The sequence below is a fragment of the Rissa tridactyla genome, chromosome 15 (genome assembly GCF_028500815.1).
Source record: "Rissa tridactyla isolate bRisTri1 chromosome 15, bRisTri1.patW.cur.20221130, whole genome shotgun sequence".
NCBI lineage: Eukaryota > Metazoa > Chordata > Aves > Charadriiformes > Laridae > Rissa > Rissa tridactyla.
This window is the reverse complement of record NC_071480.1, coordinates 7,462,379-7,584,147: the sequence shown is the minus strand read 5'-3', so window position 1 is coordinate 7,584,147 and position 121,769 is coordinate 7,462,379. Positions and strand designations below refer to the sequence as shown.

The 121,769-nt window shown below is 52.4% G+C and overlaps 8 protein-coding genes across 17 annotated transcripts in view; 2 read left to right on the top strand and 6 right to left on the bottom strand.

Annotated features, from left to right (window-relative positions):
- Positions 1–2,106: 2,106 nt before the first annotated feature.
- On the bottom strand, positions 2,107–20,821 carry LOC128918094 (E3 ubiquitin-protein ligase TRIM47-like). The gene is made up of 12 exons (XM_054221976.1): positions 18,329–20,821; positions 17,740–17,835; positions 17,432–17,665; positions 16,801–16,972; positions 16,392–16,472; positions 14,609–15,140; positions 11,863–12,634; positions 9,695–9,790; positions 8,913–9,143; positions 8,162–8,357; positions 7,391–7,465; positions 2,107–6,017 (listed from the first exon to the last, which is right to left on the bottom strand). Exons 1-12 carry the CDS (start codon positions 18,773–18,775, stop codon positions 5,392–5,394), a joined length of 3,558 nt encoding a protein of 1,185 aa, XP_054077951.1. The 5' UTR covers positions 18,776–20,821; the 3' UTR covers positions 2,107–5,391.
- An 80-nt stretch (positions 20,822–20,901) lies between these two features.
- On the bottom strand, positions 20,902–25,516 carry MRPL38 (mitochondrial ribosomal protein L38). Its single transcript, XM_054221729.1, has 9 exons — positions 25,381–25,516; positions 24,987–25,166; positions 24,268–24,396; positions 23,976–24,184; positions 23,551–23,623; positions 22,981–23,026; positions 22,442–22,600; positions 21,916–22,052; positions 20,902–21,546 (listed from the first exon to the last, which is right to left on the bottom strand). The coding sequence occupies exons 1-9, from the start codon at positions 25,445–25,447 to the stop codon at positions 21,410–21,412; spliced, it is 1,137 nt and encodes a 378-aa protein (XP_054077704.1). The 5' UTR covers positions 25,448–25,516; the 3' UTR covers positions 20,902–21,409.
- Positions 25,517–26,119: 603 nt separating this feature from the next.
- FBF1 (Fas binding factor 1) lies at positions 26,120–43,210 on the bottom strand. Of its 7 annotated transcripts, none has more exons than XM_054221281.1 (31): positions 42,644–43,210; positions 41,313–41,431; positions 40,952–40,979; positions 40,268–40,309; positions 39,847–39,937; positions 39,356–39,416; positions 38,767–38,817; positions 38,487–38,631; positions 37,834–37,914; positions 36,968–37,087; positions 35,966–36,119; positions 35,606–35,739; positions 35,061–35,163; positions 34,571–34,960; positions 33,855–33,932; positions 33,462–33,556; positions 33,229–33,287; positions 32,414–32,458; positions 32,188–32,322; positions 31,886–31,986; positions 31,231–31,437; positions 30,607–30,714; positions 30,152–30,291; positions 29,744–29,862; positions 29,491–29,613; positions 28,910–29,095; positions 27,968–28,144; positions 27,641–27,778; positions 27,403–27,535; positions 26,914–27,083; positions 26,120–26,327 (listed from the first exon to the last, which is right to left on the bottom strand). In XM_054221281.1, exons 2-31 carry the CDS (start codon positions 41,313–41,315, stop codon positions 26,244–26,246), a joined length of 3,501 nt encoding a protein of 1,166 aa, XP_054077256.1. In that variant the 5' UTR covers positions 41,316–41,431; positions 42,644–43,210; the 3' UTR covers positions 26,120–26,243. The 7 variants fall into 7 exon arrangements, with proteins under 7 accessions (XP_054077256.1, XP_054077258.1, XP_054077257.1 ...); XM_054221283.1 differs by having other exon boundaries at positions 37,834–37,911; XM_054221282.1 differs by having other exon boundaries at positions 34,571–34,957; positions 42,644–43,209.
- Positions 43,211–44,575: 1,365 nt separating this feature from the next.
- Positions 44,576–64,775, bottom strand: ACOX1 (acyl-CoA oxidase 1). 3 transcript variants are annotated; one of them, XM_054221289.1, is made up of 14 exons: positions 64,576–64,775; positions 63,145–63,304; positions 57,488–57,648; positions 52,552–52,659; positions 51,905–52,024; positions 51,218–51,333; positions 50,852–51,021; positions 50,541–50,703; positions 49,646–49,836; positions 49,220–49,399; positions 48,507–48,612; positions 48,281–48,424; positions 47,212–47,418; positions 44,576–46,195 (listed from the first exon to the last, which is right to left on the bottom strand). In XM_054221289.1, exons 1-14 carry the CDS (start codon positions 64,685–64,687, stop codon positions 46,145–46,147), a joined length of 1,989 nt encoding a protein of 662 aa, XP_054077264.1. In that variant the 5' UTR covers positions 64,688–64,775; the 3' UTR covers positions 44,576–46,144. The 3 variants fall into 3 exon arrangements, with proteins under 3 accessions (XP_054077264.1, XP_054077263.1, XP_054077265.1); XM_054221288.1 differs by lacking the exon at positions 57,488–57,648 and adding an exon at positions 54,406–54,566 and having other exon boundaries at positions 64,576–64,774; XM_054221290.1 differs by lacking the exon at positions 64,576–64,775 and adding an exon at positions 54,406–54,566 and having other exon boundaries at positions 63,145–63,284.
- Positions 64,726–68,557, top strand: TEN1 (TEN1 subunit of CST complex). 2 transcript variants are annotated; one of them, XM_054221294.1, is made up of 4 exons: positions 64,726–64,837; positions 66,536–66,642; positions 66,763–66,920; positions 68,276–68,412. In XM_054221294.1, exons 2-4 carry the CDS (start codon positions 66,557–66,559, stop codon positions 68,410–68,412), a joined length of 381 nt encoding a protein of 126 aa, XP_054077269.1. In that variant the 5' UTR covers positions 64,726–64,837; positions 66,536–66,556. The 2 variants fall into 2 exon arrangements, with proteins under 2 accessions (XP_054077269.1, XP_054077268.1); XM_054221293.1 differs by lacking the exon at positions 64,726–64,837 and adding an exon at positions 64,924–64,943 and having other exon boundaries at positions 68,276–68,557.
- Positions 68,361–76,295, top strand: CDK3 (cyclin dependent kinase 3). Its single transcript, XM_054221291.1, has 9 exons — positions 68,361–68,492; positions 69,324–69,471; positions 71,112–71,288; positions 72,271–72,348; positions 72,734–72,854; positions 73,244–73,414; positions 73,847–73,948; positions 74,751–74,954; positions 75,354–76,295. Exons 1-9 carry the CDS (start codon positions 68,471–68,473, stop codon positions 75,477–75,479), a joined length of 1,149 nt encoding a protein of 382 aa, XP_054077266.1. The 5' UTR covers positions 68,361–68,470; the 3' UTR covers positions 75,480–76,295.
- Positions 76,296–80,144: 3,849 nt separating this feature from the next.
- Positions 80,145–110,813, bottom strand: EVPL (envoplakin). Its single transcript, XM_054221678.1, has 24 exons — positions 110,739–110,813; positions 109,762–109,855; positions 107,549–107,691; positions 101,262–101,361; positions 100,559–100,713; positions 99,760–99,883; positions 98,825–98,950; positions 98,470–98,508; positions 97,099–97,260; positions 96,411–96,518; positions 95,660–95,755; positions 95,067–95,192; positions 93,994–94,140; positions 93,690–93,844; positions 92,065–92,162; positions 90,887–91,068; positions 89,064–89,242; positions 88,500–88,638; positions 87,379–87,572; positions 86,726–86,876; positions 86,075–86,158; positions 85,879–85,989; positions 84,743–84,835; positions 80,145–83,932 (listed from the first exon to the last, which is right to left on the bottom strand). Exons 3-24 carry the CDS (start codon positions 107,620–107,622, stop codon positions 80,483–80,485), a joined length of 6,093 nt encoding a protein of 2,030 aa, XP_054077653.1. The 5' UTR covers positions 107,623–107,691; positions 109,762–109,855; positions 110,739–110,813; the 3' UTR covers positions 80,145–80,482.
- Positions 110,814–117,951: 7,138 nt separating this feature from the next.
- Positions 117,952–121,769, bottom strand: part of SRP68 (signal recognition particle 68) — a 15,071-nt gene continuing 11,253 nt past the window's right edge. Inside the window, exons 12-16 of the mRNA XM_054221680.1 lie at positions 121,694–121,769; positions 121,322–121,451; positions 120,792–120,867; positions 120,379–120,431; positions 117,952–119,925 (exon numbers count right to left, since the gene is read on the bottom strand). The exon at positions 121,694–121,769 is cut by the window's right edge and continues 19 nt beyond it. Coding sequence (XP_054077655.1) covers positions 119,698–119,925; positions 120,379–120,431; positions 120,792–120,867; positions 121,322–121,451; positions 121,694–121,769 — 563 coding nt within the window. The 3' untranslated portion in view covers positions 117,952–119,697. The remainder of the gene's footprint in view (positions 119,926–120,378; positions 120,432–120,791; positions 120,868–121,321; positions 121,452–121,693) is intronic.

Sequence of the window (121,769 nt, the reverse complement as noted above, 5' to 3'; positions counted from 1 at the left end):
CCAGGAAGAAGTTCTCTCCTGTGAGGGCGGTGCGCCCCTGGCCCACATTGCCCAGAGAAGCTGTGGCTGCCCCATCCCTGGAGGGGTTCAAGGCCAGGCTGGACGGGGCTTGGAGCAACCTGGGCTGGTGGGAGGTGTCCCTGCCCAGGGCAGGGGGTGGCACTGGGTGGGCTTTAAGGTCCCTTCCAACCCAAACCATTCTGTGATTCTAATACGTAAGAGTAGGGGTAATCCATAGACCCAGCCTCCTTTTTGGGAGAGCTCTTCAGCATGTTTATAAACCCATTAATCATCTGATTACGTGTCCTGCTGACCATATATAATAAAATGATTTAAGTTATTTAGAGCCCGCCTGATCTTGGCAGCAGTTTTTCTGGCTTTTCTGCTCGCGAGGATGCTCCAGCATAGCGATGCTTCGCGGGTGGGAGTTTGCAGAGCACCCTGATGGTGTTCAAATCAACATTTGGTTTTAAAATGCTGTATTTTGCTGCGGTTTGCACCTCATTTTTTATCCTGAAGACATTTCCTGGCCGGCTCACTAGCGGGTAAAACATTTCCCCTCGGAGGCTTTCCAGTTTTGCATGCAAGGGGCTGTTTGCACATCCCATGCAACCACAAGTGATTCTAACACTGTTTGGCAGGATCTCCCAGGGAAAAGCCCAGAATTAAGTGAAATGGAGACAAAATTGGACTTTCAGTAGGTAGTATGGGTAGAATTCAGATGTTTGGTAGAGCAGAGTAAAAATCCTGTGTAGTGATGGTGCTGCACATAAAATGAGGCGTAGTTCCTTAAACAGCCTAGATGCCTGCTCTGTTTCCAAATTTGTTTTTTTTTTAATTTCACATTTGATGCACAATTCGTGTTTCACACACTTGTAAATGGATTTTTGAGCCCAATATTGGCTGCTCTCCATGCTGGCATCAGTCCCATCTTAAAACTACCCTTTTATATCGGAGAGCGTTAAACTGGAGGGATTAACCAGTCACCCTATGAACAAGGCGGAACCCTGTCCGTCTGTCTGGAGGGAGGGAATCTGGGAGCAGGAAAATACCTGTGGCATTTGTAGAGCTACAGCAAGGGTCTAATCTCCTGCCTCCAGGTACGCACGCGCGAGGAACTCTAACGATTGCATAATTTAATTAAAAATAGAAGCCCTGCAAAACTAGTAATCTGTTTTGACGGGCTCCTCATATCAATAACTGACAACTGTATATCAATAATATAAAAATATATCTTGAGAGCATATATTACCCTAAATTTTATCTTTTTTTTTTTTACCCTAAATTATATCTTTTTATACGGATTTGAGTTTTTCCTTGCAGCGTTTGCAGCCCAGCCCTGTCTGAGTGCCTGAGGACCAGATGGGGTGCGGGGGGGAAAAAAGCAGAAAAACTACATAATGGAAAACAGATTTAAATAAATGCAGTGACATAATCTGCACGGTTCTTGGCAAGAAAGGAGCAAGTTTGTGCTTTTCATATCCTCTTTTTCAATAAGCTGTAAGTTTCCCTTTTAAGAAATGGTTATAACAAACAGTCCTGATTCCTCTCCTATTAAAGTCAGTAGCAGACATCCACTCGGCTTCCACTGAAGGGCCCAGCTGAAGCATTGCCACCTCGCACGAACTAAGACTCGCCCAATAATGTTTTCCTCCAAGCTCCAGCTGATATTTGGTATTAAGAAACTCAGCCTTCATTTAAAAAAGACACTGGTGAGTGCTAGCGTGTGTGGGAAGCTCTCGACCTCCTTGCCACATAGAAAACCTTGGAAATTTATACTCAAAACTGAAAACACTAAGGAAAAAGCGCCTAATCTATTCATCTTTGTTATTTCCAAGCTGAGGACAGAGGTAGAAGAGAATTCAAAACAATTCATTGTTTTAAATTGCCCAGGACTGACAATATTGTTTTTGGATTTTAGGATTCTTCCGCTCCTTTTGCAGTCGAGCAATAGAAATGTGGATTTGGCACAATTCCCTTAGACACACTTGGAAAATAAAACCTGTGTTATTTTACCCCAAATGCACAGGACGCAGAAAAATAAACACGAGATAATGGGACAGCTCTTAACGGTTTGGTATTTAAAGGAAAGACGACACAGAGAGATGTCTCTATAATATTTAATGGCAAATCATAGTCTCTAACATCATTATATTATTCTGTTAACAGTTTTTTTTTCACACACTGTAAAATACAGTAACTATAGTTAAAAAATCCTAATTAAAAAGAGGAACACTCTGTGACAGCAGAAATAAGGGAACACGGAAAGGCTGTTTAAATTGCCGAGTGCTATCTATCCATCTAAACTCACCCCACACCGCATTTAGCGCTTCGTTTGCAGCAAAACCAGCGACCCAGAGCTGGCAAAGTGCACGTTCCCTAATCGTTCCAGTTTACGCCCCAAATTATTGGCAACACACAGCAAACTCTGGTCCAACACCCCAGGGGGAGGATTGCTCCCGCCTTAAATGGGTCAGAATTTGCTCGATGCCCCAAACCGTGAGGATTTATAGAGCTTCCAACAGGGATAAAAGGAAGGAGAGGGTTGGGTGGCACTTCCCAACCGCATCGAGCCCTCAAATTCCTCTGTAAAGCTGCGTATCAGCATCCCAGCTCTTTGAATTAAGGCGAATTAAGCAAAAGCAGCGGCACAAGCGGCAGCAAAGCCCCAACACCAGACACGTCCTCCTGAGCTGCTCCCGCGTTGGTTACAGGATGGAAAGGGAACGACACGGGATCCCGCAGAACCATCCCAAACCCTGACGGGGTTCAGAGACTGTGCCTTGGGCACTGCGGAGAAGGGAGGGATGGGTAGCTCGAGCACGGGTTTCCCCATGGAGCAATCAACCCACCTACGGCGAACCGGAATGGGGAAAAAGGCCCAGATCCGCTGTATTTACTCTGGCAAAATTTCCTCGCTGCAAACGGTGGGAGTTTGGCCTGAATAAATGAGATTTAGGGCCCAGACAGAGCCGAGATGGGAGATCTCTTCCTGCAGGCGTGCAGCAGAGATCAGGGTTACCTTCCTCCTCCTCTTGGGACGTGACCGGGCATGGGCTGTTGCACGTCCCTACCTTTCTTCTCTGGGAAGGCATTTCTGAGACCGAGTCCTGGCCGGTGTTAAGAAAACAGCACCGACGCCTGCGCCGTGTCACTGCTGACATCTCCTGCAAAGGCCGAGTTTTGCAGGGGAGCGACCGGCGTGAGCCAAACAAAGCGGTTTTGAGGCAGGAGCTCAGGACACGGGGAATGAATTCCCATCCGGACAGAAGTCCGGGCAGTGTTCCCGCTGGCTGGGAAAAGACAAGATTTCATCCGAAGATTTCACGCTGGAAGCCCTACCTCCCCTTTTCCCACTGCCTGCAGTATTTTAGGAGTCGCCGCATGCAGAGCAGGAGGAAGAGGAGGGTTTTGCAGGCACATCCCAGGGGTCTCCTTCACCAGCCCTGTCCCGGGGAGGGGGGTGGCTGCGTTTGGACCCTCCAGCCCCTCCAAGGAGAGCCCACAGCGGCGGCCGATCGCCAGGGACCGGCACCTCTTCCCTCGCCAGCAGGAATTGGCAGCGCTGGCAAACGAGTTACAGTAAAGGAGCTCTTTAAGCCTCTGTGTTTTATGTAAACGTGGCTATAACTTTAAACCTCTCGGCTTTGTGGCTGCCTTTTTATTCCCGTTCACTTTTTTCCCTTGGCTCCGCTTGAATATACCACTATGATTTCCAGCTTATCCTTTGGGGAATACATATATATATTTCATATATTTAGCTAAACGGGCCGTTTTCCATCCCTGTTGACCATTGATGCGTCATCAGTGACTCACTCACACCAGCGAAGAACCCGACCCAATATATTTTCTCTCTAGGTATATATTACACAGCACTACGATCCTGTAAAGCGAGCTTTGGGAGGGAGGTAGCAAACTAATCCCAGGAAAAATAAACTTGTGGAAAGGCAGGCTGCGCCGAGACAGGGGCTGCACTGTGCCTCCCTCACAGGCGGCATTTCTCTATTTTTCTGCTGGAAAAGCTCCCTTAGGACACGTGAACTGGCATTTTTGGCTCCCAGACTCAAGTTTCCACCTTTCCCAGAGGGGACGCTTGCTTGAGAGTAGTTTTTGTTAATTGTTACTTATTGCCAGAGTCTAAAGGGTCATTTAATAACTGCCTGAGGCTGGGCCTTTTATCGAGGCACTCACAGCTGTCCCTAAAACACACCATTTGCCCCTGGGACATACACCCAGCACCTCTTTATCACTTAAAAAACTCTCTAAGCTAAGGGGTAGAGCTCAAGTGTGCCAGGGTACTTTAAGAGTTGGGAGATTAATATTAAACTCCCCTGAAACAGTAGGGTCATCAAAAATTGGGGGGGGGGAGGGGGGAATTTGGGTGTCAAGCTTCTATAAGCAGTTCCCGCGGAACGTGTTCACTAAAGAGCACGTCCTCAAACCAGTTTTGTGCTGCTCGCTTTGCCCTCTGAAGGCAGGAAAGGTGCTGCTGCTTCTCGCGGGAGGTTTCCTCCCTTTCCCAGCTGGGATTTTTGGCTGCGGTGGGGAACAGCCCCCCGGCCACAGGGCTCCCACACACGCGGGACCACGGCTTTTCCCAAATACGCCTGGCCACAGGCCAGCGGTCAAAATACCCACTGGCCGCAGCGTGAGGGAGGGCAAAGATCCTCCTTTTGGTGGTCGGCCTTGCAGGGAGAGGTACGGTGTCACCGCAGCATCGCTCCTGCACCCAGGCGGGCTCCCCTGCATCCCCCCCGCCCCAAGCCCCATGCTCACCCACGCCAAGGCACGACGGTGATGTGGGCGACCACATCTGCTTTGGGGGTTTGCCCGGTCCATGCTGGGCTTGCTACTTCAAAGGCACTTCATAAGGAGGCATGCGGAAGGTGTCGGTGAGCCGGAGCCTAAAAAAGCAGCAGCGACACAGAGATCGAGATAAGGCACAAAGCGGAGGCTCTGTGCAAGACGCCAGGGCAGCGCGAGCAGATATTAAAGAGAGGGACCTGGCAGCCCGGCAGCTGGCCAAGATACAGCTTCAAATCTACACGGCACTTCTCCTGAGCAACGTGCTTTACCAAGAAAGGCTGTATCGCCGTCCCTGATGTCCAGAAAGGGAAACCGAAGGGGCAGGGAGCAGCGCAGAGACTGGCCCAAGTTCGCTCAGCGGCCCAGCAGCAGAGCCGGCGCTTGGATCCAGCTCCCAAGCCTGGCTCCTAGCCCACGGCTCTGCCCACCAGCCAGCTTCATCCACCCCTGGGTCACCACAGCACAGAGCGGGGAGAGAGGGCTGCCACAGAGAAATACAACGCTACCGAAGAGAAGCCATGACGGCGGCGATACGCTGCAGGAGAGACTCTTCTGGGTCTTCCCGTGCTCCCGCTCCCCAGGCAGTTACCTACGCTTTAGCACCGAAACGCAATCTTTCTTCAGCGGCCCGATCTGCAGGTGGGCATCGACGCTCTCCAGGAAGAAGGCTGGTTTCAGCTTGCACAAGAAAAGAGAGGCAAATTGGTGGTTGATCTTGTTCTGGAACGGGTCAAACTGACCCTTGGCAAAATGGGAGACCTTCAGCTGCTGCAGGCAGGTCATCTTGGAGTCCTTGACTCCGTAGAAGGTCAGGGCCTTCTCCGAATACTCCAGGAAGACCCCGATTGTGTGGAAAAAAGGTTGCTGGATGACGGACTCAAAGCCACCAAACCAGGCCACGTAGTTCTGTCCGTTCCACTGCAGGCAGCAGGACTTCTCGTTCCGCCCCAGGCGCCCACGGTTGTAGGACTCCCGGGGGTCAAAGTCCTCAGCGATGACGCCGATGCTGACCCAGCCATCGATGATCTCCACCTCCCAGTAGTAGTTGCCCCGGTTCATGAGGTTCACACCCAGCACCTGCTCACAGTTGATGAACCGGGTCGGGCTCTCTGGGTAGGGGATGGGGCACAGCACCCGCTTGGCCCCTTTGGTGCCAAACAGCTGGATGAACTTGTCAGCTGTGTCACTGTCCAGGTCAATGATGAAGGCAACTGTGTGGGGCAAGAAGGAGACGTGAGGATGAGGAGGGAAACAGGAGGAAATCCATAGAATCATAGAATGTGTTGGGTTGGAAGGGACCTTTAAGGACCATCTAGTCCAACCCCTCTGCAGTCAGCAGGGACATCTTCAACTGGATCAGGTTGCTCAGAGCCTCATCCAGCCTGGCCTTGAATGTCTCCAGGGATGGGGCCTCCACCCCCTCTCTGGGCAACCTGGGCCAGTGTCTCACCACCCTCAGTGGAAAGAACTTCTCCCTAATGTCTGATCTAAACCCGCCCTGCTCTAGTTTAAACCATTGCCCCTCGTCCTGTCGCTACATGCCCTTGCAAACAGCCCCTCCCCAGCTTTCCTGGAGCCCCTTCAGGGACTGGAAGGGGCTCTAAGGTCTCCCTGGAGCCTTCTCTTCTCCAGGCTGAACCCCCCCAACTCTCCCAGCCTGTCCTCACAGCAGAGGAGCTCCAGCCCTCAGATCATCTTTGTGGCCTCCTCTGCATCCGCTCCAACAGGTCCATATCCTTCTAGTGCTGAGGGCTCCAGATTCCCCCAAATTCCTTCCAAATTCCCCCAGCCCTCCCCGCTCTGATCCCTTGCTCCAGCCTTCGGTGATTACCACGATCCTTTCTGACTTCTACCATCACTCTGTCCCCTGGCTTTTAAATCCCACGGCCAGTTCCAGCGGATGAGGATAAGGGGCTGAAAGAGTTGACAGTCCCATAAGCGGGATGAATACAGGTAGCTGGGCAGAGCAGAGAGCAGAGGGGCTGCTTGATGAGCTCAACCATAATAGCAGACATTGGAGAATGTAGGTAGATCTTGTCCCCTATGGACATCTCAGTGGGTGACCCCACATCCTTTGTAGGGCTTGGGGGGGACATGTGGGGTGTCAGAGCCCAAGTCCAGTCCTGCATCCTCCAGCCTCAGCCCCTTCTGCCCCACTGTCTCTGCTCAGACGCTGAATTATCCCTCTGCTCCCTGAAGCTGACCCTCATCCGTCCGCTGCTCTGCGCCAAGCAAGGCAGATGCACCAACTCTGATCTAATTTAACAGAGGATTCGATTCGTTAAGGGCTGGAAGGCAGCAGAAATTACATGGTACGCCCACAGCCCCCCCGGGAGCTGGTCCGGCAGAACCACAGAGAAGGGAAAAAAAAAATCACCTAAACAGATTATGCCCGTTGTCAGGAAAGCAAGGAGGCTTCCTCCCCAGCTGAGCAATATTTCCTCTGGTGGCGGCACTGCTCCTGCCAGCCGTCGGCTGGGGACCAGCACCGGCCCGGCATGCGGGAAGGAGCCGGCTGGCCGGGAGAGAGGAAAGGGAAGATGGACCTTAGCAACAACTGTCAAAGCAAAAGTCCCTCACTTACATTTCAGGAAGTAATCACGGTTCTCCAGGCAGGCAGGATTGTTTGACTTGTCTGGAAATCGGGACTCGGCCAACGCTGCAGAGACGGGGACAGAAAGGTTTGCCCTCAGCAAAGAAACCGGTGCCACGAACAAAGGTGTTAGTGAAGCATCGCCCCCCACCCGCCACCCTGGTGGTACCCAGCTGCTGCGGCCCCCGAGCCCCAGCCGGCATCCCCTGCATCCCTGCACGTCCCCGCCGGCTCGGATACGGGAAAGGACAGATGCCACCTTTGCCACCCCAGGGAGATGGGCAGAGGGGACAAGGAACTGGCTGCAATTCCCACAGATATCCAAGAAAGAGGAGAGAGAGGAGAGAGCTCAGGCTAAACGAGAGAGCACGGGAGAAAGCTGCCACGGTGGCTTTCTAACCCTGGCAGGTTTGGGAGACCACAGCCTGCCCCGTGAAGAGGATCATCTATCCTGGGAAGAAAGAGTCCCCTTTCACGGGAGGCCACTTTGGCCACTTGCCCCCTCCCGCAGGGCCCTGCCTAACTCCCAGGCTGTTTGTTGCCTCTCCAGTCTCCGGTCTCCGTGGAAAAAATCATAAAACCTCAAAGACGAGGCATAAGCCCAGATGGGGATTGTGCAACGTGAAGCACAACCGTGCCGGGCAGCTTCCAGGGCTGGCGGGAGAGGGGCCAGCGCTCGCAGGAGCCATCGAGCCTGCAGACATCCCCCGCCTACGCGGGGAGGATGGAGGGTGACAGGGTGACCTCCGGAAGAACACAAACCTTCCTCCGTCTCCTGGAAGCTCAGCCCATCAATTCCTTTCCCCTGCAAGTGGTGCCACTGGTTTTTGCAGGCAGCGGAGAGCATATCCTTCATGGCGCTCACGGCTTGGGTGCATTTGGTGAAGTTCAGCTCGTTCTGGAAGCTCAGAGCCGGGGAGAGGTTTTCTTCCATGGCTACTTTTAAGGCTTGAAATTCCTGAGCCAAAAAGACGGGAGTTTCAGGAGGTTTCAAACAAGCCAAAGTTGTCTCTCGTTCCACAACCCCACCCTGCCCCAGAGGATTTGGGAACTGGCAGCTCGCAGGACTTGGCCCAAGGACAGCCGTGCAAAAGGGAGGAGAGCTTTCCCGGCCACGCGTTTCTGGCTCCTTCTCTTCACTCCCTTTCAAACCTGGACCCAGACCATACCCACCTCGCGTGGAGCAGCACCTCCTTCCAAAAAGGTCTCCTTCCTGGGAGATGAGGGGAGGGGAAGATGCTGGATGGGGGCAGTGGGGCACCCCAACCTCTCGCTCTCTGCCTCCCACACCGAGGTACCCAGCCCAGGCAGCACATCAGCTTCTCCCCAGTCACGGCCAGGATGGAGGTGGGGGTGGTGGAGGAGAAAGTCTTGGCTCCCCGAGAGGCACCAAGAGAAACTCCCCATCCCTCACGTCCCAAGGCTCCTGGCACCCAGCTCCATGGGAAATGGGACAAATCCCCAAAAGACAACATTATCAGCTCCTTCTCCTTGCCCCATCCCAGCCAGGCACCTGGAGGAAGTAGATGGTGTCGGTGCTGGGGACGTTCTCCAGGTTTTGCTTGCACTGGGCCAGCTTGGCTCGCCTCTCCTCCTTCCAGCGGAGGTCGGCCTCGGCCTCCCCCAGCATGGAGCGCTCCCCGTCCTCGATGAAACTGGCCACATCCTTCTGGAAGGTCGCCAGGACCTCGGAAGCTTCTCCGAAGAGCTTCTCGACTTTTTCCCTCTCCTTTGTGGCAGCGCCCTGAGCGCAGGGAGAGAGGGGTGAGGGTCACCTCCCTCAGGCGAGGGTGCAGGAGAGCACCCTTGTCCCCTGCCCAGCACCCAGTTCTCAGCTCTGTGGGGTCCCACTGACACCCCATAACCCCCTTCACCCAAGAACTCAGAGCACTTTACAACCCAGGTGTCCAGGGACCTGGCTGGGCATGGCCGCTTACTGCTCCACCATGTTTTGTGTCCCCAGGTGGCAAAATGACATGTTTGCACAAGGGCCAAAGGGGACCAAAACCCCCACGAGCCTGGGGAGAGAAGGTGGAAGAGCCAGGGGATGGCCTGGCATGGTCCTTGCCCTGTTCCTCCTTCCAGATTGCAAATGAAAGCAACGAGAGATGCCGTGAGGGTTAGCAGAGATGAGAAACAAGGATCCTTGCCAAGGTCACCATCATCTTATGGAGTGCTTGCTCCCCTGTGAGCACTGCCTCTACACCCCACCACCCCAGAAGTTCATGGCCCCTTCGCCTCCGCTCCCCGGCCCAGCAGAGCTGCGCTAATGGAGCGAAGCCGTCGCAGAGTCACCTTAATGAGCTCTACCATCTTCTTGGCCTGCGCGATGGTGACTGCCAGCTCCTCCAGCTCGTTCTCCACATCGCTGAGGAATTTGGCTTGTTGGGCCTGTGGACGTGAAAGACAAATGCTGAGCTCTACCCCCCAATCCTGGCAGCATGGAGGTCCAGGGGACCCAGCCTCTCCCTAAGTTCAGCCCGCATCCCACTCTCTGCCCATGACCTTGCTATCGGGCTTCGGGTGAAGGGTGCAAGGGGAATCGCGAGTTGTTTTCCCATTTTCCTCCCCTGCAACATCCAACCTGCGAACATCCCTTCCCACCTGGTTGGGAAACCAAAGGAGCAGCCGGGCTGCAAAGGGTCGTGCCCAGCTCCACGCTCCCCGCCCAGCTCCACGCTCCCCGCCCAGCTCCCAGCGCAAACCTAACAAAATAGGAGTTTGAAAGCAAAACCATCGGGCAGCGATTGCAGCAAGCGCAGCTAAGCTGCGTGCTCTTCGCGTGTATCCCAAGGCTAGGAAAAAATCCGCCTGGGACTGGTGCGGAAGCTGAAGGGCAGACCCGGAGCTCTCAGAAACACGGTGCTGAGTTCCCTGGAGGTTTCTTATCAGGAGCAAATCAAACCAGCTCGGGAGCATGGGGTGCTGCCTGGCTGCAAAGGAAGCACCGTCCGAACGCGGCGTTTCCTGACACGCTATTGTTAGCGCCAGCAATTGCCCGTCACGAGGACGGGTCTCTCGGGACCAAGGAGGGCACTACATCCCCCAGCCAGGGTAGTAACCCCCACCGATGCTCAGCCCCCAGCCCTCTGCGGCGGTGGTGCCCAGTTAGGGGAGACAGGCGCTTTCCCCGTCCATCCTTCCCACCCCGCAGCGTGAGGGTGGTGGCAGAGAACGTCCACAGAGGCCGTGCAGGCGACGTTAAGCAGTGCCTGACGAGGCCCGACAGCTCCTCAGGGCTGGAATCACACCCACTTTCTATTTTAAGGCACCTAATGACTAATAATGCCGGCCAAAGGGTTTTCCTGCAATACCAAGAGCCCACGAGGGAGCAGGAGCTGGCTCAGGGCTGCCACTGTGCTCCCCACCAGGGTGTCCGCAGCCCCTGGGCTCTCCCCTGGAAAAAGCAAACCCTTCCAAGGTCTCCAAATGCCGCATGCCAACGCGGGGATGCCACCACGCCACGAGCCTTGCAGGTTCCCATCTGCCTGCAGCCCACAGAGGCCCCACGCACTCAAGGCAGCAGTGCCCAGGAAGGCAGCACCGCATTGGGCTTGGAGCCCCAGCTCCCGGGAAGGCTTGTGGGTGCGAATTTGGGAGGTGACTCAGCCGCATCTGGGAATGGGAGTGACGGAAAAAAGCCCCGCTGCCAAAAACACCAGGACACAAAGGGCTGGTGGAGCGGGAGCGGCGGCCGGGCAGGCTGCCAGCGCGCCGAGAAAAACCGCCTTGACGGAGCTGTGGGAACGAGACGGAGAAGATGGGTGCCCCGTGACCGCGGGGGCGGCCACTGCGGGGTGTCCCAGGCGCCCTCGCCCCCAGCCCTACAGCCACCGGGATTGTGAGTTCGGCCCCGTGGTGGGACCAAACCCCGCGGGCTGGCTGGCAGCGGGTCTGCCCCTAATGCTTGTCCCCGTCTGCCCGTCCTGTCCTCACCCCACAGGGTACCCTGATGGCACAGCACCCCATTCCCCTATGCCGGGGGGACATGCTGACCTTCCCTGGGGGTCTGCTGCCCCCAGGGGTAGCTGCTGCACCCCCCCGCCAAATCTCTTTCTGTCCCGGGAAGCTGTTACCAGCCCATCCCAATCCCTCTCCCAGGGGTCGGCGGTTCCCCATGAGCATCCCCTGCCCCCCGGCATCTGCTGCCCCAAAACCTGCTGCCACCCCCGCTCCACACAGGGTGTCCCCCCACTGCTGCACCTGCACGCCTCCCACGCGGGGATCAGGTCCCCCGTGGGGACGTGGGTGCAGCATGGACCCCTCCCAGGGGTGCCGCGCCGCACCTCACCCCACCCAGGATGCCCCACAAGCACCGCGCCCCATACGGACACCCCCGCGCCAGGGTTCGGTCCCGCGTGGGGACAAGGGTGCAGCACCCTCCCCACCCACCGCATCCCACGGGGCGATCCCTGCGTGGGGACCTCCGCGGACCCCCGGCACCCCCTAAAACCCCCACGCACCTCCTTGTGTTCGCGCTCCCTCTCGAGGGGCACCACGTCGTGGGCGCGATGCTCGTGGGCCCGGCAGCGGGCGCAGACGCAGGTTTGCTCGGCGCGGCAGAAGCCGTCGAGGGGCTGGAGGTGGCGGGGGCAGAGACCCTCCTCCAGCCGCCGCAGCGGGGCCACCAGGCGGTGGGCGCGGAAGGCGGGGGCCCGGCGGTGGGGCTCCAGGTGGGCCCCGCAGAAAGAAGCCAGGCAAACCAGGCACGACCGCGCCGCCGCCACCCGCGACCCCGCCGGGCAGACGTCGCACAGCACCGTGGCTCCTTCCTCCCCCGCCGCATCCTCCTCCTCGGCTCCCGGCGCCATCGGGGGGGAGCGGGGGGCTGGGGATGGAGGGGATGGAGGGGACAAAGCGGTGGCGGCGGCGGCGGCGGCTGCCAGCAGCGGCAGCACCTCGCAGAGGGCGCGGTTCTTGCGGAGCCGCAAGGCTGCGGGGACGGGCTCCTGGCAGAGCGGGCAGCGAGCAGCCCCGCCCGCCCCCCCGCTGCCGTCGGGGGGGCCCGGCCGCTGGCGGAGAGCCCCCAGGCAACCCTGGCAGAAGTTATGCCCGCACGGTACCGTCACCGGGTCCTTCAGGAGGTCGAGGCAGATGGGGCAACAGAAGGGACCGTCGGGCAACCCCGGAGCCGCCAGCGCCAGCCGTAACGCCTCGGCGGAGGACGGCGGGGCGCTCCCGGGCGCGGTCTCCATCCCTGAGCGCCCCGACCAGCCGGCCCCGGCCCCGGCCCCGGTCCCAGCCCCGGCGGGAGGCGGGCGATCGCCGCGCCCCGCCCGCCCGCTCCGCCCCCCTCCCGGAGCCGCCGCTCCGCTCCCCGCAGTTCCTGGGGGTCTGCTGCCTCCCGGGGGAGCCTGACCACCCCACGCCCCCCCGGGACCCCAATCACCCGCTCGCCTCCCCGGGGAGAGGGGTGTGTATCGCCCCCGGGATCTGCTCCCCACACCGGGCATCTGGGCCCTCTCCCCCCCATCTGCTGCCTTCTGGGAGATTCGCCCCCCCACACTTCCCAGGGCAATGCCACCCTGCTGAGGATGTACTGCCTCCCACCCAGGGTCTGCTGCCTCCTAAAGGATCGGCCCCATTGGGATCTGGACCCTCCCCAGGGGTCTGCTGCCCCCAGGGGTAGCTGCTGCTCACCTCCCAAATCTCCTCCTGTCCGGGGAAGCTGTTACCAGCGCATCCCAATCCCCCTCCCAGCGGTCTGTCGCCTCCCGTGAGCATCTGCTGCCCCCCGGCATCTGCTGCCCCAGAACCTACTGCCCCCCAGGAGCTGCTCCCCATCCTGGGGCCACATGGGGGGTCCTGAGCTCCCCCCAGTACATGGGTACAAGTGCTTTCCTGCCCACCCTTGTGCCTGTGGCCCCGTGACAGCCATTTCCATGGCCACAGTGACCAGGTCCTGGCTCAGATCCTGACCCTCTTCCTCAGGGCCCGGGCAGGAGCAGGCAGGCACCAGGCAGGGGCGGGACTAGGGAGACACCGAAGTGCTTTTCATCTGAGGATCTGCCTGGTAAACACGGGATCTCCGGACACCTCCTGTGGAGGGTACACAGACCATTTTTCGGCTTGGATATGTTCCCAGGTCCATGTCGGCCCAAGGTCCCACCCAAGGACAGGGCTGGGAGGAGCGGGGAGGTGCAGAGTGAAGGGGGAAGCACAGCAAGACAAAACACATCTGTCCCCAAAGAAGGGAGACCTTTTAAGCCTTTTTTCCCCAAAGGAAACAAGCTGATGTGATTCATTCCCGACATGTTCCTTTGCATGTCTCCAGTGCCTTTGAACCCAGTGCCCAGTTTCGCCCCGTTAGTCCTCACCAGTGTCCCGGCGGGGGTGGCGGGAGATGCCAGACCTGCGGTTTCGCCCTTGGAAAAGCTTCAATCAAAGCTTCGGATTTTCTTCTGCGCCAGATCAACCTTGGGGCAGAGCCATTGGAAACCAGGTTTCCTTATCGCGGCGCTACTGTAAAGAAAGAACCTTTCATTTCTGCCGCCACCTGGTCACTACGTGGGGCTGGTCCCTGCTGCCAGCTCCGCAAGGGGGGCAGGATGGGGCCCTGCAGGGATGGGTGCGGGAGCAGGGGCACCCAGCTCACTCCCCCCAGTGCCGCTTGGTCCCGCATCTCCCACTAGCACCGAGGTCAAAACAGTAGGAAAACAGAGCTTTATTAGAGAAAGCAGCTTTGTACAGCGTAACTGCAGCATAGCACCCTAAAAAGTTGCTCTGCCGCATCCGAGAGTGGCAAGAGGGGACTGGGAGGGGCTGGGGGGCAGGACCTGCCTGCATGTGGGGCTGGGGGAGCGCAGGGCTCCCTCTGCATTGCTCCACAGCACCCCCTCCTTGCTGAAGGACCCCCCCTCTGACATCCCCCTCACCCCAAATCTTCTCCAGGTTTGGGAGGTTTGGCAGGGACAGGAGAAAGCAGAAGAACCTAATTCTTGCACCCCCGCTGTCCCCCATCCTCACCCTTAGCCCCGCGTCCTTCCCCCTCGCCCTAACTTCTGCCACCAGCGTGATATTTGCATATGCAAATCAGAGCGGGTTAATTTGCATGTTTGGCCTCATCAGCTATTGTGAAAACACTGCACCCCACTCCCGCCTCGGCATCGGGGTCCCACTCGCACCGTGATGGCCCCAACCGCAGCTTGGCCACCACACCGGCCTGGGGCTTGCCGACCCGGCTAACGGAGCAGCGTGGCAGCTCGGGCTCATTCCCGCTGGCACAGCGTCACCGTTCGCCCCTCGCACAGCCAAAAGACGGGGTAGAGGGGCTCGGTGAAGACATTGTGGAAGGAGTGGATGAGCTGCATCCTCTCCCCGACGCCGTAGAAGGAGAGGAGCCCCTTGCCGTAGTCCAGGCTGACCCCCAGGTTCTTATAGAGCCGCTCCTGGATTTTCTCCCTCCGGCCCTCGTGCCAGGCCAGGTAGCAATCCTCCCGCACCTGCAGCCCCCAGGAGCCCCCGTTCAGCCCGATGTTGAACTTGTGGCCCTGCTGCCCCTCCCAGGGGAGGCTGCGGTAGGTGACCCCCAGGACGACAGAGTGGCTGGAGACCTTCACCTCCCAGTAGTGGTGGCCGTGGCCATAGCCCTGTGTGCACAGCACCTGCCAGGGCTCAAAGCGGGGTCCGTGCTCCTGCTGCCCGCAGACGGCACCGGGGCTGTGCTTGGCTTTCCGGTTACCTTTCGACAGCTCCAGGTACTTGTTGGCCGTCTTGGGATCGAAGGTCAGGTTGCGGTGGTCTGGGAAGAGCAACGGCATGGATGGGGCTGAAATGCTTCATCAGACTTTTACGCCCTTAGCGTGAGCCCCCCCAACAGCGATGAGGTTTAAACTATGTAAGGCTGGCTCCCAAAACAGCAGGGAACAAGTTGTAGCGTGTTTGAAGGGGAAGGGGAGCGGGGTGAGATGAGATATCTGCCCAGCCGCCCGCTTGAAGGAATGGAAACAGCCCAGAAATAGCTGTCGAGGCACCGAGAGGCGACAATTGGTGCAGTCCTTGCATGGCCCCAGCAAGCAGCGGTGGCTCCGTGGGTGTTTTGAAAGCGATGTGCTTGATTTTAAGAGCAAAAAATATGAACATGGGCGGAGAGAGGGGGAGAAAACCAGGCATTACGTGAGCAAATACGGTACTGCAGGGAGTTACTCTCCTCTGCACGGGCTGCGGTGGTGACTCCTGCCACGGGCAGTCGCCAGCCACCAGCATCTCACCTTCCTCCTGCAACAACCCGGCCCGGCCAGCTGTGCTGAGCTCGTGCCTGCTGCTCATAAATCACGTATTTTTTTCCTATTAATAACCCTGAGAACGTGCTGTGGGGCCTGATGGAGGGAATCCTTACAGGTCCCATAGGCATCCATTGCCTCCCTGGCAAGAGTGACCTGCCCAACGTGCCCTAAACATTATTCCCAACCCCCTTGCGTGGGCCCAGGGAGGGAAGGGGACATGAAGGACTGTGGCTGGGGCCATATCCCTGGAGAGAAAGGAATGGCCTCAGGCAGGGCCCTGGAGCGGTGCTGTGCCGTGCGGGGCGGCTTGGGCAGCCCATGGCATCCCTGTGGGTGTTCCCCTGCCAGCTGCTGACGCTGCCTGCAGGAGAGTGCTGTGTCTAAATATGGGTCCTTGGGAACAGGCACGTCACTCCTGCCCGGGCGAGATGCCCGAGGCGGGTGAAAAGGAGATGATGGAGATGGGTTGAGATCTGGGGGAGCAACCGGTTAAATGCCAGGCACTGGCATCCCTCATTTCCACAGGAAAGCAGTGCCTGGTGCTGCCAACCCCCTAAGGAGCCCTTTCCTGGCCATGCAGTGTCCCCCAGCCTGTTCTGCCCCTTCTCCACATTTAGGGAGAGTAATTGGGAGAGCCGGGAAAGGAGCCCCCTTCACCACAGCCACAACCACCCTCCTCCCAGGGGAAGAGCTCGGCTTGGTAAGATCTCTGCGTGCTGGGGACGCCAGCGGGGCACCGCTCCCCCAATCTCCCACGTGCTCCTCACCCTTCAGAAGCTCAGCTCGGAGTTGGCACTCGGGGAGGGAGGCCACCACCTTCACCACTGGCCCCTTGGGCTGCACCAGGCCTGTGGAGGATGAGGACAGGCATTTTGAGTGATGCCACCCAAAAACTTGTCCCTTCCCAGCTTTGATGGGGGGAGGAGGAGGAGGAAATCCGTTGTATGCAAGCCTGGGAGTGGGCGTGTGTCACAGTGGCTCGGCATTGCCAGCCTGGAGGGGCCACAGGGAAGCCACCCAGCTCACCCCACCCCATTAATACCCATCTGCTGAAGAGTAGATGCGTGTCCCCATCCCAAGCCCCTGTGCCCAGCAGTCAGCATGGTGACACCGGCCAGGCTGTGGTTCAGGGTGACTTGGAGCCCCTTGCGGTGGCCCTGTGAGCAGAGGGCTTACCTTGGCCAATGGGATCAGGGGCTTTGGGGGCCACAGAGCCGGGCAGGTCCTCCAGCAGGAGCCTGGAGACGTCGGTGAGGATCTCGGCGATGGGCTTGACCATGCTGGCTGCATCGAACTCCGTCGGGACAGGCACCTTCAGGATCTCCGGAGACGGGAGCAGGGGAAACTCCTGGGGATGGACACACAGACACCCATGCACCGACCTGGGGAGGATCGGCAGCTCCAAAACCCATCCGCACACACCACATCTCTCCGGTGGGTGACGAGGGCATCCCCAAAACTTCTGCCGTGAGCTGCAGCTGGCACCCGGGGTCAGGGGAGAGTTGCAGGGGGAGGAGAGGGGCTGTGGCACAGAACTTTGTGTTTTGCTGGCGGTGGAAGAGCCTTGCGGAGCAGTTTGGGGGTGGCAGATGTTGCCCACGGCCCCATGGGCAGCACCGTCCACTCCGATCCAGCATCGTCCCCCCCCAGGTTTCCAGTAACCCCCATGAAAGCAGCTCTTCCCCACAGCCCTGTGCCATCACCCCTGAGCCAGGCTGAGGACGTTTTCCTCCCGGGGAAGGGGTCGACCACGTCTCTGCCCTCGCTGAAAGCGCGGGGGGCTGGCAGCTGGGGGGGACGGTGGTACCTGGAGGAAGGTCCTGTGGTTGGGGCAGGCCAGCAGGCACTCAGCCCTCTCCCTGTGCTGGCCCAGGAGGTCCAGGCGGTCCTTCATGAGACTCCAGTCCTCCTCCACGCGCCCCAGCGCTGCCGCCTGCTCTTGCTCGATCCTGGCCACCGTCTGCCACTGGCAATCCTCCAGGGCTTTCTTCAGGAGGGCGAATTTGCTGAGAATCACCGATTTGAGCCCCTCGGAGGAATCCTGAGTGGGGAAGAGCTGTGAGGGCCAGCACGCTCCCACCCATGTGCCCGGCGTGGAGGTGGTCACAGTGTTACCTTGATGCTGCGTGTTTGCTCCTCCAGCTTCTGCATCACCTGCTCGATCCTCTTGGATTCCTCCTGGGCTTTTTCCAGGGACTCTTTCAGAAGGGCCTGCGAAGGGAGGCACCAACATCCCTTGGTACAGCACGCTGCTGCCCACTCGGTCCCCAGGAGCCCTCTCAGGGCTTCAGGGACAAGGCTCCCACAAAGGAGAAGGCTCGGGAAGGGGACAGTCTGCAACCAGGCTCACTGAGAAGTGAAACCCTCCCTGTGCTGTCTTTCACCCATTTCCAGCTGTTTCCTCTAGATCGTGGGGTCACAAACACACATGGAGCCTTTCACCTGGTGCTGCTGGATTTACCCAGCTCTCTGCTGCTCCTCACAGCTCCCGGTTTCTCGGAGAGCAGCCGGGCACTGGTGGTATCTCCCTGACCAGACCCTGTGCCAGCCTCTTGTTCAGCTGAGGCCAGGCACAGCTCAGCACACCGGGGCACATCACATCCCTACACCACAGCATGGGACACCAGAGGTGGATGTCGTGCCGTGCCCGAGCTGCCGTCACTCCCCCTGCTCACACCCCCGTCCCGCCACCCATCATCCCCACCTGTTTTTTAGAGCGTTCCTCCTCGAAGAGCACCCGCCGGTGCCACTGGCACTGCCGGACGGTGCAGATGCAGCAGATGCATCGCCGCTCGTCCTGGCAGTACAGCTCCAGCGGGCGCCCGTGCTGCGGGCACAGCTCGCCCTGGGCCACCTCGCACCTCTCCGTGCCCGAGACCCGCGCCTCGCCGTCCCTCGCCAGCTCCACCACGCTGCACAGGGTGACGTTCTTCTCCAGGTATGGGCGCTGCTCGAAGCCCCTGCGGCACTCGGGGCACGTGTAGCCCTTCTCGGCCCCGGTGGGCACCTGCTCTTGCTTGTGCCAGTGGTCGCTGATGCAGCACTTGCAGAAGTTGTGGCCGCAGGGCAAGGTCACAGGCACCCTGAAGAGCTCCAGGCAAATGGAGCACACCAGCTTCTCCTCCAGCTTCTGGGAGACGGACGATGCCATCCTGCTTGTGCCGGGGATTGGGGCGACGGGGGAAAGGAGCCGGGGAAATAGAAACTCAGCTGTGCAGAGGAGGAAGACATGGTGACGCTGAGCACAGAGGCGGGTCAGGGCTCTGAGCCAGGCACGCTCTTAAAGAGACACCCATTGGGTGTCCCCTCGGCCCCACTGGCTGTGCCACACGCCAGGGAGGGTTCAGCTGCTCCCCCCGGGGACAGGGAGGGCTGCAAAGCACAGCAGGAGACCCCAGAGAGGATGAAACGCTGCAGCGACACGTGACAAGGTTCAGAGCCACGTGTATTTCCGCGAATGCGTTTGCACAGGTACACGTATGATGTATAATCTGATTTCACTCCTCTTTTTTGCCCTTTGAAGGAGCTTCCTGGCATCCTCAGCCCCTCTGCTCTTCATCCCCGAGCAGAGCGTGGCAGTCCCCCCTGGCAGAGAGACCTCAGCACAGTGCTCCTGGCCTCTGCCAGCCTGGGAACCAGCAGCAAGGGGCACCCACCGCTGCTGCAGCCACTTGTCACCTCCCTCTGCAGTGACAAAGGCTGTGACACATGCCAGGGCCACATTCTGCCCTTGCACCTTTTCATTTCAAACTACAGCTCCTGCTGTTTGCACGTGCCCCCGACCACACCCCACCACTCCTTTTCCTACTAAGTTCCTTGCAACCCCCTGTGCACATCAGTACTAAAAGAAACGCAATAAAGACGTTATCTGGCAATCAGTCCCTGCGCAGGTGGCAGGTGGAGGCTTCTGCCCGGAGGCGATTGTGGTGCCACCTTCACCTTGTCTTCATACAGCTCAGTTTCAGAAGAAAAAGCTCCCAACCTTCCAGTCCAAACCTTATCTCCTCACCCCTGCAGATGTGCCATCGGTCGCACACACGCGCCCGGCAGCGGAGCGCTGGCAGGATGGCCTCGGTTCACAGCGGTTCTGCAGCCTCCCGACACGCGCGGCTCTGCTTCCACCTGCGCAGGCGACGGCGAGCGGGGAGAAGGTCTGTGCTGTGGCCAGAACGCTTGCTGATGGGCTGCTGGGGGGGACGGTCAGAGCAGTTTCTGTATCACAGGCAGGCTCGGAGCCACCCCCCCGCCAACTGCCCCTGGACCCAGGAGGTGACTCGGGATCTGTCACAACTCCCCGCGTGTCCCAGCATAGCTTCAGTCCCCCAAAACATTTATTTGGGCTGAATCTGCAAATTCTGACCAATTATTCAAAGCTCAGAGAGAGGCGTAACACAACCTGTGTGTCTGCCTGGAACCACAGGACACCCGCGCTCCCACTGCGGCCACCTCACCAGTTAATCATAGAATCATGGAATGGTTTGGGCTGGAAGGGACCTTAAAGCCCACCCAGTGCCACCCCCTGCCCTGGGCAGGGACACCTCCCACCAGCCCAGGTCGCTCCAAGCCCCGTCCAGCCTGGCCTTGAACCCCTCCAGGGATGGGGCAGCCACAGCTTCTCTGGGCAACCTGGGCCAGGCTTAAACGAGACCCCAGAACCCTTTGGGGTGCGAGGAGAGTTCAGGGAGCTCAGGCGTAGCTGGTAATGGCAGCGGGGGGGGACATTTCACCACAATCTCCATTGTTTGCTGGAGGCTCTTATTTCCTGAGGAAGGGGGGAACCTCAAAAAAACGTTGCTGGGAACCAGAGCTGGGAACAGGCAGCTGGAAGGGCAGGAACATGTTGGTATTCGGGGGTTTAAACATGTGAACGGGGGATACACAGAGAGCCCGGCAGAGCAGAGCAGAAAGCAGAGTCTCTCCACAGCCTGGGCACAGGACGGGCAGTAGCAGAGTGCCAGGACACTGCTGTGCCTCTGCCCCACCCCGCCAGCTCTGCAGACCTGCTTTTCCTCCAACTATCCACAACGGGGATGCACTCTCTAGGAAGAGGACTAAGGTCCACATAATTTGGGTAGCTGTTGGGAGAAGCCAGTTCCACAGGTCTACCACCTGTGTAGCTGCACTTTTCCTGCCCTACAACATCTAAGAAGGGAAAGAGACGTCAGCCAGAGGAAGGGCTGCCCTTCTCCCCTGCACCCTGCTCGAGCTCCCCAGCTCTGCGCCAGCTGGCTGGGATACCAAGCTCTTCTCAATAAAGACAAGGCAGTGCCGCCAGCATCACTCAAAGTGTGTTTAATCAGACCCATCTCTTTAAGACGATTGTACAGATGAAAGCAACACAGCCCTGAACCACAGCGCTGTAAGAGGAAGAAATGCAGGCTGGCCTGGCTCTGTCTGTTCCATAAGCAGGCAAAAAGAGAACGTGATCCTTTGAGAGAAACAAGGCAGGGCATCTCTGGGGGACTCTACCCTGCCGCCCTTTCTGATCTGCTCTGCTACAGAATCAGTAACAAGATTTCAGGCTGGCGACAGCTTTGCTTTCACCTATGAACCTCCTTTATAAGCACCCCTTTGAGCACACAGCTGCCAGCACTGTGAATGCCTGTTGCCCCCAGCTGCACGCTTCCTTGCAAAGGGGAACCGAAAGACGAGGGGCTGAGACTTCGTCGCTTCCCTCCAGAGGCTCCCAGCTGCACGACTGGGTGAACGCAGGGAAGCCGGCAGCCGCATCCACCCGGCTGGCATCCCAGCGTACACCAGAGTGTCTCGAGAGGAGGCCAGGGCCCTAGTAAATGCCGTAGGTGGGCTCCTCGGTGTCTCGGTACCTGTCCAGGTACCTCAGAGGCTGGTGACGTGGGAACTTTAACTGTGGAGGATGGTAAACGGGTGGCCGCACGAATTCAAACACAGGCTCTCTCATATCTGTAAAGTGGAGACACAGAAGGTTAGTGATACAGCTCAGATCCAAACCCCAGGCCCTTTCCTTCGCCAGCGAGGGCCCCCACGTGCACACGCGGTCAAGCATGTCCTGGTAAAGGCTCTCTTGGTGATATTTTAAAATGTTCATTCAAAATGGCCTTTGAGAGGTTGTTTCCTCAGACTGCTGTTAGTTTGGTGGAGGATGGCTCAATAAGTACTCGGTCCGTGCTGTAAGAGATCCTAGACAAGGGCCAGGACCAAGCAAGAGCCTACGGCCACAGCTCGCTCCCTGACCCTGCGCGTTACCCACAGGGCCACGTCCCAGCCCACAGATGGGCCCCCTCCAGCACCCCTGCACGCGGCATTTCTTACTGAGAAGCTGATGGAAGACCCAGGTAACAGAGCTGTCCCACTGACACTGGAAAAACACCAGCCCTGCCGGGGTCATTGCATCCTCATGCTTTCTGTAGAAGTCAAACGTGCTGAAGGTTCGCATCTTGAGGCTGTGGCTGGAAACAAGACACAAACACAAGACATGAGGTGACTCTCTTTTTCTGCAGCACTCCGGTAGGCAACTACTTCCCCACATCATCCCAGAGTCTATAAAATAGAGGTGGAAAAGGAAGTCACTAAAAACAGTATCTCTCAGCTTCTCCATCTCTGTGCACATTCCTGCCCCAGGCAGGAAAAACCACTTTCTTAACAACCTGGTTTAAGGAACAGGACTCCACAGCGCTTGCGGGGCTGGGATTGTGGCTTCAGGTGACACACAACCTCAAAGCAGCCCTGCAGATTAAAGGGAACTGCTCTGCTACAGCAGTAACAAACACGTCATCACAAGCAGCAATAACAGCCTAGCCAAGCGAGCGTGAAACTGCCTAGCGAAAGCCTGAATTACCATGGTGTTGGCCGAACATCCTCGCTGAAATCTATGGGGCAGTCTTGCTTGAAGAGGAGGAAGATGAAGCGATGGTAGCCAGTTCCCATGGCAGGGAAGGGGGGCAAGTAATGGCAGATCTCCTTACCCGACTTGATGTTGTTGCCTGGGATGTTTGTCCTGAACACAAAGAAGTTTACTTCATTATATATCCATTCACTTGCCTCCAATGGGACCAGCAGATTCATGCAGGATTATAAGTCACCCTGTGCTACGTTTTGATGTGATTATACCCTGTTTGACCTAGTAGAGGCTGTTTTCACTAGAAGAAAAATCATACCCAGTGATGTGAATGCCAAACAGCAGCAAGACCTGAAACTACTGCATCTTTAGCAGGACCCAGAACACAGGGGTAAAGAAGCTAATGGCAGGAGCAACAGAGAAAGCCACGGAACCATCTTGGTGCATGCTTATTCCCGAGCTCTGTTGGAGTTTCTGCCCTCTCTTGCCTGGGCTATCCCTGACCTAAGCAGCAGGCAGCTCTGATGTGCAGTACTCACACCAGCCAGTGGAGGTACTCCGAGTTCGTGTCTCTTAAATGTCCATCTGCAAACGCACACAACAGAAAAAGGCGATTTAGTGACAACTAGGTGTTCACATCAACCCCAAAGAGAGAACACCCAGACCCCCGTTGAACAGAGGGGGCAGATTGAGACCTCCCAGCATTCCTTTCCTATCAGAAAAGTAACTTATTCTTATAGGATTGAGCTTAAAATGAGGAGCAAAGAATTCTACAGATGTAATTCCAAGATTAAAAGGACTTCTCTTCACTGCGCCTTAGTTTCTCAGGGCAAACAGTGTCAGCTAACCCACCTCCCAGGCAGATTGCCGAGGGAGAGAAGAGTTTGGAGATAAATAAAAGATGGGAGTCAGGGAATTGCTTCCACTACACTGTGACATAGGTCCTGTTGCATCACTGTCCCATCTCAGCTGCTAGAGATTTGGGGAGACAACATCTTTCCTGCATGCAATACATTCTAACTGCACAGCCAAAAGAAACAGGAGCTAACCAAAAGCAGAGTGAAACAACCCCATTTAAAGAGGTTCTTTTTAAAGAACCTGTTACTCACCTGGATTTGTGAGCAACAAAGTCCAGAGGGAGCCTTTATCTGCCTCATATGACACTGCAGGGGGTCTAGAAGCCTAAACAAGCAACATAAAGAGAATGTAAATCACTCAAACTACATGTTCCATTAAGACCAGCGTCATGATTTCCAAGGCAAAGAATATGAACTTGTCATGGCCACACCACTGAGTAATCCAGCTCCAGCTGGAGAGGACCCCCCCCAGAGCATTAATAAACATCAGCCTGCCAGTAGAAAATGATCCTGTTGCCTCTGTCCTTACCACATACAAAAAACACGCTTCCTTCATCACAGAGAAACTACTCTTATAAAAGAAATCCCCCAGAATAGACAATGCCCATTAGAATCATCTGACAAAAACACACAACCTTCCCATGGGGTCAAGGTTGCTTCCAGCTCCCCCCACACACCTCTGACGGAGTCACTATGTTCCCATAGTAGACTGGCACAAGGTGCTCGTCTTCTTGGCTGTACTCCACCCTCAAGGTAACCCAGGGGGTGAATGTGGCCCCCTTGAACAAGTCACAAAATATCCCGCAGTGCTCCGCCACACGCTGCTTGTGGAACGGGCCACTGGTCTTCTCCCACTCAGCTCTGACTTCCTCAAGGGGGATCAGCACTGCAAGGAAAGAGAAACACTTGCAGGAGGCAGCTGGGGACCCAGAGTGGCCGGGGCAGGGAGGGATGTGGTAAGGTACAGACCAGTCCGGAGCCGCGCCGCTCTTTCCATGTCAGCATTCTGGCGGTTCTCCCTCAGGATCTTTTTTCTTTCCTTGATTTCCTTTGCCTGCAGCAGCTTATCACGCGGCAGGCTGATGTCAGTCTTTGGCTCTTCAGAGAGAAGTGAAAAAACCATGTATGTGGACAACGCGAATACCCCAAATACCCAAACACAAACCCCCTGTAAAATGTTAGAGAGTGTGTGAAACAGATGCAAACCTCAAGACATCAGAGACTCAATTCTACCACCTCTGCCTTCCCTCTGCACCTCCACGCTCTGCTCCCTCTTCCTCCTCCAGCTCAGCACACCCCAGACCCAGAGGTTTGCCAGCTGGTGAGCAGGTCTGGTCTCTGCGGCTGCTCAGCAGAGCAGCCAAATTCTATTATTTGCTGCAGGTCTAAAGCTTTAGCTCCTGGTCTGCTTTCTCTGATGCTACTGGGTGCCAAAGAATCACTTCTTTGCCCTGCTCCATATCTTCTGGCAGGTCCTGGCCAGCCTCCCTCCTTCCAGAAAACCACCATCCATTTCCTTGTAGGCATTTGCGCTCTGTGAACTTCTACATCAGAGAAGGGCCAACCTTGTGCCAAAGCACGTCATCAGCTCTTTACAGGGCGGGTTTTGGGGCAAACCTGTGGCCCCAACAACAGCTTCCCTGACCCTCAGTGGCAAAACTGCGCGGCGCAGCTCCTTCGGCGAGTACCTGGCTGGGGGCTGGTGTGCTGCCGGTACGTCTTCCACCAGCGGGGCTTCCTGCTCTCCTTTTCCGCCAGCTTGAAGTAGCGAGTGAAACTGCGGTATTTTTCCAGTGCTTCCAAGTTGCTGACGTCAATATCCTCGTTGGGCATCGGCCCGAGCGGGGCTGCCCGCCTGCAGAGCGCAGCTGGAAGCGGAGAGAGTTCCCGTTTTACATAGAGAGCAAGAACCGAGAGCCCGGGAAGGGCGGGGAGCGCGGTCCCGGGCCGGAGCCACCCCGACCTCCCCAAGCCAGCCCCGCTAGGAGCGCTTGGGAAACCCAGGCGCCCAGAAGCTCCCTCCCCGCCACCCCAAACGCCCCCCACTCGCGGGGGACCGCGTCTCCCCGGCCCGTGTCTCACCGGCCGTGCCGAAAGCCCGCCCGCCCCGGAGACCGCACAGCGCGGCGCTCAGCAAGGGCGCCGCCATGGTGCGCGCCGCCCACAGTGCAAGGCCCCCGTTACCATAGCGACGGGGGGACTGAGCCGCGCAGGGCCTGGCGTGGAAGGCCCCCGCTGCCATAGCAACGGGGCTGCCTCCCGCAGGGCCTGACTAGAAACGTCCGCAGGGCCTGACTAGAAACGTCCGCAGAGCGACGGGCCTCCCCTCGCCCCGGGCCACATCTCCGCCATTGCTCCTCTATCCCCAGGGCGGAGCCCGCTGAAGGGAGCAGGGTGGCCCTGCTGTCACCCCGGGGCAGCGGGGAGGGGAGGTGAAGCGAAGCCTGGCACAACAGCCAGGTTTCTTCAGGAAAAGGCCCAAAAGGAAAAGCTGGAGTTGCCTGTGAGATGAGGAACATCCTTGCGGGACTGGTGAACCTTAGCACAGCCCCAGGGCAGAGCCGTGACAGCTCTGCCTTACTCAGCCTTGAAGCCTGGCCAAAACTCCACAATCCCCCCTAAAGCCGCTGGTTGTCACAGCCAGGCAGCTGCCTGTCCAAGAGCCAGCAGCATGGCCGACTGAATCCACCCCCACCAGGGAAACCGCATCCCAGTACTGCCTGCTGGGTGGCCAGTGGCACTTGTCCCGAGGGATGGAGGCCAGACAAACTGTGGCTTCACAGCCTGTGGGGATAGATTTCACACTCTGACCACTACAACGTTGTTTTTAAAGAAAAGGACAGTTCCTTTATTGTTTGCTTTCCTCCCCCATGTGGAGGGCACTGCAGCCTCCTGTGAAGACGGACACAGCCATCCCTTGGGTTGCGCGTGGGGATGCCACCTTCTCAGTCTGACAGAGATGAAGTGTTGTAAGACGCTTTCTTCAGGGTCTCCAGGAAGAACTGCTCATCCTCTAAGAAATCACGGTCCTAAGAAAGGAAGGAGGGATGGGATGGATATCAGAGCGCCACAGAAATGGTCACGGTCCAGGGTGCCTCTCACAAGGGAGGGAAGTATCCCAAACCCTCCTTCGTGCAGTGGGCAGGTACCCATCCGTGGTACCCCCTGGGGTCTATGGGCTACCCCCCAGAGCCCATAACCTCACATTCTGAGTGAGACCCACAGAAGAAGCCTCCAAGAGCATCCCCGCCTGGGGAAGGACCCAGCAGGGAAGTAGGGAGCTGACGGGAGAGGATGGGGATATCACGAAACCAGAGTCCAGCAGAGCTGGCTTCTCCCACCCAGGGAGGGGGTGAGGAGAGGGGCAACCCCATCGAGCCAAGGACGTTATGGATGAACCTGAAACAAGGTGTGAGGATCCACTCGTCCTTGCTTCTGGTATCACTCCTCTAGGTGGCCCATGGCTTCTGTAAGCCCACCCAGCCCAGTGGCTCAGTAATGATCTTCGGAGACACCCCACCCTGTGCTTATCAGGCTCAAATCAGGCTTTACCCAGCCCTGCTCCCACCCATCTGGTTTGAAGCCCCTTCCAGCTCTTGTCTCCCACCGCCTCACCTGCTGGGCCCTGTGCTTCAGCAGCAGCAGTTTGGCGTAGAGCTCGGTGGGTCCGGCCACGGCCAGGGTTTCCCTGCTACCCTCCAGGCTGTGCCGAGGGAGCACCCTGACAGGAGGTGGAAAGCCTGGAACGAGAGCCCAAGTGTGTGGTGCTGCTGCTGTGAGAGGAACTGGAGACAGAGACAACAGAGCATCCTTTTTGCTGCCTGCATGTCCCTGCAGCAGGGTCCGTCCCAACCTCCCAGTGCAAATGGGCTTTAACCCACCTGCCTCTCCCTCCTGCCCCCTCTACTCCGTCTTGGCACTGCCCTGGCTCTGAGAGCTCCGCTGAGCTCCTTCAGAGGATGAGGAGCCTAACTCACACCTGGGATTTATATACAGAACGAAACCAGCACCCAGGAATGTCCCAAGCCTCCTGAGAAGCGGAATACAAATGCAGCTGTCCTCCCAGCACGTCCCTTCCCATCAGCAGCATGCAGGGAGCCTTACATGGCGTGCTGGAGAGGCCTTTTGTAGGGGCACTGAGGTCCTGGTCTGCAGTCAGCAGCATCACGGGGTTGCTGGGCAGCTCCGCGCGTAGCTGTTGGAGCTGACTCCTCTGGTGGGCAATGCTCAGCCGCTCCTGCCCCGTCACCAGGAAAAAGGGAGAGAGAGAAGCTGTTGGTAAAGATTCAGGCCCTTGGCATGGAGGCCCCAGGCCAAAAAGGGAAGGCAAGGGGGTATTTGCCTGGTGCAGACGCTGTTCCTGCTGTTTCAGCTGCTCCAGGTGCTGCTGCATGACCTGCAGCCTGGTCTGGTGCTCGGACTCTATCCTGCATGCCTCCCGCAGGGCCCGCTCCCCTTCCTCGTACTTCTGGGATGAGAGCTGCAAGGCAGAGCGGCTGGGGAGGCTGGGGACAGGGACCCTTGCTGCCCTGGGGCAGGGATCCTTTGTGTATCCCCTTATTCCCCTCCCGGGACAGGATTAGGTTCACGACTTTGGGAGGATGTGAAACCCCAGCTTTGCTGCTGGCCTGTGTACAGCTGTGAATTGCAGTGCAAATGCTCTGCTTACCTTGGTCATACTTTTAATTTCCTCCTCCCGCTGCCGAATGCGCAGCGCGGTCCCGTTCACCTTCTCTTTCTCCAGCCTCAGCTCCCGCCAGGCCTCCTCCAGCAGCTCCCTGTCCTTCACCAGCTGCTCCTCCTTGGCTTTCAGCTCATGGCCCCGAATCTTCAGCTCTGCCTGCTCCTAGGATAGGCACAAGAAAAACATGCATTTCCTGCCCTGTCCTGGACACTATCTCATGTCTTCCCAAGTGATGTGAGAGATCTGCCACTGTTGAGCTCCTTGTGTGTGCTAGTTTGGGGTGCAGAGCAACACCACCGGGTACTCAAGCAGCGCCCTCATCCACCCACTCCTGGGGACCAGGGGACCAGGGCTGTCAGACCTGGGATTGTACACAAACACACACACACTCCTTCCCTGGAAAGGACAGAGCCCCTCATCGTGTTGCACATCTTAAAACACAGTCAAGGCACGGCATTTTGTCAGCAGTGGAGATACCCAGCCTAAATGGTTATTTTCCACCTTGGTAGCCCTTAAAAATGCAGCTCTGCTGCACTGTCTGTGCCACATATCCACTCTGGATGCCCCATGCGGGAGCAGAAATGGTTCTGGACACATCCCCGTGGCACAGGGAAGTTTTGCTTAACCCACCATGGGGGTTTCCTCCCACCAGACTTACAACAGAGGCAGCTGCACCTGGTCTGGCCGCCCAAACTCCTCACAGGCAAAGCGAATAGAGAGAAGCGACTGATGCTTCAGTCAACATCTAAAACAGGCTGGTGGAGGCTGTTCCTGCAACAGCCTGATTCTCACTACGCTGAGTGATGTCTCTGACTTAAACACCTGAAGGCAGCACCGAACATCTCCCCTGTGGACAGGACCCATCCACCCATTCGTGAGCCCACCAGGCAGTGCTGGAGGCCATGGGAAGGGTCTCTGCTGCGGTACCTTGGCCAGGCTCATGATGGTGCCCTCTCTCTGGGAGTCCATCTGCAGGGCTCGGTCCATGTCACGCTCCATCCGCTCCTTGCTCAGCTGCTGCCGGGTGTGAAATTCAGCCCACTCAGCCGCTAGCTTCCGTCGCTCCTCCGAGCACTTCTGCATCACCGACTTCTGCTCCTCCAGCAAAGCACTCTGGAGAGGATTGCAAGAGAGGGAGAGAGAAAGCACTAAGTCTCATTTGCCGTAGGATTTTTCCCCTTTAACCCACCTCTGCCACCAAACCCCTGGCAACATCCAGAGGTTGGTTCAAGCCCGTAGTGCCTGGCATGAACTCTGCATGGAGAGCTCTGGCCCCACCCTCCTCAGGAACTGGCATGCATCATGCACACGAACTGCAGCCTCTTGCATCTGTGTGCCAGAGGGTTGGTCTGATCGCAATTCATCGTGCAACCCGGTGTGGGACCGGCGAGGCAGAGAGCAGAGGAAGGATGCTGCAGCCCAGCACCCAGCTCTCCTCCTCCACACACCGCAGTGCAGCCATGGTCAGACTCATGTGAAAAGCACCTGGAGATGCCGGCCAACCTCACCTTTGCCCTCTCCAGCTCTGCTCGCTCCATGGAGAGCTGCTGGGTCATGATTCGCCGCTGCTCCTCCAGCGAGTGCTGCAGTGATTCCACTTTGGATTGCTCTGCTGTCGCCCTCCATCGCTCCTGGTCCAGACATAGAGGAGAGACAGATGCCATTCACAGGCTCAAGGCCAGGAACCTCCAGTGGGTAAGACATATGCCCCATACCCAGAGAGGAGGGCTGACCCAGGCAGAGGACACAGCATGGGCTCACCTGCTCCAGCAGCCGAGTCTGCTCGCCCAGCCTGGCCTCCATTTTGGCAATCACCTCCTGGAGACGGCTCCGCTCCTCCTCCATGTCCCTCTGCTGCTGCGATAGCCTGTCCTGGAGCACTGGGGAGAGACAGCAGCAAGACCATTAGCAGCATGAGGTGGGAAACCCCCTCTGTCCACACCATATTCACGGAAAAGCTGCACGCTCATCACCTTCCGCACATCCCCAGGATATCAATTTGAAGAGGGAGACCCTGAGATGTCCAGGGACCAAGGCAGGCAAGGCTTTGCCAGCCTGGCCTCACAGCTTCTGGCTGACTCAGAGCCCAACTTTCTCCTGTTTTCTGGGTGTCCCCAGCCCCGGCAGGGACCCCACAGCCATTTCGGCACAGGGGAATGGCAGACATACCCTTGAGCTGCTTGTCCCGCTGCCGTGCCCCCATGGCCAGCTCCTGGGAGGTAGTGTGGTGTGTGGCCTCCACCTTGTGCGAGAGGTCATGCAGGTCGCTGGAGAACTTCTCCATCTGCTCGATGACACCATTCAGAGACCTGCGGAGGGGAGCGAGGGGAAAGTCACCCCTGTGGGACATGCTTTGTCTCACCCTGATGGAGAGGCGGACGTGTGGTGGGCCAAAGGCCAGGCAGCCCTGCCCAAATCTTTCTGGGTCATAGCAGAGCAGTAGGAAGACGTAGCTGCTGCTTAGGGGACAACTGATGGATATTAAACAGTTCAGCATCCCTGAAGGCAGAGGGTGGGAGAGGAGATGGCCCCTATTCCTCCTGTGGTCTGAGGCTGGTTCCCTGTAGGACAGGGAACACTGTGGCCAGGGACCAATGTGGGGATATGACACAGGCCATTGGTACCTGGTGTGGGAAGTGGCACTGGTCACCGCATCGATCTCCTGGTCTTTCAGCCGCTTCAGTCGCTGGAGCTGCTCTTCATGGTCTTTGCGCATCTCCTGGACAGACACCCTGCGGGACATGGGGGAAGGAGCCCACCAGGGCCTGTTACAAACTGGTGCTCCCCATGACAGGCACCGTGGAAGAGGTTTGGTTGTGGGCTGAGAACCAGCTCCCAGGAGCTGAGCTGGCATGGTGGTCTGTCACAGGGCATCCCACGGACAGGCATCCGCATTTGGGATGGACCACATTTGGGGGTTAGGGGCTTGTCTAACAAAAACTATTTCCTCATTGATCCGAACTATGTGGACATCAGTGACTCACTGACTTGAATAAAAGGGCTTGGGAGAGATAAAACACTGGGTTCAGCATCTTTCAAAATACAATGCATTCACTCCGAAATGATGTCTCCAGACAGATCTCCCTGTGCCTACCTGCAAAGCAAATCCCGATTCCAAAAGCCACCGAACTTCCCAGAAACCAGTGTTCTGGAGTCCAATTGCGCCTTTCACTGTGTCCCCATTCCCAGCTCCCTTTGCCAAAAAAGGGGAACGAGCCCCACGTGTGTGCCGCTTGTGCCACTCTCACCTCTGCAGCTCTCGCAGCCGCTCCAGCTCCAGCGCGCTCTGCTGCTCCAGCGCTGCCAGGCGCTGCTGGTGCTGTGACAGCAGCTCTGCCCGTGCCTGCTCTGCGTCCTGGCTCTGTGACAGCAGCTGAGCTGCCAGCTGCTCCTTCTCCTGACGCAGCCTCTCCTCCCGCTGCCTGTAGGTCTCCTCCAGCACCTTCACCCGGCTCCTGCCCGGAGAGGTCACAGGAAGGAAGAAGTGTTGCTTTCATGGCAATACCCAGCACTCTCCACCCAAAGTGCACATAGGGATTTAAAAGCAGATTGGTGTCGCTGCGTGCATGGGGAAACTGAGGCACAGGGTGCGTCACTCTCCATAGTCTGAGGCCTGAACCCTCCCGATACTGCCCAGTGCAGTGCCCTGGTTGGGGACATGCTGGCAATGGGACTGGCCCCTCCTCGTCACTGTGGGACAGTGTTGATGAGAGTGGACCCCCACCTCGGCTCATCTGTGGGGCTTCTCTCTGCCCCCACCAGGTCCATATCGACATGGCTCTCTGCCTGCCCGCCCCAGGGATGGATTTGGGAAGCACCCCAGCACTCCCACCTCAGGGGTGATAGACAGGGCTGTAGGCAAAGGTGTGACACAGGAAGGGAGCGCAGGCAAGAGCCTGGTACCTGTGGGCGTTCTCAACGAGATCCAGGTCCTCCTGGTGCCGCTGTTGGAGACTCTCCAGCAACAGTTTGTGCTGTGTCTGCTCCAGCTCCAGCATCCGGACCTGCCAGACATCCGGGGAGAAGGTCCTTGTGCCGCCCTGGGGACAGAGCTCCCACAGCAGCACTTGGTGGCAGTAAGCATCTCTGGACAGGGAGGTTTCTCCTCTCCCTTGTCACCCTGGTGCTATTTGGAGCAGATGTGGCCCCTTCTCCTCCCCCCAGGTCACCCGTGGTCCCTCATTCCAGCAGGCGATGGGGCTCACCTGGCTCTCCAGCTCTGCCACACGGGCCTGGGCACTGAGCAGCGCTGCCCGACAGCCTGTCGCATCCTCGTAGAGCAGGGCTGTGGGAGCCCCCAGCCTCCTCTCATGCTGCAAGCCCAGGGCTGGGGACTCTGCCTATAGGGATGGAGAGAGAAGATCGAAGCCCTTCCGGATGAGTGGCTTTGCGGCATGGCCATCAGCCCCCAAAGGAAGGCACATGCCTCACCTGCAGCTGTGAGGCAGCCTGGAGATGTGCCCTGGGTGTGGTAACCTGCGGAGACACAGGGATGCTCTCAGGGAGGTAAAGCCCTGGGGAGAACATCTCCTAGCCTGGAAACAGAGACCCATCCCAATCCTACTGTGGTCCCTCCTCCACCCTTCTCCAGCCCAACCCCATTGCTGGCCTGGGTTCCTTCTCCTCAGGTGATGCTCAGTAGCCCCTACTCCAGACACAAGCATGCTGGGCTCTTCCTTCTCTGAAGATGGACTCAAGGATAAGATCATGAGTCCTCTGGGAGTTGGCGTGTGTCCTGCCGTGAGGGCAGGGTGAGGAAGCCCAGACAGATGAGAAATGGAGGCTTCAAAAGACCAAGCAGGAGCTGCCCTCTCCGTCAGATGTTCTGATTCTCCTTCAGTTGTCTAGAAACAATCTCGGAGCACCTGCACCATCATACTGGGGAAAACCAGCTGAAGAAAACATCCTTTATCAACTGGAGCCTCTGTTGTCTAATTAATACAATATATATGCCTGGGGAACTATGTAAAAGCTGCTCAGTCAATGCAGGGTTGTAAAAACACATGATTTACAAAGCATCCATAGCACATGTGGTTTGGCCTGATAAAAACAACTTATGTCATCTCAGGGCTCTCCAAACACTTTGCCTCCATGAACACAGGCTCCCAGAGATGCAAAGCAGGGCACATCCTTCCTCCCGCCAAGGGAGCACGGACAGCGTTGGATGCCAGCAAGTTGGCAGGGAAGGACTTGTGATCACCACCCTGACCTCACATCTCCTGGGGACATGGGACCAGAAGACCTACCTGAGCGAGCAGGGCAGGGCCCTGCGTCTCCTGCTCTCCTGGTAACAAGGCCGTGGAGACTGAAAATTGAACAAGTCCATGATTCAGACCTTGCAATGGTAACCATCCCATCCCAGAAGGACGAGGGCCTGGGTCTCCTGGGCAGAGCGAGAAGGGTCCTGCTCTGCTCCAGCAGGGCTGGGGGACCCTCTCCACATACTGCTGCCCAAATTGTACAACCACATGAAACGCACCCAGGGCGCTGGCGTCTCTGGAGGGATCCCCGTTCGCAGCCTCCGACGGGTGAGCTGGGGCTTGTTTCGCGGTGCCGAGCCAGGGGACAGGCTGCCTGTGTGGGCACAGAGACACGAGCGATGCACAGCAGTGTCACAGCTCAGGGAGAGGCCCACAGACATTATCCTGCTTGACATTTCCTTAAGTTTACAGCTTGGCTGTTCCACTGTGATCAAACAGGCAAAAGCCTGATGATCCTTCACAGCCGTTTCCCTCCCAGTTTACACAGGTCCCAGACCAGAATGATCATTGCTGTCTACCAGCTCTCCCCATTCCTCAGTCTCACCCACGGAGCTGCTTTCTGCAGGAAATGTCACCTGTGGCGGATGACCGAAACACAAAGGAGGCCTTACCCAGAGCCATCGGTGCTCGCTGCCTTGTCCTGCAGGGCAGCCGCCTGCTGCGGTGCTCCCGTGGAGCCGGCTGGCTGGCTGCAAGCAAAAAAACATCCTACGTGGAAGAGCCGAGGAGATGATGAAAGACAACATCCTTCCCTCCAACGCCAGTTCCTGCCTTGCAGGTGAAAGCCTCTGTCGCACTCAGCTGCAGCAGGATTCAGCCTTTTGGCTGCAGAAGGAGTAAAGACACCCCAAAACCTCCATCACTGGTGTTTCTTGCTGCATCCACCCCCTTCCCCTGGGAAGCAGCCGCCCCAGTGAACACACCCCTGCCCATGACACACGGCCGTTTGTCTACAATTCACTCCCGCATCCCATTCGAACGGCACAAGTCTGAACCTGTGTCCGTGTAAACTCAACTGGAGGAGTTGGTTTGCTTGGAACTAGGAGGAATGAAGGGGAATGAAGTCAGGAACTAGGAGCATGGGGGGAGCTCTGCGGGACCCCAGGCGGTGTGTGCAATTTTGGCCACAACTGGGAGAAGAGCCCAGATGTGTAATGGGACTGTGGGGTGGATCAGTGGGAGAAAGCCCCGTGTTATTACCCCAACCTGAGACAAGACAGTGCTTAAAATTAACTTCTTAAATCTGAGATGAGGGTTCCTGAGGTCCTGCTGGAGTAGCTACACATGGAGCAGACGGGAACCCTGCAGCCATCAACCGTGCCTTTACCTGACAGGAGAGTGGGGATCCAGCCCTTTGCCTGGGACCTCTGAGGCCTTGGCACTTCCCTCCCGGGCTTTCGCTTGGGCTTTCTTGCGAGACAAGGCAGCGCTCAGCCAGTTCTCCTCCTCCACTGGGATGGGTTTAGCCGCTGCCTCCTCTACGGCCGTGAGCTGGCTGGTGGGGCTGGGCCCCCCGGCTGCGGCAGGGCTGGGGTAGCTCACAGCTGGACTGGCCTTCACTGGAGACGGCGGCTCCGAATCCATAAAATCCTCATCCTTCAAACCCAGCCAGTCGCCACCAGCCCTTCTGACCCGCACGGGGCTCCTGCTTGCTGGAGGAGGAGGTTTGGAGCATGGCTCTGGTTTCGGTTCGCTGCTGTTCTCTGCTGAAAACCTGCTGCAAGGAGAGGCAGCCACATACCTGCCTGCGAGGGGACCCCGCCTGCTCCACCGCAGGGCCAGTGTGGCTGCAGCAACAGACGCACAGAGCACCATACCTCACAGACTGCCTTCTCGCCGACCGGCCCGCGGGTGTGGAGGCCACTGTGGGCTTGTATGCTCCAAAGACAAAATCCTCCTCGTCCCAGCCCTCTTCCTTCTCTGTTCAGACAAGGAGCCTTGAGTCAGCACCCAGAGGAGCAGCCAGCTACAAAGATACCAGCCCTCCTCCTCCTCCCCTGCAATTCCCACTGGGATTGCTGCCTCTGGGAAAACACAGCTGGAAACATCTTCCCTGGAAACCCGTGAGCAATGCGCCTCCTCAGTGTGGCTGGGAACGGCGTCTTTGTCAGGAATCAGCCCACTTCTGAAGGCAACTGAGTTATGGCTACTGTGCGAATACTCCCAGCCTTCCTCAAGGGCAGAGTGCACCACTTTTGCATTAGCCACCTTTCCCCCTGCACTGACTGAGGGCCCGTTAACAGCCCCGCTCACCACTACAGAGAGAGTATTTCCCCTGCAAGGGCACTAGAAATCAATCTCGCTCTCCCAAGCGAATGCTGTCGCCTCTGCAGACCTTCCTGGTGTCCCTGGCTGTGATCACCTGGCTGCTTTTGGTACTTCTTATCCAGCTGGAACTCCCTGCGCTCTCCCACGCCTGGCTGTTCCAGGATTTTGGCCACGGGGCCTCGCCCCAGCAACTCGTCCAGCTTGGAGCGGGCTGGCCGGAGCTCCTCTCTGTTGGGGATACAGCGTCAGATGAGTTTCTTCAAGAGGCTGGGCTGTTCCTCATCACACAGCCCTGCCAGGGTGCTCTGGCTCTTCCCAGCAAGACAAGGCTGCTCCAGCCCCTTTCTGGGACCCAGAGGCAGAAGCTGCAGCATCCCCCACCCAGCACAGTGGCACCATCTCAACACACAAGCCACCCCCTGCTTTACTCCCACGGCCTCTTCATTGCCCTTACTCTTCTGCCTTCTTTCCCTGCTTCTCATCTCCTTTTGGGCCGTTGCCAAACCCCAGTGCATCCATCAGGTCATCACCATCATCTTCAAATGTGAGCTCCTCTCTCCTCCGGGCTGGGGCCGCAGTGTGTAGGGGCGTCTGGGGTGGGGGTGGCTCTGTGGATGGGATCACACATGGCAGGAGCTTTGATAAGGCCTTTTATTTTTTTCAGAAGAGATCAAAGCAGCCCCATCAGCTCTTATCTCTCAGGACCATTTACAAAGTCATTTTTAAATAACTCTTTTCAGTGAACAAATCTCACAGCAAGGACAAAGTGGCAGCGCACTACTGCCTGGTCTGTGGCCACTCATCCACTGACGGGACATTGCTGGGTGTCACTAACTGGATGACACCAGGAGCTTTTTTAGCTTTGCAAGTTTCCAATCAGCAAATTCCTGCCCCTCTTCATCCAAAGTCCCTGCTCCACCAATGCACCTTAGCTCTTGCCCTAATCCACCAGCTGCTACTTGTGTCCAGAGTGGATTTACTGGGGTGAAAGGTGATTTTAAGGGACTATCAGACCCATTAGCATCCCTGCCGCAGGAACAAGAGGGATGAGTGCCTGTAACACAGCCACAGTGCAGCTGGATCCCACCCACAGATGCCCCAACTGTGGTTTGGTGTGGACCGGTGATGCTCTCAGCCACCCAAATCCTCACCCAGCAAACTTGTTCTCGTTTGGCAACGTGCAGAACAGGCTGGCTGAGCTCAAAGATAAGATCTGAGCCTCCGTTCCCGGAAAGGAAAGGTCAGTCTGTAACCTGTGGCACACCGGAAATATCAAGCACTCGGTGAGCTGTGTCATAGTTAACCCCGGTACCGAGTTGCTGTATAAATGACCCTACTGGTTAATAAGAGATGGGACTAGGTGGCTTTCAATTTAATCAGTTTGGATCTCACACAAACTAATCCAGGCTGCTGATTCATTTAATACAAGGAGGATGCATCGAGCAACCCTGCTTACCTTTCTCTTTGCTCCGTTCTGTTTTTTTCTCAGAGCTGCTTTTAGCGCCTGTTGGAGCTGGCTTCTTGTGAGCGTCCTGCTCCTCATCAGACAAAAGCCCTGCCAAAGGATCGTCTAAATCTGGGAATTACCCCATAGGGGCAAGAAAGGAGAATAATAATAGAAAAAACAAACAAACACACACAACATTATTTAGAAGAACAGTTCTGCACTAAGCCAAGCGCTATCCCCCACATGTGCACAAGGGGACAGGAGACCGTATCTGCCCATGAATGAAGGTTCTGCAGAGACCTGGGATACCCTGAATCTCCCTGAACTTTAAACACTCAAGAACTATGTTTCTGTTCAGTTTTTCCACAATTTCTTTCTCCTAGAAGAAAATAACTCAAAATTTGGGTGCTTTAATGCTTGAACACTGTTTAGGCAAAATCACCTAAAGTGCCTTAGTGATTTTAACAGATGCTGATCTTGGTTAAAGCACAGGCTTTGACAACCAGATCTCAGCTGTGCCAGGAAACCGCCCCCCCTGTTTGGAAGCTGGACAGAATCCCCCCTGACACAAGGGCTCCCAAGTGTAACAGACAGTCATTAAAAACCAAAGCACACATGAAAATGGAAATGTTCCCAGAAATCGTCTCCCAGACCCGTCCTGTGGAGGGCCTCAAACACAAAGCTGTAGGTTTTTTTTGCTTTGGTCACCTCGGAAGGATTGGATTTGCAACAGCATCGTAAGGGTGAAGGACTTTGTACCTCATTAACCAGCCAAGCCTTCAGTTAACAGAAGGGGCAAACGATGGGCAAAGAGCAAGGGCAGAGTCCTCAGCTGCCCCCGTGCATCTATGTGCTGAAGTGAAGCAACATCCTACCTTCAAAGTTAAATTTCTTGTACTGTCGGGCAGCAGGGGGGGATGCGAGTGGCTGCTTCTCCACCAGAGGTGCAGATTCTCCTATAAAGAGAGGCTACAGCTCTCAGAGACAAGGTGCCACAGAGATGCCCCTCTCCCACCCTGGCTGAAGGTCACTTTTCTGGTGGCAGCCCCCCAAAAGCACAGATTGTGACACACAGTCCCCCTGCAGCCCTACGGGGTGAGAATCTCTCTGGAGGGGTCTCCGTGCAGGCAGAAAAGGAGAAAAGGGCCTGTGGAAGAGCAGGACAGTTTGGGGACTGGCATGTCTTTAATGCACCCCCTCTGTCTCTCCCTCCGCGCAGATCAGGCAGATCCCTGGTCTTTGACCTGCACCAGGGAACGACCAAATTGTGTTTGGTGGGAGGCGGCAGCGTGGCCGTTGTTGGTGCTGATGTCAGTGATGTTACCACACCACGACGAGAGGCTGGGACGGGGATCTCCCAAGGGAGAACACATGGCCAGAATAACACTCTGTGTCTGGGACAGCCCCAAGAAAGAACCAGGAAAAGCATTTTAGGGCACAAATCCACTTTTTGTTCCCTATCCCGGGAAAAAATACCTGCTCATTTGGAACCAGGCTATGAAAAGAAGAGCAGAATCTCCTTTTTTACCTTTCTTGGGGGATAGCAGCTTCTCTGCGGTCTTCACTGTTCCTCCCGAGGAGTCAAGTTTCCCAGGACCTTTCACAGTTGTCTTCCCTGGCCCAGAACTGGGTTTCGATATTCCCAGGAGATCAGCTTCCATATCATCCATGTCCTGGAAAGCAAAAGGATGAGGACCGGGGAAGGGTGAGTGCTGCTAATGCCTCAGTGCTTCTCGCTTTGGAGGCTGGTGCCGGAGGCCATGGCACAGTGCATGTGGGGCTGAGACGGAGGATATTTATGCACTTACCTTCAGGGTCTGCAGCAGAGCTTGTGGGTCTGTGTCAGAAGCGCTGGATCCCTGCATGCCAAGGAGGGCAGAGATCAGAGACAAGCAGAATTTGGAAACTCCTCACCCCTTGCTTCCACATTCTGGCCCCTGGTTTTCCTCATTTTATGGAATGGAAGAATTCCACGCCCAAGTCCTCCTGGTGTCCCCCTCACTGGAAACCCCCTGTGCGTTGACTCCTCTCCTGACATCCTACTGCCTCTGAGAGAAGCGTCAGGAACACTGAGGGCATCGCTTTGGGTAAGGGCCCTTCCTACAACACTTTATCTGAAGCGCACCCAGGAAGGCTGCAACACAATGTGCCCCCCTGGCTTTGCTCCATCTCATCCACGGCACCTGAGAGCCCTTCTCCCACCACCCACCCACTCCCCTGTCCTGCCTTCCCCACCCCACAGTGGCACCGGAGAGGGGTTACCTCTTCAGCCAAACTTCACAGCTCACCCCTGATATCCCACCGCTGACTTGGATGGGGCGACACCAGGGGCAAGTCCGGCTCGGCTCAGCCCCAGCCCTCAGGACACCCAGGCTCTCTCCCAAAATTTGGGCTCACCTCTGTAGTTTTGATGTCCTCTGCGGGGAGTTTGCTGAAGAAATCATCCTCTAGAAAGGACCTGTGACACAAGCCAGGGGGTTAGCAGCACCACAGGTGAGCTCAGCAAGGGTGCAGGGAGACACAGCGGTGGGAGGAGAAGGGGACCACACGGGCACACCATGGCAGCCATATCATACAACACAGAAAATGAGACTAAAATAGCACTGGGATAAAAGATGGTAGTGCTGGGACTGCTATATTTAAGCAAGCAACTGTTATAAGGGAGATTTACAGAAGATATACAGGGCTGGAAGCACCCAACTCTTGCTGGAAAGCTTCAGGCTCTGGGCTCCCTGTTCCCAAAGGCATCGCAGGTAACTCGCCTTCCCGGGCGGTTGCTACGGGGGCAGGGAGCGAGGTGGAGAAGCCAAGAATGGGGCAGGACAGAAGGACTTGGGGAGTACAGAGACATCTCAAGGCGAGAGGGGCTGTGTCTGAAAGGCACTCACTTCTTGCTGGCCTGCAAGCTGGTGCCCCGGGCTCTCCCACCGCTGCTCCCGGCCGGCTGGGAAGCTGTGGCAGATTTAACAGGGATTTCATCTGGAAACAAGACAGGGAGAGATTAGGATGATGGACATGGGCATATTCCTGGCCTAGGCACTCCAAAGGGGGATTTGCTGTCTTCTCATAGACCACAGAGGCTTTTAATCAGAGAAGAACTTCACTTCGCTTCCCCAAACCGATGTCCAACCTATCCAGTGGCCTCTGGCTCTGGGAAACTCTGCTTTCCCTCTGCTCCCTACTTTATCCCCCCTCACAACTGGAGCCCCTTGAAGACCAGTGGCTGTAGCACCAGCACCTCCTGCCCCCAGGAAGGAAGGAAGACTACCAGGATGCTGCCCTTTCAGCTGCAAAGAAGCTTCATTTTACCATCATATCCCAGGAGGTCACCAAGCACATCATCAATAGAGCCTGAAACAAGACAAATTGAAGGTGTTGAGGCAGGTGACGTCCCCAGGCAGGTGTAGAAAGCTCCCAGTTTCAACACAGCTTGCTCTTTTGAAATCCCCCGAGAATAAAGGTTTGGTCTCAAGCATCATCAGCGTAAGGCCTTCCTTGCTGGCCTAGAGAGAACTGCCAGGACTTGATACAGTATTTTGTGAATAAAAGATTTGGCTTCACTTAGTCAGAAATAGGTTATCTTTATCAAGTGAGCCAGATACTTTCTATTCTGTTAGTCACTGGCCACAAGCAGCACTTAATCTGTGAACTCTCACCCTGTGGTATCTCAGAGCCCCTGGGCACCCCCAAAAGCACTGCTTCAGTACCAGGGTAGACAGGTGTTCAGTAAATACATATATTCTCCCTTGGATTTGGAAAAACCCACAAGAAAGGAATGTAGGACCCCAATAAACAAATCTACTTGATGTGAGAGGCAGGTGAATACCTCCAGTTCAGGAACGACACAATGCACTCAACTGCATCTTTCAGACAAGGACCATGAAACATTTCAGCAGCCAGGACTGCCACCTGATCCCTGTGTCCCCTCTCCTCGGTCCCACACCTTCCCAGACACCTACAGACAGTGAAAGGAAAGCACGGGAGCGTACACACCTCTTAAACTTTTCTTGGGTTTTGTAGCCTATGGAGAAAGACAAATTCCATCGTTAGAAAACAAAGCAAGTCCAACCTGGACTTTCTCAAAGCACTAAAGCCAGAGGCAGGTTTCTCCAGCGAATCCCACAAGCAACAGCGAAGCCCTCCTCCTGCCCACGGTGTTTGGGAAATGGCATGTGAAACACAGGGGAACCACAGAGATATTTACCACTCTTGAGACACCAGTGAGCACATCCCCCTCAGCTGCCAGCTGGGCAGAAGCCTCCAGCCTTTGGGACCACTTCTGCCTTCCAAACAGAGGTGCCAGAGCATCAAATTTGGACTTCCCAGGCCTGCCTTTGTACCATACCACACTCACCATCGTACGATCACAGCCTTCCCCTGCTCCAGCAAGTCCGTTTACAGATTCATCCAATCTCCACCTCCACGTTGTGGGGGGATCTAATGCCGTTGGTCACATCCACAGCAACCTCCTACCTGCGGGGAGAGGAGGATTTCCCAATTTGCTGTTAAACAAACTTCCTTCTCCTGCTCGGCGCCCCTCTGCAGCCTGCCAGGCTGGCTCCGTGCTGCTCGGACCTCTCCAAGCCACTGTAAACAGTGCTCTGTCTCAGTCTTCAAAACAACACCCTTATTCCCCAAACCAGTCTTTAGCTTCTGCAGCAGCTTCCGTGAGGAACGTCACACCGACTCCAAGGAATCGCTCTGCAAAATCACCCAAGAGGGAGCAAATGCCACCCGCCCTGCCCCGGGCATCCTGACCCAAGCAGAGAGCCCACGGGGTGGCTCCTGCTCTGCCCAAAGCCTGGAGAACACCCCAGGGGCCCGGGGCTGGGGAGGGAAGAGGGGAAGGAAGGAAGGAAGGAAACCTCATCTCTTTGGGTCTGGAGCACCCGGGGGGATCTTGAACAGGCAGGATGGCTGCGGGGGCCACACAGAAAACAAAGAGGTGCTGGAGATGAGGGGTGCACACTCCTCTCTGGGTGCGAGCAGGATAGAATCACAGAATTGTCTGGGTTGGAAGGGACCTTTAAGATCATTGAGTCCAACCATTAACCCAACACCGCCAAAGCCACCACTAAACCATGTCCCTCAGCACCACATTGACCTGTCTTTTAAATACCTCCAGGGATCATGATTCCACCACTTCCCTGGGCAGCCTGTCCCAATGCTTGATAACCCTTTTGGTGAAGAAATTTTTCCTAATATCCATCCTAAACCTGCCCCGGCACAACTTGAGGCCATTTCCCCTTTCCTATTGCATGTTCCTTGGGAGAAGTGACCGACCCCCCCCTTGCTACACCCCCCTTTCAGTAGAGAGCGAGAAGGTCTCCCCTCAGCCCCCTTTCCTCCAGGCTGAACATCCCCAGCTCCCTCAGCCGCTCCTCACAAGACTCATGCTCCAGACCCCTCACCAGCTCCGTTGCCCTTCTCTGGACCCGCTCCAGCCACCTCAATGTCTTTCTTGGAGCGAGGGGCCCAAAATCTGACACAGCACGCGAGGTGGTGCCTCACCAGTGCCGAGGACAGGGGGGCGATCACTTCCTAGGATGAAAGGAGCCCCCCCAGGTTTCCCACCAGCAAGGACTCCGCCTCCTTGCATCCCGTTGCCATGGCACCCGGCGCCCTCCTGGCCCACAGCATCCCGGTCCCCCTGCTCGCAGCATCCCAGCCCGCAGCATCCCGTACCCGCACCGCCGCCGCCAGCTCCCGTCCGCAGCATCCCCCGCCTGCAGCACCCCGGGGAAGCCGCAGGCCCCGGCTCCCCCCGCCCCGTCCGGCCCCGGGAAGTGCCGCCCTTCCCTTCCCTTCCTTTCGCGGGACGATGGGAAATGTAGTCCCCGCCGGGCTCGGGGGAGGGCCCGCAACCACAGCCCCCGGAGCTGGGGCGGGGCGAGGTGCCCGGGGGCTGCAGCACCCTCCCGGTCACCCTGAACCCCCGTCCCGGGCAGGGAGGGCTTGGGAGCAGCAGCGGGATCGTCCCCTTTCCCCACGGGGCCTCGGGAGCCTGAGGACACCCAGGGGGACAGGGGTTTTGCTGCCCCCAAGATCACAGAATGGTTCGGGTTGGAAGGGACCCTAAAGATCACCCAGTGCCACCCCCTGCCCTGGGCAGGGACACCTCCCACCAGCCCAGGTTGCTCCAAGCCCCGTCCAGCCTGGCCTTGAACCCCTCCAGGAATGGGGCAGCCACAGCTTCTCTGGGCAACCTGGGCCAGGGGCTCACCACCCTCACAGGAGAGAGCTTCTTCCTCAGATCTCATCTAAATCTCCCCTCTTCCAGTTCAAAACCTTTCCCCCTTATGCAGACTCCCTCCCCTCCCAAGGGAGTAGAAGGGGCTCTAAGGTCTCCCCAGAACTTTCTCTAATCCAGGCTAAACCCCCCCGACTCTCTCAGCCTTTCCTCATAGCAGAGGGGCTCCAGCCTTCAGAGCGTCTTTGTGGCCCCCTCTGGACCCACTCCAACAGATCTGTGTCTTTCCAGAGGCAAGGGCTCCAGTACTGGACACAGCACTCCAGGTAGGGTCTCAGCAAAGCACAGTAGAGGGTCAAAATCACCTCCCTCAACCAACACCTTTGAAGATGTACCTTCAAAGACAGCAGGCTGGCTTTGGCAGAAGTAATCAGCCCCACTGGGTTTTAAAGTCCTGTCTTGGTGTTTAATTGATAAAGAGTAATCAGAGTCCTTTTGAGAAACAGACCACTCACTTCAGTACTCCAAGAACAGTGTAGCTTACAAGTGCCACTGCTTGACACTGAAACCGCTTATACTCAAGCAGAAGCTCACCACTTGTGGAAACAGTACCACCACATTTTGTCAAAAGATGGAGGAGTCCTAATAAGGATGCAGGGCCATTTGACAGAGTTTAAATGCCACTTGCTGACCATGAGACACATAAGGCATACCAGGTTGTGGCATTCGGGTCTCACCACAAACAGCAGCAAGATGAACAAGTGTACGACATCCTCACCAATGGCAAGGAAGCACAGGATTTGCCGTTACATCACCATCTACTCCAAAAAAACCCCAGAAAACAGGGGGAAACAATTTTAAAGAAACAGCTGCCATGAATTAAAGCTGCTGCTGCCAAGCACTATTGTTAAATCTTTGCTGTTGGCAGGGATCAGCTTTCGCTGGCCTATGAGCCACAATAATCCCGAGCAATGTGCCACAGGCAACCTTCCTCTCCGCCAGTTCTGTTTTCTCCTGTGGTCAGGAGCAGCAGTGGTGGCAAAGGCAGCTGTTGGACTGGGCTGGCTGCCCTGGAATGCTGCAGAGCAAAGCCAGAAAGGTCAGACTAGAAAGACGACAAATAAAATCCAACTAATTTAAAGTCTTTTGAATACTTCGTTCTACCTCACCCATTACTTTAAATGAGATCCAGTGAAAGCAATGCATGAAAAGAAAGACATTTTGTCTGAAAACACATTTCTGTAATTTATTAAATCTGTACATAGTTAGCTAGTACTGTTCTCATTAACATATTTTTAACCTGCACCTCTGTCATCCCTCCCCAGGCCAGCAATCTCTCAATAAACGGAAGGCAAAGCCCTTTGCCTCCTTGGGTATCCTGAACAGCGGTGGTTCCATTCCACCTGAAAGACTCAGCAGCCAAAGGGCAAGTTTGATCATTTTATTTAAAATTAAACATTTCTTTCTGTTCAGCTACTGCATGTGGAGCCAAACATCGTGCCTGATCATTGTTAGCGCCAGAAAAAAAACACTCATCCATGAAAACTGATCCAAAATTAGAGACTAACAGATACCAAAGCTGTCAGACAACCAGCTTCTCAGATGTTGTCTCACTGCAGGATTTGGGTTTATGCTGAAGCTTTTTACCATCTTAAGCTCAAAGTTGCTCTTATCTGTTGTGAAGAGAAGTTTATTGTTACTGGACAGTTATTGGTGTTGAAAAACAGCAATGATTTTGCTTAGTTGTAGTTGCACTGATTTCACTGGGCATCAGGAGGTTCTGTTAAAAGCTAAATCTTTCACCTGTTAAATCTAGACAGCACCGGGCAAGTCCCAAGTCAATATAAAACCAAACTTAAGCAAATCAGAGAAAGCTCCTTGGAAATGCATGGGCAGGAAAAAAAACAAACCACCATCTGGACACTTCACTTGGGATTGTCATTTTCTTGAAGAATGCCTTTAAAAAACAGAAGAACATCCCAGAACAATCTGAAGACCTAAGGACCATGGGTCAATTGATTTCTGCCCTCAAATACTGGCTTCATCATTCCAGGTCAAATTTGCAGTAGGAAACCCCACTACCTGTGGTTTTTCCACATCAAATCACCATAATTAACATTTGTAAAGTGCTTTGAGATAGTGCTACAAAAATGCTAACACTTAAGGGCAGAACAGCTAGTACCAGCACCTAGCTGACTACTACTACTTGTTTTTTGTTTTTTTTTTCCCTCAGAGCAGCATCACTATGTTCTTTTAACTTCCTATTAACGAAGAGTAAGGTGCCAGTGTTGGAGCTGGCACAGAGGCAAAGGGAGTTTCTGCAGGGCAGTGAAAGAAGGATGTATTGGAAAACATGAAGATGTCTCCTGGAAAGAAGAATGAAGCAGAGCTCCGGAGAAGGATGGGTGTTTGCTTCCCAGCCAGATCAGGAAAGTAGTGCCACATAGAGATTCACAGGCACAAAACTACGCAGGAGGCTTTAGACAGCATAAATATTTGCCAAACAAGGAGAGAGGTGGTGCTAATCTTACAAAAAATAATAATAATAAATCAAGACATTGATGCTTTTTGAGGGGAGAACATAACTGCTCATTAGAAGCTACTGCCTGAGGGCTGTTAACTACTTAGTAGTAAATTCCTGCTACCTTTCCAGTTGACAGTAACTTCACTCTAGTTAGCAGCTTCACAAAAGCAATCCTTGTGTGAATCCATAAAGCTCTCCCAGATTTTTTAAAAGGTTAATTTTACCATTATAATTGCACTTTAAAACCAGGCATCAATCCCTATGCACTCTCCCCAGACACCTCCTCGATTTATACAAGTGGAAAGAAAGGCTACAATTATTCACTGTCCTACTGCTAACAGGATTTGAAAGGTTTGATTTAGGTGCCTGATGAAAGGATGCTAACACCCAGTTTTCAGGTCAGGAAAAGTGTGCTTTTAAAAAAAAAAACCAAACAAAACAAAAACCCCAAACAAAACAAAACCAGGAGGCTTCACAGCTTGGCTTGCATCGGCTTCAGGTGTTTGTGGAAAGACTCATGAACCTGTAAAAGGACAAGATGGTGGTTACAACAAGGTCAGGCCTGAGTTTTAGAACAGTTTTAGCTCATTACCTCCTGCAGTATGCTTTTATACTACGGAAACTTGAATCAGAGGCACTTTGGAGATCTAAGAACAGCCAGCTAAGTCCTGTATTTGAGTGTCTATATGACACAAAGGATGAAAATGTAGGCCAAAACAATTTGGCTTCCTCACTACCTTTCTTGTAAGAAAAAAAAGAATGCAAGACTTCTTATATCCATACAGACAATTCTTTGGCATTTTAAGTCAAAGAGAACTGGCAGAGGTCTCCTAAGGGAACTGTAATGAAGCTCCTAAGCCCCACTGACTTCAGAAGCACAAAAAAATTGAGCAAGTTCTGGTGGTATTTAACTACAGTCATAGTCTCTGGCAGCCCATCACAAGAGAGAGTCTGTCCAAATCAAATAAAGGCAGTAAAGATAATAACAAAGGCACTGAGACAGGCTTTAGCATTCTGTTTTGGCTGATGGAAAGAGGGACGCTGACTCTTCTCAGATCAGTTTCTTTTATTAGCTCAGCTGTAGCTACAGCCTTAGGGCAGATATGCAACACCTGACACTTAAGTACTACAGGAGAGCAATTTATTTTCTTCTCCAGTCACTGCTAATGCTTGAAGGCACTGAAAGATTTGTCAGAAAACAGGTAAGGCTACTTTCACTGAGCAGAATTAACAGCAAGTGATAACTTCTTTTAAATCCAATGAGATTATTCAGTCATTTCTCTAGGGGAGAGTATGACTTCCTTCCTCAACTGAGGAACTCAGAAGTATCCCATAGGGATGCATGCGACACATGGGAAAGCATGCTGAAAGCAGAGGAACAGAAGCAGGTTCCTAGTTCTGGTCCATTACCACTAGTGACTCTTCTCCCTCCTTCATCGATTACATGCAGAGATCACTGGATCAAAATTAAAAAACCCTAAATTCAGCTATTTCTCTGGACACATGCGACCTAAAGATGAAAAAATAAAGTTTCTTTACCTCTGTTTTGTTCAATGGGGATTTCTTTGCCCACTCAAACATGTTCTCGTAGACGTTGCCATCGTATCGGCCAAGCACAGATCCAAGATGAACGTCATGAAAGTCAAAGGAATCTACCAGTGCCACTGCGTTGCGACGAATTATAGCCAAGAGCTCTTTCACGCGCTGGTTCACTTGAGTAATTTGGGCATCGCTCAGAATACCCGCCTTGGGGAAAAATGAGATTATCAGAAGAGTATGCAAGTCGCAAGAACCTTCCCCTCCCCTACGGTCTAACACAGGTCAGCCTTCCCTCATCAAAAATGCAGCAGCTCACAAAACATTAGAGGTTTTTTTTTCTTAGTGTTAAGTAATCAGTTTGGCAATTTGCCGTAGTCTACAAGCAAAAGCAGGTGCCTAGCATAGCCCACTGTACTGCTCAGCTATTTCACCTTTGGTGGGAGACTCATTCTTTGGAGTACCTGCATGTTAACTTCAGTAGCAGGTTTTCTTGAAGAACGTGCACATGTGTATATCAAATTCCTCATTTCAGGGAACTTTTTAATAAGTAGAAAGAGGAAAATGGGAAGACAAAACATACCGCATCTGCCTGAAGACAAAATAAAACACTACTGCACAAATACATTCTCAAACGGAAAGAGTGAAAAGAGGAAAAGTAACACCTGACAATTTAAACCCATTCACTAAAGGATGGGTTAAGATTTGGAGTATAATATGCCCCTTTTGTGCACTAATTTACAAATGCATATGGCTCTCAGAACATGTCTAACTTACATCTCCTTTATTAACTCCTTGGTTTTTTAACATACAACACCTGGTCACCAACTGCAAAACATTTAATCTAACCTAGAGAGATGCCACGTTACTATTTATCATCCAACTCTGCTTCTGGCAGATCACAAGGGAAACCCGACAAGAGCCCTCCCTCAGACCTGCACTGCTAATGGCCTTCCGGAAATCAACTGTCAAGACCTTATGCCTAAACATTTGTGCAACTTGGCATTTAAAGCCTCTTTGCAAACAGCAATTCTGGCTCTAGAGACTTAAAGTGTTGGAGAAAGACACCAACCTGCAGGAAATCCCCTGTGTTCTTACTGATCCCGTACAGTGCATACAGGAGACACAGCTCAGTCAGGACAGCACGAACAGCTGCATTACTGATCTCAGACAGCTTGGCTGTGAAAAGCTTCACTACCACATAGTGACAGTGTGCCTACGAGAAACGAAAGAAAGATGAATCTGGTTCATAAAGAAATATGCTGTAGGAGCATCTCTTCATCAGGCATATCACTGACCTCAGATGCTCGCACAAGATCAACAGAAGTTCTGTTCCAGGCGTCCTCCTTGCTCCTTCTGTGGTTCAGTTCAGCTTGCAAATTCTTTGCTGCAGCTTCTACAAGTCTATTTCATAAAAGAAAGAAAACCAGGTTATGCACATTAACAAGATTATGTACACTGAATTCCTACGAGAAGAACTCAGAGGTCGCGTGCCACGACTGAATACATTATCTGGAGTGAGCAGTTGTGGCTCTAAACCCCCATCCTCACTGCTGCAGCTAGAACACAGCTACAGAGGAGCAAGATGACATTTCACAGCACACATGCGGTGCTTGAACACTTACTCATATATAGGTATCTATTCTACTCCCACACTTCCTTCACAACAGGCTTTAATATCAGGATTGTTTCTCTCTAGATAGATCTCTGAGCAGTTTGAACAATGTTGGTATTTATACGCTCAAGGGTACTTTACATTCAAATAAGATATTTCAAAATGGAACAGAGTAACTAGGCTATGCGTAGGCTGTATGTAGCCTCTTGTAACCTCAAAGCGCTTAACACTGACCCAATCTTGTAAAGCGCGTCACTTCCTGAAAGCAACATGTGGAGCAAAGCTTTATAAACCACAGCTCGAGAATCTAACATTAACAGGGCAGCACATCGCTACCATCTCCCAAGACACGCAATTTTATTGGTGCTTGGCTTGGTCTACTAAGTGTGAACTCACCGGGCAGCACGTGCTTTGTAGGCCTCTACCAAGCTGACTGGATCATTGATCCGCACAGTCACAGTTCTAGCAGCCACGTGCTGTGGCTGAATGCGTTGCCTGGAGAGATCGTTAAGGTAGGACACCATGCCAGTAACCCGCTGCCCAGAACTAACTTGGGTGTAGCTTTTGACAAGGAACCTGAAAAGCAGAGACAACAAATAGCAACTCTTACTCATGAGTTGTTTGAATGAAGAGAAGTCATCTCACCTAGGGTCAGACTAGCAAAGAATAGCTGTAGGCATATACTTTTCTGTCAAAAATAGGGCAAGGCACAGAAACACGAGACCAGTTTCATGGTAATACAGGATACTCTTCTGCCCATCACTTCAGCTACAAAGATCATAATGGCAAGGCAAGGCTGTCTCTGGACAGAAACTACCATACCTCGCGGTCTGCAGCATCATGACTGTGTTTTCTCCCTCATAGGTGCAGGATGGGGTGAACGTGACATAGATGTCAGGAATGCCACTGCAGCGAGAGTAGCCATGCCCACCACATGCCATCCGACATTCTTCAATACCAGCATTGGCAGTCCAGGAAGTGAACGCCTTCAGCCCTGCTGTCAGTGCATGGAGCTGATGGACAAAAGCAAAGCCAGTTTAGATTTTTTATTTTCCATTCTTAGCTTGCAAACATTCATGCCAAGTACTGCAGCTCCCAGAAGGAAGAGTCAAGACAATCCTTCCAGTGCCCCACAGGGTCCTGTTTTTCTTGTAAGGACTCTTTCGCAAGCCAAACTATTTATATGAAAGCCTCTATACATGTAAAGATTTCAGTACCACATCCTTTCTGTCTCTACGAGTTATGTCCAAGACAGTTTTCAATTGCCTATCGCCACATTACATTCTCAGACAGAATCCCTAACTGAAAACTGACATTTTACAACCCTAATCCCTCAAGAATAGTACCAGTATCTCCGATCAACACACCAGTTCTACCCTAGTGACTTGGAAGAACAATCAAGAAGCTACAGCACAAGCATAAGACCAGTCTTAACTCCACTCCCATGCGATACACCACCATTTCTGGAAAGTCACCTTTTTAAAAAAATATATTCAGAGTAGCTTTCTCACTGTGCATTACTCCCTCTTTTTTTTTTTTTAAAGGGTTGCTAAATGAATAGTGTAAATAAAGAAATAAAAGTCACCAGCACATACTGGGCTTGGAATCTCTGAATCTAAAGAATTAGAAGACGTCTCATAAGTGAAAGCCAGAAAGGCTTGACGCCTTTCCTCCCACGCTGTAAAGAAACCTTACATAAAACCAGAGGACACAGTACCTCTGGCAGCTCACTCAGATCTCCTTCATTGATGTCTCCACTGATACGACGATAGGTGTCTTTTATATAGGCTCCCACAAAGTGAAAAGCATATGCTGCTGCCAGGAGAGGAAACAGTTTGTATTGTTGGGTCTGATAATCCAAGATCTGGGGTTCTGGTTCCCTAGAGCAAAATACAGATGAGTTAGCATGCCAGTGGCTAGCAAATACTAGCCAAACTCCAAACGACGTCAAGCACAGTCCCTCTTCCCTCCAGTATTTGGGAATTTTCCCTCAGCACTTAGGCTGCTCTTTTATTTCACTGCACTTACCCTGGCTTTAGCTCAGACTGGTGTCTCACTGCACTATAGCGGATGGCAATGGTACAAGCCCTGGACAGGGAGCGAGCTGAATCGCCTACAATGAGTGATCGGATGAACACCATGGTCCCATAGGTTAGTTTGTCACTAAGTGGTTTCACATAGGTGCCATCTGGTTCAACCTATCGGAAAAAAACACAAAATATCCTGTTGATTTTTATGGTTTCCTCCCATTTACATGTTCACATCTCAAGCTCTAAACTCATCAGGTAGCACTTACAAGCAAACTACACTCTTGCTGGCACAACATTCAACCACACAAGCACATTGGAAGTGTCCATTTCTAACAGCAGCATGTGCTGAAATTCACTGCTTTACCTGGGCATATTTCATGAGCATGTTCTCCCGAGGAATTCTGAAGTTGTCCATTTTCAGGTAACCATTATCCATTTCATCATAACCAAATTTTGGCCCAATGTCACCCACTGTAATACCTGCCACAGACAGACAGAGACACTTGCATTAAGAAAAAGGAACTAAACACCATATGAGAGGTTCAAGCCTTCCCCTCCAAGACTGTTTAGTTTGCTAGCAAGTACTGGCATTGTTAAGAGTAACAGCTAATGACCTTAATCTCTTTGATGGAAAAGTGGACATCAAAACATGGGGATCTTCATAATTCACATGCAGTCCTACTATCCAGTCACTGGGGGAACCGCATCTAAAGATCATCCAGCTCACTTCTAGCTAGAGAATAGCGAAACGTATTCCGTCCCTTTCAGAAAGTAGGACATGCTGCCTCAGAGAACGCATAGCTAAGAAACACTGGGACAGAATCAAATCCCAAACTAACCTTCACATTGAAGGTGTGACATGCAAGATGACTCAGTGGTAATTCAGTTATAAGAAAGACTCTTTTAAGCCCTGTGGCCTACCACCTACTCACTGAAATCAGCTAGTGAAATAACCCATGTACGTTAACAAGTCACATGCAGCTGTATATAGCTGGAGAGAAACAGATCTAACATATTCCATGAGTGCTAAACCTTTAACATCAATTTTTACCTGGCAAAGGTTCATGGGTGCCCAGCTGCCGTATGGGAACAATGAAGGCATGCAGCCCTTTGCACTGGCCCTGAGTGTAAAGCTGAGCCAGAACAATGGCATGGTTCGACGTCTTTCCAACTGCAAAAGGAGTACGAATCAGAAGGAAAAAAAAACAAAACACTCAACATACTTATATACACAGAGTCTCTTTCCATAAAGCAGGATCTGAGATTACCTTAACCACATCATGTGTTAGAAAACCAGGTTTACAACACTGGTTATCATCCGAATTCTACAGCTAGACAAACAATGTTGCTCCAGTCAATGAAAGGTACACAATATGATTCTCTTGACTATACAATACCAAGTCCTTGGCAAACCTGCCAGTGGAGCTGAAGGAATTATAAAGATTTTAATAGAACTGATCAAAAATTACACCAAATCCATAGTGTGAATGATTCTGAGAAACAATTAGAGCATACAGATAATCCAAAGTTGTAGCAGGCTCTGGCAAGTCTGTTACTTGTTATGCAAGAGTAGCTCCCTCTCCACCAGCTCTTTGGATCAACTTTCAATCATCATTTTGTAGATATAATACACATGACATCACCTCCCTAAGTTTTTTCATACATCTTCCAAATTTAGACACACAGTGATGCACTTACGTCCACCTGGCCACCACTTAATGGAGGTCACAGTGGGGCTGTTGAGGATGAACTCCTGGGTAGCGGGGTCATAAGTAGCTGTAGTTTCCAGACCCCGAAGATGAGTTCCTGAAAATAAGCAAACACATTGTTTTCGCAGAAAGTCAGTTACAAAACAGAGACAAGGACAGAACTGGACAATGGAAAGTTGAACTCCAGTAGTAATGTACAAATTTTAATTTTTCTTTTTTTAAAGGACTAAATATCAGCCAATTAAGGAAGAACAAGCGAGAGTCAGACCATATTCTGGGACCTGAAGCCAATTTGCAGAAGAGACAGTGGTTGGTTTTTTTCCCCCAGTGGTCTAAGACTAGTTTTCCAAGCACCTCCAATCTGACACCTTTTGGCTATTACACACCAGAAGCCCTTTCTCAGTTAAAAAGGTCCACAAAAACACGCTCACCTGGATTTCGCTAAAACTGCGATCTGATTACACTGCAAACTAAAAATCATACACTTTTCAGCCACAAGATGAAATAAGTGGTGCCCATCATCTCTTCATTCCCTCATCAGGCCTACATCCTCCTCACTTGATGGAGCAGTTTCTCCCAAACGAGATCATCCATAGCTCCAAGACAGCAAGTAACAGCATATATATGCTAGGGTACCGATGCAGGTAGATGAAGAGACTGCAAAAAGGTGAAGATAACAATTCCAGGAACAGTCTTTGTCTTCTGCCCCCAACTCTTTACTTCACACACACCTGTCTCAGCAGTGGCATTGTCCCTGCATGCGTAAAAAAAAAATAAAAATCACTGTGCCTATTTGCTTGAACTAGACAAGCTGTGAACACTCCCGATACTCTGGACTGACCGAGAGAGAGCCAGTGACCCTACTCAAGAGCTTCAGCGCGAAAAATGGTATCGCCTTGATGCAACCACGTTTCCAAAGCATGGAGTTAATCGTAGACTTCCACAGGCAGCTTAACACAGACTTACTTTGCTGGAAAAGGATCTTCAAACCTCACTAGTTGCAAGAGATTCTCCACAGACTTGCAGTTAGTTTACGCTTCACACAGTCTCTACATTTCACTTCAGCACAAAGGTGAATCCTGCTCATTTTTAGAAAATAATTCTCATCTGCAACTCTCAGACGTCAAAATTAATGTTTCCCAAGGCATAATATCCTCCCTTTGAAACTTGGATTAAAAGTGTTGTGATCACAATACTGCTGGAGTTATCAAAATCCATTTCAAGGCTTGAAAGCAAAGGAATAACAACAAAGTCTACTTCAGACAGAGAATTAAAAAAAAGACATTTCATGGTCCAATTAAAAAGAACACATGGGAGTGAACTAAAGAACTGGGGGAATAAAGCTCCCCCCAAAACATGAGCACTGGAAGCAAGTCTTTCACATGTTCTCTGATCCAAGGTCAGTCCCAAGGTGACAAGCAACTCTAACTTTTTTTGGCATCTCTTTCAGTATTTTAAAGCTCTGTCCTTTTGTCTTCACACTGAATGTTAAGTAGAGCAAAGCAGAAACCACACTGGAAAGAATGGTAAGTGTAGAAATCAACAGATGTCACCAAGTTGGCATCAACATAGCCACATGCAGTAATCTAGTGGCACAAGAGGAGCACTCAGTATTGCTCATATATAAAGCTACAGACATCAAACTCTCCCATAGGAGAAAAAATGGGCAAGCAGCATGTGGCATAATGATCTACTAAAAATTTCAGAGGCAGTCCACTTTTCCCTGTAGCCACAACTGCACGCGTAAAGACTGAGGGGTAAACACACACCATTTTTCCCAGGCAGGGGAATCCTTTGTACACAAAGCCATTCTTAGAAATAGCATTTAGTGAATGTACTGTACCATGGCCCATTTCAGTCTGGGCATAAGTGCCAATGATCTCCAGGTTCCAGGCAGGCATGAAGAAGCGATCCTGCTGCTCTGGGGTTGCCTGGGTGAGAAGGGTGGGGAGGAACATGCCCAGATGAAGGTCCAGAGGCTCAGGCCGTCCACGATGAACAAAGCTGTGAAGAAGTGCCATGGGATGGAAGTGTGAAGGGAATGTTATGGGAGGGAAGCAAGCATGAGGATTCATGGTGGAGATTCAGGAAGAGACAAAAAGAAAAAAAATAAACGATTCATGTGTAAATCTGAATTCAGCAAGTGTATTTTAGAAAGCCAGAGCACTGTCCTTTTCTCAGGCCTGAGTAATAAGAAATTACACGTGCCCTGAAATAAGCATGCTGCAATGCATTTCTTTATAATCGTACATAAAATGCACGTGCAACATTCCCATATTTTTGGTGCACCATGACTGATAAAAAATAGGATTAATCCAAACCAAAAGAAAGACCAGACCTTCACTATGGTTTGGAAACTAGAGCATCCCTAAGTTAAATGGGCTGAGACAGAACGTCAGTTTGTTGAAAACGTGGTCTGGTTGGATGAAGTGAGCCTTCACCCAAAGATATGAAGTCCACTTCTTTTCTCCCCATGGTTTGAGACTAGAACCTGGCAGAAGTCCTAGTTTATCCAGATGAATAAGCTATATTTTCACAAAACCTTTTTTTTTTTTTTAAAAAAAAGGAAAGTCCTAACTGTACTATCTACTTCACTTTTTTTTAATTAAAGATCAGACACAACTAGTATATGTTACTATTACATTCCAACTTAATTCCCTTCCACTTTTGCTATTTTTAAAAGCTCTCTTAAAAGGACAGTGCTCTGCATATGCAAGTCAAAGTTGTGAACATAAACAACTTAGCAAAAAAGCCAGCATTTTTCAACCTATAAATCACCAGCACAAAGTCTCTCCAATTAAACATGCTTCATTAGAACTACTCTTCCTCCAAGTTCTGTCAACACCACTGTTAGGTAGTTAAGTGGCATGTATTAAGTTTTTCAATATAAAGAATTAAATGCTCATTAAAGCTTTAAATATTGATAGCTTTGATATTAAAATAGTGGGGATATAGATTGAGGATCAGTACCTTTTGTATAAAGGTTGTCCATCTGGCACATTTACGTATAAAATAACGTAACTGGTCTTTAACAGGAATATATACATATATTTAGATGAGATGCACATTACGGAAAGAGCACTGATCTGAGCTCAGCTCAAACTCAGTTTGCATTCCTATCAAAGCGGGAAGAATGCATTCTTGTGTTACCTCTAACCACACGTTAATATGAACTAGCTCTATCCCTAGAGCTTCCTAAGAACTCGAGTTCTTTGATATTCTCAGACACCTACAAATTCAACCACCTAATAAACCCAGTGGCGATGTTTTCTAAGGTTTCTAACTGAACAGTGAGCAAGCTCAACAGGGAGCTAATGGGTTACCGGCAACACCAGATTTTAAGTGAGCTCAGTACTGGTGAGAAGTACACAGGTGAAAGTCAAAGACTAAAAGAAAACCTTATTTACTAGCAATAGCTATAAACCAGGTAGAAACAGCACAGTATTTTCATTACTCCTTTTTGTTTCCTTTTCAGCCCTGTGCTGTTCGTGCTTTTTCTTTTATTTTTTCAAGAGACTTATTCACTATGGAATAGGTTAAACCAACACAGGCTACTGAGTAGGCACTCATTAAGATAAAACTGAGTAAGTACACAGCCAGGCTAGGATTCAATTCAATAATCCAGGGGTCTCTTGCCCCATCACCAGTTTCTAAACATCAGAATTAAGTTACGCAGACCTCAGTGACAATTACTGCAGAAGCTTTACTAGTGAAGTAGTTAGATACTCAACATTCACAGCAGGGATGCCAAATGATTGCATTTTAATTACTCAGCACTAAAAGTCTATTTACTTTACCATACTATCACCATATTAGTTCTATTAAGTGTAAAAATACTAATTTTAACATCAAACAACACGAGAACTATAAGCAAACCAGACCATCACCAGGCAAGAAAGTGCAATGATCTGATGTGAAGTAGCATGGAAAACAAATCACTGTGGTGTGGATGTGTGTCTGATTTGAAGAAGTTGGTGTGAAAAAGCAAACAAGGTCAGCAGGCATTTATTGTTGCCATCCGGTTGTTTCAGCTTATGGTGTTCAGCTAGGTGTGCTCACTCCACCTCTCCCAAGCAGAACAGATGACAGGATTTCCTCTGTTGCATCTTCTACAAAGGTTTTCAGCTACCGTGAGTAGCTGTAACTGAACTGGCAATTGGCATTACCATCTAACTTTTGCAATTGTCCAGACTTGTACATATCATGCTTTCCAAGTTTAGATGCCCGCACAAGCACTGGAGTCTTTGGTTTTTTAAACTATTCTTGTCGGTGTTAAACGGCTGTAATTCCAGGTTCTGGACTAAAAGACTGTCTTCTGATCCATTAAACATTCTTCCATTTGAAGAAGTGAAAGTTGTTTTCAACAATATTAGGAACAAGATGTTTTTCTTCTTTGAAGTGAAGATCTTTCCATGAAGTTGTACAGCTGCAATGGAGTAGCATCTGGAAGAAAAGTGCTTGGGGCAAAGCATACCTTACTTTCAAAAACAAAAATGCACAATCTCACCATGCTACGTTGCATCAAAAGCTATACTGCTGACTTGTTTATGCAGGCCAGTTGTGCACTAAGAACTCCGAGATACACGTGCCCCAAATTCCGGCAAAAATCAAAACCACAGTACTGTTGACTGACACGTTCCAAACAGTTCAAGTGAAATTCAAGACTGCCAGGGCTTAGAACAACCTCCTCATCTTAAAACAACGTAAGTGATCAGCTAAGAGGTGCATTCTGGAAAAGACCAAAACTAACTCTGTGATTGTTAGGATGGGAAATAAAGCAGCTGCCTTGCTATAGGGCAGGAAACATCAATGCTTAACCAAACCATTTTACCTTTCCCCTTTTAGATTTACCTGGGGAGCATCATCAATTTACAAACTGGAGTTACAGAAAAGAGGTTACCCATTGATCCCTGAAGGGAACTAACCATGTCCCATTTCGGTTTGGGCGTAGGTGCCAATTATCTTGACTCCATGGACCAGAGGCAGCCATTTCTCCTTCTGAGCATCAGTCGTTTGGGTCTCTAAGGTTTTTTGAAACATGCTGAAGTGGAGACCGAAAGGTTCAGGAAAACTGCCCAAGCATGTTCTACAGGAGAGAAATAGAGGGATCTGGATCTCAGTCTCGCTGTTACTGTGATCCTGAAAGGCTTTTCTCCAACCATAGCATAAGATAAATAATCTCTTTGCCTATTTCAATCTTGTTTTGTCCCACAAGCAACCTCCAAATACAGAGGCATCAGAAGCAACACTAATGGGTAAATACATGTTTCTTTCAGGCATTTTCTACACTCCATGAATCCTGCCGTTGCTATGTAACTGGGAGAAAATATTATTCTACAATTCATGGGGAACTTAGAGCTGAGGACATGAAAACAAAATTATTTTCTCCCCCGTCTCTCAGGTTTGGTGGGAATAAATCTCACTGCTGCTGGTAGCCTAGAGCTAGGCCATTATTAGCTAGAAGCACTATGTATTGAAAAGGAAAAGGCTGCTTAGGCGACTAAGTGCTTTTCAGAAGAACTCTGTATTACCTGTAGCTGCTTCTATCAGTTGAGAGATCAGGAACTCACCTTCAATTAAAATTACTGTTACAGGCTACTGCTGGAGGGAACGGAAGGAAAATCAGACAATTTTAGGTGTGCTTCATCAAAACAGATGTTATTTCATGAGAGAAAACTCTACTAATTTAGTAGCCATGATGGCAGGCAAAGTACATTCCCAATTAAAACAAGCTCCATAACACAAACGCGTAGGAAAGTTTCACTGTGTAAAAGCTATGTGGTAAATGACAGCATCTTCCCTTCAAACTTCTGAAGTCTGAACAGTTTTTTCACCTTCAATGTACTGTAACAAATGCTTATTCCATCCGGGCTCTAAGATGGAGGAGGAAAAAACGAGCGCTCTGCACGAATACCTACATACAAGATCTCTCCCACCTGCCCAAGATACCTACAAGGAAAATATACCCTTCCATCTCAAGGTATTAATACCTGCCCAGGGAGCACATTTAAGAGTTTGTCGACAACACAGACCCGCACTGCGTAGGGGACACTGTGCATACAGTTTGTCAAATTACAGCAGCATTTGTTACTGGCATTTTACACCATGCCTGGAATGAGTGCTCGGGAGCAAAGAGTAAATAATTGATAATTGAAACCCAGATCCCTATACAGGCTGTGAAACCCAGCCTTAGGGTGAGAGAAGGCAGGACAAAACCTCTTCAGCACCTCTGAACTACATGCTGAAGACACTTATTTTAAATGGAACGGTTTTTAAATGCAGAAGACTGAATGAGCCATGGATTTTTCCAGGAGCAAAGCTATTGTAATCAAGTAATTTAATGCTGGTGATTAAAGTTTTAACTCTAAGTTGGTGTGAGCGCACGTACAGTGTCCAGAGTTCTTGGAATGAAGGCAGACAGTTATCTTACCAGAAAATATTCTATTGCCTACAGCAGCATAGGCTTACAAAGCTGACGTTATCAGGGTGACCAAGGGCCTAAAAATGCTACAAGGACCACAAGACAGAATATTTTTCTTCATTCTTGTGGTTTCCTGCATGGGTTATTCTTTTAGTCCAGGACCCAAGTTGCAATAGCAGCACCTTTTACTTCCTCACTGCCTACAGCAACATTACTGGGCATCTGTTCCTTGGGCCCAAAAAAGGACAAACCTACAGGGAGAAAATGATTACTGACTTTGAAACATACCATTTCAGGGCAGCTTGGGAAAAGCTTGAACAGCTCTTTGTGTATTTTCAGGAGCCACTGGAAGAACTTGTGAAAAAGGTGCAGCGCTTGTTCTGCTGTCAGAAAAATCAGGTCAGATACTGCTTCTTTGAAGGTAATGCTCCAGGAAAAAAGAAGTCTTCTTAAAGGTCACACCAGCAACTTTTACTGATTGTCAGTAAGTTTAATCACAAGTGCCCGATATTTCATGCCTAACTAGCACCTTCTCTGATAGGAGTAAGAAGAATGACATTTTGCAAGCAGACACTTTAACATCCCTGTGTCAGAAGGTCATACTATTTCACTGACTAAACATGCAGCATTTTAGTAGTTTGTTGCATTAACAAAGCTGAAACCAGAACTAAAGCTAGCTAATTTACAGCAGAAACTTTTCATCTCTGCATACTCCATTCTGAATGACTAGGATTTTCTTCATGTGCCATTTAACAACTTGAATGACAATGAGAGAGAATCTTGTTTTCCTCATGACAGAGAGCAAGCAGAAGAGGTACTAGCTGTGAAGGGAGGAACAACAGGTTTTCTTTCTCTGAACTCTTATTCCTTCCCCTCCCAGTTTCTACATTCCCACTTGGCACTTCCCACTACCTATACAGCTTGTTCACCAAAGGCTGCATTGTGTAACTGTTCCGAGTGCTTGGCTACATCATGACTGAATGTGGCTAGCTGTATTTAGCAGTAGCCATTTGATCAATGGCCAACAACCGCCTTGTTGGTCTGAAGTCAAACTTGCCACAATAATCACCGAGTCAAGAGGAGGGCTGCAGTTCCAAATCTACTTACAGGAGAAGGACATGTAGTAATATACTACTTCTGCAATATAGATCTTTCCAAATTTCACAGCAATCAATGCCACCCGCATACTAAAAGGTTCTTGTATTTGACAGAGGAGTCCGATGGCATATTTATCAGTGAACAGAGTACAACAGAAGCAAAGTCAGCATTTTCCAAGACTCCAAAGCTAAATAAACAATTGCAAAGACATTCTCAAGCTGCAGAACTGGGTCACAAAATAGGGTCATTTTTTGTGGTTCTTGAGGTAACGCTCTTAAGGAAGAGCACGAAGGGTTGCCTCAGTGGAGAAGTAGCAGGAGGTACGTCTGACCTGCGCTTACTGGGCTTCAGAGACAACAAATGCTAAGGTAACAAACTCCTTTTCTAGTCGTATCAAAAATACTCAAGTCAGACTCATCCACTCTAAATTAATTTAGCAGTGGCTAGTAGGACCCCTACTACAGTTTTTCTATTTTGATTTGCCAAAAGCTACTCCAGGTCCTAACTTTAGCATCAAAAATGAAAAGTAAAGACAAATTCTCACGGGGAAAGTACACGTTCATGCAGTGCTTATGAACAGAAGAATCATCTGTTGCAGCTCTCAGATCTTCTCTTTGTCTATGCCCCAGTTGCTCCCAACTGTTTTTCACTTCTTCATTTAATCTTATTTTCCTCAGTGATGGTTATTTAAACTTGAAGGTGAATTAAAACTGACCAGATTGCTCTCTTCAAAGAGCTGTGTAGCATTGTACACATGCCAGTTTCCCACAATTTCCCATTTTTCACACTGACTTACATTTTGCTGCAGTTAGACTGTAAAAGAAATCTGAAGTATTGGCTCTTTAAGGCTGCTGGCCTTCAAAAAGCTGTAGTCACAGTAGCAACTGCAGTGTTGACATGTTAAGACACAGGAAGAATGGAATAAATAAGAATTTAATAAATCCTTTTAAGCTTTGGAGTTCAACAAAGGCCTTGTGGAAACACGAAGGAGGAACATCCAGTTCAACATGTCACAGCAGCAACAACTGTTTAAGCGTATCTGCAGGGCAGCTGAAGCAAGAAGCATTTCTCCTCGCCTATTCATAAATCAAGCTTAAGTTGGTCACTCATGATACAAAGCTACCTCGTGAAGTTCTGGCAGTATACAAAAGTCACAGGAGAACCACTAGCTCAAAATTCTCAAAAGTTGCACATGTAAATAAATCTGTCCCTGTTGTTTGGGGATAATTACAAGGCATGAGGGATTATTGGCAAAATATCTTAAGCTTCCACATGTAAAAGTCTGATGGTCAATCACAAGAAATACAACTTGACATTCAATCTACTTCATAAACTTCATTCAAGGCATGCTACAACACTATATCCATTCATTTTTCCAGTTTGGAAAAACAAATAAAGCCAAACACACTTTCTTCAGGTCAGCTTTTACACAAATGAAGTCCCTTCAGCTAGGACTCACTAGCACGGTTGGATATGCAATAGAAATAAACATAATTTTGCTAGTTGCATGGAGTTCACTAAGTTTAAAAAATGTTTGACATGGGAAAATACAGCCAGTCTACAGTTAATTGCAATTACCTTTTGAAATCCTGAATGTCTGCAATTAGAATTGACTCTGAAAAAAAGTAAGCCTTCCTCATTGTTTCAGTTGATTTTGGATCATGAATTCTGACTAGTCACACCTGACTATTCATACAACATAAGATATGGATGTATTATTTTTCACTGTACCCATATGAAATACTAAGCTTTCATCCTTTTAAAGTTAAGAATTGCTGACTCCCAAGTAAGTTTCTATAAAGACAAAACTAGAATCTATCATTTCATTACTTCAGAAAAGTCCTATTTTCATAAAATAGTGTCAGTAACGTTATCAGAAGACAGCATTTACATTGCAAACCTCGTTGAAATTTGCCAGCTGATATACTGGATAGCCTTCTCTGAATTTTCTCCATGAAAATAATTGAAGAAACTTCCCTATCACCTCCAATAATCCTTGCGTAGAAAAAAGTTAATTATTAACTTTTGCCATGCAGTACCTGAATAATCTAATACAGTCATTGAACTTTTTTCGTCGTATCATTGTCCACCAATGCCAATTTTCAAAAGAACTTTTACAATACTTCCACTAAAACTTTCATGACGTAGGTCAGTGTAGACCAATTTCTTTGAAATTAAAACTACAGAAGACAAGACGATTTCAACTAACTGGTCCCAATATTCATGCCCTGAGGCCAATGACAGCTTCTCTACAAGTCCAGTCAGAGGGGGCTTGTATTTCTACCACTGCCTTATTTAATGTGCAATGTTCATTTAATGTGCCAGAGGATATATTCATAATATTACACCCAGATTTCTAGATCTGTGCAGTGTCTCTGTTTAATAGAACTAAGAGGAGAAATATGTCAAAGTCAGGAACTAAGCTCCCTGCAAGCTGGAAGGAATGAAACTCAGATGGAAAGACAGTTTTGTTTTTATTAACTTAATCCAAGGGTAATACTATCAGACAAACAAAAGGTCAGATACAACAAAAAGCCTCTAGGTCAAAGGGAACCACTCTAGCACCAGGAGCTTGGAGGAGGGAGACAGGGCAGATAGTTTTAAACAAGAACATATAAGCTATCTTGGAACATTTTCAAGTATGCCTGTAATGCAACTTTATTAGGTCTAAGTGCAAAGTGAAGTAATCAGCTTTAACAGATTTCATTAGAAGCTGAAACCTCATCAGATCTATTCAGATTCAAAGTACTTTGGCATATTTTTGTATCCCTTTGAGGGAAGAAAATAATCAGACTACAAGTCCCATTTTTTACTTTCTGCAGCATATATAATAAAAAGGGTATCATTATTAATGGTGCATTTCTAGTAAAAAAAATAACCTAAGAAAACACAATATTCACAAAATCAGAGTTTCATCTGAAATTCACTGAAGCGAAGACTTCAGTGGGCTTTTGGACACATCTTTAGCTTCCCTTGGACAGCAAACACAGAAAAAAAGCATAACTCTAACATCCTTGGTGATGATCAAAGTACATACAAGAATCAAACTCTACAGCTAGGTACCTTTTAAACCAGTAGATCTCCTCTGGATCTGCAATGCCATATTCTCTTAACTTCATCACCATCAGAGAGCTCTTCCTGATGGCTTGCTCATAGCGCTGGCTACGGGACAGGAAGTTCAAATCTTCATGCTGGAAGTCAGGGTCATTAAGAACTAAGGCCTCTGGGGACAGAACAGAAGAGGAAAACAAACTCAGTTTCCACAAACCTCAACAGACAGTGGATGAGAAACAATTCAGCATTTCACTTGCTGTACCTCAAGGCAGAGATATCAGAAAATTAAAAATAAAATTTAATTAAATCAGAAAGAAGTCAAAGCTCTTGGAGAGAGGGACTCTAGCAACAGGTCACTCTCTCATTCCACACATAAACAGCATTTTAAGTTTGAAGCACTCTAGACTTGGCAGGAGGTTAATTCACTAACATAAGACCTGCAGGCCCCTCAATAACAACCTCAAATAGCCATCATTACTGCCGGATCAGACTGCCTCATGAACTTTGCGCTCCACACAACCCCTTGCAGAAGGGCACAACTATTATTCCCACTACGCTGACTGGAAACCAAGGTACCCAGAGGCCACTGACTTTCCATGTCCCCTTTGGCACACAAGTTACACAACACCAGCCTCTGACAGTCCCACCCCAGCATGGGCTGGGAAGGAAAGACGACGGATGTATTTCGTTAATCTCACATCGCATGGCAGTGGCGGGTAAGAAACAGGTCATATTTGTACTATTGGGCAAGAGTGTACTAGGAAGGAAAAAAGAGGGGAGAGGGGCCTGGAGAAATGCCCATGGGAAGCTGCCTCTCACCCCCTGGAGGAAGGGAGAGAGAGGTAAACACAAATTGCTCTAACAGGGCCACCCCAAATCCTTTCTGGGAAGGGAAGCAGAGGGGGATCAGGGACTTAACACTGCTCCTGCTCCCCTCTAACCCCTTATGACAAAAATCCCTTCCTGCAGGCAGCCCCCTCCACCTGCAAACCCTTTCCTCACAGTTTTCCCCACCTGCAAGCTCCCTCCTCACAGCCTTCCCTTCTCCCTGGAGTCCCCCCTCTCCTCAAAAGCTCCTCCCCGCGTCCTCCCTCCTCTACAGCCTGCAAACCTTCTCTCCACAGTCTCCCTTGCCGGGGCTCCCTGTCCCCTCGCCTCCCCTAGGGCTCCCACCCCGCTGTCACCCCAGTCTCCCTCTCCCCGGAGGCGCCCTCTTAGGTCTCCCTCTCTCCTCGCAGCCTCTCCCCTCCACACGACCCTTACTTCCCTCTCCTAAAACCTCCTCCTCCCTCAGAGACCCCCCAAGCCCCCGCCCCAGGCTGTCTCCCCCTCCTCACAGCCCCCCGACGCGGGCAGACGCCCCACCACCATCCCCCCACTCCCCTCATGGGGGGCACGGGGCCGGAGAGGAGGCGGCGGCCCATCCGGGCCCTCCCTCACCGATCTCCTTGCGGCGGCGGGTGCGCTCGGCGCCGCCGTCCAGGATGTGCGTGAGGAGCTCGGGCTGGAAAGTGGCGGCGGCCCGCTCCCTCCGCAGGTCCGCGTTCATCATCGTCCTCCTCCTCTTCACCGGCGACGACTCCCCCACCACCACCCGCACCGGCCTCCGCTCCGCCACTCAGCCACGCCCACCCCCGGCGCAACGTCACCACGCCGCGACGCACGGCCACGTGACCGCCATCGCCTGCGGAGGGAAGCGGCGGTGAGAAGCGGGGCCGGGCGGCGGCCGCGGTTTAATGGCGCTTTAAATTGTTGCGGGCAGCGGCTGGGGAGAGCGGGCGGGCAGGCAGGATCCCGTGCTTTGAATGGTGCGTTGGGCTGCGCGCCTTCCATCCCGCACGGAAGGTCTAGCAGTGCCCTGTGAGTTGGGTGTGCGTGCAGGGCGCCGCCTTAAATTGAGCGTGAAATGGTCCGCTAAATAGACACACAGTGTCTTGCAGCTGGGGCTGGGCGTGCGTTAATACAGCGGGCTGCGTTTGAGGCTAGGCATGCATTTAATACCACATTGAGAGCACATAGAGCACGCTGCAGCCAGGCATTCAATAGTTAATTAAATAAATAGTTCATTGAGTGCCCATATAGCATGCTGCATTTCACCATGTGTTAAATACTGTATTAGGTAGTGTGCTAAATCTGCGTATAATGTGCCACACTTGGGTCCAAGTGTGCGTTCAGTGTGCATGTAGTGTGGTGCAGCTGGGGCTGCAGGTGCATTAAATGGTGCATGGAATGGGCACACGGCACAGGGCGGTTGGGGTTGTGTTAAAAAGTGCATTAAATCATTAAATGCACATCAAGCATCTCGCATTCCTGGCTGATCCCCTCCTGCTGCGCAGCGTGATGTGGGAGCAAAACTTGAGCGATGGAAGACGGCCTTCACCTCGCTCAGGTGGAGCAGAATTGAACCTGCTTCTGAAGTCTGGGTGAGGCGAGGCGGAGGTGCAGGGACCTGCAGAGGACACGGAGCCGGAATTCCACCTCCATTGCTGCTGGTTGGGACCCTGCCAGAGAGGTTTCGCAGCCCTGAGCGATGCCTGGGGCGGGCACGGGGCACCAAGCATTAAAGCCACAGGGTTGCAGCTCAGCCTGTCCCCACTGCTGCATAATCAGTGCTGGGGTTCCCCAAACCCCGTGGGGCGGCCCCACTTGTCTGAATTGCAGAACTCCCTGCCTGGGCCATTGTGCGGCTCTTGGGGTCCCCCCCAGCAGGGCAAGAAACCAGAGAGAAAAGCAGTAAATGGAGCATGGAAATGCACCGAACACAGGCACCCTGCATGGCATGTCGGAGGGAAAAGAGTGCCAAAAGAAGCCACTTTGTGGCACAGCCAACAGCGTGGCTACGGCACTGGCTGGGCAGAATTAAAATCTTGCCGAAGCTGCTCTGCATTCCTGCTTTTCCGCATGCTTTATGCTGTGACTGGCCTGCCTCTGCCAGCCTTGCTCCACTGCTGGAGCTCCCAGAAAGTCCCACCTGAGTCTTGTCTTGGGGTGAATCGTTCTCACTCATCGCTGTCTTCTAAACCCTACTAGACTACTGGTGAAACTAGGCTGGATTGTATCCAAGTAATTGTTCTCCAGCTGCTGGATCAGACACTACCAGAATTTCTTATCCTGCAGCATGAGAACAGACTCGGGATCGTACCTTAAATCTTGCTGCGTGGTACCCCACCACCCCAGCAGCTGGGTCTGGTTCTGCAGTTCAGTCCCTCACATTCTCCGAACTTCTCAATCACCATTTTTTCCATTTCCTTCACCTTTCTCAACCCGTAGCCTGGAGTGGACCTGGAGGATCTGGTGGGCTGCCTGTTGCTGTTTTTGTTGGATTGCAGGTGGGAAAGGTAGCCCCTCTTTATGCCAGGTATTAGGGTGGTATGAACTCAGATCTTTTGCTTTGCTGCAGGCCCAGCGGCGGTTGTGCAAGATGCTGCCAAATGCTGGTGTCTATTACTTCCCGTGGGAGATCAACAGCTCAGTCCCAGAGGGGGAGGTGCTGAGGACATTTGGGAGGTGAGAAGGGTACCCCACTCTCCTTTCAGGCAAGGCCTTTCCTTCACTGGCTGACCCTCCTCCCTCTGTTTGTAATTGTTGTATCCCCACCCCTGAGCTTCCCACATCGATCGTTCCCAGGTTATGCAGCTACGACCTGGCCCAGTCCAAAGCCGTTCTCGCCGCTCAGCACAGCTCAGCTCAGTACCACGTCTGTGTTGACACCAAGTTTGTGGAGCCGTTCCAAGCCCAGCTGGGATCTCGCTACGTGGTCCTGGGAGAGGCCGAACACAGGGAAGGTAAATCCTCCAGGAACCAGTGCCCTTCGCTGCTGTTCATGGTGCATCAGCTCCTTCGTGGCTCTCTGGGTGTGTGGTGAGACACACCGTCACTGAGGCTAGCATTGGCTAAGGCAGGCTTATCTCTTGCGGGCGCCTCTGGTCACACGAGCATGTCATTGAGGGCCGGAGGAGCCTGACTCTTCCCGTTGACCATGAGAAGTGCCACCCTTATCTTGGTGGAAATCTGGCGCTCTCGCACAGATTTTGTTAGAAACAAGAAGTGCCTCAGCAGCGTCACTGAGCTTGTGAAACCTGTGCTAAAGCCTTCTGGCATCATTACCAGCCACCACGTTGTCTTCCCTCCAAACGTGGCTGATTGCAGCAATACTTCATTGCAAGCTGGCTGGGTTGGTCTTTGCCATCCTTGAAAGGCTCTAATTATATCCCTGCCCTCAGACACGGGGCGTGAGGAATGCAGGCAGGCTCTGTCACGCAGGGCACCCTGTTGTCCTTTTCTGGGGTGCCCTGAGCGTTACTCCAGCTGCACGGTGCTTTGCGTGGGGAGTTGATCTGGGCTGGGCCGTGGGGTTGTGAAGCAAATCCCAAGTGTTGTCTTGGCCACACCTTATAAGAAGTAATTGCATTCGTGCCCTTGAAATCCTCAGTGACATGTGGAAAGCCACCTGCACGTGGTGTCTGGTCAGTGACCTGCTAAGCCACTGCTGCAAAATTCCTTTAGAAAGACATGTTATTTTGGTCATCGCAGCTTAGGAGTGAGTTGGCCCCGTTTTGCAGGGGTGAAAGGGGAGTAGGCTGAGACGGTGGCTGGGTCACCAAGGTTTGGCCCCTTTAGTGCAGCTCCATATTACCATTTGAATGCCACCAATGAACTCTTGGTTGTAGTCATCATTAAGCCTCTTCTAAGCCCAGCTTTGTTCTGTCCTCTTCTTGTCTGCACAGAGGTATTCAGAAATGAGCTTAGACCCATCCCTAATGCTTTTTAGACAGGGAAAACCAACCTTCATCCAGCCACAAAGTAGAGAGAAGTTGCATGACAGGCACTGGCACCGTGTCCTGGGCTCAGCATTCCCCAGCGCAAGGAGAGCGCGGTGTCAGCCACCAGTATTTTGTAGCCAACAGGGCAGAGGAAAAGCACGTCACTGAATTAACCTGCTCCCGGGCCTGCTCCTCGTGTCGGTTGAGGCACATGGCCAATCCGGTCTCCTGCAAATTCTCAGGCTATGGTTATTTGGCCAGCTGGAGCCATATGCTGCCTGAGGGAACCTCTCTGTTTGCCTCTGAGCCTCTCTGTTTGCTTCCAAGCTGCTCCGTCTGTTTTTCTTTCTAAAGAAGCTTCCTGTTTATATTCCCAGGTGAGGGTCCTGTGGTAAAGGCACGAATATTGACCTGCGTGGAAGGGATGAATGTGCCCTTGCTGGAACAAGCCATACAGGAGCAGAGGAAATACTTCAACGAGAGGCAGAAGTGGATGGGAAACAGCACGTCCTGACAGCAGCTCTGAGACCAGCAAGGACCAACCGGTCCTAGCGCTGCCGTTTGCAACAAATATGTTAAAAGTAAATTTAGAAGGTGGGCTTGCAACATACTGCTTTTTCCCGTGGCAAATAGCAAAGTCAAGTCACTAAGTAGGGAAACACTTGAAGACTGTGAGTCAGTATGTGACTGTGGGTTGTCCGTTCACGCCAGGTGTCATCACTGAAAATAGTTCTGGGAAGCAGGTTTGTTGTTTGCTTAAAAGGGTGGTTAAGGAAGGGGAGCACTTGAGTTATACTGGTCCTTTTGTAAGGCAAGGCGTGGAGATGTCAGAAAAAGGAGAAGTCTACGAATCTTGAGTTAAACAGCTCACACCCACACGCACTACCAAAGTGCAGTGGGCTACTGGGCTTTTGGCAGATTGGAGGTAAACGGCATTAGTGCAAAGTTCGTTAGCCCTGTGCGGCTGCGGGTCTGCGAGTGCACGCGTTTGGTTACTGTGACTCAGCTGCCACATGGGAGCATTGCTGTCAAAACACTCACGTATCTGGACTGACCAACAAAGAAACAAGAAGAACGAAGAGTCACTATTTTCAGTAGCACCTGCCTCTTTCGGTTTTCAGGAGCTGGTGTCTAAGGGGAGGAATTGACTTTAGCTGTAAAATAAATATTTGCAGTGCCCTGAGAACCACCACATGACTTTCTTCCTTGACACAACTGAGTTTAGGAGACCTTAAGTCACTATGTTTTTGAAGCAGCTGAAGGTTTTGATTGATATTTTCCTTAATAAAGATGAAAAGAGAAGGCAGCCTGTCTTTTATTGATTAAAAACCTCTTTGTTGCTAAGGCAAATGCATTAGGCCCTGCAGAAACCCCATAGATGATGTAAGAAAATTTAGCGATATGCAATTTTCCTCCTTCTCCTAGGTGCTGGGTGTGTAAGGAAGTGCTTGGCTTTGAAAAAGTTGCAAGAAGAGGAGATGAAGTTACATCAGAACCACTCTGGTTTGAGAACATGGTACCGGGCCCACCTAGCAGAATTAAACCATAAACAAAAAGACAGAAAATCACTAATGTAAGAGGAGAATAAAATCTTAGTGCAAGAGGGAGAAGACTCTCCTGTGCTATAAGAATCCCTGAACCTGGAGTGAGCTGGGAATGTGGTTTGCAGGGGAATTCAGCCACCTACAGCCTTTTCAGCCTTTTGCTCAGATTCTCTGGTGAAATGTTCAGAAATTAAGAATCGAAGCCATACAATACACAGCAGCAGATCAAAATGCAACAGGCATTGGCAAAGTCCCCTGTTACCGGCAGGCTTGATTCAGGGGCCTGAGATGGCTCAGTAATTGCAGTGCTTGCTATAATCTTTAATTATAGTTTAGCTTTGTTTTTCTTCACGCAGTTACGGAGATCCAAAAGCCCAGCCTCAGCACACGCTCAGTTCATCCCAAGTCCAAAAACATGATCTCAAGAGGCCAGATTTTAACCTGGTTTTGTAAGAGATGTGATGTCTGTCATGATGTGTTTATTTTTATACCTCATCTCCTGTCTGTTCTCCTACCTTCCTCCCCGCGCTTAAATTTTAACCAAATGGCCAGGTTTGCCAGGGAGTTAGGAATATCCAAGATGCCAGGACTGGAATATCCACGATACCAGGACTGTGAATATCCAGAATACCAGATTCCTAGAAGTGTTATGAAAAAAGAAAAAAAAACAAACCCAACCAGCCAGGAAGAGAGCAAATTTAGCAATGACACCAGATGGAGACATGAATGCAAACTCAACCATCACAAACCACCGGAGAACCCACACAGGAGTTTGCCATGGCCATGTGGATCCCTCTTCAGCCACAGGGCAACCATGCTTTGGTTCTTTCAAACTGGCAAAATCATGATCAATTTTGAAAAGATTTTGACCTGGTGGCTCAGCAATGGGCTAAATCAGTCATTTTTTTGGTCACCTAGAAGTTGGGGTTTGCACTGTGAACCCAAGCAGCTGGTGGACTGCTGTGTCCTGCTGCGCCCACCCAGAGACATGGAGCCCCCAAGCCCTCCAGAAGACAGTCCCCGTGGCTCTACCTTTCCTAGTGCCATGATGCATAATATTTTTTTTTAATCTTGTTTTCTGTTAGCTGTCAAGTCAATGATTAATCCCCCCCCAACCCCGAGGACATCTTCCAAAAGGCTGACCAAGCGTCACAGCCCACGGTGGGGAGGTTCAAGGGACAATTGTGCAAGACCGAAATAAAAAAAAAAAAAGACATTTCTGCTATGTGTTTGACTTGAATGTGTCCCAGGGAACCCTAATTAGACACCGCATCCCCTTGACGCCAGGCACTGTACAAAGAGAGCTGCAGAGCTTCCCTTGGCCCTGTGCGTTCCCGCTGCCTTTCCCGCAGGCACAAAGCACCTCTTTCCCTCCGTTTTGCTCGATTATTTATTTGCTTCAGCCAGCACACGGCACAACCTGGGTCGCAAGCAACCAGTCCTGGGCGGTGGGTGCATGGCCTGTTTGGCTCTTTGGGTCTGCCCAAAGACCCCCAAAAGCCCCAGGCAGCCCTGTCCGCCTGCAGCTGCCCCAATTCAGGGGTCCCTGTGCTGAGGGAGCAGCAAAGGCGAACCCAGATCTCAAAAGCAGCTCAGGGGACACACGGAGAGAGCAAACACCCTCTGCTTATTCAGCTGTTTCCCCCTCCCTTTTTTTTTTTCTCTTCAGAAAGCAGTGCCAGCCACCCCTGCTGCCATTGCTAGGCCGAGGCAGTGCCATGGATGCCTTCCAGGAGGTGTTTCAGAAGCTGGAGAAGATTGGGGAGGGCACCTATGGCGTGGTGTACAAGGCTCGCAACAAGCGCACGGGGCAACTGGTGGCCCTCAAGAAGATCCGCCTGGACTCGTGAGTGGGGCAAAGCCCCAGCCCTGGGGCTGCCATGGCACGGCCCAGCATGGTGCCCACCCGGCCCGCCATGGCGCCAGGCCGACTGCTGCCTCAGCGCAGTGGCAACAGGGTGCTGAGGCGAAAGCTGGGGAGAGGAAGGCGAGTGGCTCCTCTAGGGACAGCGGTGCCATCTGTGGGGAGATGGCCGCCAGCTGAGCCCAGCAGTGCCCCAGCCCCACCATGGGAGTGAGCAGGAGGGCTCTGCACCCCAGCCCAGTGTCCAAAATGATGCGAGAGGCTCAAAAAAACCTGACATGAGGGAAAAAATTGTCTCCCTTGGCTCATGAAAGCAGCCAGGGCCTGACCTGGCGCTACCTGGCCCTGGCGCGATAGCCCAGGGCAGGGGGAAGTAGCCACCATTTTGGGAGGTGGCATCTCCCTCAGGGGTGTGGTGGTAGGACCTGGCCTCCCAGCAGGGCCGGTGTTGACCCTTCCAGGCTGGGGACTGAGCAGATAAAAACTTACTACTTTTCCCCTGGGTCAGCCCTGGGCTGTCTCCATGATGAGGGGTGTCAGTGTGGACCAGGGGCCATGGTGGTGGGACTGTACCCCATGATGGCCCTTCAGGATGGTGGAGGCAGCTGCCTGAGGGGCAAAGAGCTTTCATTTCCCCCCCACCTCCAAAAAGCGAGGCTTGGGCATTTAAACCCTGTTGTTGCTTCTCCAAATGTGCCCTCAGGTGCTCCCAAACAAGCTCTGCCCCAGAACTTGCACTGTCTAGGACACCCCTTCCCTCTCCTTCCCCATGCCTCCATTTCCCCCTGCATCACCCCAGCCCACCCCACACGCAACTCCATCCCAAACTTGGGGTGCCCGGTGTGAGAGACCCTCCCCTGGGCAGGTGGTGGGGTATAATGGAAGGGAGAAGGGACACAGGACCCCGATAGGCTGCGGGGTCCCACCGGGGGACGGGGTGCTGTACAGCCTGTCTCTGCTGCAGGGAGACGGAGGGCGTCCCCAGCACCGCGATCCGAGAAATCTCACTGCTGAAGGAGCTGAAGCACCCCAATATAGTCAGGTAAGACCTGCATGAACCCGCCCCCTCCACCCCCAGCTCATTGATGAGCCCCTGCTCGGGAAGCTCTGGGTACGGGCAGCAAGAGGGGTTTTCCTGTCCTTCCCTGACTGCACAGACAGGAACAAAATAAACAGGAAAATACAGCAATCATTTGCACTTCCCTGGTTTGCAGCGATAGCCCACAGCACTGCCACTTCACCCCAGCAACACAGGCTGGTCCAAGCTGCTGCTGCCCTATACTAGATACTGCTTTTATATCTGCCTCTCTGTTCCAAAGGACTCGGAGAGCAGAGACGTCTGTAGGAGGAGGGATGTCTGGGTATTTGCGAAGGTCGGGAGAAGTTGCTGAAAGGTACTAAAGGGAGAGCTTGCACTCCTTTTGCAGGCTCCTGGATGTTGTACACAGCCAGAAGAAGCTCTATCTGGTGTTTGAGTATCTGAATCAGGACCTGAAGAAATATATGGACTCACCCCGAACTGGAGAGCTTCCTTTAAGCTTGGTCAAGGTACAGTGTGGAAGGAGTGCCGGCAGGCAGGGCAGAAAGTGTGTCTCCTTGCTGCCTTCTGCTGGGCAGAGCCAGCACTGGGCTGAGCTGCTCTTACCCGGGTTGCATCTGGAAGAGATTCACCCTTGGCTGGCGGCATTCAGCCTCTCAGATCTCAAACATTTCAGCTGGGAAAACCTCGCGGCACTATTGCTCAGCACATTTATTTCCCAGCTGTGTCCAGGCTCTCCAGCCCATCTCGCTTTGTGGCCCACAAGTCTGGTGTAGCATTATAGCAAGGTCTTTTTTCCCATTCAGGTCTAGGAATGATACAAAGTGTGTTGGTTCACATGATCCAGCCTTCAAAGTGGTTTCATTGTGGCTTTGTCTGAAATCTCTTCTCTCCTTAGAACTACCTTTTCCAGCTGCTGCAGGGTGTGAGCTTCTGCCACTCACACAGAGTCATCCACAGGGACTTGAAGCCACAGAACTTGCTGATTAACGAAGCAGGAGCAATCAAGCTGGCTGATTTTGGACTGGCAAGAGCTTTTGGAGTCCCCCTGCGCACATACACTCACGAGGTATTGTTGGGATTTCCTGCCACCTGAGAGTGGGATACACAATCCATAGTGAGTGAACAGCAGCAGCATCACAAGTTACTCATCCGTAGCTGCAGCACAGCTGTGCCCAGGCACGTGCTTTTAACCTAAACTGCAGCTAAGGGATTACCTCATGTCCCCACAAAGTGTGCTCACTGCTTCTACCCCTAGCTTGCCTGCAAGCTGGGTTCCCACCTTCTCTGCGTGGGCTATATTTATTTGTTCCAGTGTGTCCTCTTGAAGAATAATCTCTTAATCCCAATCTTGCTGTCACTGAGGTGTTTTTTAATTGAGCAAGGCCTCGGCGCACTCTGATTTGTACAGTCACTGTGTTACAGCAAAGAAGAGAAGATCCCACGCCTCTAGTTTCACCCAGGGAAACTAGACAAAGCTTGTTTGTTGGTTCCTTACCAGGTGGTGACTCTGTGGTACCGAGCCCCTGAAATACTGCTGGGATGCAAATACTATTCAACTGCTGTGGATATCTGGAGCATCGGCTGCATCTTTGCAGAAATGGTAGAATGGGTTTAAACAGTCTCTTTAATGAGTAGGGAGGATGCAGCTGCAATGGGAAGTGGGGAAGGAGGGACAAGATGCAGAACGTCTGTGATACTGTGGTTCCACCCTGTGCTGGGGTGTGTATTACGGAAAATCGACGCTGAGGGTTAGCTGATCCTTAGCTGTGGGCTCGAAAGGAAATCTGCCACCCTCAGGGGCCTGGCAGAAGGCAAAGAAGCCTCTGTAGTCCGGCTGTGGTTCCAGGTGTATGGGAACGCAATGCTTGTCCGTGCAGAAGAGGTAACTTCAGTCTTGTTGTTGCAGTATTTTGATCCTGGGAGGAGATGACTCTCTTGCGGATGTCCCTGCCGTGGGCTGCAGAAAACTAGCACTTCATAGCATGGCAGAGTGTTATCTCCTAGGGGTCCATGCTCCACCTTGAAGAGCTCTTGTTACCCCTGCAGTGTAATAGCACCGTCCTTAGCTCCCAAAGCCCCTGAGCTGCAGATCAGCAGAGCCTGGGTGAGTAGGCAGGGAGGGAGCTAGCCTGCAAAAGTGGATGTTTTAGGAAATTGGAGACAGAGAGGGATAAAGGACAGGCTGAAAGAGGGACAGCCTCAGGGGAGCACAGATCCATGGAGACAAGCAAACACCCACCTGAGACCTCCCCAGCCACTGCCTGGCAGAATCGCTGCATCGTAACTGCTCTAGTCTGTGCAGCTGTTTGCATCTGCTGGGACAAAAGGTTGCTTGCAGCAGGAAATAGTGCACACAGCTGATGGAAAGGTGGGACCAGGCCTTTTTTTTTTTCCCCCTCCAGGTGACCAGGAAGCCCCTGTTTCCAGGGGACTCTGAGATTGATCAGCTCTTCCGGATCTTTCGCACCCTGGGCACTCCCACCGAGGTGACCTGGCCTGGGGTGACCCAGCTGCCTGACTACAAGAGGGACTTTCCCCGGTGGGCAAGGAAGGAGATGAAGGAAATTGTTCCCAACTTAGATCGAGACGGTAGAGACTTACTGGTGGTGAGTGAGGGCCCAGAACAAGACCCAGGGACAAACAAGACCTTTCCAAACTGGGCAAAGAATAGGGATATTTGGGACTGATCTACCCAGAAGTGCGTTAGCTGATCTGGCTCTGATGCTCATCTCTGCCATTGCAGAAACAACGGATCATCAAATAGGGCTCAGTCCTGGCTCTGAAGTGGGGCTGTCAGTGCAGGTTCCTCTAGGAAACCACTGCATCAAGGGTCAAGAGACCCTCCTAGTGTAATCCACACGGTAACTTCAGCTGTGAGTTACTCCTGAAGCCCAGAGAGGGAAAAAGGCAGGACCAACATCTGCATCTGGGCACAGCCATGGGCAGGTGCAATCGATCGTTTGTTTTTTTAAAAGCCTAAATCTGCTGGGTTTTTCTCTTGGCAGCAATTGCTCCTGTATGATCCCAGCAGGCGCATCTCAGCCAAGGCAGCCCTCAGTCACCAGTACTTCGTCTGGAGAAGCCCTCAGAGCCCTGAGGAGCAACGCGTACTGCAGAGACACTGCAGATGAGAAGACGCAGCTCTCCCCATGCGCTTGCTCCTCCGGGTGTCAGTGCAGATCTGATTTTGGGCACTGAGCAGCGGCTGGCTGGGACCTGGCGTCTCACTCCTCCTGAGAAGCCTGGAAAGGGACATTCTTGCGTTTAGAGACTCTCAGCCCGTTGCTGGGGGAAAGTTTGTCTAGGTTACAGCCAGCAGAGCTGTTTTGAAGAGGTCATGTGGAAAAGGGTGTGGGGTATTTATCAGCATAAAACACTGAAATGTAGATGAGAGCACATCTTTCAGAATGTTGTCCTTGTATTACTCAGCGAGCTAAGGTGACACAATGATTTCTGTCTCTCCAGCTCTGGAGCACCCCCAGGTCTGTCGGCGGCAGTTTCTGACACCAGGGCGTGCTGGAGCTCCACTCGGCTAGGGGAGCGCTTCTCTGCTCAGCCCTTTGCTGCCGTTACCAAAGCCTGGGCTTGTCAGCAGCAGACAAGTTGTTTAACCTGAGGTGTTCAACAGAGCTGACATTCTGCTGTGTCACAAGCTGAAGGGCGCTATCGGGTATCTTAATGTGTGCCTTAGCTGGGACCAAGAAGCCAAAAGATCCGGTTTGCTTAAAGAACTTGTTGCGTATTGTCTGGAAACAGTAACAGCGAAAACACTGCCTTTCCATCATTGCACCAGATGTACTGCTGTTTCCTTCACTTCATTGTCTTGGAAATGTTTTTGCTGTTCAAATGTTTGGAGAACTGTCACTAGCTTTTGGTGTGGTTTTGACATCTTTTTTTTTTTCTTCCAGTACAGAAAAAAAAATAAAGGTTTGTCATTTCTTCACAGACCTCGGTGTTTATTGTTTGGCGCGGCCCATGGAGCTAGTGACGCAGGACAGTCTGGCTGGTCCTTTTTTGCACAGAGCTCTTCTCCCTTCCTCATCTCCTGCCCTCTTTCTTTTATCCTGCCCGGCCCAAATCCTTGGCAGGTGCAGAGATGTGCTCTCAATTCTGTTGTGGAACAAGGGGCTGATGGTTCTGCAGCCCAGTGCTGTCTCGGTACAGTAAGATGGGCTTGCTTTCCGTCAGAAGTTGCCACAAAGCCATTCAGAGTTATGTTCTACTTTTTAAATACTGAAAAGACAGATTTCTAACTTAGGGAAGCCAAACTTCTGCACTCCAGTTTTTCATGCATGTGCACACGTGTGCCCACCTAAGAGCTGAGCTCAGCACGACCTGACAGCTCTCAAAAGCTATCACATTCCCAGAGTCTCATGACAGATAAACAACGCAGTAAAGGAGAGAGACGGCAGCACACACAGCTGTAGAACAAACCTCCCTCCTCACCTACTAGATACCAGAGAATTTGCACAGGGGAGAGAAACCTTTGGAGTCCCTCCTGAAAAAGCCCGTCTCACCCCAAGACCTGCCTGTCTAAAGCCAAGCTCTCTTGTCCTTTGCCTTCCTCCACCATTCGTTCCTTCTCCCCACCCAACAAAAGGCAGCGGGTGGCTCTTCTTAATTCCTGACATCGAAAAGACCTTTGTCACCCCTACTGTAGCAGCCGCATCTCCTGACAGATCCCAGCAGCGACACCCTGGGGCCTGCTGCTCGCCTCCCTCCGGGCCCTGCTTCCCCTGCAGGTTTAGAAGCCACCGGGACCTGGGGAGATCTCTCGCCTCCGCAATTTGCACAGATCAGGTTTTTTGGGGCAGGTGGGGGTTGTTTCGCTTTTGAAGCTGTTGTTAGGAGCCATGCTGGAGCGGCTGCCTGGAAAAAGCTATCCTGTTCACGTGTGGGAGGGCTGGTTTGCTGATTGAGCAAGGGAGAGCAGGCAGCTGGGCTCCCGCAGCCACTTGCCTCATGTGGCAGGAAAATTGTCCTGCAGCATCTCATGGTCTCTGGACGATAACAGCCAGGTCACAGGGGCACGTTTCTGAGACATGGATGAATTCTGCTTTGTCAATCATTTCCCTGCCTTTGCATACATGTTTTAAATCAATTCATTTTGTACAGACAACGCTCCGTTGTTTGCTCTCCGCAAACAAGTGCTCGTGTTGTACCAGACAAACTGTTTGCAGAAGAGTTTGTTGGTTATTTGTTGGGGTTTTTTTAACGATCTGCATTAAGAAATAAATACCAAGGACATTCATCCAATCCAGAAACATAAATAAAAATACTACAGCTCATCTAGACCGACAAAATGAAGCGACAGGCTGAATTTCAAACATTTATGACCCAACCCCATCGCCAGAAAAGGGAACCAACAACAGCTGTGTTAAAATAACTGCTCTGGGAGAGCCACGATGCAGCACCATCATCCTGCACCCAAGAAGGGAGGAAAAGCTCCTCCCGAGCAACTCGCAACCCTGCCAGACAGCTGGGTCTGCTGGTGTGGTGCTTCCTATGGACACATCAAGAGGACACGATGCAAGCTTTTTTTCTGCGGATCAGGACCATTTGACAGCACAGAAAAGGATTTTTTAGTGTTTTTTTTTTTTTTCCACAGAAACAAAAGGCAGACCAGCCTTCAAGGGAGACTGTTCAGCCAGCCAGACTGCTCAGCCGCCTAATAGTCTCTTGACACCTTCACCCAGCCCTAGGTAAATACCTCCCACCACGCTGTTAGGGAGCACTTTATCCAAAATGATTAACTGATTGCCTAATTACTAAAACTCCAAGTTCCTTAGTTACAGAGCATTCCCCAAAACTATTTAGCCAGCACTTCGGGAAAGAGTCCCCACGTGAACATCACACTGCTTTAAAAACAAACACGTTTTATCCCCTTTGCAAGGGGAGCAGCCGTGAGGAGGGCAGCCCGAGAGCCCAGCACCTGCCCCACGGAGCTGGGGGAGGGCAAAGCTGGCAGCAAACTCACCTGTCCAGCAGCGCCGAGCTGCAGAAAAGGCAACAGCCCCGTTCCTGACGGATCCTCCCTGCTTTCACCCAGCCAAAGGGAAGAAAACCAAAGCACAGCAAGGCTGCTCCCAGCAGGTTTGAAGAGCTGGAACCCGAGGACTGCTGGGAGCCACACTGGCCCAGGGCTCCTTGGTCGCACTGGGACGCGATGCTCACCTGGCTGTGCTCCTGTGCTCCGAGGACTGTTGGGCTTTCCTTGGCAGGAGGGCAGGCCAGGGTTTCTCTCCCAATGCATCCTGTGGTCCATCAAAGCCCAGTTCCAGCCCTCGCTGCTGGTCCAGACCAGCCACTGGGGGATGCACAGTGCCCCGTGTGCCAGCAGCGCTCTACCGAGATGAAACAGGCTGCGAACAGATGCTCTGGGGTGTGTGCAAGCATTCACCCCATTTCAAACCAAAAAATTGCCCTGTATGGCAGCTGAGGTGGCCACAGACACCAATCATAGGCCTGACAATAAACACGGACCTTGCAGAGCATGGGGCAGAGTCTGGGCACATCTTGGACTGGAAACTTGGTGTTTCTGTAGCTGGACTCAGATTATTAGTGCTGAGTACCACCTACCAGCAGGAAGGTAACAGGACCTGTTGCTGTGCTGAGCTTGCCAGCAGGGGAACAATTTCTTCTTGGAGCCCAGACTTCAAATCCCAGCTAGGCTATATAGAAATAGAGGTTATGCTGCTGCTCCGATGGGGAAAGGAGGGGGAGAAAACCTCTACCCTTATGGATTATTTTGGGTCTGTTGGAGTTCCCAAACAGCGTCAGCTAAAAGAGCCCTTGGGAGAGGAAGAAGAGCAGCTCACATCAATAGAAATCAATTTTTCTCGTCCCGCAAAGCCAGGGGATGCTCCGCAGTGGGGTAGATACCAGGGAAGAGCATCTGGGAGGTAGATTTGCTCATTTCAGCAAGGGCTGAGCAGTGGAAGTTACACAGAGGAGGGAAAGCTCACCTAAAGAAATAGCAAGTGCAGACTTTCCAGTACACTGGGTGGCTCCTGCAGACAAGGCCAAGGGCTGTAGAGAGCAGTTTCACATCACCGTTGACTGCAAGCATCATCAGTCTGCTACTGAAGGTCATCCCTTCCTTGCAGCTCATCTGCCTCTGTACAGGTACCAGACAAGGTGCCAAAATAATCTACTTCAACAGGGTTTGGTTTTGCCTGGGGCTTGGCTTCCTCTGCCAACAGCTCAGTGAAGTGACACAGGTCATTGTGCAGCCAACACCACCACAGGTCTGCAGGCAGAGAGGCACCAGGGACAGGCAGCTGGAGGGGACAGGGGGGCTGCTCCATTCAGTAGCTGCCCGCACTTAGACTGGATCAAACATAACCTGGAACTGCACCCATTGGCAACCAAGTCCCTCTTTCAGAGGTGTCCAAATAGCCAAGGAGCAAGTCCCATTGTTTTTCAGTTTTAGAATCATAGAATCGTCTAGGTTGGAAAAGACCTTTAAGATCATTGAGTCCAACCATGAACCCAACACTGCCAAAACCACCACTAAACCACGTCCCTCAGCACCATGTCGACCCGTCTTTTAAATACTTCCAGGGATGGCGAGTCAAGAAAATCTTCAAAAATATGGACTCACAGGCAGAAGAAATGCAGGGGGTTCAGCGCTGTGAGATTAAGGGGAGCAAGAGCCTGCAAACCCTTTGGTAGATTGGGCTGCAGGGCACAGAATTGCGTGGGGGGAGGACAAGCCGTGCCTTCGGCTGCTTTGCAGCCTGAGCCTGCAGAGACAACACAGCCACAGAGACACACTTTCTATGTTTATTGCATGCAGAAGAATGACCCAACACTCTGGCTCTCCCCCCTTTCTGGGCATAACTGCGTTTAACCGACTGCCAGTGGAGTTCTCGCAATCAACCCCCCTTTGCTGTCACAGCAGCACCCGGGGGACTGCGGGGACCCCGGTGTGTCAAGCCCTTACGTGCTCACGATCACGCTTTCCTCCGCACACGGCCAAGCTGCGTTGGGAAGCAGATAGCTAAGACAGAAGAGTATGCAGCCCTAAATGCTAGACGCTCCGTTCCTGTGATCGCTGCTGCCTCCATGGGGAGAGGTGTTTGGAAGGGATGAACTCCTGAAGGAACCAGATCCAGTACGTGCCTGAACCCATTCAATGCCTGAACCGCGAGAGCCTGGGGGAACGGCTCGCCTGGTGGTACCGCTGATACCCTTCCGATGTGGCCGGGAGCAGCAGGAGGCTGCTCAGCGAATCCTTCTGGCAGAGGGCCATGGCCTCCTTGTAATTTATCTTCTCTTTAGTGACAGGGTCAATGAGATCTTTTTCATAGTTGGACTCATCATGGAGTCTGTTGGCCAGGTCGCCTGTTATCATCCCTGTCTGGGCAGCTTCCAGCACGGGGATGCGACCAGTTTTCTTAGGATCGATGAGCCCTCCAGTTAGATGCTGGACCTCTAGGTAGGGGAAAGCGCTGTCTTTGGTCATCCATCCCTTCTGAACTGCTTCCCCTACAGACAGCCTTCGTTTGGTCACTGGGTCCTCAATCCCTGTGAAAGCTTTCTGGGCATTGAGCAGTCTCTGCATGTAGGTCCTGTCAATCAGCCCCCTCTCGATCGCCTTGTGGACTGAGAAACGGTCCCGAGAAATGAGGTCTATGATGCCCCCCGTGGCAGCCTGGGCTTCCAGGAGCTTCTGAGCCGTCATGGGATCAAGCAGCTTCTTCGCAACAGCAGTCTTGATGTTGTACTTGGTGTCAGTGGTGGTGTCATACACCCCAGCAATAGGCGATGTGTCATCACAGAAGCCCTTCTGTGAGGCTGGGGGGAAGAAGGTTTGGGTTTGGTGGGTGGTGGGTGATGAGAGCGGGGATTTGGAGATGATAGAGCCAATAGAGAGGGACGGAGGAGGCTTGGATTCCCCAGCCACCAGCAAGGCAAATTCAGAGATGGGAATCTTGCCATCCCGATACAACTGGTACTCCTCCTTTGTGATCCTCCTCAGCCTTAGAGCATCATCGATGGAGTACTGCTTCCCACTTTTCTTGTCAAGGAGAAGTGAGACTTCCCCATTTGGGCCCAGGGTGGTGACTTCCTCCCAGTCACACTCCAGCTCTTGCAGCTGGATGTACTGGCCTCTGTCTATGATACCTCTCTTATAGGCCTCGTAAGGGGACATATCCTTCCCTGTGTCAGGGTCCAAGATAGAGATCTTGGTGGAGAGGTTTGTCTCTCTCATCTGGGTCTCATGATTGATTTCTTCCCGGTTGACCCGTGACTGGAGATCTCGAATGAACCTCTCCTTGTTGTAGATCTGGTCCTTCTCTCTAAGGATGTCTGCCTCCAACAGGGAAAACTCATGTTCCAGCTGCTTCTTCTTCTGCCTGTCGTTCTCAGTCCGTTGGTTGAGCAGTTTGGACTCCTCCCGAAGGAAGAGGACTTTCTGCTGCTTCTGCCTCTCCAGCTCCCGCAGTTCACTCTCCAAGTTGGCTCTCTCCTGGATGGCCAGGTTCCTGGCTTTCTGCAGCTCTGTCTCTTCACGAGCCCATGTCCTCTTCATGCCTTCAGCTCTCTCGATCTTCTCCCTGAGCCGCCGTACCTCCTCCTCTGCCTTTTGCTTGGCTCCTCTCTCCCTGTTCAGCAGGTCCCAGATGCGCGCACGTTCACTCTCCAGTGCTCTGTCCTTTTCCACTCGAATCACCTCCTTGTAGATGGTCTTCTCCTGGGATTTTGTTTTCTGCAAGACATCAACTTGCATCTGCAGGTTCTTGCATTCTCTCTGCAAGTTCAGCACCTCCATCTTCTCATGGTCCAGCTCCAAGCGCAGGTTGCTGGCAGACTGTTCGAGCACTGGATCCTTCTCCAACTTGACCACTTCTTCCATAATGATCTTTTCTTGCACTGGGGCTGGGCTCTCCTCCAGCTCCTTTATTCGCAAGGTAATTTGTCTCATCTCCTTCTCCAGTGCAAGCCTCTTGCTTCTATCCTCCTGAAAGTTGAGCAACTTCTCTTGCTCTTCCACCAGTGCACGAACCTGTTGCACATCACGTTCCAGACGACGCCTGTTGCTCACCTCCTCATCCAGACTCCGGCTCAGCCTGTTGTGTTCATCTCGGAGCTTTGGATCCTTTTGAGTCAGTATCACCTCTTGAACAACTACCTTCTCCTCTGGCTTTCGCCTCTCCAGTAGCATGTATTTATTCTGCAAGTCATAGATTGCATCCTCTGCAGCTCTCCTCTTTTGAGACATGTTACGCACCTCTTGACGGAGGCGATCAGCTTCTTTTTCCAAGAGCGGGTCATTCTCATATCGGATGACTTCCTTGTTGACCAGCTTGGTTTCCACCTTGGATCTCTCCCTCTTCCATTCATCCCTTTCACCCTGCAGCCTAATGAGCTGCTCTTGGGTCCTGCCATTGGTGTTCACTAGTTCATTGAGCTGTTGTTTCAGCCTGTCAATTTCTCTAAGAATCTCTGGACTCTTCTCATGTTTCACCACCTCTTCTATAACCTCCTTAAGCTCCACCACTGGCTTCTGTGACCTGAGGACATTGAGCTCTGCTAAGGCCTCTTCCACTTCACTGTCAATCTTTGCCCTTTTCAGAGTAACTTCCTGCAGCTCCCTTTTCAGGTGTGCAATTTGCCGCTCCGTTTCAGGATCCACCAGGAAAATCTCATTGACCCTCTCTTTAACCTCTACCCTTGGTTTTTGCTTCTCTGCAATACTGTACTGGCTCTGCAGCTCTCCCAGCTCACCTGTAAGCATCAAGTTCTTGCTCCTCTCTTCTTCAATCAGAGTTTTAAGCTTGGAAGACTCTCTCAGTAACTCTGGGTCCTGCTCTACCTGCTTCACCTCCTTAACAATAATTTTGGGTTCTGCTGTTTCAATTAGTCTTTCCACCTCCTCAATCTTGTTCTTCACCTTCACTATTGCTTCTTCTGCAGACTTCCTCTTGAAGGATTCCTCATCAATTTGTAGCTGCAGGGCCCTAACGGACTTCAGCATTTCTGGGCTTTTCTCCAGTTTGATCAACTCCTTCACCACCACTTTCTCTCGGATATTGGGCTGCTTTCGCTCCAGCATGTGCAGCTCTCTCTTACGCTGCTCAAGCTCGGAAGCAGCAGCCAAGCTTTCCTCCTGGAGACGTTTGATCTCCTGACGAAGACTGGCTGCTTGGCTCTCCAGGCTGGGATCTTTCTCAATTTTTGTAATCTCTTTGGTGAGGAGTTGGGCAGGAACGACCTTCTTCTCACTCTCCATCTGGGCAAGCTTCTGGCTCATCATTTCAATGTCTTCTTGCAGGCTCTGCCTCTTTTTGCTTTCCTCTTCAATCTGCTGTGCCATCTTAGACAGGTTGCTCTCCACCTGTGGGTCTCTGTAATATTCTATCACCTCCTTTTCTTCCACTCTTTCAATCGGCTTCTGAGTCTTCAACATTAGCAGCTTGTTCCTGTGTTCCTCCAGGTCCTCTTCAATCTTGGCCACTTTCCTCTTTTCCTCCGCCAGCTGTGATTTCAACCCCTCAGATTCCCTGCTTCTTGTGGCTTTGTTTTCAGATTGCTGTGTTTGCTTGTGTACAGCTTCAATGTCCTCATGCACTTCCTTCTGCAAGGGAAGAACGATAAAGAATTAAAAAAAAAAAAGGCAGGGAAACCAAGTCACTCTTCGAATCTGGCGCAGAAGCTTTTTCCATGACAAGGCACGGTAAGAGACAGAACAGGCACAGAATCCCTGGGAAGCCTCCAAATAAGGCTATTTGTAAATGTCAACTGAGGACACATTCCCACCATCTCAACTAACTGACTTGGTGTGTCTTCTCCTTCTCAGGGAGGTTCTGCAGCACCCCACAAAGGTGCTTTGTGCTGCCTTGTTGTATCCGCGGCTGAGGGAGGGTAACATGGCCAGTCCCCGCTGTGCAGGGGGTTCATGGCAGCATCACACAGCACCCCAGTTTAATCTCTTGTCCTTCCTGAGCACACTGAAAGTCATCCAGACCAGAGACCTTTCCTACAGGTGAATCAAGCCCTAGAAAGGCATAAAAGTCCTATTGCTTTGAAGCATTTCCAGAAGGTTGTGAGCACTAAATTCCAGCCACATCCACAGATGAATCTGAAATTCTTGGTCTGTGCACACTGATTAGATACAGCTGAGAATGGGACTTTAGAGCCCTATAAACCACAGCTTCAGTAAAGAAGGCCCACAGAGGTGATGAAAGTCAGAATTTAAGATCAGTGTCAGTGAAACTGGGATTACTCGTGGTCTTTTTTTCTCACAGGGGTTTCCATTCCTGTTCTTCCACACTCCTGGATGTGGAGATTCTGGGAGGGGCAAGGGGATGCCAGGCTGAACTTATTTCTGACAGCTTTGGAAAGATCACTTCAACCCCCCATCTTGCAAGGAATTGTTAGCTGGTACCTTCTCAACAATCTTCTTGGCAAACTCCAGCCGGCTGAGCTGCTGTTTATTTTCTGCCGCCAGTTCCATGTAGAGCTTGGTTACGTCATTTTCCTGAAAAAGAAACAGCGGTTGAGAGCCTTGTCCGCCTCACCCTGATGCAGGTCTGTTGGATGGCACACTCTCCCACCCCTGCTTTCACCCGAATGCACTTGGTGTACTGCACTGTTCCAGGGCTTGGTGTCTTCACATCTGACTTTCTAGAGAGACACAGAGTCTAAGGACTCACGTAGGAGATCCTGTCCCCTTTATTTGTATGCCTGTCAGGTGCGGGCTGGCCTACACAGGCTCCAGACTTCCAAATTCACCTTGGTCCACACTTGGATGGCAGCTGGCAAACAGCCCAAGGTGATGCAGGAGAACAGGGGTGTAACTGGGAAGAGCACAGAGGAGCTCTGGCTCAGTCCTGTCCCCAGTAGCTGCTCATCTCTTCTGCCCAGGTAGAGGGAAGTGTCTTTAATGCACTAGTAAAACAGGTCCCCAGGTTTGGAGAAGATGTGACACAGCAAACACCATTCAGCAGTAATCCTCAGAAAGGTGCAAAATGACCCGCACTCTGCCATGCTTCTGCAGGGCTGAGACAAAGGTTTGAACGCCTCCTCTAAACCACTCCTAGAAAAAGTTTTGGATTCTTCTGGAAATAGAGCTGTTTCTACAGAGGCAACAGTTTTATATTTATATACCAAGTAATACCCAAGTCTCAAGGGAGATCTGGCAAAAGAATAACAATTTACAACAATCTGGTTGATCCCAAATGCAGGAAATGTGTAAATAAAAGGGTTTGGAGGAGAACATCAAATTCACCTACAACGAGAGATGCCTGTGCAAGCCCGCACACCTGCCCTGGTAAGTTTTATCTTCACACACAATGTGGCAATGAGGCATCACCAGCAATCTCAACCAAAGGTACCAGACACAGCCCTAATTCTGGATCTCACATGCTGCTCTGGACAAAGAGATCCCTGATGACATTTGTCCTTGAGATGAGGACCATAATCAGCTGTGGCCATCAGAGTGGATTTAAGGCCTTGCAGAGCACATGGGACTTGAGTAAGGAGCTAGCCAATGGTTTCCACACCTTCATCTTAACATTTTACCTGTGCCTGGACGCTTTCTTGTAGGGGGGTCACACGCAGCCTCTTTGCAGCAAAGTCAGTCAGGGAAGGGTCCAGAGAAGAGCTGTATTTGCCTGCTTGGAGTTCATAGTCCTGTTCGGAGCAGAAACAGAAGAATCAGTTGGGATCTCTTGAGTGAGACGCTAAGGGAGTGCTACATGGGAAAACCCAGCCATACATTGAGTGTGGACTGCACGTTCCGGGATAGTCTGACCACTGCGTTCTTCTCAGGCTCCTTGCTTTCGATCTCTTCCACCAGCCTCTGCAGGAGAGACACACGATGTTAAGGACAGATTGAGATACAGCAATCCAGTAATACTCTTGCAGGCAAGAGCAGTAGCTCAGCCTGGTACCGACGGAAAGGTGAAGACAAGACGACGTTTAGGAAAGCCTCCTGGGCTTTAGAGGATCGCAGCAGCGCTCTCACTGGCCAGGACCTGCCTCGCTGATTTATGATGAGATAAATAGCAGCCAACACAGAGACCTTCACATCTCATCATCTGAGCTAGTCAGCTTAGGATCTGCTCAAGGAGAGAAAGATGCAGGAGGGCCCAGATGCAACAAGGTGCAATCTTTCAGGATCTGGGGGTGTGATATCAACCTCGGCGGGGCTAGCATAGATGAGGACACCAGCACTGTAGATGAACGCAGCAGGGCAAGATACATCATCTGTGGGCTGCAATCCATTGTTTTCCTTGCTCTAGTTCATTCACTGTGATGGGTGAAGTACACAGCTAGGAGCTGGTTGGTACTATTTTGCATAGTGTTCACAAGCCAATTTCCCCATCGCTGTAGCTTTACACATCATGAGACTTGCCCTGAAACTCACCTTCTGCGCCTGCAGCTTGTAATTGATCTGGCTTGGCCCATCAGTGGTCTTCACTTGGTGCTTCGGTAGGTTGTTCATCCAGAACATCAGGTTCTCATTGGAGTTTTGGAACTGCTGGTAGGTGAGACTGATATTTCTGAGGGTCTTCTCTCTGCACAGCACAAAGTTGAACAGGAACATTAAGGGGATGGGCAAAGATTCATGTGCAAGTTCCCAAAAAGACACTATGGTGAGAATGTCACCACAACAAACACCAAAATAACATAAACAGGAGGGTGACAACCGGTCCCTGAGTGGGGAGCACAACTCTGTGCATATCAGGTTTGCTACTGCAGTATGAACACAACCTGGGAGATGAGAGAAGGAAACAGGCAGGCAGCCAGCAGCAATGCCCGTGAGAAGCGTTAAGCGCACAGGTCCCTCGGGGTAGGGTCACTGGGTCAGGCAGAGACGAGCAGTCAGCTATTTAAGACTGCCTTCTCGCAGGGACCTGGAAGCTCAAAGCCTGTGCTGTGTTAGGAAGGTGGCAACTGCACAGCAGGGCAGACCTGGTCAGGGTCTGGGTCCTGCAATGAAGAAGGTACTCTCGGGACTCTGACTAATGCTGGTCCATGTTATCTAAGAGGAGCAGAGACGATGCCATAGTTCCTCACCGCTGATCCAGCTGGTCCGCAACGGCATGGTAGCGATCATTGAGGAGCTGCACCTCCCGCTTCTGCCGGGGCAGGTCGGGACAATACTCCTGGAAGTTGTTCTGCACGGCGCTGCAGCTGTGCTCAGCATCCTTGAGCGCCCGGTTCAGCTTCAGCACACAGTCCTCTTGGGCCACCAGGTCCCTCTTCATCTTCTGCAGGGGAAAAAGACACCTCCAGGTTTGCACCAGTTGATGCACCAACCAGAAACACCCTCCTTAACTATGCCGTGCCTAGGGGCTAGTCCAAAATAGACATGCAACGTGGAGAGATGTAGCAGCGAGACTTGTTCAGTAAAGAAGGTGGGAATCAAGGTGGGTTGGACAATGCATGGAGCAGAAGGGAGAAGTTTTGGGGAAGGCAAAAAAGGGTCTCTGTGATTCAAGGGTGAGAGCTAATGATGGGGCAGGGAGAACAGGAGCAGGAAAGAACAGGGGTAGGTGTGTGGCGGAGCAACAGAGGTTGGATGCTAAGAGGTTCATTGCATATTGAAAAGAAGGCTCTAGGGAGACCTTATAGCCCCTTCTGGTATCTGAAGGGGGCCTACAAGAAGGCTGGAGAGGAACTTTATAAGGGCAGGTAGTGATAGGACAAGGGGTAATGGCTTCAAACTGGAAGAGGGGAGATTTAGGTTAGACATTAGGAAGAACTTTACTGTGAGGGTGGTGAGCCCCTGACCCAGGTTGCCCAGAGAAGCTGTGGCTGCCCCATCCCTGGAGGGGTTCAAGGCCAGGCTGGACGGGGCTTTGAGCAATCTGGGCTGGTGGGAGGTGTCCCTGCCCAGGACAGGGGGTTGAGATTAGGCAGTCTTTAAGGGACCTTCCCACCCAAACCATTCTATGATTCTACGATTCTATATTTTAGGGATCCAAAAGGTTGCCTGGAGGGACAGAGCTTTTTGCTAGGTGATGAGTGCAAGTCAGCCTACGACACCAACATAAAGCCTTCAAGGAACAAGTCCTTAGAAGGCTCCATTGCTGGTGCCTCAGAGTGCTCAAATAAGCAAAGTCCATCTCTCCCCACCATTGCTACCTGAGCTCAGAGATCTCCCTTTCCTAACAAAGACCCTGATGTTCTCCTACCAGCAAGTCGTTGGCCCGATCCTGCAGGGCATTGGGGGATGCAGGAATGATGCTATCCTGAGCCAGCTTGGCCTCAAACGTGCTGATGATCTTATCTGTGTTCTCAATCTGAGTCTCCAGGTTCAGGGCAGCCTTAGCCCTGGGGAAGGGAGAAATAACAAGACAAGATTAGCTACAGAAGACCCCATTCTTCTCCTTTTCACTCTGATTTTGCTTATTTAACATCAGAGCTTCTACAGCGTGGCAGAGAACAAGCAATACACACTCACAACCCTGTCATGAGGCCCGTAAGTCAGATGTATTGCATTTCACAGCATAGCTGGGACACACAACCATTGTGGTGGACTTTCCACAATGGGGGGATCTGACCACACATGACGTACAGGAACTCCTTCAGAGGCACCTTTGATGATGGGTGGAAGGTTTCCAACAGGCCCTGGGCTAGACGGACCTCAACCAATGCCCACATAGACCAAACACATTTTCTTTCATGCTTTTGTGTTGACGCCTCTCTGCACGGGCTTCCTCCCCTCACCCCCACCAGGCCTTGCCATCCTCACTCACTTCTCATTGTACAGGCTGGAGAGCATGTTGACATCATTGTATTTGCTCCGGAGGGCATTCAATGTGACGGGGAGCTGGGAAGCCGAGGTGCTGGTGGGTTTCTTGGAAAGGTAGGTCTCACACTCCTTCTGCAAGGTCTCCTTGGCTGCCCCCAGGTTCTCAAGCTTCTTTGTTGTTTCCTGGCAGAGCAGATGGGAGCAGAGTCACCCAACACAGTCATAACAGCGCTGTTGCGAAAACCTGTCTCCCTCAGGGGCAGATTTTGCTGTGGGGCTAAGGGTGAGGCAGCCCTATCATAAGGAGGTGGCCCTTGGGGCACGGCCCCATCCATACTGCGGCTGTCTGGTGATGGCAGGCTGTGGGAAAGAGATCAAACCAGACAAAGATGGAAGAAACCAACCTGCCCGAGTCCATCCTTCTGCCAGCACCAGATAAATACCTGCAGGTGAAGATGTGAGAAGCTGAACTACTACAGACCCAGACCTTATCCCAGAGGAAAGGAAGGGGGCTCCAGCGCACTGCCTTTTTTCCTGTCCCCCTCGCATCTACCAGTCTGTACTCCCCATCAGGCGAGCCAAAGCTGGACCTTAGATTAATTCCTTCTATCCCTCCCTCTATCCCATTATATTTTATGCTACAGACTTGAGCGTGAAGAGTGACAGCATCCACATGACAAGGCTGAGGACTCCCCAGGACTGCCGCCTGGTCCACAGCTCTGAAACGAATGGACCGTCTTGCTACAGAGCCGAGCCAAGGGAAGAGCCTGCGATTCTCTAGAATTTAGCTTAACCAGTCCCATTGCAAGGGCTCAAGCTGGCCTGAAACCCTTGCAACTGCAGCACTGGTTTCTCCTTTGAAGCACCAGCTCTCATCTCCTGTTGGTTCTGAGATACTAGTTGTTTAGCTTAAATAAATTTTCGTTGGAATAAATTACTTGGGGTTATAATACGGTGTAATTTATGCCGTTTGCCTAGCTTTACTGGGCATGAGTAGCTAGATTTGCTGAAGCCTTTAGGCCACAATAGAGTTAATTTTCTTAGTAATTTTCCTAGCAGCTGGTACAGTGCTGTGTTTAGTCCTCTAGCATGAGAAAAATGTCAATAACACACTGATGTTTTGGAAGTGTTTTTCCCTAAGTCTGGGACTTTTCACCCTCCCCATGCTCTGCCAGCGAGCGCAGGTGCACAAGAAGCATAAACCAGAAGATAAGGAGGCGACAGCCATCAGCAGAGACTGCAAATCAACAGGATAAGAGCAGTCAACGGCCGGCCTGGACACAGAGAGAGAATCCAAGGTGTTAGAAGACCCCAGACCAAAAATCACCATTGGACTAAAAGATGTGTGAAAAGCGTGTGAGGGGTGGGTGTAGAGATCACAAGGGCATCAATGCCCAGGGGTTTCTTTGTTCAACGTCCCTCTCTGGAGGCACCCAGCCCCAGCTGACCCTGCTGATGAACCTCTCAATTAAGTTATTTATTTTTGTAAAATCTGATGCCCAAGACTCTGCAGTGGAAAACCCAGGGTCGAGCCTGGAAAAGGAGGGAGCATGCCCAAGAGAGAGAGAGAGAGAGAGTGTGTGTGTGTGTGTGTGTGGAGTCGGAAGGGGCACCCATGGGCTCACTGGGGTCACCCACTGCAAAGGGACCCTGGTCCCAGCAGTGATAGTCTCGGGTGCTGTGTGTGCGACTCCTTGTGTGAATGCTCGGGCAGCAGCTTCTCCTTTAAGAAGTGTAATTCATATGTCAGTTCTGGTTTGGGCCAAGGACACGGCGATACCAAACTCATCCTGCTCCAACCCGCCCGCAGCAGCGCCCAGCACCCACCTGTTGCTGTTTGATTCTCCGGGCAAGGTCATCTGTGGGATCACTGTAGTTCACTGGAGACCTCACTCGGTTCAAGACCTCCTTCTCCACCTGGACCAGGTCCTTGCCAACACGATCCAGGCTACCGAGAAGCTGGTCAGCTTGGGGATCATCCTGGACTACAGGGGGGCTCCTGGACAGAGCTGCAGTGAGACACAGCGTAGGTTAAGCCCCGTTTCTCTTTTGCCAGCCCGCTCTTGGTGCACGGCCCTTTCTCACAGCTGTCCCAGACGTGGTCCCTAAAGCTCCAACTCCCTCTCATGCCAGCCCTGCTGCCAAGCTCTGCCCTGTGTGCTCTGCAGCTCTGGAGCACACGGGCTGCTCCTGAGCACGGGCTTGTGATGCAACCACAAACAATTCGGTTAGCATTTCTAATCTGCAGAGCACCACGCACGTGTGTGTGCCTACCCATAGCAAAGGCTTAGGAAAATGGTTTTAGCTCTGCCCTGGCCAGCCAGAACTCAAGTCCGAAGGAGGGACAAAGACAGCCAAGTGCTGCCATGCAGACACATCCCTGCTCAGCTTTGCTGGCAGCTTCTGGACTACAGCTGTGGGAGTAACAGAGCAGCCAGGGGTTGGGATTTAACCGTGGCTCACTGCTCATCCACGGTCCCCAGCTAGGGAAGAGAACTGCAAGGGACCCAGATTCCAAGGAAGGTTTAATTTAGGCTTCTGGATAGGCACATCCCCCTGCAACCCTGAATACTCTTCGCAACTGTTGGTGGAGGTGAACCTCAGAGGTTTGAGAAGGGCAACAGGGAGTTTAAGTGAATTGCCTGACATCATGCGGTGACTTGTTGGCAGAACCAGGAGTCAGAGTTGGAAGGGACCTTAAAGATCATCTAGTTTCCAACCCCCCTGCCCTGGGCAGGGACACTTTCCACTAGACCAAATTGCTCCAAGCCCCGTCCAGCCTGGCCTTGAACCCCTCCAGGGATGGGGCAGCCACAGCTTCTCTGGGCAACCTGGGCCAGTGTCTCCAAATCTAACCACTCTATGATTATCCCATTGGCTGCTACTCTCCATAGAGCAAAGGCTGACCTCAGGTCCCTCCGCCTGCTTCCAGCCAGGTCTGGTTGCTCCACAAGGGAGGCGCATGGGCTTGCTTTGTGGAGGGTTTGGCGAACAAGCTGACATACCCTGCTGGCTGGGCTGAACTTGCTCCTTGTGGCTGCGTCTCAGGGTGCTCTGAACCGCCGCTCGCTTCTGCTTCACCGTGTTCAGTTCCCCTTCCAGCCTGTGAGCAGAGAGGAGTGTCGTCAGGCAGCAGGATGGGAAACTGCTGCGCTGAGCCAGCCTCCACAGAGCCCAGCCCGGCAGCAGCTTCATGCCTCTGCCGGGGAAGGTGTCCCCAAGGGCAGGGCCAGGCTGGGACCCCGCAGGCTGTTGCAACTCAGAGACGTCCCTTAGGAAAGGGGACAGCAGCAAGAGCAGCCGCTTGGTTCGAGCAGCTGGTTTCTCCCACTGGGACCAGTGTTTCCCAGCTCTCGCCAGATGCTAACCAGGCTGGAAATTTATTTCCTATCACTGCAGCGCTTCATAGGAAGAGGGCAGAAGTAGCTGCTTCTGTGGCTGCAGCTCTGGAAATGCCAAGTCTCATTTGTAAGGATGGTTCCCTTCTAATGAAACCAGAGCTGGGATCAATAGGAGCTGGAAGGACCAAAAAAAAAAATAAAAATCTCTGTGTGAGAAAAAAAACCTGATGGAACCAGGAGGAGGGGCCTTTGAAGGACCAGGCTAGTTCACATCCCCGCTATGGGCTGCTCCAGCTAAGCACCTGATCTAAAACCAGCAAGTCCCAGCTCGCCTGGCTCTGTGTTGGCAAAGGAGGGCTGTCCCTCTGCAACACCAGGACACGGATACGTGCTGAGGGACTGAATGGTGGAACAGGCTAGGAAATAAAACAAAGACAAATATTTTGCACGTAGGAAGGGAAGCAAACACCGGGAAAAGAAAACAAGCTGGCAGATGCAGCCTGAAAAGAGCGAGAGTTTTCCAGGCAACACCTGCAGAGCTGTTGTCGAGGAGGAGATTGCAAACTTTTTCTTTTCTCCTTTAAAAACACACATGAAACCCATAAATCCAAAGGATTTGGTAACCTGGGATGTGTAAAGAGGGTTATGCACCCAGGAAGAGCAACACAATGAAATAATCATGCCTGCATGACTGGGGAACCAACCTCCCGTCATGGACGTGTCCAAGTAACTCTGAATCTGGGCTGTGGGCCTTTTCCACAGCACTGATTTATCCAAGCACCCGAGGACATGATTAAAAAGGGAATGCCGAAGCTCCCTGCACCACCCCCCTGTCCTGTGGGAACCACAAAAGCTGAATGAGCAACCAGGCAGCAGTAGACTATGCGGTGGTTCAAGGAATATTTCTCAGTCTCCAGCTGGGGCTGGCTGAGAGGAGATGGCACAGATAACTGTCCTGTTTGGCAAGTCCCAAGCTCCAGACAGATTCTGCAATGAATTTAGTCAAACCTATGCAAGTCACGTGTTTGGGTGAGGAAATCAAGCCCGACTGCCAGAAAACTCTTTGACAGCAAGGTCCGTACAGCATGCAGCGCTGTCGAGGAATGGCAGGAACCCGGACAAGATACTTCGGTGCAGGGAATAATCCCTCTCCAGGAGGTATTTCATATACAAGACAGTCAAGAGCTCTGTTCGCAGCTGCTATTTCTCTGCAGTTGCAGTTGGGCTGGCCACGACCTAAGAGCAAGTCTGAACGTCTCTCTGGGTGAGGATCTCCACTGCAGACTCACCTATTGACCTTGTCTATGGACTCAGGGTCTGGTGGAGGGATGGAGAAGCAAGCAGAAGGTGCCTCCTGGACCACACCAGCGCTGCTCTGCACCACCCACATCTCCGGGTTGCTGTTGTCCTTCAGAGTGTACTTGTCACCTCTGGTCAGCTGCACCTGGGAAAGAGACACAAAAAAAACCCAGTGAAAGGCTTAGCTTCCCAGCACTAGGCTGGTTCCTCCCACCATGGAGCCAAGATCTGGAGCAACCAAAGAAGAATCCAGTTGCCTGTCTCTTCTGAGGGTACTGCTAGTCAAACCCTCACCTCCCCAGCATCCCAGTCACAGAGGGTGTCCAAGGTGAGGGTCTGAGAGGGACGCATCCTGCGCAGTTTCAGTGGGCTGATCTCTTTGCTCCTTCTCTTCAGGTCAGCGATGCTCTTCTCTGCCTGCTTCACCACCTTCTCTTCGTTCTAGACAAAACAAGGAAGAGACCGTGTTTGTGACCAGGCTTGGACGAGAAGGAAGGCGCAGGTGCGTGTCACACTACAGTGAGTACGTTGGGACCAATTGCCCATCCTTGTGTGGTCACTGCTGGGGTGGAGTCAGAAGTGTCTCCATTCTTGACCTCTCCATGTCCCCTCCTCCCCTTTTCATTATCAACGCTCTCATCAGTTTCCTTCGCTCACAGCACATCTGCCCTTGAAGGCACAGCCTGGGTTATCATTAGGTGATCCCACACTGTCATATTAAATCTCCTGGAGAAGTTTTTCTTTTCAGAAGAGGAACAGACACCTGCCAAGAGGTGGCCACATTCCAGTGTCAGAAGGTACCCAGATCCCAGCACCTCTTGGGAGTAAAATGCGTTGCATGCATGGGATGATACCGTCTTGAAAGTGTCCCCTCCCTTTCTCCCGGGCAAACGTTCCTTCCTATCTGCATCTCGCCCCCGAGGTCAGATTTCTTTATTCCCTCCCTTGCCCTTGGCTCATGAGAGTGCCGAGGAGATGGGAGGATCTCTCCCCGCTGCTTGGATATCAGCAGCTCACCCTCTCTGTGGGCCCTCTGATCCAAGTGTCTCATGTTTAGGACAATGTGTAGCTCCACTTCTACTCTGATGATGACCTGGGGCCTGGCTGTGTGTCACTGATGGGGACCAGTGCCTTCCCAAGGATCACTGCCCCACCGCAGGGACCTTCTGGGGCTACAGGGACTCAGCATCCAGAGCACAGAATTGCCGTGAGCTAGCCTGTCCCTAGCACAGAGCTGGCACGAGCTCCCCTGGTAGGGTTATTTACCCATCTCTTCCCTTTCCCTGCTGTTATTTACAGGGGAGGTTGTAACATTTGGTCTGCCCCTTAGGTCTGGCAGTGCCCCCGGCCCTGAAGACCTCACTCACCTCCAGCTGAAGCAGGAGATCTGACACCACCCCAGGGCTGTCTTTGTTAAACTTGCTGTATTTGGTGTCCAGGTCGGAGTTCATCTTCTTCAGGGAGCGGCTCACGGCCTCGGCATCATCCTGGAACTGGAGGTGTGGGTAGAAAAACAGGCAGGGATGGGGCGACATTGCTGTTTCCAAGTCCGGTGGGGTCTCTCAGTTCCCAGTATCTCTCCCACAACCTGTCTGGGGCTCACAAGACCCTACAGACCACCCTCAGAGCATGTGCTTGGACAAGGACCCTCTATCTCCTGAGACACAGGCAAGTAATCCCAATCAATGGACGAGCAGCGGGTAATGACAGCGAGCTGACCCTCCCCTGCCCCTCTTCTCCAAGGTGGCACACTGACCGGTCCCCACAACAGGGCTGATCAGGTGAGCTGAGAGCCAATCCTTCACTGCAGCACTAAAGAACTGTATTTTGAGAGGTGTTTCCCCAAAATACCCTGACTAGGTGCAAGCAAAGGATCTCCCATCCTTGTCTGTTCCCAGAGACCAGCCTGCCCACTCCAGCCTGACCCTGCAGCCCCAATGCTCTCTTCATTGCGCTTTACCTTCTTATACGTCTCCACGCTTTTCAGTTGACTCTCCTGGCAAATGCAGAGATTCAGGAAATTCTGCCACTCGTTCTTCAAGGCTTCCTGGTGCGCCTGCGGTGGGACAGAGCACAACTCAGTGGGCTCCAGCTAGTCCTATCTCCACCACCACCAGTCTCCTTTCCCCAGAAGTCCTAGAGATCAGAGGAAGGCTAAAGGCCACTGTTGAGCAGAGGCAAAGCCATGCCCCGGCATTGCCTGACGCTGAGCCTGAGCAAGCAGACTGCTCCACAGGGACCTGGCTCACACAGAGCAGCCGCCATTTCTCAAGGGGTCTCAGCTGCGGTGGTGTGGGTGGCTGTGAGCCCACCTCAGCTTGCCGCTGCATCTGCAGGCTTGGAAATACAACTTCGGAGCTGGTTTCATCTGGGAGAAGTCATGCTGTGTCATAGCTGGAGTTTCACAGCACTATGAATGTGGCTGCATTGACCACATATCTGAGCACCAGACCGGGAGCTGGTCCCAGCACACAGATCTTAGCCGCTGTCTTCTGAAGGGGTGAAGACCCTGGACTGCGCCCAGCCTCCCCATGGGGCCGGAGCAGGCAGAAAGATGCTGCAGTGCAGTTGGTGAAGTGCATGAGAAAAGAGAACACAGCAGGCTCTGCAGAAAAGGTCTCTTCCAACCTGTCTCCTGGCTCTTGATCCACAAATTGTGGAAAGCGTTCTCATTCTCTTGTAGGGTTTGGGAGGAGACCCCCTTTCCCTACCTGGATAGGTTTGACAGCTGGGTGCTTTAGCTCAATCATCCTGTCCCCATCATCCTGAAGATGGTTCACAAACTCCTCTTGGCTGAGCAGCTCGTTGGACTTGAAATCCTGAAGGGGAAGAGAAACTTCATGACAGAGGGAGCACAGAGTGGTCTCCTGGGGCACCAAAGCCCACGTAGCAGAGAAAAGGCTCCCAAAGCATAGCCATCCTTGTTTGTTTGTGTTTTAAAAAAAGAAGGGGCTGGGCAAAGCTAAAACAAATTAGACACGCTTGGGCCTCAGAAAGCATCAGGGCATTCATTCAAAGAGCATTTTCCTAAGCAATTATCCCTCTGTTCTTCCTGGTCCCAGCATGTAGCAGTCACTGGGTGGTGTACTTTGGACTTTGAGGTTGACATGACACTGAGCCCTTCCCTCCCCTCTGACCACTGAGCCCCACCAACAGCTCTGTAATATATGGTCTCACATGCCAGCTCAGGGGACAGGAGGGGACACACAGGGGCTCATCCTTAACTCCAGCATGGATCTAGAAGAACCTCTTCCACCTCCTGTTTCTGTGCCTGGCGCTTTCAGGCTGCCCTGGGAAAGCACCAGGCTCAGGGCTGGTGGTGGATGTCTAGGAGGCTGGGATCCACCCTGCAAATCTCCTGCCCCGATGGCAGGACAGGCTGCCATCCCAAGAGCTCACCTCATACTCCCGACGTATGCTCTGGACGTCCATCATTTGGTCACTCCAGTCCTGCTTCAGGATCCTGGTCTGCTGGTCCGTCAGGTATCCCAGCTCCTTGGTGCAGCCCTGGAGGTGGTGGTACAGGCTGCCCAGGCTCTGCCCACGCCAGATGGAAGCTTTCTGCCCGTGCACACAGGGGAGAGACAGCGTTGGTGCTCAGGCTGAGGAGCCCCTTTCCCCTCCTCCTCATCCTTCTCCCCAGGACCCCACTTGTGTTGCGCATAGAATCATAGAACAGTTTGGGTGGGAAGGGACCTTTAAAGGTCATCTAGTCCAACCCCCCCGCCATGAGCAGGGACAACTTCAACTAGATCAGGTCGCTCAGATCCCCCTCCAACCTGACCTTGAATGTTTCTGGGGGTGGGGCATCTATTTCTGGGGATTGGATGCCCATGTCTCTGGGCAACCTGGGCCAGGGTTTCACCACTCTCATTGCAAAAAATTTCTTCCTTATACCCAGCCTAAATCTACTCTCTTTTAGCTTAAAACCATTACCCCTTGTCCTATCACAACAGGCCCTGCTAAAAAGTTTGTCCTCATCTTTCTTATCACCCCCCTTGAAGTACTGAAAGGCTGCAACAAGGTCTCCCCAGAGCCTTCTCTTCTCCAAGGCTGAACACCCCCAACTCTCTCCGCCTGTCCTCACAGGAGAGGTGCTCCAGCCCTCTGAGCATCCGCCAGGAGATTCCCAGAGACCTTGGTAAGGCATCTGCTGCCGCTTGCCCTTATCTGATGGGGCTGCCGTTCCCTTTCCCTCCTCACAGACGGGATATGTTTGTCTAACCAGAATCTCAGGTGTGGGCTGATGCCTCGGGCAGCCTGAGAGCTGGCCCAGCTCTGCTGTATTTCTCACAAATACCATTTCTCAGCATTAACCTTTACGGGCCCAGTTAGATAAACCCAGGACCTTCTTCCCGGCCACCTCCTTTGCTCCAGCTGCTCATTTCCTCTCTGGAACTCCTGTTAGGGACCAGTACAAGCCTCAACATTTGCAATCCTGATTTGGAAGAGCCTGTGGGCTGGGACAGGGTTTCTTGCTCCCACATCCATAGCCCTGAGCTCACGGACACACGGGCAACTCCAGATCAATGATCCACAAAGAGGAGTCGCAGATCTCACCCACAGCATTCCCCTGAGATCAGCGAGCCTGCTCTCAGTTTACACCCATTCCAAGGCAGGAAGGAAATGGGGTAAGAAAATGAGGGACACAACTTCACTGGATAAGACCAGAGGTAGCTCCTGCCGTGAGCTGGGCATCCCCTGTCTGTCAGGGAAGGTGTTACTCTTCTGTATGACCCCGTCTGTCCAGAAAACCACCGAGAAGCTTACCAGCAAGTCCTTGTACTGGCTCTTTAAATCTGCCACGTCCTGGGTTACAACACGGACAAGACCAAGGGGGGGAAAAAAAAAAAGATATAGAGAAAAAAGCTGTTACTAAAACTGGTGGTAGATACCGACGAGTTGATTTATGGAAGGTGCATTAGAAACCTTGCAGGAACCACCTTCCTGGCCCCTGTATGGCTTGATCTGTCCAAGCTCAGGTCTCCCCACGCCCTCTGCAGAAGCAGGGTGGACATTCACCCTGCGGAGGAGTGGATGGGACACGCGGCCAGACAGCGAGCGGAGCCTGCAGGGTCCCGAGCGGAGCAGATGGGATCAAAGGAGGGGATGGAGGGTGCCTTACCCCACAGTGGAGGTTCTTGATCTGGAGGCCATAGGCTTCAATCTCCTTCTGGAGGATGTTGTGCTCAGCTATTTGCTTTTCCAGCTCTGACATGCCGGGGCCGTACTGTCCCGCATTGACTTGTTTCTGTGCAAAAGGAGTTAGGCAGAGACTAAAGCAAAAGAATTCATTTCAGGGAAAAGCCCCAGTGAATGCTGGCAGGGTATGAAAAGATCCGGTATCTGATACCAGTCCAGGAGGAAGGGAAGGGATCTTGTTGTTGTTTACCGTGATTGCTGTTGATTGCCATTTCCCCAGCCGTACAGAGGGGCAAAGATAACCAGACCATAAAACCTTGTGGTGTACCAACCTAAGCCGAACCAGCCACGCTCCCCCACGGTGCCATGCAGTGGATGGGTGTAGCTACCACCCAACCTTCAAGGGAATCCAAGCTGACTCCAAACTGGGCACTGCACGTACCCACGATCTTGCAGCGTGAAACCCTAGGATGCAGGGCTGTGAAGTCCTTGACATCACCTTCTCCATCCTTTCATCCCACAGGAGGGCATCTCTACCTGATCCCTGTCTGGTAGCTCTTAATCTGAAGGGGTTAATCAAGAGGGTCCTCCAGAGGGTTTTAAGAGGTGGGAGGAGAGTCCTTCTCCTGTCCAGAGCAACTGAGTTACTTCCACCACCCCCAATGTCCCTGCACGATGCTGAGCACGTGATGGTGGTGGAGTCTCCATCTCTGGAGACATTCCAAACCCGCCTGGACGCGTTCCTGTGCAAGCTGCTCTAAGGTGACGCAGCTCTGGCAGGGGGGTTGGACTAGATGATCTCCAGAGGTCCCTTCCAACCCTACGATTCTGTGATGGCTGGCAGAGCCCTACAGGCAATAGTGGACATTATCTGGCCTTGGAGAGTTGGGAGATACATCTAAAACTAGCTGCTGTTACCATCTTTTGGTCCAAGATCCTGGCCCAGTCTACCCTGGGCCCCACATCAGGGATGTTCAGTTGTTCGTAGAGGGCCCGGTACTCTGAACAGAGCTGCGTCACGCGGTCGTGGAGCTGCTGGATGCTGCCAAGGAGAAAAAGCAGACGTCTCTGTGTCAGTTTGCAAGGGGGAGAACCGCAGTGGGGTTTGTAGAGCCTAGATTTCACCCGTAAGACCCAGGCTGCTTTGTTGTCCCTTTGTGACGTGGCGTCCTCCAGCAGTGGAGGCACTTGCCCTGGTGCTCTCCATCTCCAGGGATGTCTCAGGAATTACAACCCAAAAGAAAGTTGCAGGGTGATGAGGGCTGTCCCTTCCCAGCTAGAAAACAACTCTTCCCTCCTGATTTCCACCTAGAAGGGCTGGAGAGCGAAGGGAAGCAAAACACCAGAGGCCAACTCTTCTCCCATTTGAACACCCAATTTTGCTTGCCTGAACAGAAGGCATTCACTTTGGGAAAGGCAGAGGAAAAGGGGATTTGCCCTGGGAATGGGGCCACATTTTAGCTCTGCATTTTTCTGGTACCTTTTACAAGAGCTCCCAAATAAGACGGGGAACTCTTGGATGATCACTCTGGCAGCCACCCTGCACACCACTACCTTTACCATACATTGGCAGAAGACCTGATTTTAAGGCTAGAGTGTATGGGAAGAAGGGTGAAACACTACCTCTCACGGCAACAACTGGAGATCAGCCTATATCCTAGGAGGGTTCCCAGTCGCTCAGTGCCCCCATCACACCAGTCCCCCCAGCTGGACTCACTCTTTCTCTATCTCAGGAGCCTGAGGGTGTTTCAGCCGCTTGGCACGGTCCACGTCCAGAAAGAGGTCCTTCAGCAGGGTCTCCGCTTCCTTCAGGTTCCTGGCGTTCTCCTGCTGGAACTCAAAGGGCTTGTTCTTCTGGTGATTGCTGGCATCCTGGAGACCAGGGAAGACAGAGAAAAAAGCCTGGTTGGACCACGCAGATCTCACAACATTCCTTGGCCAAGGCAATGGATCTGGATGCTCAACACACCAACCACAGATGGAACCCTGGTGGCCAGGGTGCTGCTGGGGAGTGTTTGCCCAGCCAAGCTGCCAGCTTCAGCATCTCTCCCACCCAGGGCACCCGTGTGGGTCGGGCTGGCTGCCCGCCTCTGGGGTTGCTGGGAGGCATAGGGCTGCGCTGCTGTAGGTGAGACAGCTTTGGCTGTGGGAAGCATGAGGCACTGAGCAGAAGGCACGGAGGCTAGAATTTGAGAGGCCCCAGTATACAGCCCCAGGGGCTGGGAGGCTCTGCAGGGCGCTCTGTTCCTCCCCAGCCTCGAGTCAGCCCCCGAACCTGCACCAGCAAGTTGGCGCACAGAGCAGACACCTGACCTGTTATCCCAGACACTGCATTTCTAGGCAAAGCCGTTCCCCTTCCCACCCACCTGCATTTCAAGGCAAAGCCTTTCCCCTTCCCACCACCCTCCGCCACAACTCACCTCCTTGAGCCTGGACTGTGTCTCCAGGATGTCCTTCTCCACCTGGTCGGCATTTGTCTGCATGCGGGAGATGAGTACGGCCAGCTCATTTGTTGAGGACCTGAGAGAGGCAGCAGAAAAGCAGATGGGTGGGTGAAGGCAATTCTCACTCTCTTCATCACTGCCCAGGACCTGACACAGGTGTGGCTCTTCAGGCCTTTCCCCCATGTTCTCCTCGTCTCCAAAGAAAGTCTAAGCTGTGACCGAGGGCATGGATGGATACAAGCGGTCGGTGCCTGGCTGTTGCCTTCAGCCAACTGAAGGTAAGAGGTGGTGTGTTCAGAGCGAGCAGGCGGTGGCTTTTTGCACACCACACGGCTCGTCTGCGCAACTCCTCGCCGCAGGACACTGCAGATGCTCCAAAGTTCGTGTGGATTCAAAAAGCAGTGGAGAAACCACACACACACACACCCCCCCAAAAAAAACCCCAAAACAACAAAAAAAAACCCAAGCCAACCCCTCCCCAAAAAAACCCAAACAAACAAAACCCAATAAAAAAAAATTGCCGTAGGGCTCACAAATGCACCAACACCAACTTCAGGAAGACCTGAAGCCACAGACGGCTGGAGGCCAGGAGAGGACCCTGCAGAGGCAGCACAACATGCTTGCCCTGTTTGGAGGAGCTTCCCTGGGTGTCTGCCCTCGGCTGCTGGTAGAGGTGGGTGAGATGGTCCTTCAGCCTGACCCAGAACTGCCATCCTGTGGTCTTCCTTCATGCAAAGCGCTCTGCAGGTCAGCCCATTTTGATGCTGGAGAGGCCAGTGCCACCCCAGGACCAGGCTGCAGTGGACAAGGACTTGCTACGCAGCCTACAAGCCCCTCTGGGCACTGTGTAGGCTGTTGCAGTCACGCTGCTTTCAGGGCTTGGGGACAAATTCCCCAAGCCCAGAGCACAACTACCAGCCCTCCTCACCGCAGTGAAGATTCACTGAAGGTCCCCATCAGACCATTTCTTATTGTCTCTCACCCCGGTGCCGTCACACAACCGATGGTACCATCACAGCACCTATTCCACCACTGCTATCGTGAATGAGTGCCGAGAGCCCTGCTGAAACAGCTGCACCCAGAGCCCGCAGCAAGGCACGGGATGGTTCCCAAAGCTCCCTGCGGACAAGGAAGCACAAACCTTGGTGCCACCTTTGTCCTCACGTCCTGTTGTTTCTAATAGCATCTGCCCTTGAGGAGAGTGCCGGCCCTACCCTCCAGGCAGGGAGAGCGCAGTGCTGCCAGGATGTGGGCAAGCAGAGGTGGGAGGGTGTGGGTCGATAGCATCATCCAGGGACTCGAGCCCTTGGATGACGGTGGGTGGAACAAAGTTCAGCAGAGGCTCAGCTCGGTTACGTGCTGACTCTGGGGTCTGAGACCAGACGGAAAGGGTTTGAGCAGCAACAATGGGACGTTGCACAGGGGTCAGGCAGTACAACCTCCTCTGTGTCTTTGGTGGGGGAGGAAGGTAGGAGAAAGGTGATATCCTGCAGCAGAGCCGTCCACATCTGCCCTCCAGCCATGTGGTTTCCTTCCTAGCCCCTGAATCCAGCAGAGGACCAGGGGAAGCGGTTCCCTTAATGGCTCTGTCATTGTGTCAGCTCCTCATCATGGCTCCAGCTATTCAGTGTTTCATACCAAAGGCTAGAGCAGATGCTGGAGTGTTCATATATTACTGCCCCAAGTGACTGTTCAGTGCCACTGAGTGTTACGGTCACCCCAAGCCAGGCTCTTGGATGCCACAGATGGGCTGAGCTGGCTTGAAACGTGGGCTCCATGCTGACCACGGCTGAGCCCATGTAGCTCCAGAGGCGCAGCCCCAGCGCTCCTGCTCACAGCATCCTCCTGTCCCCTTTCTCCGACTCCTCCCTTGGTTTGGATTTCCCAAGAGGGTGGCGTGAGCCTGCGATGCAGCAGCTCCCAGCTCCCTCGGGGGCTTTGGGTTGGCAGCGTCTCCTGGCCATGCCTCAGCTTCCCTGCTGCAAAACGCACGTCAGCGAAGTCAACGGGGGACTGCTGCGCTCTGGCAGTGCCCTCTTCTACAGGGTCTCAGTCCGGGGATCACGGAGCCAAAGAGCCCAAGCAGGTCATTCATCATCATCATCAAAGCATCACTGTCTCCTACAACCTGTGTCTTATACCCTGTTAAACATCCCTCCTACCCGATCTGTGCCCCATGGATGCTTTTTCTGTGGTAAACTGCAGAGCTCAGGGGGACAAAGGGTGGCCCCAGGTCCCAGCACAACAGGGTGGGCGGGAGCAGTGCAGAGCCAGGACTCGGTCGCCGTGAACCTGAGTGTGCACAGCAGACTGGAAGCCGCAGGAGGTCCCCCCCTCCCCAGGTGGTTACACAATCTCCCACTCATCTTCGACACGCCTGGAATGAGGTGGTGTCCCATGAGCAAATACTTGAGCACCACCCAAATTTCCTGCCTGGTCTCTCTGCGCAGGGAGGAGAGAGTGAGTCACAGGCTGGCCACCATCCCAGGGGATGGACGCCTCTCCCCATGTGCCGGGGGAGCCCGTCCGCCCCGAGAGGTCTGAATTCTGCTCCTGCCTGGGAAGTTCATGAATGGGGTGTCCAGTTTGAGCCCTGTTGTGATGTGACCACAGATACCTCTGTGCAGCTCCAAGAAGGGAGAAGTGAGGATCCGTCCTTCCCAGGGAGGGTAGATAGATTGCAAATAAAATTCTCCTTATTCCTCATGGCACCCCCTTCCTGGCTAAAGGAAAGACTGGGACACCCCATCTCTTGGTTCACAAGGCTGGACACATGAATCAGCTCTGTTTAGGCTGAGCCACAACAAAACTATGGACTGAAAAGACCTCAACAACCTCCCGGTGACAGGGGCTCAGCCTTGCCCGTCCCCAGCCTGTGCTGCCTCTGCACTGCACGGGGCGCCCAAGGTTAGAAACGAGGATGCTGTTGCAAACAACCTGATCTTCAGTGAAGAAGTGATGCTTCCTGGGGAGCACCATCTCAGGACCAGAGGGGGGTCTCCCCTGTGTGTCCTGTAGAGGAGAGCCAGGAGGTCTCCATGCTGGCCAAGGGAGGGAGCCTGGGCAGAGGAGGAGACTGAGACCCTGTAGCCAGCAGCCGGGCTGAGGAGCACTGAAGCCAGATGTGGGATGTCCTGGGAGGAGAGGGATGGCTACACATTGTCCTGGGCACCAGAGTAAGGCCTGGGGCACAACAGAGAAGCCATCTGTCCTCAGCCGAGCCTCCCACCCTCACCACGCTCCTCAGTTGAGGTGGGAGCAATGCTGAGGAACCCGCTTAGTCCATGCACGCTTAAAGAAGTGCCCAAACCACCACAGACCCTCCACGGACCATACTGAGAGGAGTGCGAGCCTCTCCTGTCCATGCCAACCCCCGTCCACGCAGCCTGAGGTGACACAGAGGCATCACTGTCCTTCCTCGGGGCTGTCCCTCCTGCCCCATCCCTGCTGCCCCCGGGAGAAGCGTCACTCAAGGAGAGCTGAGCAGACCGGGGCCCCATGTTTCACGGTGAAGATGCTGATGCTTGGGCTGCAGAGAGGCAGCCAGGCATCGGAGGGGGTGTGAGGAGCTGCAAGCTTGCCCGTGCTCATGTTGGGCATCCCATGGAGGGGCTCGGGTCCAACCCTACTCATGGTGCATGCGTTACAGCTGCAGCCCCAAGCCGGCCGAGGTGGCAGGCAGAGCTCCTCCCGCTCCTCCTCCTCAAGAGCCAGGGCAGGCCTCCTCCCTAGGGCCATCTCATGCCTAGAAGAGGCAGAGCACTATTATTATCATTATTAATTGGTTCATTTCTCATACCACTTTCTGCCTCCTAGACAGTCCAACTGCACACAAGGGCTGGCGTCTCTCAGCAGGAGCAGGACTGTCCCCTGCTCCTGGTCACCCCTGCCAGAGCACGTTTGGGCAGGACCACAGCACCCACTCCCTTCAGTCGCCCACCCTCCCTGTCCCTGCCTTCCAGGGGACTTTTTCTTCATGGCCGCAAGGGAGACCCCAAAGCTGGGTCTGTTCTCCCCGACACGCAGAAGCCCTCACATGCTCTGACCTGCCAGCCCCAGACACTCACTGCATGCCACCAACAATCGCCCACCCGTGCTGGGTTAGTCCCCTGAGCCTGTGCCTGTCCCCCCGAGGACCACGCTGCTCTAGACTGATTGGGGAGAAACAGGGGGAGGCGGTGGCAGAAGCAGCAATCCCAGGAGATGGTTAAACCAGGAGATGACTTGCCATCCACCTCCAAAACCACCCACGGCCTCTGTCAAGATCGCACCCGGGCAGCCAGTCCAGCCAGATCCGATTCAATTCCACCTTCCCGTGAGTTTTCCCTTTCTGCCACGCCGTCTGCCTCCTCCTAGAGCAGGGCACAGCCAGGATGTTCCTTGGGGACAAACCTGCACTTATTACCACCTCCCTGGGATGGATCCACCAAGCGCAGACCTGGGAGGTGGGATGCTCAACACCATGGTCCCAAGGACTAAGATGAGGTACCTTCTCTAGCGGTCCATGCCAGGAGCGGCACCCACTAAGTGGGAACCCCCGGAGTCAGGGAACCTCTACTGCTGTTGATGTTCTGGCCTCAGGGTCACCAGGAACAGCTATGGGCCATCAACATGTTCTTGGGGCCAACCTTCATTTTCTCAGCTAATATGGGAGCTGACCAAGCCCCGGGCCATGGCCAAACCAATTAGCCTTTGTCTGATGGTTGGTGTCTCCTAAAACAAGCACAACTAGCTCAGTAATTGCCCTGCTTCTGGCTCCAGCCTCCATCCTGCACAGGAAAGAGGTGTGAGGTCTCACCGGGATGAGATTCCAGTTATCCCGAGAGGCTCACACTGGGGGAGAACCTGGCCCAAACCCTCCTGCGGCACCACGCGGGCTGCAGCGAGCTGTCCCAGGAAGCCTCACGTGAAATCCCCAGCCTGGGTTTGGAAGCCAGCATGCACCACAGGCTGGGGAGGAAGATAGATTGCATTAGCAAGACTAAAAACAGAGACAAAAAGCCAGCTAAAACCAGCTAAACTAAGTATAAAAGGCTCTGGGGCTTCTGGGGAAGCGTCTCACCGCGGTCAGGTCCCAACAAAAGCTTGATGTTCAGAGAAACCCCAAATCTGCCTTCGTGATGAGTTTGTGAGTGCTCAGCTCCACTGAGGCAGTTTCCTACGGCGGGGCAGGGGACCAGCTCCCGACATCCACACGGGGAAGGAAGCCTCAGCCTCTGCGGGGATCCCCTCTCTCCCCAGGTCCCGCTGCCCTACCCAGCAGCACCGGGCCACCACCCTCCTCACAGGCTGTTTGCAGACGTTGGGTTTGGCCCCCATAAACGGCGCGGTTGGGTGCCAGCACCCTGCTATGTCCACCCGGGCGTCTGACACACGCCAGCCCGGGCTGCTGCCCTGGGTTGTCCCGAGGGATGGGGCCAGCACCCCCTTCTCTCCCTTGTCCTCAGGGACAGGGATTCCTGCAGAATCAGCCCACTAACGCTAGGAGATGCAAAATTGCTGAGGAAGGTGGAAAATAGCCCTGAGTTGGCAACTGCAGCTGAAGGGAGGGACCAGTGCTCTCTCTGCAGGAGCACCCCCTCCCAGGGGACACCCTGCTCCCAGGGAAACATCCTGGTCCCATCACACATCTCGCTCCCCAAAACTTAGGGAATCTCTTCAGAGGGGACATGGCTGTCAGCTCCTTTTGGTGCTGCCTCAGACGGGCCTGAAAGAGGCAACCTCAGCTATCCGACCTGCTGAGACCCAGCCTGTCACCAGGACGGACTAGAGCAGTCACCAGCAAACCCACTCCTCACCCATCTCCACCACTTGAGCATCCCTCTCCAGGGATCCCAGTTCCCAGGGCAGCATCGCACCAACCTCACACAACCAGCGAGTCCGGGGGATCCCAAATCCAGGCTGGTGTCCGCTTTGCCATCCAGCAGAGCCTGCTCCACCCAGGCAAAGAGGCCGCGTCTGTTCTCCCTACTCCTACCTGCCCAAAAGGGGCTTCTCACCTCCCCGCTCAATTAACACAGCTCCGAGCACATCGTGGGGCACTGCACGTCCCGGGGGCAGCACGGATACTTCTGGGCTGGAGCACAAAGCCCACCAAAGACAAGGACAACAGCTGGGGCAGCATGTTTTGGCAGCAGCTCCCTGCGAGCCCCAACTTTCTGGCTGCTCCACAAAGACTTTCTTAGGAGACATCGAGCGTTCTTCCCACATCTTCCCCCAGGGTCCGCAGGACAGCTTAGAGAGAGGAGAGGAGTCGCACTTACTTGCTAGGCTTGACAGGGGAACATCTGCTGGGGGAACTTCTGCTTGGGGAGCCTTTGCCCACCCCCTTGAACATGTTGGTGAGGTCCTAGCTGGTCTCCCGGAGTCTGCGAAGCCGTCGTGGGCGCTGGCTCTCTGCTGCGGTCTGTGGGGATGGAATGACAAGACTCAGGGAGGGAAGGACGGCGGCGCGCTAAAGAGCAGTTTCTGGGAGGCTCCTCCCCACGCGCAGGTGAGCAGCAGCGATGGAGGCATATATGAAAAAATGACTCGAAAAACCAGTTTAGGGTGGAAAGAGAAGAGCCCCAGCGGGAGAACGGGAGACCTCGCCCTGGCTTGGAGAGCGTTTTGGCACACACAGCCAGAACCATGCAGCAGTTTCCCAGCAGAGGGGCAGAGAGCACGGCCTCTGTGGGGAGGAAAAGTCTGCAAAGGTGACTTCGAGGGAGTGCACAGCCACTACTGAAACACAATTTAAAGCATCTTCTTGCATTAGCTGCTTAAAAAGTGAGAGAAGCAGCAGAAGCCCTACGGACGAAGCCAACCAAGAGGTTTCCAAGGCAGCAGCAGCAGTTTGGGAACTACCAGTTTGCAGAACACGATGTTATTATGCAGTTCAGTAAACTTTTGGCCCAGACTCAGCACAAGGTGGCCCCGGCTCCTGGCAAAACACCGAGGGCTCATGGCAGAACTAAGGTCAGCAGCTCCAGCGCAGCATCACAGGAGCCTCAACCCGCGGGATTCAGGCTCTGGGACAAACTTGGGTACCAAAGCCCCAAAGACCTGCGTCTAAGGCTCTACCCAGACACTGTCTACACAAGACCTTAGAGCAGGCTTTGCCTCTGGGCAGCTCTTTCCCCTGTGGAGCAAAGGTTCAGAGTCCCAACTGGTTTCCAGTACAACTGGTTTCCAGTACAGCCCAACAGCACCCGGGCATCTCCGTGGCTCCTGGGGGATGCCCGTCCAGGTTGTGCTGCTCGGTGGGGCTGCCCAGCCCCACAGCTCTCCGAAACCACAGCAAGGGCTGGCTGCCGTCTACATCCTCTGGGTGGCAGATAAAGCAAAGTTCAAAGTTTCCCACAAACCGGGAACCCTGTGTTTCCAGCTGCTCCAGCACGGATCCCGCAGCCACACGGGATCCTTATCCGGTGCAGGAGCAGGGAGGGAGGGCAGAGGATGGAAGAGGAAGCGGACAGGAGTGGATGGGGACCACAGCCCCCACGTAAGCACCAGCCACCCGTGATGTCAACACAGGTTTGTGGTTGCTCTTCCCCAATTCATGTGGCTCAAGGACAACCCAGGCAAAGGCCTAGGGTCCATCATCACTTCCTGGGTGACCTCTTTGTCCTCTTTAAATTGGCACAAAAGAAATCACGTCTCAGGAGAGAGGGAAAGACACGTGTGGGACAAGGCTCTTTTGCAAGGGATTTGATTTCTGCTATGGTTTTGCTCTCCTACAAGCTGCAAAGCCCTACCTTTTCATGGTGGAATCATAGCTTGGGCCCTGCTTCTCACGCCAAGATCTTAGAAGCATGAAGAAAGGAGGTCCCCCCAGCTCAAAGCACTGGGAGGTGGCTGGTGTGGACCTTAGGAGGAGGGGTGACCTCTCCTCCAAGGGGGTTGGAGTTAACAGAGACCTGCTTCAGGGCCTGGCTTCACTGTGTGGAGGTCTACAGAGGCGATGGAAAGCGGTTGCTGAGAGATCACCCTTTTGCCATTAACATCCAGCTGGCCAATGGCAGCCACGAAGCTCTTTGAGATGGTCTTTGACCGAGTCTGGGGGGTCCCAGGCAGGAGGAACCTGTAGCCCACAGGACCAGACCCTGCTGCATTTACATTCGAAGGCTTAAAGCAAGATGAAGCCTTGCCAGGGACAACAGTTGAGAGCGTTTAAGGCCAAGCAGACCTCAGTTTGTAGCCAGGCAAAGCAGGAGCACACCGGAGCCCGTGGCTGCACGGGACAAGCTGATCTCTGCAGGGCTCTTTGCACGAGCCGGGAGGGGATCAGTACCCTGCGAATTCAGAAGAAACTCAGTTGAACAAGATGGACTGCCTGTAATCCCCGGGAAGACAGCGTGCTCGCACACGGAGGAAGTTCTAAGAATTAGCACAAAAAGCAAACCAGGCACATAGCAACATCCCCCCCTTCCCGGACAGCCTGCTTCCCCAGCCATCCATCACCCGCAGCCTCCAGCCGAGGGCTGCAGCTCCTCACCCGGAAAGCTTCAAAACAGCACCTTCCTCTCCTCTGTTTAACAAGACAGAGGTGTCATACTTCCCCCGGCCAAGTCTCCAGCTGGCAAGGATCCCTTGGAAAGACGGAGCAATTTTTAAAAGCTAATACTCTTTGATCTCGCCCCTGTGCACACACAGACGCACGCTCTGGCAGGCAGCGGCGTCCTCCGTGCCGCACGCAGCCGGGACAGATAAACACGGGGCTAATCTCAGGGCTGATGGGAGAAGCGGCAGCGCGTTTGGCAGAGGAGCACCCGTCGCTCGCAGACACCAGCGGGAGAGCCGGGCCAGATCCCGCCGGGTTTGGAGTCCTGGTCCAGGAGCGATGCTGAGCATCCAGCCTGATGTCTTCCCCTTTGCTGCCTGCTCACCTGCCAGAGCAAAGCCCCACGGGGTCTGTCACCAGCCCAGCCCCAGGAAACGAGAGTGGCTGGGGAAAGCCATAGGCAGAGCCAAGGATGGCTCTGGGTTGTGGGTCTTGCCAGCCCAGTGCCTCTGCCACCACATCCAGCCCAGAACCAGTTCCTGCTGCAGGCCAACGCCTGCTGCGAGGGGAGGGATGCTCTCCCTGCCCCCAGCCCAGCCTCCCCCACGCTGCGACGGCCACCCCAACCTGTGCAGGTGAAGGGGACGCCGCTGCAAGAATCCTCAGGGGAACGCTTGGGACGGGCACTGTTTGCTTCAGCCCAGCTCACTTCCAGATCCTCAGCGGGTTCTGTTCAGACCAGCCCCAGTCGTGCCAGGGCAGAGCACAATGGTTAACGCAGGCCCTGCAAGAAGCAACAGGCAAGGGGACCAGTTCAACCAGTTCTCCACCACCGCCACCCACACAGCTGTGCCTGGCACTTGGACCTGCGCCCCAGAACCCTGGGCAGAACTGCCCCACCACCTACTCTCTCCTCTGCGGCTGGAAACCCAAACACAGGTCTCCAAGAAGACCATCCAAAAGAGCATTACCAAAGGCCTCCCACCTCCCGGCCATCCTCCCAGCCATATTTCCAATGGGATCGCTCTGCACTTGTGGCAGTGCTCCCCTCTGGCAGAGCTGCCTCAGCCAGGCGAGATCATCCATGGGGACACGGGTCAGGGGTGGGCAGCCTTCCTTTCATTCCAGGTCAACCAGCCTCGAAACTCTGCTGTTGATCCACAGACAAGGCCAAGCCAAGAGGAGTTTGTGTCTTGCCCAGGCAGGTCCCCAGCGCGGCTACAGCTCCCTTTGGGGGCTGAGGTGGATCTCCTGGGGGTATAGACCTGGGGCTGGCTGCTCCAGCAGGGCTCCAGACACAACAGGAGATGTTCTGGGAAGTCACATCATAATCATCGTATTTCGCTTTCCAGAGCGGGATGTGGGGATTCATCCTGGTAGCCTGGAGCTGCGCCAGGATGCAGATGCCTGGTTTCACAGGACAGTCCCATAACCAGATGCTGCCCACACAGATGAGTAGGTCACTCTCAGGGACAGATAGCAGGCACGGCTGCGGAGAGGACGCTGGTGAGCAGGTAACATTTCAGGGAAGGAAGATTTCAGGAACAATCCTGGACTAATCTTTTGTAAGGAACTGGCAGAGGAGGAGTTTAGAGGATGGCGTGCCTTCGTTATCAGGCATGCCTTCATTATCAGGCAGGCCTCTCATAAGTTTTTACAGAGGAGGTGACAGCTTAAGATGATCCATAAATGATTTACTACTCCCTGTTAAGACCATTTGCCCTTCTGGATGATGACATACTTGCCTCCTCCGCACCTCCTCACCGCCCTCCGCACACCAGTCCTCTGGCTGAGTTTTCTTCCCACTTCACCTCCTTGCTTTTGAGCTGCTTCGTTCTTGAAATCGTTCTCCTGGGCAGCAATGTGCTGAAATCAAAGTGATGAGCTGAGCCCTTACGCAGCACAAACCTCCCATGTCACGCCACCAAGAGCTGCTGCTGGCCAGGCGCCGCAGGGAAAACCACACAGTTCAGGTCTTAAATGATGCTGTAGAATTGGTGGGTGCCTACAGAGGAGCAACGGAAGGACCTTCACAACAAACTGAACTGTTGAGAGGTGGGAGGAGAAAAGCAGAAACCATCAGTGAGCGCAGATGCAGGAGGGTGGATGGGGTTCAGTCTTCAATACACCTGGAAAAACCGCCTTGATTTGTTCGTAAAACCCCACCTACGGAAGAGCAGTCAATGCACCTCCTCACCCCATAAAGCCCCTGCTAATGATCACCCCTATTTGCACCAAGTAAAACCAAGGGCCCATCTCCCCAGCCGCCCCGTCCAGCGGCACCCACCACCACGTCCCCACGGGCAAAGTTAGGAAGTTTCACGGCCGCGTGGTCAGACAGGCAGCGCCCAGCGGCTGGGGAAAGGTTCCCTGCTCTCGCATCTCACCCCTCCCCTTCCTGAAAAAGCAGCGGCAAGTCACAGGCTCTCCTGCCTGTGCTCAGCACCTGGTTGTTATTTCTAATAGTGTTGTCCCAAAGTTTAAAGTACATCAACAGTTTCGGAGAGATGCACGAGGCTGCACAGAGGCAGGAGCCCTCTGTAACAGCGGGAGATGCTTTGCTGCGCCGAGATGCTGCTTGTTTGGCAATGGGAGGAGCAGCTACAGCCAGCCCGGAACAGGACTTGGTGCAAAGGATACGTGGCCTTTGCAAAAAGGAGGGAAAACCTTCTCAAGAGGCTCCAAAGTCATGGAGAACAGCAGAGCATGAAGAGCAAAGCACGAAGAGCAGCTGTGGGAGACAGGAGCCACGGGCCCCCAGACACTCACCACCGCGGGAGGTGTCAGAGCCTGTTCTCACCAGGCACAAGTCAGCCATCAGCCTCCTTTTTCCTCACAGACACCACGGACGACATCCTTTCGTATAATTTTTATCCCAGCCCTTTTTACTCCTTGTGGAGCAGTTTTCACGCAAGCCAAAATGAAACGGCAGAGCCTCAGAACAGTCTGCCTATCATTAAAAAATCGCCATCCCACAGGGAAAGCGGGACACTTGATTTTCTTAAGTCTAAAATTACTCGGTCCTCACACCTTGCTTTGCTTTGCTTTATCTTTACCAATTGCTAAGCGGAGGGGAAGTGCAAAGGCCCCCGCGCTTCTCCCTGCAGGTCTGATTGAAACCCATCAAGGAGCTTCCTGGGACGGGGCTAGACTCAGCATCCCACTGGAGTCCGCAGAGGAAAACGGGATCTGGCTTCAGAGCTGGCTCAGCACCGAGGGACCTTCCCCCACAAAACCAGAGGAGGCCAAATCCAGCGTGGCTCCCCGGCACGAATGGAAAATCCCGGTCCTGCTCCTTTGTATCTCTCTAAATACAGAGGACGTTTGCACCACACCATGGAGTTAACAGCTCAGTCCCAAGGCTTTTATGGACAACTCATCCCTAGACCCTTCAGACATCAAAAGGACCTGCCCGTTTCCCACCCCATCGCCTCTCCTGGCTCATTACGGCATCCTGCACCTTCTTCTGGGTTTAAGCCCTAGAGCTAACGAGCAGGCCATCACGGCAATTCCCTACAGCAGGTAATGCGTTAGCCTAATTTTCCTCTCCCCAGAGGATTAGCAAGGCTGTAATAGCACTAAATAAATTCACTAATGGCAGATTCTCAAGACACTTTGTCTGGAAAACCTGTTTACAACTTACAGGCTGCAGCCTGCAAATTTGGCTTTATTATCCATTGACACTGCTGAAGGGAGCTGCTCCCCAAACATGGTGATTGGATCTGAACGAGACGTGTCCTAGATCATTAACCAGGCAATGAGAGGTAATTAAACACCTGCCTGGAAAGGCAACCTTCACACACAGGGCAGAGCCGAAGAAGCACCCCATGAAATCAGGGTGGGAGATCAGAGCTTTTGGGGTAGGTTTCTCTCATGTCTCCCCAAAAAAAGCTGCTTCGCTCGAACGGCAGCGCCCTGGAGAAGGGACCGTCCCTGCCAAACGCTGGGCTGAAGCGCCAGGCAATGGGCCCAGGGCAGGGTGATGGAAAGTTAGACGCGAGGACAGGTTTTGCTCTCTCCTCTCTGCCTCCACTCTCAAGTGCGGCACAAAGGCCCTGTAATGTGCGAAACCACCTGCAGGATGTTATTTGGTAGGTGGTGGCCAGCTGGAACCTGGAACAGCTCAAAGGCACACCTGCTTGGGAGAAAAAACTCCTGGCCCTGGTACAGACACCTGAGCAAAGGAGAAGGTGTGCGGAGCAGAGGGGTCCAGGCTGGAGCCCCCCATTTGGCGAGACCTGGAGGGTGTCAGGAAGGAGGATGCTAACACACCAGCGGGGAAGGATCCTGCTCTCACACTCCCTCCAAACCAAACCGAGCCCATGGAAGGGCTCCACCTGCAGCACAGGGCTAGCGGGAGAGGAGATAAACCCTCCTGGGTGACCAAAACATGGAGCAGAGTGGTGACAGGCCCCACGAACCGCCCCCCAGGCGGGAGGGCAGTGCCGGTCCCCAGCCCATATTTGTGGACAGCGGGTGCTGCAGCCAGGAGCATCGTTGAGCCGGGGTGGCTCACACCCCCCGCCGCAGCCTGCCAGCCCGGAACCCCCGAGCGCTTTTCGAATCAGACCCAAATCTCCTGCAAAACTCCGTTTTTGAGCTGCTACTGGCTGATTTGGTGCCAAGTGGTTGTGTCACAGGCAGGGACCAGAGCGGGATGAATCTCTCTGCCACAACTAATTCTGCTCCACCTTCCCCGACTTAATTTGATGCTCTGAGAAAATTAGACGCTCTCCCACTTGAGTGGAAAAAGGCAAGCACTGAAGGTAATTTAAAGGCTTTGATGCTGCTCTTTAGTCATTCGGGCACCACAGCCACGGCACGGCTCCCCGGACTGACCACGGGCTGGGGACGGGAGTCACTAATCCCCATGCACAGCGTTGTGAGCCTCGGGCAAACCGCCTTGTCTGTGCAGGGACATCGCCGTCCCCCAGCCCAGCAGGGGAGGGGAAGAAAACTCTTTCCAGAGCGAGAATTTTAACTTTAATAACCCCAACACCACAGGTGCCCAGCAGTGGAGGAGGTTGCCAAAGATCATAGCGCGGCAGTGCCTAGAAATGCTAAGCACAGCCCGGGACCTTGGGTCGGAATTTGAATTTGATGGCACTGGAGCACATGAAAGCTGGGCCCAAGGCCACGCGCGCACCAACAGACATGCAAACTGCACCCTTTGAGAGTGGTTTTAAACCTCCCCCTCTGAGACATTACTGCTTTTTAGGCCAGAGGTGGGAAGGTTTTCACCCCAGGATACTCGCGGCAGCCCAGAGAAGGGCTGGGGACGCGGCGGGGAGGACGGACACAGCCGCCTCCCTCCCACGCAGGAATTTGCACTTGGGTTTAGCTGGAACCCAAACATTGTAATCTGGCGCTCAGCACAGAGCAAGGCGCTAATCAGTCGCTCCCCGCTGCAAAAAGTAAATCCCCAACACAAACAAAAACAAAGAGCGAGTCCAGAGGAGGCCGCAAAGATGCTGGGAGGGCTGGAGCCCCCTCTGCTGTGAGGACAGGCTGAGAGAGCTGGGGGGGTTCAGCCTGGAGGAGAGAAGGCTCCGGGGAGACCTCAGAGCCCCTTCCAGTCCCTAAAGGGGCTCCAGGAGAGATGGGGAGGGACTCTGGATCAGGGAGTGTAATGACAGGACGAGGGGGAACAGTTTCAAACTGGAAGAGGGGAGATTTAGATTAGACATTAGGAAGAAATTCTTTCCTGTGAGGGTGGTGAGCCCCTGGCCCAGGTTGCCCAGAGAAGCTGTGGCTGCCCCATCCCTGGAGGGGTTCAAGGCCAGGCTGGACGGGGCTTGGAGCAACCTGGGCTGGTGGGAGGTGTCCCTGCCCAGGGCAGGGGGTGGCACTGGGTGATCTTTAGGGTCCTTTCCAACCCAAACCATCTATCATTCCATACCACTGCAGGTGTTTGGGCTGGATGCTCTGGAGCAAGGACCTCCCAGCTCTGTCCCCACCCAAATCCCACCACAATCCACTTCCACAAGAGACAGGATTGTTGCAGCAAGAGCAGCAGTGACCCGAACAGCAGCTGAGGGGACTTTGCAGCAGGAGAGCAAAAGACCGAGCCTCTCCTCAGACACAAAGCAGGACACTCGGGGCAAGGAGACCTCACCTGCGGGAGAGGGCCAGGGAGCGGCTGCATTTCACAAACCTGTTCACCTTCGGCGTGGTTTGGGTGAGCCCGAGAAGCGAGAGCCCGGCACGAAGCTTTGCTGTAGGTGTGTCCCTGCGAACCGCTGCGAGATCAGCTCCCGGAGCACGGCGTCACTCCACACCAAACACTCCCAGTGCCAGGGCCGGGGGTGGCCGGGGCAGGTCCCAGGAAGAAGAGGGACACAAGAAGCAACCCGGGTTTCTGCAGTGCTGCCCGGCACTTCCTCGATGGGGAGCAAGGGAGGGAGGAGACGGCAGTGCCGGCACCCAGAGCTGCTGCTGCTCCTGCCCCAGCCCCAGGAAAGCTCAGCGCACAGGAGTGCCTGCGAGCCCACCTCCGCCGGGAAGCTTTCAGGGTCATTATCAGCTTCCTATTCCATCCTATCCTTCCTCTTGGAGTTTCCTATTATACGCTGGGGGCACCCACCTTGCACTCCTCCCACCCGGATCAGAAAGGGCTCTTCTTTGGCAGGCAAAGCAACCTCCAGCTGTTCTTATGCTTGAGAATAGCAATCCAGTCCTGAAGAAAGAGAGGAGCAGCCAAATACAATCAAGATTGCATTAAATCACTGCTTTAAGTGAGCAAACTCCCAATTTACATCCTGGGCTGAACACCGTGGGGTATTTGTGCTCGTAGCTCTAACGGGGCAGGTGACAAGAGCTATGCGGGAGCACAGACATCCCTCGACAGATGCATCTTCTCCCAAAAACCAGTTCTACTCACTCCACTAGAGGTGGAAAAGGACTTCCCACTCCCCAGCTCCAGGAACCGTAGCCCTTTACTGCCAGGTGCATCCCCCACCGGCTGCCAGAGCATCTGGATAACGCAGCCACAAAGGCCTGGAGAACTCCCTGCCGGTGCTCACCTGGGATGCTCTCCACCCGAAGCAGCTTGGATTAGACAGCAATGATTTTCTCCAGCAGCACAACACCTTCAGTTAAAAACACCCGCAATTCCTTGTTTTAAAGGAGGCAGAGACTGTTATTTAGGAGCTCTCAGGCCAGACTATTACCATCCCAGGTGTCACCTCTCATTTCTCTTTTAACTGCCCGGTTTGTTTCATGCTAATCATTTCTCATACATGCCATGAGTCCCTCAGGACCTATCCATTCTCACTAGACCCCCCGGAGCGCACGACCAGAAGTGAACACTGCCCAAGACACAAGTGTATCTCTGACGGTGGGGCCGAGGGCCACGATGTCCTCTTCTAATTGATGCAATGATACCAGACATGGCTAGCTCAGCCTGTAATTAAAATTCCAGTGCTAAGCCCAAAGATACTCCACAGGAAAAGTTGATTGAAAGCAATAATCTTGACCGTTCTGCTGGAGCTTCCTGTTTGAGGGCAGTCACATGGCCTGCTTGCCAATTAATTCACGGAAAGGGAGCAAACGCTTTGAACAGTGCAGCAGCCTAATGAAAGACCAGAGCAATAAGGAAGCAGGTTTCCAAGCACCATAAACCAGTGCTCTGCATCTTGCTCCGGCAGTTTCAGGCACACTTGCCGGTTCCAGGGGAATTGGTTTGCTCTGTCACATCAAACACTTCACCTTCCTGCGCTGTTCCCTTCTAACTGCTGCTGTCCAAGCCTCGCCTTTGCCATTCCAAGCTCCATCCCAAGGCTAAGAACCTCAATAAAACTTTTCAGTCTGGTTTTCATCATACAAGTGACTTGAATAACAGTATTACTTTCCCCCTCCCCCCCTTTTCTTTTTTTTTTTTTTTTTTTTTTTTACATTTTTTCCTAGTGCCTCATCAGTGCCTTCCACATTATTTAAGTCACAACACAGTTTACAAACCCCACTCTGCTCACTATTAACATCAAAACAAATAAGCCAAGTTACCTCTGAGAATGCTGCATGTTGTTATCTGAGCCTTCAGGCAGAGGATCCTCCTCCAGAACTAAGTGGCCATTCCAGGGGTTAAGTAGCCCCAGGTGATGGTGTGACCTTGATCCTCTGAACAGCTTGGGAAGCAAAGAGCGCTCCATGTTCTCAATGCTCGACAGAAACTACACGCCTCAGAGGTCAGGAATAAAACTTTATTGTTTTCAGATTTCTTATCTGCGTTCAACTAATCAGTTATCTGTCAAAAAGATGTTTAACATGAAGAGGCCAATTGCTCCTAGCTTCTTTTAACAGTAATCAATTAGAAAGTGGCGGCAGCACAAGTTTCACTGGAATCAATCCAGGCACCACATAGATTTGTGGCAGGAAAGCAGAAAGGAGTTTGGTTTGGAAACCAAACAGAACAGTTCTCAAAGTGATTTGATAAAAAAGACAAAAAGGGGAGAGAAGCTCAGATTAACATACACAGAAAGAGGTACCACGAAGCAGATCAACCAGCTGATGTCTGCGCCGGTTATTGCGTCACCTTCCCTTGTCTAAATTGTCAATTCCTCCATCCATCTGACACGCACCTTGCATGGAAAATTCCCACAACAACAATCCAATCATTTTAAACAGTTCTTCTGTTGCCACCCCTATTAACTCTGATGCCTAAAAATGGAGAAACAATGCAGAGTCAAGACACCCGGTGCAGAAGAGTTAAGGCAGCTAGAACAAACTGCTGTTTCAGCTTCCAGCTACAGACTGAGTGAAAACCCAAACATTGCTGGTAGAAACTTCCAAATACTTTATTTAGGAACAGTTCGGCCCATGTGCTGTGTGGTGGCTTTTTTTCCTGTTTAAATGATCACAATTATGGAATTATCTGCATTGTGAAAGTGCCTATCACCATAGCACCTGGGCGCTTTATAAAAAAAGCTGTCTGGCATGACAGAGAAGATCTATCACTCAAGAACCTACCGGGCTCCTGTTGCTTATTCCTCATTTCAGGTCTATCTACTGACCAAGGATGTAGAAAAAGCAACAGATGAACTCCAGAAAAAGATCACCTTGTTTTCAGGCAAGGTTTAGATCAGAAACAATATGAACACTGAGAGACCCAACTTCCCATGAAGAGCAAGTCACTATTTCTAAAGCCACCCATGAAGCAAGTTTCCCAGGAAAAGCCTTGCAAGGATAGGTTCTATACTGTACTTATTTAACAAAATGTGTATCAATAATGAAGAATCAATCGTCCCAGAGTACAAACTCACGTTATACTCCACCACAACTGGGATAACCACTAACATTTGGAAAGGTGTCTGTTATCCTTATCAATAGGAAAGAGGCTCTATTTTGTCATTTCTGAATATCACATTTTTAAAAAATACAGAGACTTCTCTTTACATAACTATAGATGCTTCTCAGTGGGGACTGGAAAGGGAAGAGAAGTTAGCGCCCTTGGCTAGTGTTTCATAGCCTTTGTGCAGGCAGCTTCACCTTGCTGGTTTAGTTCTGCATCTACTTTTGCCTCCGTTTCCCCATCACACCCAGATTTCTAGACCAAAATACCAAATTACAGTGTCAAATCATGGGGCGGAGGGAGGAAACAAATTCTACCTATGCCCTGGTCCATGCTAAGATGTATACCAGCCCTGAACAGGCCACTGGTCACAAAGCAAGCTCCAACTTCCCCAAACAGAATGGAATTTCTCCGTGGTCCAGATTATTTTCAGCTATTTATAGTGTACGTATGTTTCCAAATAGGTTGTTTGTCTTTAATATACTGGGAGAGAATGTGAGTGCACAGACATATACACAGAACACAGGGAAGAAGATGGTAAAACCTCCCTCTGTCGGTTTCAGGTGCAGATATTTGTGTCCTAGAACCTCTTGGAGCTTCCCCATCAATACAAGATAAAACCTCTGCCCCTCTGGGGGTCCTGGTTAACTTTTGAATCCAAAGATGCCCTTTATATATCCTGTGAGGCCACTCTTGGCCTTCTGCTCCACCTTGTCCTCCAGAGGTGGGAAAGCAACATGATTAAGGGCCAGGTCAAAGAACAAGGGTTTGCATGGAATGGGCTGGAAGCCCGGCGGGAAGTGCACGAGGCTGACTTGCTTGCTGACAAGAGAAGGATCCAGACAGAAAGTCTCAAACCGTTCCGAGAGGGGCTGAAAGAAACCAATACAGAAACGCGAATTAAGCAGATGTCAAATCAAAGCTGACAAAGGTCAAACAAGCAAAGAGGATTAAGCAGCAACTAAAGTTCCTTGAGTGACATCTTGGGCCCTTGGAAATGATTCAAACCCCTCTCAAATCATTGCTGCAGGACCTCTGGAAAACCTTCCCACGTGCAGGGAGAAAGCTAAATTTAAAAAAAATGAAGATGCCACTATGGAAGCTGCAAACAGCTGCCTAGCTCCTACCAAAGGAGCCCCAGCCTGTCAGTCATCTTCAGGACTTGCAGAAGGAAACCAAGCCTAATAAAAATCTCTTAAATACACTAGTCACAACAGAACTCCAATCAGCACGACATTTTTTTGAATTGTAAGAGACACTCAGGCAACAGGTTAAAATATTCATTAAGAACATTACTGGAATTTGCCTGAGCTCTCAGCTCTTACCTTGCCATCCTTGACCTGAGATGGAGACTCAGTCTCATGAGTATCATTTGCATCTGCAAAATTGAAGAAAAAGTGGTAAGAATAACAGGCTGCATCTTGGCATAAAGTAAGACTGTCTCAGAAGTCAGCTGCCCTCAAAGCTGAGCTATGAACCTTACTTTCTGGGATATGTAAGACAGTATTTTCAGCAGAAGCAGCTTGCTTTCTAGACTAAAAGGATCACATATATTTATCCACAGCCATGACAGCTTTCCAGTGGAAAAAAAAAAAACCAAAACATTTTCCAGAGCCTACACAGATCAGAGTGAAGGGGAAAAACAACTGGAACTTCGGAAATGAAATAAAAGGAATGAAATAGCTGCAGGGGCGTTATTCAAGAGACGTTAGAGCTCTAGTATAATTGTGCAACTCACCTAATATAGCTGCTGCTTGCAAGGAGTATTTCTCTGCATTGACTTGAGTGATCAGATCCTGAACATCAGGCAGCTCCTAGGTCATTAAAGAAAATTATTTGAGAGCCTGAAACATGTCGGAGTTTAAGAGTTAGGGCAAAGGTAAAACCTGACAAAGAAATTAAGTCCTAGTGCTGATAAGGCTTTTCAGAAGAGGAAAAGCTACAGCACAGTCCTTCAGGCACTACAGAAATAGCATGACAGAAAGTGCAGATGTGAGAAAGTGTGGTAAATTGTTAGGGAGTTGTTACAGCAAGTTGCAACTGTAAAGCAAGTGACCAGTTGAAGCATTTCCACATCACTAGGAAGTCTCTGCTATAGTGTGTCAAGCAGTCACACTTGTATCATCAAGCACACATACAAGCACTACTCCCTACTTAAAGATCAATCTTGAATTGTAATGGTCTGGCATCTAATTGACAATAAATACTGGGACAGAGCTTTTTCGTAAGCTTAAACTCTCCCGTCTACACACAGGATTGGGTTCCTACCTTCAAGCTGTTCGTATAAGCTCCAGCTCCTGACCGAACTTCGCGGGCATATTTCAGTACTCTTTCATACAAAACAAGAGCTTCGCTCCATTTCTTCACCAGGACATAGGACTGTGCAATGAAGAAACACCTGCAACAGTGAAGAGCGGCTCATTGACATGTGTGTCATCCATACCTTTTGCCAACTCAAATGCCTGATAAGAACAGATACTAATAAGAAGAACTGGCCAGTTTCCCCTTAGCATCCAGTCTTCATTTCACAAAAGGGCAGAGGAAACTACATCAAAGCCCTGTACAGCACATAGAGCTTTGGATTAATAACCTTTGAGGACGTAATGCCTGCTAAAGAAAACCTGGCTGTTTCTCAGTTACCTGTAAGCTTTGTACACAAGTGTCTTCAATCCAATCTCTTTTTGGAAATTCTTGTCCTCTTCTAGGCCAGGAAGCT

Bases quoted from the DNA above. Each gene is read 5' to 3' on its own strand.
- LOC128918094 (XM_054221976.1), bottom strand. From the start codon at position 18,775: ATGGCATCGTCCGTCTCCCAGAAGCTGGAGGAGAAGCTGGTGTGCTCC. The intron at 16,973-17,431 runs GTACCACCGTCC...GTCCATCCCCAG, and splicing joins ACCACAGGACCTTCCTCCAG to GAGTTTCCCCTGCTCCCGTC. The intron at 9,144-9,694 runs GTGACTCTGCGA...CCCTGCGCTCAG, and splicing joins AGATGGTAGAGCTCATTAAG to GGCGCTGCCACAAAGGAGAG.
- MRPL38 (XM_054221729.1), bottom strand. From the start codon at position 25,447: ATGGCGGCGCCCTTGCTGAGCGCCGCGCTGTGCGGTCTCCGGGGCGGG. The intron at 25,167-25,380 runs GTGAGACACGGG...CTCCGCTTCCAG, and splicing joins GCGGGCTTTCGGCACGGCCG to CTGCGCTCTGCAGGCGGGCA. The intron at 22,601-22,980 runs GTGAGTACTGCA...CTTTGTGTTCAG, and splicing joins GAGTACCTCCACTGGCTGGT to GACAAACATCCCAGGCAACA.
- FBF1 (XM_054221281.1), bottom strand. The intron at 37,088-37,833 runs GTAGGATGTTGC...GGTAATTCCCAG, and splicing joins CAAGAAATTTAACTTTGAAG to ATTTAGACGATCCTTTGGCA. The intron at 27,084-27,402 runs GTAAGGCTCCCT...CTCTGTCTCCAG, and splicing joins AGGCCTCTCCAGCACGCCAT to TTCCTCTCACAGCAGCAGCA.
- ACOX1 (XM_054221289.1), bottom strand. From the start codon at position 64,687: ATGATGAACGCGGACCTGCGGAGGGAGCGGGCCGCCGCCACTTTCCAG. The intron at 52,660-57,487 runs GTTAGTTCCCTT...GCTTATTTTCAG, and splicing joins CCAAACCGAAATGGGACATG to GAACTCATCTTCGGGGTCTG. The intron at 51,334-51,904 runs GTAAAAATTGAT...TGTCTGTGGCAG, and splicing joins CACCCATGAACCTTTGCCAG to GTATTACAGTGGGTGACATT.
- TEN1 (XM_054221293.1), top strand. The intron at 66,643-66,762 runs GTGAGAAGGGTA...GATCGTTCCCAG, and splicing joins GTGCTGAGGACATTTGGGAG to GTTATGCAGCTACGACCTGG. The intron at 66,921-68,275 runs GTAAATCCTCCA...TTATATTCCCAG, and splicing joins AGAGGCCGAACACAGGGAAG to GTGAGGGTCCTGTGGTAAAG.
- CDK3 (XM_054221291.1), top strand. From the start codon at position 68,471: ATGTTAAAAGTAAATTTAGAAG. The intron at 69,472-71,111 runs GTAAGAGGAGAA...TTTTCTCTTCAG, and splicing joins AAAGACAGAAAATCACTAAT to AAAGCAGTGCCAGCCACCCC. The intron at 73,949-74,750 runs GTAGAATGGGTT...TTCCCCCTCCAG, and splicing joins GCTGCATCTTTGCAGAAATG to GTGACCAGGAAGCCCCTGTT.
- EVPL (XM_054221678.1), bottom strand. From the start codon at position 107,622: ATGTTCAAGGGGGTGGGCAAAGGCTCCCCAAGCAGAAGTTCCCCCAGC. The intron at 98,951-99,759 runs GTAACAGCAGCT...CCTTTTGCACAG, and splicing joins GGATCTTGGACCAAAAGATG to AAACAAGTCAATGCGGGACA. The intron at 87,573-88,499 runs GTAGGAGAACAT...TTTCCCCTGCAG, and splicing joins ATCGGGCCAACGACTTGCTG to AAGATGAAGAGGGACCTGGT.